Source organism: Phoenix dactylifera, chromosome 5, assembly GCF_051530095.1.
Source record: "Phoenix dactylifera cultivar Ajwa chromosome 5, Ajwa_hap1_PhDact_Kaust_v1.1, whole genome shotgun sequence".
Lineage (NCBI taxonomy): Eukaryota > Viridiplantae > Streptophyta > Magnoliopsida > Arecales > Arecaceae > Phoenix > Phoenix dactylifera.
The window spans coordinates 5,958,054-6,094,142 of NC_143194.1; the positions used below are offsets into that span (position 1 = coordinate 5,958,054).

Consider the following 136,089-nt stretch of genomic DNA (forward strand, 5'->3'; position numbering starts at 1 on the left):
TTTCGTACATGTTACCTTGAAGGTTTTCTTACTGAAAGAATCAAATCATTATTTTTCAAAATAAAATATCGAACAATCAAGTTTGGAGTGTAACATATCTGTTTAATATTTGATGGCAGCCTAACAAATAACAATACAAATGTTCATGAGATTTGAGTTCTAGGATAGCAAACATATCTGAGAAATTTTATTTTTCTTTTAATTCTCTCTGGAACCAAAGGGCCATTGCTTGGTGCAATGTAAAAGATTTGGGCTAACAAAGGCAATGTCTAGGGTTCAAATCCTGAGGAAGCCACTTTGTGCAAAAAAAAAAAACAAAAGTTAGATCTATCCCCAGCACGTCCCTCCCAAGATCCCAGATTGCTGGGACCATAACTAGATAATAGCCCTTTTTAATTCTCTTTAGAACCAAATATTGTTAATTTATTATGCTTCCAAAGCTCCTAAAAACTTGTAAAATTTAAGTTTAATTTAGAGAAAATGATTTTCAATTCATATATGTTTTAAAATATTTAAATCATAATCAACAAGATGGATTATCAATTTAATGATATATCATATACTTTAGCACAATAGCACAATGAAAAACATCCATTTTTGTGTCCATATGATGCATAGGTTATAGACTTCCAAAACAAATGATTTTTGATTGCTAGACAGTTTTAGTAGTATAGATCATGATCAATAGTATGGATCTTTAATTGGAATGTCCTATTATTTATTTAAGGTTAAGAAAAGTAGATATCTTCTCCTTTCGAGAGGAGAAAAGACCATCTCATGTTACATACATGCATGCATACATTCATGTATGTACATTACCCAGGCACTTGGCACAACATACGTATGTATGTATACATGTATATATGTAGAAAAGCTACAGATGTTATATAACAAACAAATTAATGGAATAGTCATTGTTTGCAACTTATTTAATTTATTCACTAGGTTTATTTAAAGATACTTCAGACTTTTTCAATGCTTAAACTGATTATCAACCATGATATTTATAACTAAAAGATGATTTACAAAAAGTGTTTACACAATTGTAATAATTTTATGTTACATATATGATAACACTTTGATGAAAGTCTCAGCACAATCTTGATAACTTTATATTGAATAATAACATAACAACACTTCACTTAAAGTGTCCATAAACCCTCAATTTTATTATATTAAAACCATAAGGACACTTTATTATGGTGTCCAACACTTAAAATTACGAGTACCCCACATGGCACTCCAAAAAAAAAAAGTGCTGTGTGGGTTTCCTCTTGCTGACATCAGTAGGACACTTCAATTTGGTGTCTCTAACCGTGTCATATCATGTTATGTCACGTACAAGTGTCCAAAAGTGTTGACACTCCAAGATAGCTTAAAAATGGAGTCTCCAAGTAGCATTGCTCAAACTATAATAAAATGTTTTCTTCCACACGACTCTAATGAAAGATGATGGATGTTCAGTGTTATAGCAGCAATTTAACTATTTATCCTAGTCAACTTAGTAGTTGAGCATGAGGATGATGAATGAAAGAGAAATTGAGAAACTTATCAAAATACCTCCACAACAAGCGGTCAGACCCATTTTACATCTTCTACTGGCCCAGTGTTTTAGAGGTTAACTTGCATATCTTTTGCATTTGATGCATGAATTTCCATTTTATTGCAATGCAAGCACCATAACCGTAAAATAAATCCAACAAGAGCAAAATCAAACCTAGAAAAGACCGAAATCCCCAAATCAAAACCAAGTAACCCTTACAAATTCCTCCTTCCAACTGAAATTAGCACAAAACACGCATCCTTTTCTGAATCGAGTCCCTAAAGTAACAAAACCAGTTTCCTTTTTCTTCACAGCATGTACAATAACATTCAAAATTAAAACCCATGTGATTGTGAAACTGATCGATATATCCAACTTCAAATCAAGAAACCATTTCCAAAAAGACACAATCTTTGGGTCTGCAAACACATTAGCTGAAGCGAAGCAAGAGGCGATAATGGAGGAAAAATTACATCTGGTCGAGCTGCTTGTTGACCTCCTCTACCTCCTCCAGATCCGTGAGGAGCTGCCGCACGATGGCGCCATAAGTGAGGGTGAAGAGCTCTGCATTCTACTCGCAGAATTAAACGGAAGTTAGAGATCGAGAAATGAATCGGGGAGGGGACGAGAAGATTAGGGTTAGAATTTCGGTGTCGGTTCCTTACGACGCGTTCGACGTTGGCGAAGACCGCATCGCCAGTCCTTGGGGCAAGAGGGGCCATTGGAGTTTTCTTCAGGGAGGGCCGGCGAGGGGAGGAGTTGATCCGGCGGAAGGCAAGCGACTAAAAATCCTCCATTTCTTTACAGTTTCAAAATTTTAAAATAAAGTAATATATATATATACATATATAAAGTATTACATATATATATATATATATATATATATATATATATATATATATAAAGTTTTTTAAAATAACTTCGATATTGCATGAATACCCTTTCTAAATTGATATTTACATGTATACCCACATAAAATACTTATTTTTATATTTTTTTTTATTCTTATTTTTACATACGTACCTATGCTATCTAATACCATTAAAAAATTAATAGTTCAAATTAAAATGAATAAAATGTTTTTAATAGATAGATATCTAAAAAAAATATTTATAAGACGATCATGGTGGAAAAAAAATAATTTTAAAATTTTATTTTATTTTAATTAAAATAAATATAATTTTTATTAACGGTATTAGAACAACGTTATATTAAAAATATTTGTATAAAAACAGTATTTTATGATGGTACAGAAATAAATATAAATTTTCCAATCTAACCCAACCCATCAAGCTGAAAATACCAAAGTTTTGGACTTTGGACGAGAGACCAAAATTGATGGGTTGCCATCGAATAAATTATTCCTAAATCAAGTAAAATAAAATTCTTCAGTTAAGTAGAAAAGGGTTGAACATTTCAATCCAGAAAAAAAATGGGGAAATTTTTTTCAACAAGATAATTGGGTCAGATGACGTCTTGGTACATCACCAATTGTCCTCTAAATTTCCCTAGAGAAGTTAGCAATGATTTACTTAGCTTTCGTAGACAAATAACAATAATTGTCAAATAGCGATGGTGACTCTGGGTGTCTAGGCGATATTTTTCTCTATGAAAAAAAAGACTTTTTGATGATAACACATGATCGCTGTGGAAGTTTCTCTTGCTGATAAGTGGCTCATTTTCTTTGGCAGCATGTCTCCTTCTCCCCCAGTCATGGCTTACAAGAAACAAAAAATTAGTGGTTAATATTCAATATGGTTAGGTAAGCTTCCATCAAGGTGTCATCACTAATTATATGAAATGTTTGGAGGTTGGCTTAGAAGATTACGTATGGACTAAGAAAACGGAGGACATCTATAGCTGTATTGGGAACAAAAGTCGTGCTTTACCAATTCATACCATCCCCAAACATCATTTTTTATAATTCATGCCTTCCCCAAACATCATTTTCATAAAACTAACCTCTTCCATCCAATACCATCATGAGTATGGTATCAAGATTCGATTTAATATATGAGACGAACATATTTTCAACCGCTCGAACCAAGTAAAATCATCCGGTACCGTCCGATGCCAACCTGTTTTGAATATTACCATTTACCAATAACCAAGTGTAAGAACGAAATATTGGAAGCCTATCTTGGCAGACGATACAAATCATACCATACCAAATTGGTACCGTACTGATGCAACTCCTACTATCGATTTTGTGGAATAATCAAACAATCTTTAACCTATAACCAGTGGTTTACTCGTTTATAAAACACGCAATAGATATCTGCCAAAGATTTCAAACATGGGGATGATGCAAACAGATACCATCTTGAAAATGACCTGATTTGCATCAAAACACAAGCACCCAGTCCGGGTCAAATAAAATTTAATTCAACTACCAAATAAGTTTACAACTACCAAGAGAACCAACTTGATTCAATGCACCTGTGGAAGAGAGAAGCATCTGATTCTTGTTAATATTTTTCCAGGAGTGGTGTCTGGATCATGTTCCTCGTGACCGTACAAACAAGCAAGATAGCACCAATAGTTCAATGAACAGACTTGCCATTATATGACTTGCCACGATATTTACACACACTGTAGCAAGCTGGCTCTTTCTACATCCTATATGCATTCCTCTGGAAAAGTTACAGAGCATATATCTTCTTCTCATGATCGGACAAAGCATCTGGGTCGGAAAAGGCTGAATAAAGAGACCAGGAAAAGGATTTGCTGCCGCTTGCCCTCTTAATACGCCTCTGAGAATCTTCACCAAACTTGAACCGCTGTCGAAGAACGAAGTAGCTCATAATCAGAAGTGTCCCAACCATGATAGGCCCTCCAATTGCTGTTATCGTGATAGCCATCCAGGAAGCTTTATTTCCCACAACCACAAAAGCTAATGAAAGAAAAGCAGCACAAGTGCTGAGACAGGCAGCCCACATGAGTTTATTTACAACCGAGACAACCAGCTTTTGAGCACCAGTTGCCCATGCAACCAAAGTGATCTGAACTACGACGACAGCAAGGGAAATAAAAAGAGCAGTGGCATTCAGAAGGCAGAAAACACGAAATCCCATATATTCAGCTATCTGGGCCTTGCCAGCATCTTTCCCTTGTGTAATATATTGACCAGGCAAGTTGAATATCGCCATGAAAGCAATGGAGGCGATTAATACTGCTACCAGTGTTACTGAATTGATGGTATTCTGGACAGCTTCTCTGTGCAATTTTTTCAGCTCCTTCGCAATCCCAGTAACCCGTTTGTTAGTTTTAGCATTCTGAATGAGTTGTGAATAAACATCGTGCTTTATATCGCTCACTGTTCTCCTGAGCTCTGATGTTTCATCAATCTGGCCAACATTCCTCGCATGCTTGGCACCAGCCTCTATTAGGCTTTCCGTTATATCCATTTGAGATTCACCATACGGGATTTTTTCTGCCAAATCCATTGCAGTTTCATTCTGATTGTTAATCGCATTGATTTCAATAGATTCATAGCTTAATAGAAGTCGGACCATCTGAGGAAGGGAAAGAAAATGAGCGTCATATCATCAACTAGCTGTGCATAGTGCAGTGATAAAATTCCTCATACTCAAATTCATTCGAGATAATACTCTCATAATCCCAAATCAAATTTGGTGTAATTTAGATTAGGTGAATCATGTCAAACAGCAAGACACCAATGAGAAACACAAAGAAGAAGAAGAAGAAGAAGAAGAAGAAAATTTGGTGTAATTTAGATTAGGTGAATCAAATTCATTCGATATAATACTCTCATAATCCCAAATCAAATTTGGTGTAATTTAGGTTAGGTGAATCATGTCAAACAGCAAGACACCAATGAGAAACATGAAGAAGAAGAAGAAGAAGAAGTAAAAGAAGAAAATTTGGTGTAATTTAGATTAGGTGAATCAAATTCATTCGAGATAATATTCTCACAATCCCAAATCAAATTTGGTGTAATTTAGATTAGGTGAATCATGTCAAACAGCAAGACACCAATGAGAAACATAAAGAAGAAGAAGAAGTAAAAGAAGAAAATTTGGTGTAATTTAGATTAGGTGAATCATGGCAAATAGCAAAACACCAAAGAGCAACAAGAATCAGCAGGCAATTTTGAAAATTGAAACAGTACTAGCATGATCCAAAGATGTCCTTATACATTTTTTTATCTTGCTCTGAGGTAAGCACTATATGCAAAATAGTAAAGTGCAACATTCTGGACAGTGAAGTTAGCAAATGGTGTCAGGACAATTTGTTGTGCTCAACTTTATGCTTAAATTTTTTTTAACAAGTTTTGCTAGCTGCACTGAAACTTGAAACCATAAAAAATGCATAAAGGATAAGGGACTGGCAGTATTATCTTTTTGAGAAAACACTCCTGAGGAGACAAATAATAAGCTCTCACACAAAAAACTAAATTATTCAAATGTTCATGCAACTTTCAGTGCTATACAACCAATACGAGCAACATTATCAAAGTAAATCAGAAAAATGCTATTTTATTATGTATGAAATCAATTCCAAAGTGCAAACCCCTTAAATCATCATACCTGTGGCCGCCATTTTCTTGTGGCTATATGCAACGCTGTGTTTCCTTTCTTGTCTCGCAGATTAAGTATTGAAATATCAGCAAGCAACAGTTCCTCCACAGCATCAGGATTTCGACCTTTTACAGCCATATGAAGTGCAGTCTGGCCCTTCTTGTCTATGATGGAAACTATTCCTGGATCCCTCTCTATCAGGGTTTTGACGATCCGATGATAACCAATTCTTGCAGCCGTGTGCAGTGATGTTTTCCCATTCTTCCTAACAACTCTTATCACACTGTCATCTACATCCAAAATAGCATTCACCACATCCAAATGATCCTTAACAGCAGCCGAGTAAAGAGGGCTAGTGTTTGATGAATCGCACAACTTGCAGAGTGCAGGCCACACACACAAAAATTCTTTCACGATCCCTATGACACATGCAAATTGGTTCAGATATTTCACGTCCTGGCCACAAACTAAGCATTTCTTCAAGCAACAAATTTTATATGAACTAATCTTAAGCATGCATCACGGCATCTGATAAGTTCATTCCACAGTCTGAAAACATTCAAAATTACTTATCAAATTTCTTACTGGAAGTGTTTCCAAGAAAGTATTTATGTTTTGAGAAGCTTGAAGAACACCAAGGACAGGGTACAGCATCGAAAAACTTCCATTCTCAAAAATTATTATCTGAAGTAATCGTCCTAGTTAAGTTCTCATAGAATTGACATTACGGTTAAAGTGACTTCTGCATGAACAAGATGCAGATTACAGAGCTAAGATTCATTCTGTATCTCCAAAATCTCAATACTTTCAAGTCATGGATGCATGTTCCCGCTATATTTTTCATGCCTTATAAATCACATGTAAGCAATACAGTACTGAAATATTCAGAACATGTCGGAGCCTACTCTGAGGCAACAGTAAACAGATGAATCTGGAGTTTACTAAAACCACATATACTCCCATAAAAAAATAACAGCCATCAATTAGCTCAACATCTTCGCTTCAACTGAAAACCAACCCAGAAAGCAGAAAACTAATTTCTTGTCTTTCTTGTTCAACGTGTCAATTTATCAATTACCATTTCCTTTAGCAACAAGCAGAAAAATGTTTCTTTTCATCTCTTATTTCTCCACAATAGTGCAGGTTACAAGTTCGAATCTTGAACCTTAAAAGAAAATTATTTAATCAGCCCAGAATATTCACTTTCACTAGAAATTCGACTGAAAAAGCACAAAAGTCATCTCTGAATTATGGAAAATTTTCAATTTTTTCAATGACAATCAATTGAATCCAGTTATGCTTAGTACTGATTCTGTCAGTAGAACATAATTATCAAGGAAGAAAAAAATCTTGGTTGTTTAAGTTAAATAAATCAGAAATGTCTCATATTGTTGTATTTTTCAGCAAAAATATGTTTTTTTGTTTTTGTTTTGTTCAAAGCGAAGACAATCAGACTTCAAGTTGACTTGATTTCTAGTCTAATACTGCGTCCCATCAAATAAAACCAAATCAGAGTACGGAGATCGACAACAAAACCTAGTTTTGATCTTGGTGGTGGTGGACGCAGAGCAGAGAAGCTCACCGGCGTGGCCCTGCTTGGCGGCGACGTGGAAAGCGTTGAGATCGACGCGAGACCTCAGAGTAGCGGTCTCGAAGTCGCAGAGGCGGAGCAGATAGCGGAAGAGCTCCTCGTAGTTGTTCTCCGCGGCGATGTACAGCGCCGTCTCCCCGGCTTCCGTCTGCGCGGCCATCAGCACCGCCACGGCCCCCTCAACGCCGGCGTCCGGGCCCTCCACCAGCCGCCGTACGCCGTCCAGGTCCCCAGACCGGACTGCCAAGCAGAAGGCCTGGTGCGATCGGAGCCGCAGATCCATTCTCTCTCTCTCCCTCTCTCTCTCTCACGCACCCAGCCCTTCCCCTTAGGATAGATATGCTTCTGTCGCTGTCGCTGTCTCCACTATAGAATTTAGGGAAACTTAAGGTCCTTATTTAAATGATTTTACTGAATGATTACTTTATTTTGATATTTAAATTGAAGAAAAATTAAGAAGAGAAGATGCTTGATAGGGGAAACATGGAGGTGATCTTACTAAAGATAATTGGATAAAAAAATTCTTGGTAGATTGGGGTAGAAAGATTGGAAGGGATTGCCGACAAACATAAATCTCCCTTTCCTCCACCAACCCACTTATGTCACCACAAAAATCCAAACGCCATGAAGTGGACTAGCGGCTATTTTTTGTGGTAAAAGGTAACTGGCGGCTTTGGATCTCTAGAGTGCATGAAGTATTCCACAAAGAATTCAGATCATACTTAGCATTTTTACTAATATAAATCTTGCATGAAAAAGTTAATCAGCTAATGCTGAACTCCATCATTGCCTGTTATTGGTCTACAAAGATATCTCCAATATAAACTATCTCTACTTGTATTAAAATAAGTTTTGGATGATGTTATAGGCCTTTGTCATATTAGTTGTGAAAAGTATATTTTATCTAAGGATGGCTAAGCTTCTGTCTCCAAAGATATGAGATTTATATATCAGTTTTGTAAGTGCTCGACCTGATAGAGGCCTATCTTGTTCTTTGGCAAGAATTTTGTGTTTGTATTTTATCTTATGTAAAGCTAATTATTGACCGTGGATTAAAACTATACTTATTTTTGCTAGGGCTTAGGACCGGATCTATATAAAATTTGATATTTTCTATATCTAGCCAATGACCAGCTTTAATCTTATTATTGTTGAGTAGAAGACCTAAAGTTTAGATAAATGAATTGACTAAATTGCTCTTTATTTTAAATTATTTTTATAACTACTTTTTACCTTGAATCAATCACCCATTACCTTTACATATGGTCTCCACCTGGCTCTAATGGAATGGAAGGGAAAGTTAAAAATTTTGATGTTTGGGAGGGAATAGGAGGAAAAATTTTGGACTCCAATTCTCTCGTTTCTTTCCTCCCATAAGTGAGAGGATTTGGAGAAAAAAGAATTGGAACTTAATATTTTTTTATAATACCTATTTTACCCTTAAATTAAAGAAGTATCAAATTAAAAGGACAAATATATCCTAGGATAAATTAAAAAGGTATATTTTTTTTTCTTTTCTCTCCAAACTTTCAAATAAGAGAAAGTAAAGTACTTTCTCTTTTCTCTTAAAACTCCTAAACAAGAGGAGAAAAAAGTCTATTCTATTCCTTTCTTTTCTTTTTCCTTCTTATTAAATTTTTTTTTTTTTTTCTTTTCTCCCCAAAACTCCCAAATGGAATGTCTGAGGAATTTCATTAGGCTGCCTAGCCTTGGGTGGCAGCAGAACCCCACCCTCCTCCTCCTTTCTTTCCTTCGTCTTCCAATGGGGCCACTAGTGGTAGAAACAGCGAGGAAAGGAGACAACACCAATAGGGATTGGGTTACAGTGGACTAAGGGATGACCATTAGTGACTTTCGCAAGGATGATGCTCATGGCGGTCAAATCAGAGATAGAGCATGGTTGTTGGTGGGCGGATGGGGTAAAAGTTAACTATCTCAATTAAAGAACAACGTCAACAGTGACCTAATTATATTTGACAAAAATAGTTTAAAAATTAATCTCAGTCCGTAATAGATGTACTCATGAAAATTTGACATTTATAAACATACCTCTGATATTTGGATTTTTTTTAAGCAATACCCTTGTTATCATGGTCCCTTCAGTACTCTAACTAAAGTATAGATGGGTTAAAAGGTAACTATTTCAATTAAATAACAACATTGCCCTAATTAAATAACAACATTGCCCTCAAATATTACAGCATAATATGCAAAAAATGTAATTCGTATTCAAAAAAAAAAAAGAAAAAAAAATGCACGCCAGGCCCTTACACCCATAGATATTGGATTAAATGAGTTATGATGATAATATTTAATACAACGAAGATCCATTAGAATTTGATTCGCTCAAAAAATAAAGTTTTTTGAATTCCCATGCCATAACTCATCGAGCACCAAAGATAATCAAGTTCCATGTCCCAACAACTAATGGAACATCTAAAATAATCCTGTAGATTAGAGAGCGGAGTTGCCTAGAGTGCTCTAGAACTTGTTGTTTTCTGACTTTATTGGATGTATCCATACTCAAACTATATGAATCATCCGCTTTAGCAATATATATATATATATATATATATATATATATATATATATATATATATATATATATATAATTTAGCAATACTAATTTCTCAAAATCAAGATAATGAACACACTAGTATTACAATAAAAGTTACTTTGAAATTCAAGCTATCTCACACCATATTATAAAGAAATTGTTTTAGATGTCTTTACATGTATGCCCTCCTAAGAACTCAAATTTGCATAAATACCTTCATAAAATTGAGATTTGTATAAATATCCTCATAAAATATTATTTTTGTATGAATATCCCACCATCATGGTTCTATTAACTCATTAGTCAAAATTATATTTATTTAAATTAAAAAATAATTAGAATTATGAAATTATTATGTTATCTATGAAGCAGATAACAAGTCTCACTTGTCTAAAAAAAACCAACCTATCCATCTCTCTCTCTCTCTCTCTCTCTCTCTCTCTCTCTCTCTCTCTTTCTTTTTTTTTTTAGTTAAAATGGCTACTCATTCATATAAGTCTAATATTAGTACACCTATCTAGATCACGGAAAAGTAAAGACAACAAAGCAGAAGAAACATCTGATCCGGATGTCCACAAAAAATTCCCGAAGTGCCGGGCGACATAGGAGACGATCCAGTCTGTAGCTCTGTTCGCCTCCCTAAACACATGAACTGCCTGAAGGCCGCCCATCGACTGAGCCATCCTGCGTGTCTCCCGGATAAGGGGATGACCATCACCATACCTGTCCGCCCCCTGGATCCAATCGATCACCACCGCTGAGTCTCCCTCAAGGTACACTCGCTCCACACCAAGCACCTGCCTGGCGTAGGATAACTCCTCCCAGGCAGCCCGCAGCTCTGCCCCAACAACCAATAAGCCCAGGTGTCCGGCGCCTACCTACAGCCAGCATCCTACCACAGTGGTTTCTGATCACAAAGCCAACCCCTCCGGTCGCGCCATCTGCTAACCTACTGCTGTCGAAATTTACTTTGAGATAGCCAAGAGGTGGGGGTGCCCAAGAAACAAGGACAAAAACTCTCTCTCTTTCTTGATCGCTCTCTTCCACTTGCGCCTCTGTTTCCCTCTCTACCTGTTTTGAAATTACTGTTTTTCCTAATCTCTCTCAAACCCTCTATTTCCCTCACCCACCTCGTAGGGTCTAGCATCTACCATCCCTCAACTCCCTTCTCCACCGTCAACAGCCCTTCTCCCCATTTCCTCTCTTCCTTCTCTTCACCAAATCTCTCCTTGTCATCGGAATATGAGACTCTCCCATCATTGCTCTCTTCTTGGTTGATTGATTGTTGATCCATGGTCACAATCAACTACCAAGGAGCGGAGGTCCTCTTTAGAGCTTGATGTTTTGCTTCAATCCGTTAGTGGTGGCGTAAATTTTAAGTAGGTCAAAAACCATGCTTAATTCCTTCATTTTTTATATAGGTTTATCTCATTTTCAGCAAAAGAAATTTTTCGAGGTAGCACTAAGTCGGTATATTAAATTGACTAAATTTGTTGTAAGGTTCTCAAAAGTGAGCTAAGTAGAATAACAATTAGTTGTAAAGATGAAGCTTGTAATTGGAGGCTTCATACTTTGCTATTATGTGATGTCATACATTTCAGGTATTATGGTACAAACATCCATCATTTATGTTAGCTTATCGATGATGTTGCATGTATTAATATCTTGTTGTGGTTGTATATGCAAGTCTAAAATTTGAAGGAGCCTCATACATGCTCACCTGTGAACAAGTGCAGCAACAAGAAGGCCTCATAATTTCGGATATGTGACAAGGTGATTGGTTGGCTAAGGAAAAATGGTAACTTGTCATCTATTAAAATAAGAAGGAGATTGTTGTAGTTCCATCATCTTGAGCTTCCATGTTAAAGAGTTTGGCGAGGAAAAGAGCTTGTCATGTCCATAATTCATGGCAATTAGGCAGATTCTTTTAAGAGAATTGAGGATTTCAAGGAGGAGCTTTTGAGAAGAAACCCAAATAGTGTAGTAAAGCTGAAGTTAGATGTGGTTGGTGATAAGTATTACTTTTTTTTTTTTTTTTGCTGAAAACGGGTTCTCATACAGTACGTGTACGAATACACCCAATAAAGTCAAAAAACACTAGCTCACGGAGAGCCAGTGGCAACTCTCCCTCCCCCAACCAAAAGGTGTACCCTGAATGATGAGCCGCGAAGGCAGCCACCCAGTCAGCTGCCCCATTGGCTTCTCTGAATACATGCTTGGCCTGGATGGCCACCCCAACCCCACACATCATCCCAATATCCCGAACCAAGGGGTGGTCTAAGCCCTCACCCCTCAGCCCCGCCCGGATCCAGCTGATGACTGTAGCCGAGTCGCCCTCCAAGACAATCGATCCAGCCTGCAGTACCTGCCTCGCACATCGAATACCTGCCTAGGCAGCTCGTAGCTCTGCCCCGGGAACTGATGTGCCGAACAACTGACAGGCACCTGCTGCCACCACTCTGGAGTGCGGGTCCCGTATCACAAAACCCGCACCACCTCGCGAACCTCCATCCAGGACCGATCCGTCGAAGTTGACCTTGAGGAAACTCGGGGGTGGGGGCTCCCAGGTGAAGAACACCAGCTGAGGAGCTGCCGAAGCAGGGAAGGAACCCCAGGTGTCCCGAGCTGTCAGAGGTCTATCTGAAGAGGGGTTGAACTCCAATGCCTGTACTCGCGCGAGCTCTGCAACGAACCTCGGTGACACCCTGCGCTCACCAAGGGTGCGGGCGTTCCTCGCCAGCCAGATCTGATGTGCTATGCAGGTCGCTCGAATAGCCTCCTGACATATCTGCGGCCGGGCCAGCCACTGCTGCATCATCCGTAAAAACTGAAGCCTCCCACACCAAACCCCCTGCGGGAACCCTGCCCACAACCATGCCGACCTCGCCCACGTACACTGGAAGAGCACGTGGTCGACCGACTCCTCCACGCTGCATGTCCCGCACTCCGCAGGGATCCCCCAACCGCGCCTACTCAGCACTGCCCTCGTCGGAAGGCGATCCCATGCCACCTTCCAAAGGAAGAGTGCCGCCCTTGGGTGAAGCCCGGACCTCCAGATCCAAGTGTAATCCTGGCCCGACTCATGCTCCTGCTGGATAACCCTGGCAAGGTCTCCCAGTCTGACACTGGACCGGCAAGAGGTACCCCAAACCCTGACATCAGCCCCCCCACAACTTGGCACTGGAAGGGACCGGATCCTCTCAGCTAGGTGTCCTCCGAACAACTGTCGCAGCCTATCATCATCCCATGCTGAGTCTCCTGGGGCAAGAAGATCGGAGACCCGCAATCCCTCCACTGCCTCAACATCGATCATGATCGGCCAACACCTCAGTGGGACGGTGTCCACCCATGGGTCCGCAGTCACATCAATACTCCGCCCATCGCCAATCAGCCACCTGGTGTTCGCCGACACCAACGGCAAGTACCTCCCAATCTCATGCCACATGAAGGAGACTCGCCGTCCTCTCCATGCCGCCTCTGAGACCTCACGGCCATATCTGGCCGCCATCACCTGACTCCACAGCCCGTGTGGCTCTAGCAGGAAACGAGCTACATGCCGAGCAATGAGAACCTCGCGCCGCTCCAGTAGGGACTGCACTCCGAGACCGCCCATGCTAGTGGGCCGGCAGACATGCTCCCAAGCCACCAAGTGCACTCCGCGGCCTCCACCGTAAGACCCCCACAGGAAACATCGCAGCAGTCGCTCGACCCTTAGCAGGGTCGTCTTCGGAACCACGGTGTTGGCCATGAGGTATACTGGCATGGACCCCAACACCGATCTGATCAAGGTCAGTCTCCCCATCATGGACAGGGAAGCCGCTCTCCATCCCTCCAACTTGCTCTCCACCCGCTGCACCAGGTGGGAGCACTCTGCCACTCGCAGTCTGCGGCCTGTGATCGGAACACCCAGGTAGGTCAGTGGCTCCTCCTGCTCCGGTATCTGCAGAATCCCTCTGATCTCTTGTCTGACCCTGCTCTCCATGCTCGGGCTAAAGTGGACCGCTGACTTCTGGAAGTTAACTCTCTGACCCGACGCCACGCAGTAGTCCGCCACCACCCGCCGGAGGACTCGTGCATCAGAAACCCGCGCCCTGGCCAAAAGAAGACAATCGTCAGCGAAAAGTAAATGGGACAAAGGACTAGCCCCTGGGGCAGGGACGTAGGCCTCCAACTCCCTGCGGGCACACACCCTCTGCAAATCACGAGACAAAATGTCAGCACACAGGATAAACAAATAAGGAGAAAGAGGACATCCCTGGCGCAGCCCCATGGTGGACTCAAAGAAAGGTGAAGGTGTGCCGTTGACCAAGATAGAAAACTTTGGCCCCCTGACACACCCCATGACCCAGCCAACCCACTGCCTGTGGAAACCGTACGCCTCGAGTGCCTGCTGAAGAAAACTCCATCTGATCCTGTCATAAGCTCTCTCCATATCCAGCTTGATAGCCATCAAGCAACGTCGCTTCGATGCTCGCTGCAGGTCCCACATCATCTCCTGAGCCAGCAAAACATTATGGGAGATGTTTCTGCCAGCTATAAACGCCCCCTGTTCCTGACTGATGATGCCAGGCAATAGGGGCTTCATCCTTCGGACCATTATTCTGGCCACAACCTTATACAAGGTAGTGCACAGACTAATGGGTCTGAAATGGCCTGGCTCCACCGCCTCCTGACGCTTCGGAATGAGCGTGATGAAGGTGGCTTTCCAATCTTCAGGCATCCGCGCCTGAGAGAAAAAGCACTGAATAGCCTCTACCACTGCTACCCGAATGATACCCCAGTACTGTCGGAAGAAGAACGGGGGGAATCCATCCGGTCCCGGGGCCTTGTCTGGAGCCAAAGCCCAGACTGCCTCCTGAACCTCCTGTGCCGACACTGGTCGGACCAGGGCTGCATTCTCCGAATCCTCGACTCTCGCGTCCATCCGCATGGGATGGTCTCGGTCGCCGGAGACCTCATCCTCCGTCCATCTGTCACGGAAGAAGTCCAGCAGGGCCTGACTAATGGCAGGCTCCCCTTCCACCCGAAGTCCAGACCCATCTCGTAGCGAGTGTATCGTACTCCGCTGTCTCCGGATGATCGTGGTCCGGTGGAAGAAGCTAGTATTACGGTCCCCCTCACGTACCCACTGAACTCGAGATTTCTGTCGCCAGAAGATCTCGTCCTGCCGTAGTAGTGAGTGGTGGGTCGCTAGGAGCCCCCGAAGGTCGCCCATGTCATCCGCCGAGAGCGCACCTTCTAGGTCTTCTTTCCGCTGCAACTCAGAGATCGCAGACTCTACCCCCTCTACTCTCCGGAAGATATCGCCCACAACCTCACGGTTCCACCGCCGAAGACGCCTCTTGGCCAATCCTAGTTTGCGCGACACCCGGTGCATTGCATCTCCACGCACCGGGATGCACCATGCCTCACGAACAATGTCCCAGGACTGTGGGTACGATAGCCAAACCTTCTCAAAGCGGAAGGGGCTGTGGTGACTAGGTCCCGAGGATGTGGAGATCAGCAGGGGGCAGTGGTCTGAAGCGATCCGAGGTAAGTGACTAACTCTGCATGTAGGAAAACGGAGGATCCAGTCCGGGGACGCAAATGCCCTATCTAGACGCTCCCATACCCTAGCACTGCCGAGCTGATTATTGCACCACGTAAACTTCGGTCCAGAGCTGATAAGTATTACTTTCACCACATCTTTATTTTTGTGGGGGCCTAAAGTATGAGCTTCTTAGCTGGTTAAAGCTTTTTGTAGGCCTAGATTGTTGTCACTTAAAGAAATTTCAAGGATATGATGGTGGCTGCTCCAATACTTGATGGAAATAATGGTTTGTTTCTAATTGCCTTTAATATAATAGAATCTAAAATTGGTGATAGCTAGACTTGGTTTTTGGAAGTACTTAAAGAATCAATTGGAACTCTTGAAGATCTACTACTTACATCATATCATAGAAAAGACTAGAAGTAGTACAATATGTATACCCTCAGCATAATATATAAAATATATGAAGTACCTGTACAAAAGCTTTCAAACAAAGTTATCGGGACGCTGGCTTAAAATCAAGGTATGGGAGGCCGCAAGGGCATCATAAAAGTTTAGCATTATGATGTTGTGGATCAAATTAACATGGCTAGCTTGGAGGCATTCAAGTATCTTAGTGCTAAAAATACTGGTTTATGGAATAGATCTCAATTTGGCATTACACCTAAGTACCCCTATATGACGAAAACCCTTTCGGAGTCATTCAATGCTGGAATTTTAAAGGCTAGACATAGGCTAATTCTTGATTTATTAGATGTTGTGAGGCAAAAGATTATGATGAAGGTGAAAGCTAGAAAGAGGATGGCTGCGCACTGGAAGAGAAATTTAGTTCCTACTGTAATGAAATATATAAGAGACAATAACCTTAAGTTAGGTGATTATAATATTTACAACAACAGTGATTATATTATAGCGGAAGTAATTGAGACTAATGGAAGATATGAGGTAATTCTAAATAAATGAAGATCCTCTTGCCATCTGTAGGAGCTATCAAGCATTCCTTCTATGTATGTTGCAACCTTTATTTTTACTATGAGAGGTGAAAATCAAGAAAATTATGTCTCAAAGTACTCACTATTGCAAAGTACAAGGCTACCTATATAGTAGAAAATTGAACCATTACTTGACAAAGCTCAATGGGTGAAAGTTAATATTGAATACAAGGTACTGCCTCCTAAGCTTAGCCTAAGGTCTTCTAGAAGTCCAACAAAAAGAATTAAAGGTATATATGAGAATACATCATAGAGGATGCACAAATGCAAGCTTTGTGAGTTTGGGTATCACACAAAAATTTGCAAAAACTCAGTAGCTAAAGAAACTCAAGCTCCAGTATCCTCATCTTTACACTAAAGATGCCTAGGAGGTAACACACAGCGCTAGTTTGACATAATGATATATGTTCTATATCAATTGCTTATCATTGAAAAATTGCAGGCTTAAGGAAAAATAGCTCAACCGGAATAGTGTCAATTATAAGAGATATATATGCATTGTTTGTAGCACCAAGAGGGCAAAGAAAATAAAAGAAGACCCCACAAGCAAGCTAGAAGAACGGAAACTTTAAGTAGTGAAGATAATGCCTGCCCATAATATCGGTAGGTATGTGATAGATATATCTATCCTCAACTTTTGGCATTTTAAGCTCTACATGAACTATCAATCAGGTTCCAAAGTAAGCAACCACAAGTTAAAGGCTAAATTGAAATCAAGCATTATGGATGGGCAAAAACTAGAAGTAGGATTCTTGGTATCATTGTTGATGAGATAACCTGAAATAATGATCAAGGATAGCAAGAAAATAATGTCAGCTGCTCAATTGAATTTATGTTTCTATTAAATTTGGGCCTTATTTTCTTTCAAGTTATTTGGATCACTGTTATGATTGTTACCAAACATAATCTATCGAATTATATAGAGTTTAAATGTTAGATGGCATGGGCAGATATACAAAGAAAAACAACAACAAAGAAAAAAGAAAGATGTACATGCAAAACAAGTATGTTGTAAAGGTATACATATATATAAAAAAAAAATTGCAAGAGTATTCATACAATTTTATATATTTAAAGGATATACACTCAAAAAAACCAATCTTTTTATTTCGAAGATTGTACAGACATCAATGTTGCATTAGGAAAAATGAAATGATGCATTAGTGTTGAAAAATGAAATGATGCACTAGTGTTAAAAAAAGTAGCCAAAATATATTTCGTAAAATAGAAGTGAAAAATCAACCAAGATTAGAAGCTAAGGTTGGGATGGGGGAGAAAAGGGAAAGATAAGTCTTTTAGAATGTTTAGAAATTTCTCTTACTCAAGTAATTTAAAACCAAAAGCTAATATAAAAGGATACTACTTGTATCTAAAGCATCCTCTAACTAATTCCTTTCTCTAAGCAAAGGGTATCCTACTATTTCTGTCCAACCATAAGTTTCAAAAAAAAAATCCAGTTTGATCAAATAGTGAACTGATAGGATAATAGTCTTTAAATTTTCAATTCACCAATTAAACTATAAAGATTCAATATCCAAGTACTTTCCCTCGGTATTGACCTAAGTTAATACATCTATATAAACTTCCTCAGGCACTCCATCTTAAGGAAATATTTAACAATTTCGTCTTATAGGCTGAAATGATAGCAAGTAACACCCTTCTTGCACTTTCCAAAAATTTTCAATAAGTAGAATCCTACTTTTTTTTATGCAACTATAATAAGATTTTAATCATGAGAGGGACCTCAATATTCCAAACCAGGGGTGGCAATCTTGATTTGCGCCTATTACCTGGCTAAACTCAAACCATAATCAAGCTTAACTAACTTGACCCTTTAGTTTGGTGGTCGGTTACAATCAACCAATGGTGGCTAGCTAGTTGATCGAGTTGCACTTGAGTCAATACCCCTTAACTGATTAGGTCATGGGAGATATATATATAATTATATTTTAAAATTTATACTATATTTTTATGTAATGAGTGATATGAGCTATTAGGTACTAATCCAATGGCTCATAGTTTGAAGATGAGAAGGGTTGGTAATTAATCTCTAGTCATCTCTTACCATTTATTGTTTCTCTGATTGGTTGTTGTCCTCTCCTCTCCCTCTAGACTCCCTTCTCCATCTCATTAGCTACCCTCACTAGTCACCTTCCTTCTAGAATGTAAGATCAACGAAAGGTGTGCTACAATCGTTGGAGGAATAGTACCTAACCCCGAGGATGCTCCAGAATCTTTTCGATTGCTCGTTCGAGAACTACGGTCTTTGGCTCTAAAACTAAATCATTTCCTTGTAAAGAATTGGTCTCTCTTTTACTAGTCATCCAAAAAATAGTCATCCAAGAGATTGGAAATCATATCCTCCAAATTCTCTATAGCATTGTGAATAGGCTGCTTACATGTGTAAGTATATAAATATAACAATTCAATACTTTGTCCAAAAAGATTAGCTAGAAGATATTAATTGAGTTCCTTGGCTCTATAGCTGATATAAGACTAAATATATGCCCATGCAAATTTTCATAACAAATTTGTAACATCCTCAATGAAAAAAGGAAAGGAGAAAATAAGATTTCTTCCTTCCACGCCAACTAGCAATAGCTCCATCAATCAGGTACTTTGTGATTGGGATTTTCTGCAAACGGTGCCCTGCCGGTATCTCTCCACATGATCCAACAAAGTAGTTTTCTTGTCAAAAGTAGTTGCAGTGGGGTTCCATGAAGCCCACAAGATTCTCGTAGGGTGTGTGTTTTCTTGTCAAAGTAGTTGTAGTGGGGGTTCCATGAAGCCCACAATATTCTCGTAGGGTCGCCCGCCTTTGTTTTTCTTCTTAAGGTGTCCATTATAGCCATGACTATATGACAACATGACCACAGCCATAACAGTCTCTTACAAAATATATCTTATTTAGTTTGTTACTAATCTTGTCTACTAACTTGATTGTTTGTTTCAACAACCACTATTAAGTGGTATGTGGCATAACTTTTCATACTTTTTGTGTTCAATATTATGACAGATCTTCATAAATAGAATATTGATTCCATAAAATATGATGTTCCCTGAATTTGTTGCAACCATTGTTGTCTAAGTACTGGACTCATTTATCAGAGCTAAATACTAGGACTTCAAGAATGGTTTGCAGGTAACCGAGCACGTCTAGTTTCTTCTCACTGAATGAGATTTGCTAGTGATGGGAATTTTCTTTTCTTTCCTTTGTCTCTTAGTTTTTCTTCTATTTTTCTTCTCTCTCTTTTTCTTCTATTTTTTTTCTCTCTCTTTTTCTTCTATCTAATCTCTCTTGGGCCTTCCGATCTTGTATTCTTGTTTCTCATTCTCTTAATCAAAATGGTTGAGCTCTTGGTCAATCAAAAGAGGAAAAAATAAAAAAATCCAAGAAACTGCCTTTATCTAAAACCATGTTAAGTGGAACCAAAATTGCAATGATTAGTTTTCACTTTCTCACAATACATCAAGTGCCCATTTGAGCCACATGCTCTTCGACATCTACCTTAATTAGATTCCATGATTGTGGGTTTAGATCCTACGTAATGCACGTTTTGTACCACAGAAAATTATACAACCCTTGGTAGCTGCTATGTCATTTAATCACAAAAATGGACGACTATCACACAGGACATGGCATTGCGTGCCATACATAATGCCGTTGCATGCAATATGTGGTGCAACATTTTTGAACGTTTGATAGCCATCCGTCTCCATGATCAGATGGCATGGTGGCTATCAAAATATGTACAGCTCTCTATGGTGCAAAACATATATTGCAGAGGATCCCGATTCCTATGACTGCTATCCCAGGCCAAAAAAGTCCCGAGATAAGCCAACATCGGTCAGTCCAGCCAGAGGATGCAAGTTTCACTTTATGAATAGCAAGAAGGTTGATAACCACATAAAATGAAGTGACAACAAAGTCCATTAAGCACTTAGGTCAAAAACGTAGTCAAGAGCTATAGAGTATCTAAAAAATTTCTGCGAGTCACTGAGTCTACTAATGACTGTAGTCTGAGCATCAATGGCCCAGTAATAGCTCAAAGCAAGTTAGATAAAGGAGAGGTTTATTATTGTACTGATGGTAGGACCGACAGGTCTAGAGGTTGGCTTCTATTTAGATCACACTCAATATATTCGAAGATATTAACCCTGACCCAAGAACATGTGCTAGTAACCAAGATTTCTTTTTTATCTGGAGAGCCAAAGGATTGACAAGTCTAGTTTAGAACAAGCGTTTGACTTCTTCTTCTAAGATCTACTGTTTTGATTCGATCCACCCTCAAGCTAAAACTATTGCGCCCAAAAGTTTTTGCAGAGTAATTTAGATGCTTATCCAGGATGATCTCAAGTTCATGCTGTTTAATAGAATTCAACTGGAATCCAGAACCAGCTGCCTGCAAAAGTTGGTGAAATTCTTAGGTGATAAATAATACCATAAATCCTGAACAAAACACATCCCACATTAAAATTGGACCAACAATTTCAGGCTAAAACCCAACAACCCATAAGGCCTGTTCTGCACCCAACAGCCCATGGCTACTCTGCCCTATTAGGCATTGATGTTGTTTTCTCTATAAATTAATAAAATATCACATGAAAAGGATAGTATTTGCACAAAATATTTTCTATTTCTTGCCATTATTTTTACTTTTTTGAAGACAATGAATGTTTGTTACCAAAGATGTAAGGATATTTTTAAATAAGTTCAAGAAACAGAAGGGTTCATCATACATGTTCTGCAGTTCAGTTCCGTTTTATTCTTGAGTTCTTGAAAACAAAAACACTACCAAATGGGGACATTGTTTGGTCTAAGTCCAAGTCTTCTTTTTTTTTCATTTTTCTGAATAGTAGGAAGGAGGCTGGGAAAGACTCCCACCTGAGAACTTCATTAAAATTAGGAAATAGATAACTATATAAAGAAGAAGAAAACCAGAGGCAAAAACAAGGAGGAAAGTAGGCTAGAGTCAGAGTCATGGAGAAAGAGAAAGAAAGCTTCCAAGATATAGGTCGTAAGCATGAAAATGCTTAGTGGAAGAAAGATGCCTCCACTCCTGAAAATTCCAAAGTGCCTTATTGTCACGCTTCTGACCTGGAATCGTAAGCTAGGACTATAACAACCGCCGCCGTATACTCATAAAGAACTCTCTCTACAATTATGCAAGGCATTCTATCATAATATTAAATATATCGTAGCGGAGATAATTTAAATAACTAAAAGATACAATTCAATTAATTAACAAATCCAACTGAAAAATGAAATTTAAAGATCTTACATCAATTAAACCTCAAATAATAATCCTATAAAAAATATAATAACAATAAATCTAAATTATGTAGAAATTGTTGAATCTCACTTTTAGTCTCATTCTCATAATAGGACTCGTGTCCGGAACTAAATATCTGCATCTGTGAAGAAAGAAAGCAATAATGAACTCAACGGCCTAGTAAATAATGAATACTTTAACTAGATAATTTATGCAATAACATTAAATATAATGGTCAAATATAAATTACAACAGATCAGTGTAAAGATAATCAATTTCATTTTAAACATAAATCTAGTAAAACCAATATATTTTAAATATTCATATATATAATCATAAATCCGATTCGAAACAAATCGCATTCATCTCTATAGCTTTTAACATTGACTACGCTTATACCCTATGGTTGGGCCGAAAATAAAAACAGAACCATACTTATATCCTGTAGAGTGAGCCAGAATACTATACTTATATCCTACGGCGTGGGCTGGAATACCATATTTATATCCTGCGGCGAGGCTTGAAGTAGAAATAATAAGCTTAATATTATTTAGAGTGCCAATAAATAACCTCCAATTGGTAGAATCCAGAATATAGTCAGGTTGAAGTTCAAATCTAATACATATCATAATTTTTTTTATAGAATAATATATATACCAAAATCCAATAAGAATATTCATATACAATATAAGATTAGTAAACAATATAATGATAATCCATAAAATATATTACTTCGAGATTGCATGTCTATTTTTCATTCAAAACAAAATCTCATAAAATTCATAAATCACATATAAATCGATTAACAAATTATTTGATGTTCAAAATAATATTATATAAATTAAAAATCTAGAAAAGATAGATCATTACTTATCTTGCATGAAAAATGGACAGACAAATCCAATTGATCTTGAGATTCTTATTCAGAACCTAATATCCAAATATGAAAATTTAATCGTGATTATTTTAAGAATAAAAATTTTAAGTTTTGACACTTTCACAAAGTTGGCCGAGTGGGAGTACCCGACATTCTGGTCGATCCGATCAAGGTGATTTCATCTGATCATGGTTGGACTAGGATATAGATGGTTCAACAGAGACCGGAGATGACTAAATCTAATAGTATTCGATAAGAGCCAAGTTGAATACCGGCACGTTGCTCGATGACCAAAGTTGAGGCCTCCTTACCATAGGTTACAAGGGTGGGACCCTCTGGGGTCCACCCTTCATCCACAATAGAGAGAGAGAAAGAGAGAGAAAGGAATTTCTTCTTTCTCTTCTTCTTCTTCTTTTCCATGACTTGGATTCTCAAAATCTTAAAAAAGAAGAAGTGTTAGGATCCTCGAAATTTTCTTACCCAAATCTTAAAAAAAAAGAAGTGCTTCTACCTCAAGTCATCCCACGATCTTCCAGTAACTCTTCCAAATCAAATCTGTCATCCCAACACTTTTGAATCAAGTTATTTTTAACCGGCTTTTAAATAATTCAACCCACCATACATTCATTGCGCACTCTGATTCAAAATACCAATATTCGTTGGTCTCAATAATTGACTTTCAACCAAAATTCTATTCTATATTAAGCTAACTTTTACTAAAATTTATATAAATTAGCGTCCCAATATCTCTAGTGTCTATCCACCTATACTTATTATATGTTCAACTCTGTAACTTATAATTTATCCACTTATACTCTAATACCATACTAACTATCACGCCGCCGACCCAAAATTATAAATTAGCACAAAGGCAACCACTACATATCCACAGAGAACTCTCCTCACAAGTATACAAGGCATTCCAACATAATATCAAATGCATCGTGACAAAGATAATTTAAATAACCAAAAACCATAATTTAATTAATTAACAAATCAAACTGACAAATAAAAATTTAAGGTCTTACATCAATTAAACATCAAATAACAAATTTATAGAAAGACTATAATAATAACAAAACTAAATTATATAGATATTTTCGAATCATGCTTGTAGTTTCATTCCCAAAGTAGGACCCACGTCTGGAATTAAGTACCTACATCTATAAAGAAAAGAAGGGATAATGAGCTCGACAGCCCAGTATGCGATAAATATCTTAACTAGATAATTTATGTAATAATATAAAATATAATAGTCAAATATAAATTGTTGCTGGAAGCTTTTTCCCAGCCGCTCTATTAGTTCCTCGTCGGAAGTTTTCTGAGTTCGTCCTTCCGAGTTAATCTCGTTGCGACATAATCAATTTCATTTTAAGCACAATTTTAATAAAACCAATATTTTTCAAATATTCCTAAACATAATTATAAATCCAATTCGAAATAAATCACATTCAATTCAACAACATTTAGCTATGAGCACACTTATACCTACGGCTAGGCCGGAAATAAAATTAAAATTATACTTATACCTACGAAGTGGACCAGAATACAATACTCATACCCTACGATGTGAGCTAGAATATAACATTTATACCCATGACTGAGCTTGAAATAGAAACAATAAGCTCAATTATAGTCAAAGTGCTAATGTATAACCCTCAATTAGCAAGGTCCAGAATATAGTGAGGCTGAGAGTTCAAATCTGATACATATTATAGTTCTTTTTATAGAATAATATATATACCATAATCTAATTAAAATATGCATATACGAAATTACATGTCTATTTTTTATTCAAAACAAAATCTCATAAAATTCATAAATGACATATAAATGATTAACAAATTATTTGATGTCAAAAATGATATTAATAAATAAAAAATTTAGAAAAAGATAAATCATTACTTATCTTGCATAAACAACGGGCAAAAAAATTCAACTAATCTTGAGATTCTCCATCAAAACTTAATATTCGAATATTAAAATTTAACCATAATTATTTTAAGAATAAAAATCTTAAATTTTGACACCCACAAGGCTAGCCAAGTAGGAGCGTCCAATGTTTCGTTCGGTGCAATCAAGTTAATTTCATTCGGTCATGGTCAGATCAGAATACACATGATTCAACAAAAATGATCAAATGTAATAATGTTCGGCGAGAGTGTACCCGCTACCCATGTGTTACAAGGATGGGACCCTCTACGGTCCAACCTTCATCAACCGCGAAGAGAGAGAGAGAGAGAGAGAGAGAGAGAGGAACTTTTCTTCTTTTTCTCCGTGGCTTCTTGGCGAAATGGGGGACTTAGGCTCGTCCCTTCTCTAAAAGAGAGGAGGGCCTCACGACCAGTGGTACATGATAATTTTTTTCTCACGGCCTTGTCCTTTTAAAAGGGCCCTCTGGAAGAAAAGGGATAGGCCCTCCTTATAAAGCACAATCTTTTCCGCTACTCTTTCGATGTGGGACTAAAGTCTTGGGTCCCCCATCCGCCCCCCAATACTACCCCCAGTAGGAAGGATTCACGCACGTGCTTAATACTATACGCGGTTCGTACACAATAATTTTTCCCTCGCAGTTTTGTCCAAGGGCCCTTTGGAAGAAAAGGGGTAGCCCCTCTTTATAAGGCACAATTCTTTCCATTGCTTTTTCGATGTGGGACTAAAGTCTCGGATGCCCCATCAGCCCTCCGACACAGGCAGCATTGACAGCTGGCAGCAGTGAGCAGTGGAACCGACGCTGATTGGGTGGTGCTTGATCAAAAAGGAAGACCAGACCTTTCCTCCGGTGTATGCAAGATCTAAAGAAAGGGCCTTGATGCCTACCAGCACTGAAGGCAACTTGGGACGCAGGGGAAGGTTAGGCGCGCTTGCGGACTGGCGGCTGGACCCTATTTAATTCAAGAGTTTTCGGCAAAACTAGAAACAGAGGACCCAAAACTGAAACAGGGTCTCTGTTTTCTGACCAAAATCCAGCGATATCCTTTTAGACCTCCCGGTTATCCACAATCATAGAAGTGGAGGATCGCCCTTAATTCTTAGATTCTCGTTTGCACTGCAAACAAATACTTTTACTGAAAACACAATCTCGATGAACAAACAAGGATTCTGTCGCATTTTCTACTCCACAAACTGAGCAAGTGCACCCTATTTCTGATGGCTAACCACATGAATATTCTACATTTATCTGGGGAAACAGTACTACTCTACAAAGCTTCTGAAAGGGGCAGAGAAAGCTTGACTTTTAGTCAGCTTCCAAACAGGCTTGTCTTTGCACCTAAAGGGCCTTATGAACTGCAGAAGATTATACATTATTTTTAATTCCTTGTCTTCCTCCAGTAGTAAAAGAAAAGAGTTCAATATCCCAGCTCAACCAACTCTGTTTCTCCTGTGAAGCAACTTTTGCATTTTCCCTTAGGACATGAACAAAGAGAGAAGGAAACTGATACACAGGAGCAATGCCATCAACCTAGTTATATTCCCAGAACCAGATGTCATGTCCATTTTTTGACTTGAAGAATAGGGATAGACCTGCAGGTGTTTCCTACTTCTCAGCCCCAACCTTCTAGAGTAATAAGAGTTGGTGATAATCTTCTTCTACAATCCATTTTGCTGCATTATCTAAGTCCTTTACATCCAAGCCACATTCACACTTATTATTACATTCTCCCATCTCACAATACAATTGAATCCACTTATTTTATCATTGCTTTTCTAAAGAAAAGCATGCTTCCACCCATGGATTTAACATTGCTGCATCTAAAAAGGCTAGCCTACCCCAAAACAATCGAAGTTTGCCTTTCCATGATGCAAGTGGCTTCTCGATCTTCTCTAAAAGCGATAACCAATCTCTTCGAGAGAGCTTCTTTTCACTGAGGGGTAGCCCAAGGTAGCTAAAAAGGAAACAACCTAATTGACGATCCAATCACTTGGCTGCTTCTCGTTGTTCCTCCCTGTCCATGTTCATACGTATCAAGAAACTTTAGTTATTCTTGAGTCCTGTAGCAACTTCAAACCTATCAAAATGGCCTTAACTGACTGAAAGTTTGGAGTGATCACTTGAGGAAAATAGCCCCCTCCAAGATTTTGGATATATGAAGGTACGAGGATTCTTCCATATGAAAAGGTGTTCTAATCACTTCCTATTAAATTAAAATCATTTTTTAAATTGATTTAAAATAAATATCTAATTTGTATGTTTCTTATTCAATATTATTCATGTAGACTATTTCCTATCTTCTCTTAAACATGCATTTTATATGCCCAATTATCAGCAGTATGTAGATATACCTACTAGTAGTTAGACCCGTTGACCACTAACCAACCTGGAAATTACCTAGATTTCGCTTAGATCCAATCTAGATCTGTGGCACTATGGGTTGGATATGGATCCAACTATAGTCTTACCTGATTCAACCAAATCCTTGTGCATATTTAATGTATATTTTAGTGATATAGCGATATAACGATTGAATCAACAATATCTATGAGGCTTGTAAGGATTACTATCATTGTTTATGTGCTGCTTATTGACTTCTATTTTTCAGAATAGATGCTTGTGGCCTTGTTATAAAATTCTGAAATTTAAGAAAACTCACTCATTGGCTACATTGGCCAAGCATTAGCAAACTTGGCTAGTATGAGTAATCATGGATCATCTCATAACCAAGTTGGATAAAAACTAGCAATTAATTGGGATTAATTTCTTTTCATTTCATTTTATCCTCTTGAAGAAGTAATTCGACGTCGGATTTAACTAGCCGTAATTGGATCGAGCAATATGAATTTGCATTGCTATGGAACATGATATCCAAAATGTGCTCCAAAAACTAGAAAAAAATGCAGCCCAGGCTGGCACATCATATTGGACATGGAGAATCATCAGATTTCTTTTAAATGATGAACTGACTTATCCAGCATATATCTTCTGCGAGTCTGCATGCGAAACTTTAGGTGGATGTATAATTGTTTCATCAAAAAAAAAAAGTGTAATGAATCTTCAACATCCCTCTTTCCCAAGGGAAACATTTGCTTTGTATTACTTTTTCTTAGGCAAGATGGCAGACATAAACTAATGTGACTTGCTTTGTAAGAGCTATTTGGATGAAAAATCCTACATTCAGATAGCTACCTCTTTGTATGACTTCTAAATAGTTTGGTAAAATTATTTGTCAAGCTTTTTATTAATTATTTTAATCATAGGTCGCAAACCTATTATATAAGCAAACTAACATGGTCATTTCTTCATGACATCTGATCTTTGAAAAATGCTTGCCAAACTGCAAGACTTATGATGTCCCAACATTTATACCATTAGCATAGTAAACAGGCAACATATCAGTTACACTGATCACATCATATGTAATAACACTTTTTTAGCTAAATGACAGCCATTTTCCAAACTAAGATGGTGGTGAGATTGCATAACTAAATAGATTGAAAGCTTTATTTTTTGAATTTTTTGTGCAAAACCCTAACAAGTCACCTCACTATTCATTCGTAAATGAGACGAGACAAGATGCGAGAGAAAGCTTACCTTCTGTATTATTATCTTGCTACATGTTCAAAGTTAGTCATTTGATAACATACAATGACATTTGAAATAAAACTAATATTATTTTAGATATTTTATACTTAAATAATATCAATATACCTTCAATGTCGATATGTGTCATACATAATTTTAAAGTATCAGTATCAAAGGTAATATTTGACTAGGTAGGATCAATATGAAAGGTAAAATTCGATGGGGTAGTGTTATAGAGGTCACACGTCCTCTCCTTCTGCAACACTATAATGGAGCTCAAGTCTTGGGTGTCGCATCTTTTTTTTTTTTTTTTTGAAATGGCGTCTTACTATATGGAACCGTGAGTGCGCCGAGAAAAATCACAATACAAAATGCGCTCTAGTGCCAGTAGCACGCACTCTAAGAGTTCCCATAAGATGATGCATCTTGAATATCTAGACTTTGGATAATTTATCTTGGTGCATCTTTCCTTCCCTTTTATTAACAAATAAAAATAATATTAATTTTGTAGTATCTATCAAAAATTATTTTCTTTAGGAAACTGATTGTTAAACAATGGCTATACTTATCGTTAAATACTTTTTTATCGTCATGCAACACCAGCCAATGTAAATCAAGAAATTTTACATTATGATAGAAGAACTCAACTATTAACCATGTTATGGTCTCAAGTCCCTCGACTATTATTATTATTATTAAACAATCTAGGATTTCATCCAAAAAGACCTCGCCAGATGATTAACTTGTGGTCAGCTCAAATATACCTATATATGTTGCAGTGTTCTCTAGTCCATATAGATCATAAGTTAGGTCTGCTCTGATGCCATTTGTAACAACCCAAAACTTCACCCAAAAACTACCCAGCGAATAATTGATGTGGAACTAAATACACGTCTGCACAGATGACTACATATTATTATTATTATTATTTTATTATATTAAAATAGCCATTTCTTTAGTTTATTCAATATCCTGGCCCCACATAAGACGGTGAGGCAGGCACTCTGAGCTAAACAACGACGCAGGCCTAGAAATCAGTTCGTATCATATGGTCGGGACAGAACTTTAAAGGGACAATTGTGGCCCTCACGCTTAACTTTTCGTTTCTCCGAGAGGATAAGGTTGCAATCTCCAAGCATTTGCCGAGGATAAGATACTGATCTCTACGCATATTTTCTGTGGGTGGAGGCCAACAAGACATTTTAGTGGCCCTCATTGCATTCCTTCAAGTCTTTTCTTGACACCAAGTCTTAACAAGAATCCTCTTCCTGTCCTTATGGCTGAGCCCGGCTTGCCAACTTACTGGAATATTCTTGGCAAAGGAATGGCAAGCTGGCCAAGGTTGGAGGGACTGGCTCTGATGGGGATTGTTCCATATGGTAGGGCCAGTTGTGAGCCAAACAAACTATGGGTTATTTGTCAGGATCATTTGTGTTGATGGACCATGCATGTTTGCTATGCTAGGATTTGTCGGTTTCGGCAAATGGTGTTGTTTGTAATGTTCTTGAGACATGAACTATATATCGACGAAATATTTCTAAGCAACTTGAATTATCGAAGAAGTATTTGTAGGTGGATCTACAAATTGATGACTATTTCATAGTTATGTAGGAGGGAATGCATAATTGCAAGTTAAGCATGAAAGAAAATAGGAAAGGTGGTTGGTATGATTTTAAGGATAATTTAGGAATTAAACATGGACACTCATGAATGAAGAAAGCACATAGAAACTGGACCTAAAATAAATTTATGTATAAAGAAAAAGAAGTTGATGAAAGGTATGCTTTCATGAGTGTTGGTTGGAAATCAGGTTACAGGGTCCCATTAGAATTACAGCCCCGAACAAGCGAAGCAAATGTGAGACAGCAAAAATTTCATGAAGGAAATGATGGAAGAAGAAATAACTCAACATGTAGCAGGGAAGCAAGGAAATCAATGGCTTCATAGTGGTTTCTTAGAGTTCTCTCCGATTCCAACATGATTGGAAAAGTAAGTCATAGTAAAACATATTTTCCATGCGACGAAGTAAGCAATCTTCATTTGAAGGAGTTTGAGGTTTAAAGCTTGAGAGAATTTTCCTGAAATGTTCTTCTTAAATATTTTATTTCTTATGTTTTTGATAAAGAGAGAGTGAATGTCTCAAGAGATATGAGATTATGGGTCAATATGTCAGCAGATATAAATATGAGATACAAGATTTTGGGTCAATATGTCAGCAGATATAAATATGAGATACAAGATTTTGGGTCAATGGGTTGTATCTTTGGTATGAAAGAATGGTTTAATGATTGATCTTCTTTCACGATGTGGTCCGTTGGATTGTGCCCTACATAAATCTCCGAGCACTCCAAATTCCTTAGATCCATTCATCCACCTGCATAGATCTCAAAGCAATTATTACATGATCCAACAGTAGATTCACATGAAGGAAGATGAATCTTGTTTTTGTGCGAAAGATACACCCCCAGCCGCTCCCAAGTATCCGACCTTCTTATATCATTTCTTTAAAATAATGAGTATAATCTCATTGTTTGTGTGTCAAACTCCTTAATTCATTCATCCATCTACATAGATTTCGAAGCGACTATTGCATGATGCAGCAGTGTAGTTGCAATCTTTCTTTTGTGCGAAAGATGCACCCCCAACCTTTTCCAAGTATCTGACCTTCACATATCATTTCTTTAAAATAATGAGTATAACTCTAACCGTATGCGAGTGAGTATCTCTCTCTCTCTCTCTCTCTCTCTCTCTCTCTCTCTCTCTATATATATATATATATATATATATATATATATATATAGCATACCTCTTGCACAATCATTTGCACATACTCTCTACCAATGTTTACAATAAATTAATTCCTTTTCATGTCCAGATCTCCTTTTAATCTCACAGATCATATCTCCCAACCCTCTCCTTATATGGTGTAAGAAATTAATTACCACAAGCCTGTCGCTATATATCATGTTGCATAAAATACCATATTACCAATGTGTATAGGAAAAAGATGCAAAGTTCAATTCTGAAGGGTGATGTAAGAACATGTAGATTCCACAATGGGTACTCTCAGATACAATGGCTGAAAGAATTGAATTATGAGGTCAACCCATTCATGACAAGGCAAGAAAGACTTGGGGCTATTGGAGAAATTATACCCTATATCGTGCACCATGCTAATCACCTCGTCTCCTTCCTATAGATGCCATTTATCAAATGCTTTGTCATGGTGATGAACCCACAGCCAGAAGATGAGGTGATTGGTATGGTGCACGACAATTAGCTAGATACGAGAAATAATGACTTTAAAAAACTTTAAAAACAAAATTCGGCTTCTTTGGAGTATCAGAGAGCCAATGGCCCCAAGTCTTTAAATAAGCCTGATCATGTTCTTTGTAAAGTTTCTTAAAGTCGTTACTTCTGATACCTAGCCAATGGCCCCAAGTCTTCCCTGCCTTGTTTCTGGCATATGAATAAGTTGACCTCATTATTCTAGTCTTGCAGGCATTGTATCTGAGAGTACCCCTTGTGAAACTTACATGTTCTTACATCTCTTATTCTAACCATTTGCTGGGCCTTCATCAGCTTCATTCTTTGACTGGTTTCATGTATTTAAATAAGCAAAATAAACAAAATGCAGCTCGAACAAAATGAAAGCTATTGCAATGTCTTTGTCATTGTTCAAGCCAATTTGTTTTATAACTTTCAAGGTAGTTTCTTTGTCGATAATTTAATAGCTTTGGAGTTCTAAGCAAGGAAGAAATAAAACATACGACGTCTATGACGGACTAGGCCTCGATAGCAACAATTTTAACAAAGTGATTCGACAAACTCATGCAAAAAGATAGAAATAGATGGTGGTTGGCCAACAACCAAGAAGTAGAAGACAAGAGAAGAGGCTTTGCCTTGTTGTTTCAATATTTTACGTACTAAATCTATACAAAAGGTATTTGTCCTAGGCAGCAAAATAAAATTATATATTTTTTGTTTCACCAAAGAAAAAAGAAAATAGAAAAAAAAAATCCCTTGGAAATGGTATCGAGGAACAAAACAGTAGGATGTCTTTAGAGGCAGACCATGGCTAGGATTTATTACAGTTTAGTCAAGGTCAATTAAGTTTTTTGGGGGCTTTTGGAAAGAACAGGAAGTCAATAACCAATGCTTGGTGCTGTGAATAAAGATGGCCCTTGAAGTCTTTTTTATCCTGGATCTGCCTTTTAAAATTTGAGAGAGGCAACCATGAATTGGCCAATGGTTATCTCTTAACGTGTTTTGCAAGAAATTGCGCGTAGTTCCTCTTTTTCTAGAGGAATAAATAATTAACTTTTCAGGTCAACTAGGTTTGAAATGTGAATGCAATAAGAGCAATATATTTGGAGAGTAGGTAGTGTCTCCATCCAAAGTGTAATTACATCTCAATTTAGAGACAAATTATATTACTGCATGCACCATGTGGTTGTGCGCCATGCCGATGGCATTATCTCTTTTCCATAGGCTCCATTCATTCTACACTCATTTTGGTGATTGACCTATGAAAAGAATGACGATGTGATTGGTGTGGTGCACAGGTTATGCTGGTGCAAACGGTATAGAATATAATTTCGCCTATCTAGGATGCTAATAAATTAGATTTCTTTTTTGTTTTTTGTTCAAACATGATTTGAAAAGAAAATGCTTTATAACTTAAAAACCCTACATATAAATTTATATTTTTTTCTTGTACAACAACTTACTTAGCTTCATATAGCATCCTGTACTAGTTATTATAAAAAAAATGTTAGATAAGAAAGTGAAGTCGCAAATACCAAATCCATTTTTTTGTGTGAAATCTTTATGTTATTATAAAACACTCGATACAAAAATTTGACCCACATAGATCATCTCAATCATCAGTTGATTTCTCAATTAGTAAAAACCTAATTTTAGATCAAGCATAGTTTTAGAGCTTTAGTCTTAAGCTCAATCCAAAATCAAATTTAATCCAATTAGAGTCACTCTTCCCGTATCTAGCTATAATCTAGCAGCACCCAAGTCCCAAAACTCTTACATTGATACACCTTATCAAACGATATGAAATATTAACTAAATAAATTCTAAGATATTTGCATGTGGAATCATTAAACACTTGCATATATGGTATTATCTATCACCCCTTGGGTAATACAATAAAGATTTGACTCGAAGTTATATTAGGTCACTTAAACCCTCCCATTAGCAAAGTTTTGGTTCTGCGAGCTTTAGCCTGATCGATGTAGGGGCTTACACATGCATTACTCATGTAAAGTACCGCGATAACAATGCCTTTATCTACACGATTATTGATCAAAATGTACCCATAAAAAAAGATGATTAATCAAAATGTAGCAAGCTAGGTGTGTTTGGAGCTACTCATCGTGCACGAAATCAGCATCAACATCTCTTCGGACAAACAGAATTCTTTACGATAGGACTTTTGCACCACAGAAAGCAATATTATTATATATAGTAGCTATATTATCTATGGTGGAGATGGATGGTTTTCTTTCATCTTCGCATATGTGTATTATATTTTTTTGAGATAAATAAAATTATTTATTTTTAAAGTGGATAAATGTCATAGCTATTCATGAAATGATACCATATTCAGGATTCCTACTCCTCTCAATATTATTTTAGGATGAGGGAGGGGCAACCTCGGCCAAATTTCATTCGGCAATAATTTAGGCAAATATATGAGATTTCAATGCGACAGGAGATTCTAATCTAACAAACGCCAAAGAGGGACGGAGTTTCGTGGGGATGGAATGTTTCCACGAAGGCCGCCTCAGGAATCGGGCCGAGTATCCAGTGGCTGGGTCCCACCCACCTTGTCGCTTTCCTATTGGTCTATTACTATGGACCCCACAGCCCCTCATTGGTGGTTCCGAGATCTCGCTGCGGCAGCCATGGGAACGACAGCTGGCGGTAAGCACGAGGCCACCTACTCGGACGGCTTATCCGACGTGGGGCGTATGGTCGAGCGCACCCTCACCGGCTGACCCGGTGATGGCCTTTCTTCTGGCCAATGAGTTCGATGTCTTGTAATACCCGAGTTACCCTTTGAAACTAATACGAGAAGGGGGGCACATGAGACTGATACCTAAGATTAGCGTGTATTAATAAGATTTTTTTTTTTAACATAAGCCATGATGATATAACTAGTGCTTTGAATTATTCTTTTAAATAACAGATATTGGAAGTGATTTCTACAGAATATATATATCATGGTGTATAAGACTGCACAATGAAAGTTGTCATAGTAGGGTTTAGGCTCCAATAATGATCATAATAGTCACTAGCGGTCAATTGACAATTCACCAAATAGGAGAATTCTTACTATAATTGCCATTGAGAACTATGTATGGATTTTGTCAAATTATTCCATATTAGGCGTGCCAATTTATGAGATAGTTTTAATGAAGGGTTTTTTGTATGAATATCCTCTTAAATATCAAATTGTGCATTAATACCCTTTCAAAATTGATATTTTCATGTATACCATTGTAAAATACTTGTTTTGTTATTCTATCTTTTTTTTAATCTTTATTTTTGCATATGTGGCAACACCATCTAGCGCCTTTAAAAATTTAATGATTTTAAATTAAAATGACTAAAATATCCTTAATGGATAGATGTGCAAAAAAAAACATTTATAAGACGATCTCGATAGAGGACAAAAAAATAATTTCAAAATAAATATGATTTTTATTAACGGTGTTAGAAGAACCGTTATATTAGGGGCATTTATGCAAAAATAGTATTTTATGAGGGTACATAAATAAATATAAATTTTAAGAGGATACTCACGCAATTTTAAATTTTTAGAAGGGTATTCATGTAAAAAAACTTTTAATGAAATATATTTTTTTCTTTTTTTTTAGATAACAATGAGATAATGATGTCAATCCTTTTCAACACACAAAAAAAAAAATTCTCTTTTAATGGACCACCTAGTTCATATGAGAGGTAGCAATTTATAACCCAATCTATCAACCCGGTCCATAAACGACCAGCTTTAAGCAAGTTCTAATTTGACATAAACGCGTTTGGATGATAAATGAGTCAACTTGTCTAGTCCTATTTAATAAATAGGTTGGGTTTAGATTAATATTATTTGCCTATTTAACCCATTTTGACCTATTTAATAATTTAATCAGATCATGAAACCACCTATTTAAGCCATTTAAGATCTATTTAACTTGTTTAAAATCCATTAACATCTTTCTGTCATATTTAATCCAACCTTGTCTAATATGTTTTATCTATTTAAATCCATTTAATTCATTAAAAATCTGCTTAACTTGTTTAATCTGACTCAATGTATCTAATAGATGGATTATGTGGGTCGGATTGAGTTACCTATTTAATAAACAGGTTGGATTTGGATATGAATTTTTGACCTGTTATACATGTCGGATTTGGATTGACGAATTTTTGATCTGATTCACATCCAATGCAATCAATATTTAACTCGACTCGACCCGATTGCCACTCAGAGTTGGCATCCTCTCCTTGTTGCATACGTAGCAAAGATGTTTCAAATTTGGACTCCGAAAGAAAATTCATCCACTATTTTTTTAAATAAAAGTTAAAGATTAAGGCCCTATTTGGTAGAGTTGTTGGCAGAGAGCTTTTTATAAAAAGCTATTTATTATTTGGTAACTATATTTCTAAAATACTGGAAAACTTTAATATATGTTTGGCAAATAAACTGAGAAAATACTTTTGGTGTGATAAAATGACCATAAAGGATATTGCATAGTATTATACAACAGAGTATAATAAAATATAATATGCATTAATATATAAATATATAATATAGTATAATATTACTATAATGTAATATAATATTATTCTAATACAGTTAAATAATATTGTATACTATAGCATAATAATACAACATTATTCAATATTATATAACATAACATATCAATGTATTATGATATAATGTAATATAATATTATATTTATAATATAATACAATATTTTTGATATAAATTATTATTATTATTATATATTAATATTTTATTAATATAATATTTTAGGAACTATTTTTTGGAAAAAAATATAGAGGTACACATCATACTCACAAAACCAAGATTTTACGATTATTTTCTTTCTAATACTTTCCTTGTTTAAAACAATGGATAAATAAATGGAGAAAAATAATAATAATATTTTGATCACATGGCAAGGAAGAAAACTAAGGCCGATTAGGATTTCTTGTTTGTTGGGGCTCCTACAGATTTCTTTTTTCCTGCATGATGATATAAAGGGATACTTTGTGTAAATATATGATTTTATTATAGGTATTTTGGTTTAAAAAAATTTATAAATCTAAAACTGTTTTCCAACGTGTGCTAAAAGTATTTTTCTGAATAAGCTCCATTTTGGAGCTTCTCGCAAGTAGACGTTTTTTACCAAATATTCATATTCCATTTAAAAGTATTTTTGAAGGATCAGAAAGTACTTTCTGTCCCACCCAAAATGCTGTCAAACGGAACCTAATTAGGTGAATTAGGATTATGAAAGAGAATTTAACAGAGACATATCTAATGAATCCCCTAATTGGCATGAAAGATATGCCATGTTTGGTTTGAAAAAGATAGCTCCTCTACCATTATTTCTAAACAATTTAAAAATTAATCATGGTAATTAGGATTATAAAATAAGAAAAAAATATTTTTTATTTAAGAAGACAACTCAACCAACACCAAGTTGGTCTCTTTGTTAATCATATTTCAAGTATTATATCAAATAGGACCAATAAATAAGTGACATGTTGTACAATTCGATTTTTTTTTCTTCTATTTTTTTTATCCCTTACTTTAGCCCAATCATGCAAGATAGAAGAACCGACCGAGACTTTAGGGTCGATGGTTTTGAGTCTAAGAAAGGACAGAAAGATGATAACTTGACCTTTGTTAGTGCTTTAGTTAAGTAATACCAGGAGAGCTTAACATCAGTCCCTTCCTACATCAGTCTCCTATAAAAAAATAAATGACATGTCAGCCACTAATGTCCCATACCTTTGTTGTGCTAGTGCTACTTAAATAATGACTAGAAATGCTTATATCACTTAAAAGTTATAGCTATTGCCTTCCCACCCACAATGCATTATGCTAATAACCCACTACAGTGTTTTGTGTTTGGAACTTTTTACCTGATCCGCTTCCCTCTCAGGGCCACTTTTGCCATTTCATTACGAAATTGGTCGTGCAAACCCGTCATTACCGGTTCGGCCGGTTGCCGGTAGTAGGTAAAAGACACCTCTCAAAGTCCAAGTTGGGTTAGGAGAAAAATTGTCGGAAATTAAAAAAAAAAAAAAACGGTGCCGTGCCACCTACCATCTCCCCGCATAACTCTCAGAGGTTACCAATAATTCTCTCACCTTCCTTCTTTTTGTTATAATTTATTTTAACAACCATTTATTGTTTTTGGATACGTTTGGTTCGGAAAAAAAAGGTCAATGAAAAAAATAAAAATATATATTTTTATTTAATTATTTTTTTAATTAAAAAATAATATTTTAATAACAATAAAATTTTTATATTTTATGAAAAAAATTATGGAGGATAGAAATTGATATTTTTTCTTTAGAAAACTTCTTAATTAAAAATATAATAAATATTATATATAATTTTACTGGTAAAATATATACTTAATTAAATAAATATAAACTATTCTGGGGTGTGCCATTTTTTATTAATTAAATATAATAAATTGTTGTCTCACGCATCATATTTTTAAAAATAATTTTTGACGAGAGAAAAATATTCCCACGCACCAATGATATAAATATGTAATATTTAATAATTTATTATTTTCTTCGATTATGTTTTTTCCTTCCATAGTCTATAGTCCACGATCAATGCACCAGCTTGTTTATATAAACGCTCGGTCATCGCCTCTTCTCCTCCTCGCTGTCTCATCTTTAGATTTTCTTAGGCTCTCTTCTCTTCGACGCAGCCATGTCTCTGCTCTCAGATCTCGTCAACCTCAACCTCTCGGAGACCACGGACAAGATCATAGCCGAGTACATATGGTTGGTTCTTTGCCTCCCCCCTACTTTTTCTGTCATACTTTGGGTTTTTATTTCCGAGTTCTACCTTAAATACCGTTCCTTGATTGACGTTTTAATGGAAAAATCTCCCTTTTTGGCTTGTTTTGGGTTTTCTTGTCATGATTTTGGATTTTTTTTTTGAAGTTCTTTATGCTAGTTTAGTTTGGGGCTGTGGTGGAGGTTTTGTTAGCCTCCCTTTTTCTAATTCTCTATGTTTTCCTTGGAAAAATTGCTCCTTTGTGGTCTTTTTCGAGTTTTTATGACTTGGGTATGATCTATTCTTGGAGCTTCTTCTAATCATTTTCCATGTCAGTTTTTGTTTCGGCTGTGCTCGAGTTTGGTTGGACTTTCTTTTGCAAATCTTTACTCGTTTCTTGTAGTAGCAGTAGTTTACCATATGGTTGGATCCTTTATTTCTTTCCTCATCTTAAGTTTCGATTTTTTTTTTCCTGGTTGATGATAGACTCTGTTCTATTTCTGGTGCTGGTTGAATGTTGTTGAATGCTGTGATACATCAGATCCTCCTTTTGAAGTACCATTTTTTTTCTATTTCTATTTTTGCAATTTGTATCTTCTTCTTTTTTTCCTAATCTTTTCCATTTCGAGTGTTTTCCCCCTCTTAATTTTAGTTGTTTGATTGCTTCTTTTTATTGTCAATTGGTTTCTCCTTGTGTTTCTTTCTGGTGTTGTGCGAAAAACTATACATTTATGCTCCCTCTATTATTTGTTCCAGTTTTTCAAAATAATTATGCATTGATTTCTTACAATTTCGTTTTAATAATCTATTTTCCATGTACAACAGGATTGGAGGATCCGGAATGGATATCCGAAGCAAAGCGAGGGTAAGACAATGCAATCACACTCTAAAATTTCTGAATTAAAATTTCTTGTGTCCTCTTCATGTGAGACTTTGATTTATGCAGTTAAGTTGGGCCAAATCACATTGTTTTTGGTGGAATACTCATCTTTCTTATTGAACAGACTCTGCCGGGGCCTGTCACTGATCCCAGCAAGCTCCCAAAGTGGAACTATGATGGTTCAAGCACAGGTCAAGCTCCTGGTGAGGATAGTGAAGTCATACTATAGTAAGTTTTGCACTTCCGCATCTATACTTTTTATCATTTGATGATGTTTCCAAAGTCAATATCTATAATTCTTCTGGCTATAGTAACTTTGTGCATATCTTCACTTAATGTTTTGATTTGGATGTGTAGTCCTCAAGCCATTTTCAAGGATCCATTTAGGAGGGGGAACAATATTCTTGTAAGATATCGTTTCCTTAAACTTCTTCCAGAAACCTTTGTAACTCCTAATTTATTACCTTTTGGTGTTTGGTTTAAATTTATTGGAATTTCCTTAAGCTGGACACTAAATTTGGATAGAACTCACCAATACTAGCATTTGATTCATCGAAGTTTGCTTCCTTTTGTTCCCTCTATTGTAATTAATGCTTACTCTTTCAAATTATGTGAGTGCATTTCCTTGCTCTGGTGATAACTAATAGCACGAAATTAGTTATTTTGCAAATTAAGGAGGGGAAAACGGAGAGGCTATGGTTTGTATTTGTGTCTCTTGGCTGTCATGCTGCTATATGATATGCATCTAATATTTTACAGGCAAAGAAATTGATTGTGTTGTTCTCATCCACTAGAAATTAATTGAACCTTTCCTTTTTTGCTTGGGGTTTGCAATTACTTTTTACTCCAACCTTCCTACGATACAATTTTTTGTTAAACATATTTTACTCATCAGAGTTTAAATTCCAACTACCATTCTTGTCATCAATTTGGATTATTGTAGGCTATTTAAATTTTTTTTGTCGCATTATTGTTTTCAAATTTACATAATGATATATATATTTCAATCGACATATAGGTCATGTGCGATTGTTATACCCCAGCAGGCGAGCCGATCCCTACAAACAAAAGATTTAATGCTGCTAAGATATTTAGCCATCCTGATGTTGCTGCTGAGGAAACTTGGTATACATCTATATATATATATATATATATATATATATATATATATATATATATATATATATATATATATATATATATATGCTTATGTTGTTATTTGTATTGTCTGATGATTTCAAGGTTTTTCTTATTTTGCTTTCTGGTCATAGTTTGATCTGATATCTCTTTTTAAATTAAAAACAGGTATGGAATAGAGCAGGAGTATACCCTGCTGCAGAAAGATGTCCAATGGCCCCTTGGGTGGCCTGTGGGTGGCTACCCTGGTCCTCAGGTATTAACTTTGAACTGGCTTTAGTTATTTGTTTGAGGGATTTCGTTCCTCTTTCTTGTTTTACAAATTGTTATTATATCTTTTAAGTATAGTCAGATTACATATGCCTTCTTTCTTTCCTTTTCTTTTACTTTTTCTGTTTTAATTGAGTTGTGCCATGCAATTTTGAGGAAATCCTTGTTGGAATATACCCTTTGATGGCTCTCCAACTTTTTTTTTGTTTCAAGAAACCTCTAATCTCTAGCCTCTAGACTTGCTTTGTTAAGTTTAGAGGAACTTTTGGAAAATATGATTAACCACAAGGAAGCATATTTAGGACAAAAGAAACCCATCATGCTTTTGCTGTTTGTGCTGATTTATGATGTTCTGAAACTTTGAAGCTTTCATCATTTATACATTCTTTTAACAACCTTTGTAGTTTCTTTACTCCACGGCACATTATCCATCATATGGAGCCAATTCTGATTTACTTAGAAATTGCCAACTGCTAGTCGATCTTTCTTACCTCAAGCATTTTTTTTTAAGTTCTCGAAGATGAATTTCCTCTTCTCTGCTAGGGTGCTACTATTTTTCAATTTATTCTTTGCTCATTCTGAATCAGAATGACTTTTTTTGTCATATCATGTTTGTACCTCTCATTTAGGTCTAATAAATGTGAATATATGTACCAGGGTCCCTACTATTGTGCTGCAGGTGCAGACAAAGCTTTTGGGCGTGATATCGTTGACTCCCACTACAAAGCTTGTCTGTATGCAGGGATCAACATCAGTGGTATCAATGGTGAAGTTATGCCAGGCCAGGTAACATCAATTTTATCTATTCCCCCCCCCCTTGTTGGAAAGTTGACATGTTGTTCTTTTATGACACTATTTAACATTGCTAATTATACAGTGGGAATTCCAAGTTGGCCCTGCTGTTGGCATATCTGCTGGTGATGAATTGTGGGTTGCTCGCTACATACTGGAGGTAAGTTGCAAACCCCCCTCTGGATAAGATTTAAATAACTTCTACGTTTTGAATCCATATTGCTACGATGAATTTGATTAAATTTACTGTTTCTTCCCTGCTAATTTCTACTTGCTTTTTGCTGTCTGCAGAGGATCACTGAGATTGCAGGCGTGGTTCTCTCCTTCGACCCTAAGCCGATCCAGGTATGATTAGTTCTCTTGTATTCTTTCTGTAATTTGTTTCTTAAAATGTATAATAATTATGAGGTTTGGTACTTGAAATTGTTGCTAAATGTTTGGTGCTATTAGGGTGATTGGAATGGTGCTGGTGCTCACACAAACTACAGGTAATGCAGTTCACCTTGAGTCACAGTTGACATCTTGAATGACTTTGTTTATCTTTGAAGAAAAAGCAAGTCTGCAATTAGCCTTTTTCAGCATTGCAAGTCTTTTTGTGTTCATCTATTTTCCTTTCTATGTTTCACTTTCAGTACCAAATCCATGAGAAGTCATGGCGGGTACGAAATCATAAAGAAAGCTATTGAAAAGCTTGGCTTGAGGCACAAGGAGCACATTTCTGCTTATGGAGAAGGGAACGAGCGCCGCCTCACCGGACGGCATGAGACTGCTGACATCAACACCTTCGTATGGGTATGTGTAGTTCTATTGATCACAATAATGTTCTCGGAGGAATAAATTTCAAAAGAAATGCTTGTTATGATTATTTTGCATTGTTGACAGGGAGTTGCAAACCGTGGTGCATCCATTCGAGTAGGCCGTGAGACTGAGAAGAATGGCAAAGGTCATAATCTTTTACATTTAGCATTCTTAACACTCATTGTTGCATCTGCGACTTCAATATATCATCTGCTACTTTAAACAGGATCATCATACCGAGTATTCTCTTGCTTTTCAGGTTATTTCGAGGATCGGAGGCCAGCATCAAACATGGATCCCTATGTTGTCACTTCCATGATTGCTGAGACTACCATCCTCTGGAAGCCATGAGTTTTGGGATCTTCCACATATTGTGTCTGTGGGATCTGATTTCCGAGGCTTTGCATTGCATTGGGAAGTCTCATCTCTTCATCTGTGGTCTTGATTGGCTTTCTGGTTGTGTTAGGAGTCCAAGGGTGAGTCCTTGTCCTGTTGGAATTTAGTAGTCAGGCAGGTGGGCATATCTGTAACTGATTGTTTCCACCTGCCTTTTGATTTCACTGTATCCCAATAACAGCAGTAATAAATTTAGAGTAATATTGGGACATACTATTTCCCCAAAGGCTTGTAGTCCTATTTGAGTGGTTGCATTTCTGTTCTTTCATTATTGCACCATTTTATTTGAATAAGCAATTATATTTGATCTGTAGTTTTCTATGTATAGAGGTCATACTTTTGAGTTGTAACAATCCAAAACTTTACCAAAAAATCTAGTCATATATAGCCAATATGGGACTAAACATACACCCTTATGAGTCCTTACATCCAAATATTTTTGAAGAAATCTACTTTTGGACTTTTTTGATCCAAAATCTCCTTTACTGGAAAGTCAGTGGATTACCAAATGCTGACCATTATCTTTTCTAAAGTCAAGTATCCATGAGTCTACAAAATATTAGTTTTGTTGAGTATTCCGTTGAACAAATTCTAAGCTCTTCCAATGTAGCTAAAATGAGGCCTCCCACTTTATTTAACTTCTGGGTAGTTTACAATCTTATAATTTTGTCAAATGAGGTCTAAATTCCTGGCCACTTTCTTGAGAGCAATTTCTTTTCTAATTTTCTCTGAGTTGTTGTTTTCTTAATATTCTGAGAAAAGGGATTGGATTTTTATGAATCCTATATGGCATAACAGATCGATGCGCAGCTCAATTTTCTGCACCCTTTCTGGATTGCCTTTTCCTAGTCAATGGTCATAGATGAGCAACAAAGGAGGTTGGTGCAACGAATTCGCGTGTGATGTAATGAGCCACCAAACCTTCTTGTTGGAATGAAGCATTTAAATATCTAAGATTTGAAGAATATGCATGGAAGTTGTTTGAGGAATCTTTTGAATTGCAAATCTAGAGATCGGCGAGGACCGATCATATTCTCTGGCAGGCACGGCCAATTTGTGATGTTATTTATGCTCTTTTGCTGAGATTCTGATCACCCAAAGAGCAATATTGAATTAGCATTGGATGCTACAAGCTATTGTATCATGAAAGGAAGTAGCACAAGACAATTGAAGAGCTTTATTCTAAGACAAACTTAATGCTCTTTACTGTGGGGTCTTGAAGCATGACATGTTCAAAGATGGATCTTGTCCACAGAGTCTTCTTGAAGCAAAAAAATTGAGTTATCCTTACAAACAGGGACCATAGAAAAACTGCTATATAAGAGTGGTATATGGTTCACACAAGCCTAGCATTTTGGTGATAAGGTTTTGAACCATGGATGTGTCCATGTTGGGTGAGCAATCAGGGTGAAGAACTAGCCACAATTTCTCCCAATAATTGTCATAATCTGGCTACAGAAATTAAATGCACATGGACAAATTGGCTTTCAGGCTATGACAGTCCTACCTTTATCTGAGCAGTTTGGTGGCTTAGCTTGTATTCTACTAAAATTCCTCCCCTTGTGATCATATATGCTCATTAGAAGAAGAGAATATTGGGGAAGAAAAATCGTAAGTTGTGGTATAACAATTTTTCGCTAAAAAAGAAAAGCAGTAAATGAACATTTTTCCAAAAGAAAAGGAGGTGTTCCTAACCTCAGCTTATCATCAGTTTTTTCTGATAGATAATAAATAATGTTGTCCTTATCCTTTTAATCTAGAAAATTATGCACACCTTTGGCTAATATAAAAAAGGCCAATAAAGGGAAAAAAAGCTTTTGTGTGTATTGCCATTTTCATTGTAAAGTAATTATAGAGTTGGACTATTCACTTTGAGAAAAAGAGATTTAATGGTTCAAAAGCAATAATAAATCCAAATAATTGAAGATGAAATACATATTGTAGAAAAAATTGAGAAACAAAAATTCGTATAGTTTGATTGTTTCTTGCCTAAGCATTAAGTGGGTAAGAAAATGAATGATTTTAATAGCATAATATAATGTTTTACTATGATTTAATAATCAAAGCGTATTGGATTTAAATCTACATATATTTTAAGATAAGTAAATCATAATGGATGAAGTGGATCTAAATATGCCTATATTTATGCCTATATTTTAAGATAACTGGATCATAATCAATAAAGTGGATTTGTACATTATCATTTAATTTAGGTTCTATTTGGTACCTTTTATTTCTTATTTTTTTCTTAAATAGAAATACAGAATCCGATGTAGCAACATGTTTTGTTTTTTCAATTTCTATTTTTTTATATAACCATCATTATCTTCAGAAAAAGTGGAAGTGAACTTTTACTTCTATTTTTTCAAAAGTCGATTTTCACACCTCTCTCAACCTCTCTACTCGACCTCCCGGTCTTGGATCTATCCTTCCACCTCCTCGAGGCCTTCTCAGCCCTCCTGTTCCTCTTCTGATCCTTCGCATGCCTCCCTACTAGGCCTGCCTCTTCGGTGACTTCCTGTGTTGCTTCACCGCTGTCCTCCTTTGTCCTACCATCTCTTCCTTCATCAGTGCCTGGAGCCTCGTGCATTTTGGAAGAGCTGGTCGGAGAAGATTGAGCACCAATAAAGAACGTTGGAGCTCCAACATGCGGAGTCGAACATGCCAAAAGAAGAGAAGCCCCTCCAATTATCAGCCCTTTGAAGACCCACCATCGGTCCTCTTCATCCATTCTGAGCATCCATCGGTCTGGTCGAGCATGCCCCCATTCGAGCAGCTCTTTAACTATCGTATCTAGAATAAAATAAATAAACAGATGATACTTATTCACCTGAATCTATAATTTAAACTTCTCTTGTACACTTAAGAGCTGTATAAATGTTTAGGAGAACACAGTTGCATTTACATAACTAATAGAAAGAAGAAAGATGAGAAATTTATGATTTCCATACATACTTGGTTTTATTTGAGAGCTTTAGCATATTTGAGTCAAACAACAATTTCTTTGTGAATTTTTTATTTAGTCAACATGTGCAAGAATTGAAAATTCATACCATCAATTATGTTCAACAATAAAAAATATTTAATAACTATATATATACACACACACTTTTAGTGGATGCATTTTTTTTTTTTTTCGGTACAACGGCTGCTCATATAGCCCTTACATGAGTACAGCTAGCAGAATCAAGCAAAAGAAAGTGACGTAGAGGAGGAGGGATAGTTGTCACACTCGTCCATAGGACCTCTTCGGAGTGCCGAGCCACAAAGGAGGCAATCCAGTCAACAGTTTTGCTCGCCTCCCAGTACACATGAGCAGCCTGAAAGAAGCCCAAATCCATGACCAGACTGCGGATATCACGAAGCAGCAGGTGACCATCCCGAGACCGACCCTCGTCCCATATCCAGTTGATCACCGAGATGGAATCCTCGTCGAGGCATATACTGTCTGCGCCGAGTACGCACCTCGCAAAGGTGATGCCCTCCCATGCTGCCCACAACTCCACCCCTATGGTGGTCAAGCCGAAGATGCACCACCCACCAGTTGCAACCAATCTAGTGTCATCATCCCAGATCACAAAACTCACACCTCCATAGGCTCCATCTGCCGATGCACTACCGTCGAAGTTCACCTTGAGATGGCCAAGGAGTGAGGGCTCCCAAGGGACAAAGATAAATTTGGACGCTGTGTCAACGGAGCGGGGGTCCCAGATGTCCCTGGCTATCCCAGATGAGACCGTAGCAGAAGCCGAAGTGATCTTCGTGGCATGAAGAAAGGCTCTCTCCACCACTGTCCTCGGTGCCGACCTCCTGCCCTTAAAGAGATGGGTGTTCCTGCCAACCAGATATGATAGGCCAGGCATGCACATGTGCCCCACTCGGTGGATGCATGTTTTATAACTACGTCTTTGAAACTAAAATCATCTGTTTCTTTCTGGTTCTTTAGCTGTCAGTTCATTAAATCTCTCTAGAATGCTATGAGGAAAAAGCTGGGAATCTTGGTGACCAGCCAGTCTACCATCATTATGGATTGATTGGAGAAGAAAAAGGGTGCCAGATGAGATGAGAACTCTAGGATTAGATTGTGGGGGCCCTTTGCTGGTGCATTTAGAGGGAAAGAACTCTGGGATTAGATGCTAAAATGCAAGTTTTGTCACGCATTATAGTTCGAAGTATCTAAACCTATAAAAAATTTTGACCTACAAACAACATATCTAACAAGACAGTGGCAAGTGAAACTATTCATTTTTAAGATAAAAGTTGGGGTGCAAACAACATTACTGATTGAGTTGAGACACTATCACCAAGTTTCACTCCTCAACATTTCTAAAATAAATTAATGACGCAGATCTTCAATTACTGTAACCCATATTTGATCTCTTATTTCAAAGAGTTAACAAGAAGTGGTAGCCCAACTTGTTTATTTTTTCATTTGAGATATGGGCAATCAATACTCCTCACATGCTACCATGCGTTAACCAAACTTACATTACAGCAAATTCAAAATTGCTGAGTGCATAAGAAGAAAAAAGAAGCAAAAAGAAGATACTGAAATTCCTAGAGTCCCAGATGTTATTGTTATTGCCAACAACAGCAACTGTACGAACGTCAAACATGTTTATCCCCAGGCTTTGAAGAACAATGCAGCAACATCACCATTGCCTACCCTCTTGGCACCAAAGAAATGTTTCAGAGGTGGCTTCAAACTTAACGCAATGGTACATTCCAATCTGTCATGCATTCCAGATTCACTCAAAACTAGTCCATTTTTGATCAAATACAAGTGGCCTAGGTTGATGACTTCACCCAAAAACAAAAAGGTCCCTCTCTTTTTTTTTTTCATAACAAAAAAGAGAGAAAAGATCGGTGTTCCATAACAAGCTCATGGTGGGTTTACTCTTTTTGCAAGCAACAGCCAGAAGTAACTCTTGTATAATGATTAATGACCTTAGATATCCGAAAGAACCAGTAGCGCTGCTACAATGTGACCAATGGATTTGGATGTTGCTGATAGAAAGGATGATATATTTTCTAAGACATCTTGTTGCATAATTCTACCGTTCATGTGATTGCTCTCTCTTTTGCGGGAAGTGATAACCAGATTCTGTAGCTTATTGGATGAGAGAGAGAATCTAGAATTACTATTGCCGCAAAATCCGGACCGAGGTTGGAGTGTAGCTCGGACAACCCTGGAGTCGGCTAGAACCGAGCTGAGCAGGCTGGTTGAGGCGCGTTGGGATCGGCTTCCTCTGAGGATGGGCTGCAAGAAGTTTGCTTGCTGGAATATTTCTGATGGGGGACCATCCGAGGCCTAAGTCAAAATAAAGAAGCAATAGTATAAAAGAAAAATAATTTCAGCAGAGTGTGGTCTTTGTGAGTAGTATCACATGCGTGCGTGTACATGTATATGCGTATGCATACCTAAGGTCCCCTAGACTGCCCTTTTATATAGGAGAGCCCATTTTATCGTTATCCGAGCTGATGTGGCATGTACTGATGGCCAGATAACAGCCGGTAGTACAGTCACGGTGTGGGAACCAGTCCACGTGAGCGATGTGCAACACTAATCAGGTGCGGATTATTGTGCTGCCATGTTTGCGGGCTGCCAAAGTTGTCGATTGTTAGGACTGTCAACCCTTGTCAACACGTGCTGATTGTTCTCCTTGACTGATTGGTTTCTCAGCCGGCGGCTCCTCGGCTAGTGGTTCATCGACCGATCATCTCTTCGGGTGGGGCCGAAGTCCTTCTCCTTGGTTGGTGGCTGCTCGGCTGGAGCCGAAGTTGTTCCTCTCGGTTTATGTTAGAGATTAGTGAGGTAGGTCTAGCCTGAGGTCAAGATGACCAATATTTTCCCCATTAGTATTCTTGTTTACAAAATGGTACTGGGGGTACTCTTCCTTCTTTCATGATGACTATCTCAGATCTTGTTGTAGGTGAATTCTCATTCAAAAAATGCCATAGATGCTTGTTTAGGCTTGTTACAGGGACTTTTTAGGGTAGTGGAGATTATAAATAAGCCTAAAGCTGACTGCTACTGCAAAAAATGACAACTGAGATTTTACCTATTCGGATACCACTTATAATTCTTGCAGAGGGTTGTAATTTGCTTCTGCTTGAAATCAGTGTTTTCCTCTGCTAAAAACTGAAGCAAAGAAATTGTGCAAACACTTTATACACTCTCACACAACCATTCTGCCCATATCATCACCTGTTGCTATGATAGCAGCACAGAGTTGTCACTCAGTCATTCTTAACTAGATTAATAACAGAAATATGATGAAGCTCTGCCGATGTTCTATAGAGAAGTACTATTGCAAGTCTGTGTATTCATCTTTGGGGAAACCCTAAAGAGTCATCTCCATGCATGCAATTGATTCTCATCATCATGTGTGAAAACTGTTACAGTGGTAGAAGTGACAGCAGGACTTGCATATAACGCCCTGCCACTTCTGTATCAGCTCGCCGTTGAGCCAAGTTATCAGACATGCTACCAAGAAGAGACTAATTATGGATTCTCTAGATGTGCTCCACCAGATAAGATCTCTAGGTATATATATTCAAGGAACACCTGGGTATTTTGATCCTAAATTCTTCAATGCTTCATAGCTCATACAGGACAATGAATTGAGATATGTATGTTTAAAGATTTCAAGTTAGTGTGCTGGATTTGCTGAAGTGAAAAAACCACAATGTTTCGTATATGAAGATAAATCTAGCTATGTACTTTCTCCAACAGTTGAAAGACTTATGACATGTGAATTGATTTTCTAAAATTTTTAGGAAGGGAAGAGGAAGAAAGGTTAAATGAAAGATCAAAGATAGAGGCAACCCAAGAAAGACATGACAAATATCCCATAGCTTGCTCAACCACAAAGAAAAGAAAAGAAAAGAAAAGGAGAAAAAAAGTTGAGGAATAATGATGCTTGATCACTGATCAGGCAATATAGTTAGGAGAAAAAGAATCCATGCAGTCACTAACTTGTCCACGGTGAAGTTGTTCCTTTGTAAGCATATTAGGTATCCTGATAGCTCTGTAAGGGCCTTTCTTCCATCTCTTTGGCTGCAAGCATCGTAGGTAGATAGTAACCACAACTAGGAAGCCTGAACTATAATTTACTCCACTAGAGAGTAACTTAGTCACATATGGGTAGTTTTTAAGTTAAATAAATAATGTGTACATAGACAATCAAGATGGTTCATGATTCAGATGTTTTAACTATAAGAGATGTAACAGTTCAACAATAAGAATTTGGTTAAGCAATAAGCCTTAATTAAAGAAAGAAAATAAATTCCTGATGTTGAATTGTAGAAAGCTAAACACCTAGCCCCCCTAATTGCAAATTTTGTTCAAGGTGCTCAATGCTTTCATAATTGTGAAAGAATGGGTTGTAATATTAAAATACTAGTTTTTGGATTAAGCATTAAGCTTTCTGATGATTCATCAAAGAAAGAAAGCAAAACCTCTAGCACCTGTAATTTCAAATTTTGTTTAAGGTGCTCAATGGTCACATAAATATAAAAAGACAAAGGAAATATATATGTAATATTAAAACAGTAGTTTGACTTGACTTGGCCCTTAACAAGTTGAGCAGATTCATCTGACTTGAGTTGACCACTGAAGTTTTTACCTGTGGTTTTATCCTCCTAAAGACTGTATGCATCTAACAAAGTTACTGGGCCTTCCTGAAATACAGGTGAAGCAGAGTTCGGATCTGATGGATATTTATGATAATGAATAAAAAGTAAAAAAAAAAACAATGGAATATTCTTAGACGCAAAAAGACCCAAAGGTAAACTTACATATCACTTTTAAAGGCATGGAAATTACATAAAAATAATCATTTATTAGAGATTCCACATATCAATGACAGAAAATCAATAGAATGAAAAGGGTAATGTATTGTACTGGCCTAGGATCTGCAAAACCAATTGAAAGTAAGCTTCAAAACAAATTAGCTGTAATATTCGTATGAATCACTATGAGCAGCCACTAAATGTGATGATTCCTGGAGTAGATAAATATAGCAATATGGTAGATCCTGTTAGTTTGCATTTCAGAAAAAAAAAGAAAAAAAAAGAAAAAAAAAACTGTACTTGATCAAATATTGGAATAATTTCTTGATCCCTCAACAAAAAGTCAAAATACACTTCCACTGCACCCACTTCCAGATTTAGTGGGTCTCTAAAATTGGAACAAAAAGTAGCAATATTCAGAGAGATTACATTCACCTTATGGTAGAAAAACAACATGAGTTGAAACTGTAACTCTAGATGTCTGACATGAATTGCTCCCTGTAGCCTCAAAAGTTGATTACTTTCTGATGTATATCTGTTTGGCCTCATTGAACCAGCAAATATTCAACTCACCACTAAAGAAAACTATAGCTGAACCAAGCCAGATTATAATCCCAGACAATAAACTTCAGTAAACTGGGATTCTGTTTCTGATCAACTTTCTTGCAAGTCTTAAAGAACAATGGGAAATAAACTCAGATTCTGTTTTTGGCCAACTTTCTTGCAAGTCTTAAGGAACAATGGAGAACAAGTTATAACATGTATTAATTTCTCTGTCAACCACCCTAAAGTATTATTGGCATCAGATATGAAGATTAAGGAAAGTAAATGCATGCAATTTTCTGCCAAATATAAAAAGAACCTCGCAAACTTAACAAGGTACTATGGGATTGGTGTTGAATGAATATTGAGTTCTACATCCATTATCTTGTACCAAATGGAAGGAACAATTCAAAACAATCGGTCATTCCTGCAATCCAATTTAGATTTTTTTTTTTCCAGACATTTTTTTTTCAATGCCTGGACTGTTTCCCAACCAATTCAAATAGTCTCTATATGTCTTCTATCTGTTCCTCAAGTTTGTTATCATCTGCTGCAAGTTCACTTCAACAAAAAGTTAAAGAACCTCAAATTATCAAATATATAATATTTCAGATAAAGTTACTAAGTGCATCCTTATAAATTGTGTACTTTCAGATGTTTGCTCTGATCAGCAGTGCAATTAAATGTTCAAATTGAGCCAAGAAATACTAAAGTCACTCTAAATGATTTGAGATCAATTCACTTCATGCAACCTCATTAAGTTTTGCATGCTCTGATGTTTACTCTAATAAGCAATGCTGTTAAATGCTTATTAATCAGACATTCATGTCATTGCCTCCCATAGAGATTAACAAACCCCAGAAGTGAACTTCTCAAATTTGGGAATCCATTTGTCAGTCAAGTCTTACAACTCTTTCAAGAACAGGAAGGGGCATGGATAACATGTTTTAGTGCCTCTCTAGATCACATAAAAACAAACTATTGGCACCACATATGAATATTCAAATAAGGCAGTTCATGTGTAAGTTTTTTTATCAAGTATAAACCTATTGATCTAAAACCTTGCAAACTTACGATAGCTGATGGGATTTAGCTTCAAAAACTGAGTTGTCCATTTGCCAGTCCATCCAAGATGAAGTGAATGAACAATCTAGACCCACCATCATCCCTCCATTACTTGAAAGATGGCAGGGTTTTTCAAGAACTGGCCTCACTCTCCATAGCCTCGATCTTCTGCCCACCTACTCGAATCTCCCCTCTTCTCCGATTCAAGTTTCTCTATATGCCACTGCAATTGCTCGATGTATTGCTGATCATACGCCTTCTTCTGTTCAGCTATTTCACGGTACTGCCTCGCCTCTCTCTCCACAAAATTTTTCTCATTTTGAAGCCAAAAAATCTTTGCCATTGCCTCTTCGGCAGCAGAGGCGGCAGCTATCCTTTCCTTCTCCAATTCCCTGACCGCCTTAGCCCGAATCACCTTTCTCAACTTCATTACCTCATCTCCATCATCCCCTTCTTCCTCTTTACCATCTTCATCCCCTTCTTCCTCCTCGGACTCATCCAATAAATCGCTCACCCCCTCTCTACCATTGCAATTCCTATATCCCCATTTCGGCGAACCTATTGTGTCCACAACAGGCTCCTCGCTCCCCTTGGAACACCTGGAACACCCACATACACGGAGCTCCTCAAACCTTCGAACAAGGCGCCACACGCTGAACCCCAAGAACAGCAGAGAAAACAACACAAGGGGGCAATAAATGGCAGCACAAGGGGGGAAATCAAGAGAACGAAGCGCCAAGTTCCAGCCTTGAAATGAAGGAGGGCCCCAAAGAAGTGCCAGGAATCCAAACTCGAACGCCCGAAGGAAGAGGCGGCCTCCCCAGGCTCGCAAGTGGGTTCTGTCCATGCTCCACTTCTGGAACCCAAAGCTCAATTTTGTGAACACCATTGCTGACAGGAAGCATGCTTTGCGAACTAAGAAGCGATTTGGGAGTGAATATAAATGCAATTATATACGGAAGAAAGACAGAAAATGTTACCTTCTGGTAGAACTTTATAGAAACAAAATTTATATTTTGCCATATTTCCTCCAGTAAAAATCAAATTGGGATAGAAAGACCATTGGTATCCTCTTTGATCGAGATATGATAGCTGATTACCGAGGGATGGGGGCTTGGACTGATGTTGGTACCAATGAAATGATGTAACGGAAAACTTAAAAGATCATGGAAGGGAGAAATTATTTCCTAAACCCGGTCTATGCTATAGACCGAGCCCATAGCAGCCCGCCATGTTGGCCTTTGTTTCCACCTAATACAATAATCAGAATTCTTGCCTCTTCTTCCCTTTCAGCTTGGTTACAAGGCAAGCCTCAAAATTTGACATAAGCTCAGCTTATTATTCTTTTGAACAAGCCTAAACAAGCTAATTTCTATGCTTGAGTACTCCTAGCTTTGAGCTTGCTTGCAGCCTTTTGGCACTTTGAAAAGCTCATCATGTTCCAAGTTGATCGCTGATGAGGAAAATGCTTGGATGAAGGAGGGAAGGGGCTAAATGTAAGGGTTTTGAGCTGACTAAAGAGAGTGTATTTTATGACTCTTTAAGTATATCTCGGTAGTAAAAAGGTCTTGGAAGCTTTACTCTAATTGATCCTACCAACCTACACAAGTTTGGATCCACTCTTATATCTACAGGGACTAGTTCAATCACCTATCATCCACTCATCTGCCATTGGTGGGTGATTGAGCAAAAAATTGAATAACGAGTAAGCCCAATCCGAGCAAGATATTTTGTCACCAAGATGCACAGGGAGTTTTTTTTAGACTAGAAAACCTACTAGCTCTACGACTCCATAAAATTATATAATAAGAGCTTAAAGTTCTTGTTTTTTAATTGGAAATAATTTTTTTTTATCCTACGGGTGTTTTTACATCTCACCAATCAAGAAGGAGAAAAGAAGCATTCAATAAGAAGCAATAACTTGGAGAGAAGACAATAAGCCTTTTTTTTTTTCTTTCTTTGATGGTTTTCAAGAATTTGTCACGCTTACCCTAAAAGAAAAAGGCCCTCAAAGTGGTGAAACTGGAAATGGAAGAAAAGAACGATGGGTTGATGATGGACTCTTCTGAGATACAAGCGAAAAAGGTGAAGCTAAAGCCCGACGATATTATGGTTAAGAAGAAGAATCAAAAGAAGACGACATCCATAAAGAAGAAGAAGAAGATGAAGGCCTCGAGCAACCCTAGCACTAAAAACAAGAATTTTTTTGACGAAAACTGCATCCGGTAGTGAGCTCCTCATCGACTTTGCAAGACTATGTATCTTATCCTAAGTCTAAGTTAGAATCGAATGCCGAGCACAGTGACTTAGCCAAAATTACCTGGTTACGTGAAAGCTAAGCCAGCACCTAAGTTATGCAGTTCGGATTCTGTTAGCCGAGCACAAAAATCCAACACAAGATACAAAGCAAGACAAGCTCGGCTTGAAGCCATTAGCTCCAATGATATGAGAGGTGCATCCTACTCGGCACATACACCTTCATGAATATTTGGCTGTAGCATGGGACGATCGACAACTCGGATACTTCCTTCGCTCGAGCCGAAGAACAACTCAAACTCGAAAGTCGGGGAGCAAATGATGAGAGGCAAAATGGATCGTCCTACTCCAGTGTGGAACCACCCAATTTCTGCCGAGCAGACCTTAGAGCCGAGCAGGTCGGGCCCTGCTATGAGTCGAGCCAACCTCAAATTATATCAGGCCTAGGGTCGACCCCATCTCTACATGAGCCGGCCCCTTAATAACATGAGTCGACCCCCGCAGTCATAGATCGACCCTTAGGCAGACCTCGGTTCTGCTAAGAGCCAGGCCGACCTCGGCTAGAGGCCAAGCCAACCTCGGACCCCACCGAAGGCTGCCGACCTCGGTCGTATCATCCTTAATCCCGTCGAAGATCCTGCATATCTTCAGAACCCATATTCAAACAAATCTGGAAAAACATCTTCCGAATCCTCCGCCTGCGAAATTGATCTTCATGATTCATGCCGTCTCCAGCTAATGGCTAGCTAATCATAGCTCGGCTCGAGGTTTCAGGTAACGACCGAGACCCTCACCTTTTAAAAAGAGGAGGGAAAGGGCCTAAGGGAGCCATTAAAAAGCAATACAAAGCAATTTAAAACACTCAGAAACCTCTCCAAAAACTTTGCTAATTTAACCATTGGAGGTACACCGGTGCGCAAGAGGTGGCTCTCTTTCTCCGTCCCGGCCGGCGGCTTTTCAGATTCCTCCGGCGTGGTCACCTTTAGGCCAAATTTCAACCACAACAATGCCAATAAGAAAAAATAATACTCAGTGATATAAGTTGTTATGTGATCTCTAAAATCACTCTAACAAGATCACGCTAATAAAGAAAAATTATACTAATCGAAATAGGATCACGCTAACAAAAAAAATAAAATGGGCTGATACAGATTGTTACGTGATTCCTAATTAAAATTATTCTAACATTCCTCCTCAAACTTAAGATGATACTATAAGTGCCAACTTGAGTTCGAAAACTAGATCACGAATATACCTAAAAACTGGCGTATTAGATCAGGAGTTGAAATAATAGCTTAGAAGCTGATATAGCAGATTAGGAGTTGACATAATAACTCAAAAGCCGATAAGGCAGACTGATGTATCTAACTAATGTGACAGACTGACATGTCTGTCGATGTGGCCGATTGACTTGTCTGATATGTGGCAGCGAGAAGATACATAAGAGATGATAGATGTAGTGAGGACAAAGCTTAGAGAGAAGGCAACCAAAGGTTGACCATCCTCATAAACGGAGGCATCATTGAAAAGGAGCAATTGGCTTCAAACTGGAGAGGCAGCAAATAAAACTGGAGATGAAGAGAATGGGGCGCCTGAGCGACGATGAGGAGAGACGACTGAAGATCTACTAATGAGATCAATATTGATTCATTAGGAAACAGATCTATGAAGAAATAGAGGATCTGTGGAGAAATAGAGGAACTATGGATCCACCAAAAAATAGAGAATTTTCGGATGTTGATTCATCCGAGAATAGAGATCGATAGATCGGCAATGGGGGTCTTCAAAGCTTCTAGACATGGCGACGACGACCACTACAAAGGTGGAAGAAATGATGGCAATAGGTTACGTGATCGGTGGCTCTAATATTATGTTAAAAATTTTGTAGAATCGGAGGAAAACAAAAAAAAAAGAAAAAAATAATTTTATTTCTTTGTTTCATCAAATTCGGCACATCTTAGGAGTTATATATACTTGTATACAGACTCTATACGGAAAAAAAAATATAGGTTGATATGGCATTATGTTAATAAAGAAAAATAATACTCACTAATATAAGTTGTTATGTGATCTCTAAAATTATTCTAACAAGATCATTCTAACAAAGAAAAATAATACTTGACTGCAAATTAATTTTATGATTTATCAAACTGAAAAAAAGGAAAAATAGCAAGAGACCAACGTATTCAAATGTGATAAGGCCGTCTGCATATATATTTAATTACGTACAACTGCTAAGATGTCTAATACTTTGACAATATGACACCCTTATATATATATATTCGTCTTCCCCCTTAGAATTCCATGCATTATTATTCATTGTCTTGCAAACGAAACTAAAAATATATATAGCACACAGTACGTGAAGCCTTGGCTTATGATCACCTCAAAGACCAGATGTGAATGCGACCCCTGTGGCCGGAATCCACGAGTTTCCGGACAGGAAGTTCGCCACCGTGAACTTGCTGGCCTCGGTTGCGCTCGTGATAACATGGTACCCGGGCCACTTCACCCGCTGGCTCGTATCAGCCCCTGCGCCGGTGTTCATGTACTCCCCATAATACAAAGTACTCAAAGCAAAGTTTCCACTCCACTCGAGCCACCCCGCTGGATCGATAAGGCAATCTAGCGACGTCTTCATGAATACCGTCCTCGAGTACTTCTTCCATGGCCGACCAAGGTAGGTCTTGAATGAGCCTTGCACCGGCTTGAGCTCCGATGCAGCTGTGACCGCCGAATCGTGAATCGATATCCCGGTATTCTCGTTCGGGTCGGTCCGCCCCTGGGCCGTCACCGTGTTCTTCTGGCCGCTCATCGGCTTCCTGACGTACATGCTGCAGTTCTGGAGGACCACCGCAGCGTCGCCGAAGATGAAGTCGACCGTGCCGTAGACGTCGCAGTTGCGGTAGAATTGCCGCTGGGAGTAGATGTAGAGGGTGTCCTGGTAGCCCTCGAAGCTGCACCGGTAGAAGACCGAGAGGTCCGAGCCTGACCGGAGGGCCACTGCCTGGTGCTTGTGGGGTCCTGCTGTGTTCTGGAAGGTCATGTCTCGAGCGATGAAGCCGTCACCGGTGACCGCTGCAATTATCAGGAGGGTTGATAAGTAGGCATAGAGACAATGGAGAAACGGAGCCCTTCATGGTTGTGTGATTGTAAATGGTGTGACGTGTTGATTTTGAATTACTTGGATGCTTAATTGTATCCTTTGGAGGTATTATCTAATTACCGTAAAGGATGGCTTAGGTTTCTTTAATTCTTGAGATCGATGTTTGATGTATTAGCTAGTACTGCATAAAAATAAAAAGAAGATGGCAGGTCTTGACAAGTACTTCATTTTCTAGCTATAAATGTTGGTGTAATTCATGATTTATCAGAAGATAATACTAGTCTTGGTATTCTTTTCTCGTGCATGAATGAAAAAGATATTTCTATGGAAACCACCGACTTCGATGGTGCAAGCTGGTAGATATGGAAATAATTTTTGATGAAGACCTAGGAGAAAAATATGAACTCACCGGTATGCAATTATAGCAGTGTTGATAAGTAGGCATAGAAATGGACCCTTTATGGTTGTGTCATGCTAAATGGTGTGGCGTGTTTCTTCTGAATTAACTACTTAGATGCTTAATCGTATTCTTTGGAGGTCTAATCTCTAAAAAAGATAGCTTAGGGTTGTCTAATTGTTAGATCGATGCTTTAGGCAATATTACTGCATAATAATGAAATAGAGATGGCGTGTCATGACAAACACTTCATTTTCCAGCTATAAAGGTTGGTGTAACTCATGATTTATCGAGAAGTTAATACAAGTCTTGCTGTTCTTTTCTCGTAGACTAATGAAAGAGATATTTGTATGGAAACCACGGACTTCGATATGGTGTATATACATAGAAATAAATTTTGATGAAGACCTATGAGAAAAATATGAACTCACCAAAGGTCGCAGAACGGAACGTCGTGGAACCATCTTGCACGTTCCTACTGCCGGTAACAACGGTAGCATTCATTCCATCTCCAACTATCATCAGATTCTTCATCGGTGTTTGGACATTCTCGTTGTATACGCCGGCTTTGACATGAATGACAAATCTTGATCTGCCGTTGCTTTGTTTCGTAGCAGCTGCAATGGCTTCTGAGATGGTTTTGTAATTCCCGGAGCCATCTTTGGCCACCACAAGATCGGCATTTATCGTCGAAGAATGAAGAAGCTTGCGATCGGCGGCAGACAGCCAATTTGGGAACCCACCGGAGAGCAACCGACGATTACCACCAGACTTGGCTGCAGTTGTTGCCTTGTTAATGGCCAGGGAGTTGCTTAGCGACTCCGATATGTTATATGACGTGAAAGGTGATGACCCAAAGGGAAAGGAAGAACCAAGCTCAATAAATCCATTTCGACATGTCTGTTGATTGGCCATCGCTGCACTTAGCCATGTCTGAGCATCGTCATACGACGAAGAGCTCATCGAGCGGTTAAGCTTGCCGATGGTGTCCTCGCAGAGTTCCAAGCAATCAACCCATGCAGCTTTTGCTCCCTTGTCGAGCGAGCTGACATCCATGGCCGATGCAAGCTCATGGACTCGGACTGCTCGGTCTTTGGCTGCCTGGAGGGCTAAATGAAGGAACCCGGACTGTGTTTTGGCTTGGGCAAATAGAGGGCTAGAGCCTACCATGGAACTGCACACATGAGGATTAGGGTTTTGGCTGCATGATAGTGTTGGGTCGCTTGTTGCATCCCTGTAGGTCACAAAGAGAAGGAAAGCAAGGAAATATGCTAACAACGAAGCCATAACGTCCACAAGGTTTGTTAAACTAAGTGTTGGATGGTTGGAGGAAGGGGGATGTTAAAATATTTGTGGAAGAAGAAGAAAACAAAAGAAAAAAAAGAGAAAAATAATTTTATTTCTCTGTTTCGTCATATTCTAATGCTTTTTTTTTTTTCTTTTTTGTTAGTTTTCAAAAATATATCCTACTTGCCCTACAAAAAAAGGAACTTTAAACCGATGAAAATGATAGCATAAGAAAACAACAGCCCCTTGATGATAGGCTCTTCTAAGATGCAAGCAAAGAAGGTAAAACTGAAGCTCAATGATATCATGGTGACAAATTAAAAGGCATCCATAAAGAAGAAGATGATGATGAAGGTTCTGAACAACAGTAGAATCAAGAACAAGAATGGTTTCGACAAGAAACTCATCCTAATTAGGTGGGGGCAGCAATATGTACAATTCGCCTTACAAGAGTTGAACATTTATGATCCATTTTGGTGCCAAGCAAGAAACAATAGAATCATCTACTACCGTCCCATGATAGCTTGAAGAGCTCACCACTTTCCGAGTTGATCACTTATGAGGAAAAGGCTTTGCTGAAGCTAGAGAAGGGTCTAAATGTAAGGATTTTGGACTGATTGAAGAGAGCGTATTTTATGACTCTCAAGAATATCTCAGCCATAACAAGGCCCGCCCCACTCAGGCGATCCGGTCGGATAGACCTTTGATAGCTCGAGACAGCTGGGACTCCACATCTGCTCGCAGAGCGCCCCGGTTGGTGTTTTTCACCTGGAAGCCTCCACCCCTGAGTTTTCTCAAGATCAACTTCGACGGATGCATCCTGCAGGGCGGTAGGTGGGGCGGGGTAGGCTTTGTGGTCAGGGGCCCTAATTCCAGGATGATTACGGCTGGAGCCTGCCATTTGTCTGATATATCGGTGCCAGGGGCGGAGCTGAGAGCGGCCTGGTCTGGCCTGTGTTATGTTCGGCATGTCTTGCAAGGAAGAGACGTCCTCCTGGAGGGTGACTCGACGATGGTGATTGGGTGGATCCTGCAGTTTTCGGGTGGAGTTGGCGACTACCACCTGCTTTTGACAGATATTCGGGTTATGGTTCATAATGGATTGGTACTCCAGGCGAAGCATGTGTTTCGAGAGGCCAATGGGGCGGCGGACTGGATAGCATCTTTTGTTGCTAACCATTCGGGCGACCATGGGAGGGTGAGATGGAGCTGCCTACGGCTCTTCATGATGTACTGCTTTTTGATTTTCTTGGCTATATTCGTACACGTTATGTATGATGCTTCCGTTTTAGCGCAAAAAAAAAAAAAGTAACAAGGCCCGCCGCATTATCAACATAGAGTGGAGGCTTGAAAGATCACAATGCACTATAGGAAGTTCTGATTCTTCACTTGTAACAGTTTTGAGTGGAGAAGGAAGGAGCGGGCAGAAAGATGAGGCCCTTCAGCAACTATGAGATCACCAAGGAGATAAAATGGAGGCTACATTTCGTTGTTGAGCTTAAGTGTGCTTGTCCGAGGCACCTTTTCATTCATTCATTCATATATCTATTTACATTTTCAGACAGATAAGGGTTTTCTATTATTTTTATGTTCAATACTAAGTTATGGTTTCTCATACTTTTTTGGCTTTATAGTGCATGCAATCAGAAAATTTTATTCATAAACTAAGAATTTTTTTTTCCTAATTATAAATATAAGCAAATTAATAAAATCACACGAAGAAATAGATCCAAAAATTAGAGAGAGTAGAATAGGGTAATCACTATCCATAAATGACATTATAGGATAAATTCTAAAGCATGGAAGAAGAAAAAATTTATTTCAATATAGTAAATACGGCAACCTAAAAAATAAAGGAGGATAATATTGTAAATACCTTGTACATAAACCATGTTGGATAAATCAAGCCAAGATCGTAGGCCAACCTAAGAAGCAATGGTCATAAATAAATTATTCCTTTTTCGATAAACCTAATTTATTTGGATAAATAAATTAGGGATCCGATGTTGTGGGGTTTTGAATTTTGAATTCAAAATTCAAGTTCATGCGTCATCACATGATGAAGCTTGATCTAATCTAAACCATTCATCATGTCGTCACTTTCCTCTTTCAATTTCGAATTCTCATGCCCACAACCAGATTAGAGAGTCATGTGGTGATTTTGTGGTGTTTAAATTTGAAATTCAAACTTAATTAAAAGTGAGATAAAGATAAAGATGACATATGCCATGAAGAGAGAGAATTTGATCTTATCCAATTCTTTTCATGAATTTATCTCTCCATGTCACCCCATCTGATGATGAAGGAGGTCCCTGATGTGTGCCACATGTCCCATGGCGCCATTAAATAAATTAAATTAATTTTTAATCATATTAAAAAATCAATTTATGGCACCATGCATGGATATGTGACATGTGGATTTCAAGATCCGAACAGTTTTAGATAATTAAATTAAATCCTAACAATTAGGATGGTCCAATTACCTTGGGTTGAACCTAATCCAATTAGGTCAATCCCTAATTAAGCATAAATTTAATCTAATTTAATTTGGTCAACCTAAGTCCTCTTGATTCAGATCTAATCCAATCAGGTCAAAAACCCTAATTGAGCCCAGAATTGAATCCAATTCAATTTGGCTCATCCTTAGTCCAATTACCGAATCAAATTGAGTCTATTAGTAATCTAATTATTAATTAATTCTCCAATAATTACTTTAATTATTTTATAGGATAATTTGCCAATCGAATTGACCAAATTACATCTGAATGATTCTCAATCATCTATCAGTCATCTTGATCAATCAGGAAACTTCTATGCGTGTGATCTCATAGGTTCGAACCTAAGCCGGTAGTATAGAAATGTCTTCCTATACTAATTGATGTGACCATCTAGCAATGGTACCCGATGTCCGGATAGGCCGAATATATACGAAGCAAATATTCTGGAACTCTGGACTATGGTTACTGTATAATTCAATCCCTTTGACTTCTAATGCCAGGATGATTTAGAGCTCACTGTCAACCCTATAATTAGTACATCCATTATGTGATTAACTTTAGATATCCCGTGACTCCTCACTAGGATTATCCTGGCTAAGATTTTGCTAAATTAATCAAAAGACATTATCTTCTGTTTACAGGAGGGGTCAATTCCATCTCGACTTACAATTGACTACGCAAGTATTTGACTGTACCCAGTGACCTTCCGTCACTAAATTAGAAATTCAGATAGTCCGGTACCAAAGTACAGTGAGTTGCTTGCTAGTCACAGGTTGCGGTATCAATTTAATACATTTCTTAATAAGTTTCATAACTTTTCCTCCTACAAAGGAAAATATTGATGCAATATTGCCAATGGAACATATTTTCTGATTTTCAAGCTAAAATTATTTTAAATCAACGAATCTATGGCAAGCAACAGCTCAGAAAATGTTGATAAAAAATTATTAATTACTTTAGCAATGCATCCACAGAGCAACCAATGGAAAAATAATAATAATAAAATAGAGAAGCATAAAAAATAAAGAAACTCAAACAATCATGATACATTCCCAAAAAGGTTTCACCATTTCATTAAACGATCCAAAATACAAGAGGTACAATTTATAGAAAAACAAATGACAAAGGAAATATTTTTGCGATGCAATGTAAACGGGAAGATATTGAAAAGCAACCAGAAATTCTCCTATATAGGTCAAAAATTTCTATATAGTATTCTCGTCTATAGATGATTCTAAATCTGGACGAAACATTTTTCTATACCTGCTAACCTCCTTCTCCAATTCGCTATATTCATCCATCAACCTTTTATATCTATCAACTGATAAGTCATACTCGATCCCATTGCAGTTGACTATGTTCATGCTTAAGATTATCATGAGCAGCATTAATCCTTTCATACAAATATTTGTAATATTCCTTATCTTCAAAATTAGAATCTTCAATTTCAAAATTAAACTACCTCTTAAATTTATTTATTGCAAATCCTGCAGCAATCTCATTTGACTCGCTTCGATCTTTTCTCGAACGTCCCCAAATTCTAACAACCTTAGATGGCACGTCCTCAATGTCCTATCACAATGTCTATATAACAACCATATCTCTACTTGCATTTAAGATATGTAAACCATGACCAATGAAGTCTACTTTTAGCTAGCAAACTAAGAGAATAGACAGGTACGCCATCATGGGAAGGCCATTTGGTAGCTAAAGAAGCGATTACAAAAGAAGCAAAAAATGTATACTAAAAATGCAAATATTTTTTCTTCATCAAATATTCCAGTGATTCATGCATTTAATGAAGCCAGCCAATCAAACAATCACTTAAGAAATTTTGGAATTTAGTTGTCAGCAATTTTTAAAAAGATAATTATCCTTTTCCGGAAACAGACAGAAGGCAAGGGTACAAGTCATTTTCCATAACAGGAAAGTGCTTTCCCCAAATGTACTAGCAAGCGCAAGCTGTGCAAAACGAGCCCGACAGTAGGTAAGCAAAAAAGAAACATGCAGACGTCCAGTAGTTTGGGATTACAATTTTGATATGGCGTGTCTCCATCATTTTTATTTTTTTTATTTTTGCTAAAAAAAAAGAAAAAAGAAAGGGGGGAGGAAGGAAAAAATCCACCCCCGTGTAGCAGCATCCACTGAGCCCCCACCCTGCCAGTAGAATGATCGATGCGGACAGAAATGACCATGTGTTGGGCACGCCGGCTGGTTTTACTCATATCCTCCCCACCCGTGGGCCCGGCTCGTCATCCCTCTGGGCTCCGACATGATTATATACCGTCCGTATGAGTACGTCACACTTAGCACCACCGAGGCTACCAGCAGACCAATAAGCCCTCCCAAACCCCACGATCGAGCAGGGAGCATCCGGTCTCCACAATTTAATCAATGCTGCGCGTTTCGAACTCGGAACTGTTTGGTTAGAAGTAAGGCCCAGTTCCACTGAGTTACCACCTCAGTGGCGTATCTCCATCTTTCAACACATAAAAGATGTGCAATATATGATAATAGGTCTCTAGATTACTAAATATTGTTAAATTATTTTTCACTAGTAGGGATTAATCCAGATGGCGCATTTCCATTTGTATTTCTTTAAAAAGAATCTCATTTTTTATTGGTCCACTAATTACTAGAATATTAACTATAGTTTGTATGGTTGAGATATGTCAGATTACGAGGTCATCTAACAATTCCTAAAATTATTTATCTAAAAAATAATTATGGAAAAAAATAAATTTTAACATATTTGGTTGTGAAAAAATTACTTTAGAAAAAGGCGCCAGAAAAAAATTGCTATATTTGGTTGAAGGTAATCTTATATGCAAATATTGCCAAATTTTTAGCAATACCCTTCAATAAATAATTCAAATAATAATTGTTTGTTTGGTCCATTTGTTAGCCATTTATGACCCACTTACCTAAAGATTGTCAATATGGACCATTTTGAATATTAAAATATATTTACATAAGTTAATAAATATTTTAATTTAATAATTAATAATTATTAATAAATATATTAATAAATTAATAATATTATTAATATTACTAGTATTTTTAATTTAATTATAATATAGTAATTTATTGTATTAATTATAAATAAATTCCATTAGTTATACTAAATATATTGACGTATTAACAGACTATTTATTAGTTAATTTATTAACTATACAAAATAATATATAATTAATATGTTTATTAAAAAATAGTATATTTATTCATATGGCAATGATTAAAATATTTATTAATATATTAGAAATAATATGTTTATCATATTTTTGAATAATTAATACAAATATATAGTTATGATATATTAATTACATATTATAAATATATATTATATTAAATAATACTACAATAATAATTACTATTAGTTATATAATGTAATGTTCTTAATATAATATTAATATAATATAAGTGAAAATGTTTTCATCAAGCAATGATATTTTCAAATTGCTTCTACTTGATAATCTAACATGAAAAAAAATACCATCTTCCTGGTGGTATTTGTTTTATCTTCTCTCTCAATATCTACCATTTATTTTACCATCTCTCTCATCCTCTTTTTATACCAAGCATAGTAATCTAGCATGGGAAACTCCCAAGCAAACAAACTCTTAAATAAACAAGAAAACTAATAAGACTACACACACAAATATACATACATACATACACACATATACGTAAACGTATGTATATAAGGTATGTATGTATGTATGTGTTTATGTACATACGCATATACATATATATGTTTATATGTCTGAGGTGGATTAAAATCCAGCTCACCAAATTCCAAGTCTAATCTGGTAGGTCTTGACTAGCGCCCGATATGAGTGATCCGAATTATTAACGATGTGATCTAATGCCTCTAAATTAGTTATACATTAAAGATCATCTAATTTAGATAACTTTAGCCTATGTATCAACAGGTCAAAAATGAATATTTTAAATAATATGAAATAATGCATGTTTGCTGCCCACTCAATACATAGGTTTTAGAGGTGTTCAAATTATCTTCTTTTTTTTTATCTGGAAGCAATTTTGAGATAGTAAACTGCTCTCCAATTGTAACCCGTTGATGCAGCAGGACCCATCCCAAGCCCCAGTCAAGATCAAGAGGACCCAAGATTGATCAAGAGCATCCAAGGTAGAAAGTTCGCCATCAGATCTAATTGTAAGACTTCCCTATGAAGCAACTAGTCGGACCCAATTAAATACCATCTGATCCAACAATAGGGAAATCATCGTCCGAATAGGATGGTAGGTGGTCACTATCCGAAAAGCTAGATCCAAAGACTGGCTACTCAAGCCATAGCCTTATCACCATCAGTTCTATTTTCCTTCCTAGAAGCTCTTCCACATCATTATAGCTTTCTTAGAGATTTTAAGACCATGTTTTCTTGTTCTTTTCGAACTCTGAGGTACGTGCAATCCGGGTGGTTCTATATACACCCCCCCTATTGCTCAGGACACCCCCCAAAAATTAAAAAAAAATTAAAAAAAAATTAAATACTCTCTACACCCCCCCATTTGCTAAGGACACCCCTAAAAAATTAAAAATTCCTAAATTACCCCCCACCCTCCCCACCCCCTCACCTAAATTGCTCTCTACACCCCCCAAACCCCCCCCCCCCCACCCCGCTCTTCCCCTCCAAAACACCCGCCGGCTTCTCCCTTCCGCCCAAAAAACCTCGCCTCAAGCACCTCGCCGGCGGCCAAACCCCCTCCGTCTCCCTTTGAACTGTTCCGCCCAAAGCACCTCGCCAACGCCCAAAACCCCCCCGTTCCCCCTTCTCCATCTCGTCGCCGGCATTCTCCCGATCTCCGACCACCTCGCCGGCTTCTCCCGGAACCACCTCCCCGGCCATCTCCCGAGCAACGAGCACCTCGCCGGCGCCTCCACGACCACCTCGAGGTAGCTCCCCCCCCCCCCCCCCCCCCGCCTCCCCAAATCGTTCGGCACTGGTTCTTTGAACCAGTGCCTTCGGTTCGGCCCCATGGGGCCGACCCGCTGCAATTGGGTCGGCCCCATGGGGCCGACCAAAATACATTGGTTCGGCCCCATGGGGCCGACCCAATGTATCTTGGTCCCCATGGGGCCGAATCCAATTTTTTTTTTTTTTTCTGTTGCTAGACTAAGGATTATTTTTATTCCCAAATTTTAGCCTAGATCACGTCCTTAGGGTGAATTGGATACCCAACATCAAGGACAAGTTTTTCATTACTAGATTAGATAGTAATTTGAGAAGTAGGGATAATTTAGAATCATTATCATATAGCATTAACATGGTGCATCCAAATATGATGATCTTGTTACCTTCATCGATGTCATTCTTGATCTTGGAATGATTATCTCATATCAAATGCTCTATCAAATAATAAAACCACAACATTAGTTAACGAACAAAAACTAAAAACAAAAACTAAGAACTGCGGCATAGTTTTAGGTAAAGTCTATTATTGAGTTATGTCTTGAGTTTACGAGTCGTATACTTTTGAATTATCATTTATGTATGCAATTGAAGTAACATTGAATTATTTATCACAAAACCCAATCATGTAGATTCCAAGAAGTAACTTGTTTCTTTTTTGGCTTGTTTTATCATTTATCATTTATGTATGCAATTGAATTATTTTCTTTGATATAGCCTAACATTGAATTTCTATATTTTCAGACATGGATCCCGGTCCCTCCAGAGTTAGACCTACGGCGTCAGCTAGGAGACGTCGTGCTAGGATTGCTTCTCCCGAGCCTGCTCATATGCCATCGCCCTCTCCTGAGTCAGAGCATGATGATATGCCCGCTAGGGGCGAAGACGATGAGTCCGTTGGACCATGTCCAGGAGGTCCAGAGGATGAGTCCGTCCTGATCAGTTTCAGGACGCATATAGCAGCTTCCATCTGGAGGCAACAGGTATTGTTTATTTGTTATAGCATTATATTTTGTTTATTGATGTTTTATAAAGTAGTAGTAATTATACATTTATATTACAGGAACGGGCTCCACTAAAGTGCATGAACTATACTGCCAAGGTTGGTGAATGGAAGTGGTGGTCTTCAAACCAACCAAATACCAGGTTCAAAGCACTATTGAGGCAGTCGGGCCTCATAGAGTTAGTACAGTGCTCTTATCGATTCACCGATAAGATTCTGATTTCGGGCTTCGTAGAGAGATGGCAGCCCGAGACGAACACCTTCCATATACCATTTGGCGAGATCACTATCACGTTGGATGATGTATCCGCCATTTTAGGGATTCCTGTCGCAGGTGCCTCAGTAGCAGTTTCTCCTGAGAGGATGAGTGATCGGGATGCTGAGGAGCTACTTGTGGAGTTGTTGGGGGTGTCAGCTGGAGACGCGCGTCAGGAGGTACTGTCATCGCGCGGTCAGTCTGTGAGGATGGAGTGGCTGAGGACTCAGTTTCACTCTGTATCTGATAGAGACAGCCAGCAGAGGATAGAGTGTGCAGCACGAGCCTATTTGTTATTTTTGTTAGGCTGCACACTCTTTGCTGATAAGAGTGGGACCAGGGTGCCTATAGCGTATCTGTGTTTACTGCGGGATCTGGATAGGGTGAGCACATATGCCTGGGGTACAGCTGCCTTAGCATATTTGTATCGACAGTTGGGGATTGCGTCGAGGTCATCAGTGAGACAGAACAGTGGTTATATGACGCTTCTACAGGCATGGATTTATGAGCATTTTCCAGCACTCAGTCCTCACCCGTCGCTTGAGTATACTGATGCCAGTCCCCACGTGCACCGCTGGATGCCCGGTACTCCATCCCGTACCACGATGGACCATTTAGTGGTTCTACGTGAGTCATTGGACCTTTTGAGCATCGATGAGGTACGTATCATATTACCATTTGCTTGTGTTTGTCAGTACTTTTAATATGCGATATAGTATAAAACTGAAATGGACCTTTTGTTTTGCAGGTTATTTGGGATCCCCATCATCGGCTTCGGGGAGATCGCCCATATGTTGATATCGCATTTTTTAGTGGCTCCATCAAGTGCCTTGATATCGTAGAACCCTATCATCCAGAAAGGGTTCTTAGACAGTTTGGTCGTATTCAGACCATCCCTCGAGCGCCACTAGCCCCTACGCGAGCCAACAGAGGTTCCACAGCAGGCTCGTACCGGATACATTACTCCTATATGGATCAGCTTTGGGAGCGGTGGGAGGACCACGTGCTGAGCCAGGCGAGCAGGAGCCACCCAGTTACCCGGCCATCAGACAGCGTACCGGGATACATGGAGTGGTATCTCCGTATCACGCACGTTGCAGTTCAGCCTCCTCATCTGCGCTCGAGTACTCATTCTGGAGCTAGAGGAGGTCATGATGATGCTGACATGCACCGGCGGCGTATTGCAGATGCACTCGGTATCAGTACCGACATTGTACGGATGGGTCCCTCAGAGGCTACGTCACTAGGTGCCGGGCACTAGAGATGGGCACTGGGCCGGGCCACCCACGGCCCGGCACGGCACGGCACGAAGCGGGCCGTGCCTGGCACGGCCCGCCAGCTACAGTGCCGGGCCGTGCCTGGCGCGGCCCCTTTGATAGGGCCGTGCTGGGCTAGAGGTTCCTGGCCAGCGGGCCGTGCCAGGCACGGCCCGCTTCGGGCCTGGGCCGGCACGGCCCGGTCTAGGCCCGCGGGCCGCGGGCCAAGCACGGCACGGCCCGCGGGCCAGCACGGCACGGCCCATAAGGGCCTGGGCCGGGCTGGCACGCGAGCCTGGCACGGTCCGGGCCTGGGCCCGGCTCGGCCCGATAAAATTTTTTTAATAAATTAATAAATATTGAATACTAAGAAATCTTGATTTATGAATATAAAGCCACCTTAATGGTGGGAGGTTTGGCATAGACCCCTACCAGTTTATTAATTTAAATCAAAATGGTACATGAAGGGAGGTTTGGACCTTGGTCTGACCTCTAGATTCTAGAATACAATAAGAAACTAAGAAAGGGTCGAGGTTTGGACCTTGGTCTGACCTCCAGAATACAATAAAAATGTACAATTATAAAAAATTAAGAAATCTTACTAATCATCAGTGATTCAGTGAATCAGTATTCACTCTTCAGTCTTCAGTCTTCAGTCTTCAGTCTTCAGTCTTCAGTCTTCAGTCTTCAGTAGTGTTTGTATCATCATCATCAGAGGATGTTGTATTATGTCCACCTTTATCTTGAAGTCTTGCCTCAGCATCCAGCCAATCCTTGAAGCAGAGAAGCATCTCCACCGTTTCGCCCGTCATCCTACTTCTCTTTTCGTCAAGAACACGCCGACCTGCACTAAAAGCGGATTCCGATGCTACCGTGGACATCGGCACAGCTAAAATATCGCGTGCAATTGCAGACATAACAGGATATTGATTTCTAACACTCTTCCACCAAGATAATACATCTAGATTCTCTATTTGATTTTCATCATATGCAGACTGAAGATCATTTCGTAAATAAAATTCTAGTTCACTACTTAAAGATGAAGAAGATGAAGAGGAACTTGAAGCATGTGTGTGTCTTCTCTGTGCAATGAATGAAAAAATAGATGACGAACGAGAACTACTAGAAGGAGGAATAGAGGTTTGTATTTGTGTTCTAGATCCACGAATTTTTTCATCATATATAGCATAAATATCATAAAGAAGTTGTCTTACCTCATCTTTAGCAGATTCAGCATCTTGATTCATATTTTCAGCGTATGCATCAAGTAAAATTAGCACGCCATTTAATTTAACTCTAGGATCAAATACAGCAGCTAAGTTATGCATAGGACATATCCTGTCCCAATACTCATTCCATTTAGATTCCATTAGGTGAATAATAGGCATTAAAACATCATCATATCTATGTTCTGCAAATTTTTGACTAATTATATATGCTTGTTGTAAAAATGAACATGAAGTAGGGTAATAAATACCAGAAAGAACATTGGTAGCATTATAAAAACTAAGCAAAAAATCTTCCAAAATTTTTTCTTTATTCCAATCAGTTTCAGTCAATGTAAATCCTAATCCACGATCATTAATATATGCACTTAATAAATTTTTATATGGGTATGCATCATGTATCATGCTATATGTGGAGTTCCAACGAGTAATTACATCAAGTTTAAATTTTTTAAAACGTTTACCATGATTTATGCATAATTTCTTAAATTCTTGAAGTCTTGATCTAGAAGCATGAATAAAAGAAACTGCATTTCTAATTTTTGAAATCACATCTTGAATCATGCCCATGCCAGCTTGAACAGAAAGATTTAAGATATGACATGCACATCTAATATGCAGTAAATTTCCATCTAATATGGGATGCAATGAGTCTTTTAATAATACAACAGCAGAATTATTATTAGATGCATTATCAAAAGTAATAGACATAATTTTATCATTAATATTATATGAACATGCAGTTTGATAAATTATATTTGAAATTTGTTGCCCAGAATGTGGAAAATCAAAAGCACGAAAAGCAAGAATACGTTTATTTAATTGCCAATCATTATCAATATAATGAGCAGTAATGGCAATAAAACAATTACTACCTACAGATGCTGACCAAATATCAGAAGTTAATGAAATTTTTACATTTAAAGTAGAAAGTGTTTCAATTAAATTTTGTTTCATTGCTAAAAAATTGGTCATAGCTACTCTTCTAAATGTACGCCTACTAGTTCTTTTGTAAGCAGGTTGTAGGTTTAATTGAACATATTCTTCAAAATTAAAAGATTCACATAAACTAAAAGGTAATTCATCCTTAACTATCCATTTTACAAGTGCTTTTCTTTGATTTTCATGATTATATGCAAAATTACCTACAAGTAATCCCCCTTGTATATTAAGGCTATTTTGAGTTTGAGCATGAGAATCATGCATCCTATGACTCTCTTGATGTCTTTTTAAATGCCCTGTTCCCCCACTACTACTACAACTATAAAGTTTGGCACATTTTTTACATTTAGCTTTCCAGACTCCCTCAACCATAACTCTATCAAATTCATTCCATACAGTACTAGTCCTCTTACGAGAAGAGGTTTGACCTTCACTCGGTTCACCAGTTCTAGAGGAACTAGGAACAGGGGGTTGGGGATTAGTTTCTTCTCTCTCAGAAACAGGAATGCCAAACTGACTTTCCTCAAAAGATGACATATCTATGATTAATTCAAAAAATAAAAACTAACCGCAAGGAGGAATTGAGTAGAGGGTCGGAGGGCAGAGGCAGAGCGGAGATTCCGAGCTTCCTCTTGTGCTCTCAACAGAAGCGACCTTCTCTTCTCAACAGGAACCTCCTCTTGTGTAGCACTTGAACAAACTAAAAATTAAATTGCTAGAAGAGCACTTTAGAGGAGAGAAATAATAGCAGTAGAGAAGGAGAGAATGAGAGGTTTGGTGTGGTGAGAATGAGGGAGGAATGGGCTATTTATAGAAGCCCAAAATTTTTTTTTCCCAAAATACCCCTCCATTCAGCCGTTATTGGACTGTTGGGAGGGGTAAAATCGACTTTTTTCCGAAAATAGTCGTTGGAAATGGCTATTTTCCCTCCCCCTCTCCAGACCGGCCGTGCCAGGCACGGCCCGTCTGGAGCCGTTACGGGCCGTGCCAGGCACGGCCCCTTTAGAGACGTTGCAGGCCGTGCCTGGCACGGCCCGTTTGCGCCCGTTACGGGCCGTGCCTGGCACGGCCCGTGCCGTGCCGTGCCCGGCCCGGCCCACCAATAGAGGGGCCGGGGGCCGGGCCGGGCTGGCCTTCCGTGCCTCACGGGCCGTGCCAGGCACGGCCCGCTTAGAATTTGGGCCCGGGGGGCCTGGGCCGGGCCGGCCCGGCACGGCCCGTTGCCCAACTCTACCGGGCACCTATTTCATGCTATTTGTCAGATGCATCAGTTACTTCTGGGTGATGAGCCTGGCCCGAGTACAGCACCCTCTCATTCGGATCCAGCACCCTCTCATTCGGACGTACAGCAGTACACGCGTCGACGACGGCGTCATAGGGATTGATGATGGAGCCTTTATTTTGATTATGTAGCTTCGACTTTTTTTTTTGTGTAATTTGAAACTGTTGATATTAATGAAAAATATATATTTTTGGTACATTTACGTGTAATCTTTGTAAAGCCTGGCTCGTTCTATTTTACACAAATATAACAGTGCACATAACAATCAATCTAACAATGCGAAGACAGATATTTTTTGATTTATATTGATGATGGAGTTTCACAGTACATGACTCTAAGAGCCCAAAAAAATTTACAACTTTCAAAAATTGTACATATATAAACAATCAATCTAACTCTACTGTCTCGCTAATTATAACATTAGGTGAGATGCTCTCTTTGAACTGTTGAATCCGGGCTTCATATGAATTTTTCCATCCGGTAGCACAAGGAAGATGATATTTTCGCCAGTTGGTCGCTACTGGCGGAACGGGATGTCCCGGCAACAAGAACACCTTCAAAATTAGAAATAAGAAAATATTAATAGCTACAAAATTATAAATAAGCAAAATTAAATAAGCAAAATTAAATATTCGCAAGTGTTGTGAACGTAGTACCTCAACAAAATGATTTCCATTTACGAATCCGATAGCGATATCTTTGCGGGATAGAAGAGGTACTGGCACAGAACGCAGAGGTAGGAAGGTCAGACATTGTTGCAACGAGAGATGGTATAGGACAACATTATAGCAGGATGCTATAAGATGACCCATGTCCGGCATAGTCATCCATCTGTCATATGGTGGACAATCATCATAATATGATAATGCATGAGTGATCTCAGCAATCGTCCCTTCCACACCATATAATGTGCGATAGTGGTCCGAATGACATTGCAACTCTTGCAATAAATCCTTCCTAACACGCACCCAGTCATCTTCTCCAAATCCCAGTAAGTCAGCTATTGCCCTAAATCCGCAATTCCCATCAGCTTTTACATCCTTGATATGCTGGATGTATGGTCTCAAGGCAGAAGGAATAGCATCAATATAGATAATGGGCGTATGTGACTGGGCTCTAGTACGAAAAACCTGCAAATAATATCAAATGATAGAAAATATGTAACAATGGCAGAAATATCCAAATAGTTATCCGTCTCAGCACATCCCGTACCGGCACGGCACGGCACGTCCCGACATGTCCCGTATCGGCACATCTCGGCACGGCACGTACCGACATGTCCCGTATCGGCACATCTCGGCACGGCACATCCCGTATCGGCACATCTCGGCACGGCACGTCCCGACATGTCCCGTATCGGCACATCTCGGCACGGCACGTCCCGACATGTCCCGTATCGGCACATCTCGGCACGGCACGTCCCGTATCGGCACATCATATACCGGCACGGCACGGACCGTCCCGTAGACATTGTGATAGCTATTGTAAGGAAATAAATATTTGGTACTTACCTTTTGCTTGGGCCGCCTCTTTTGAATCTGAGTAGATGGATTGCGGATGGTAACTTTCTCAACACCAGGTGAATAACTATCCTGTCCAGATAGAACCAACTCAAACGCAGACGGGTCACGTCGAGTAGACGTATCAACCTTCATTGAAGCGCGCCCACGTGAACCGGTCTTTCGTTTTGCAGGCTCTAAAAGAGGTGTACTATCTGGACTTGCAATCTCTCGTAACTTCTTGATCATCTGCAATTGAGAAGCCCCATCTAACTTCTTGAATCGTAGCGCAATCAAATCTAACTCTGCATCACAACTCAACTGAATTGGCTGCACGGGGGGGTAGGCACAATATCAAGTTTCCTCCAATGAGGATCTATGCAGTCGAGAGGAATGGGCCGACCTTCCACCCTGTACCGCGCAATCTGGTGAGCACATGGTATACCATGTGTGCGTCGAATAGCGCACCCACAATTTGAATCATCAAACCCAACTGAATTGGCTCGTTTCGATTGGGCGAGGACATGATTTAACGCACTTATAGATATGAAACCTCGCAACTCTTTGAATTCAGCTGGCTTGAAGTTGTGCTGCACTACCAATAAACTATTCTCCAATGAGGCTTTAACGGAGCTGTGCTGCAACTCAATCAATCCATGTATTCTAGTCCAAGATGACTCGAAACTTCCTTGGCTTGATCCAAGCTGCTTTTTGAGCTTTGCATGTGCACTCTCGACCCTAGTAAACAAATGAAAGTTAGATATAACAATTGAGGCAAATTAAAATTAAATGAGTCTTTATTTGTGATACCTATTTGTCGTCACATTTCCGTAGTGCCTGCATGTATCCGTCCACGCCGCAACAAATCTTTCCTTGTATTTGCTCAGCCAAGTATCTGACACATACTGTAGTGCATCTGGATAGGTACCGAACTCTCTCTGCAGTGCACTCCAGCGATCATTATACTCATCTTCCGTGGAGGACAGCACTAGTACATTCCAACTCATAATAAATTTATTCCATTTCTCCTTCAATTCGAAAAAAATTTTGCACTTGGCCAAAACATTCCTACTAATATGCCATCTACATAATAAATGTCTAGCAGTAGGAAATACTCTATGAATTGCATTCATCAAAGCCAAGTCTCTATCTGTAACAATCAACTCAGGCAAAACATCATCAGCTATGACACTGCGCAATCTCTCTAATGCCCAAGTATAGCTTTCTTCCCGCTCAGAATTTAAGTATACAAAAGCAATTGAAAATGTTATGTCAGTAGATGTCACCCCCACAATCTCTAAGAGCGGAAGACGATACCTATTCGTCTTGTACGTGCAATCCATTATCAACACACGGGGAAATGCACGGAACAAATTAATGCTGCCAGGGTGTGCCCAAAATAAGTCATGCACAACATCCGTATTAGTACAATTCCTATGCCACTCAATATATTTAGCCTCTGATAATTTACCTAATAGATGTTGCATTTCAGACCTCCCGGCTTTCTCTACAACCTTAAACCGTTGACGTACATTGTAGATAGTCTTGATAGTCGTAACATTGAGGGCATCTCTTTCCTTCAATGTGGATAATATGTCCTTTGGACGAACCAAACTCTTCGACATATCCACTAACAATTCCGTCTCCTGCTCAGATAATCTCCCTGCATATGAGTGCCCCTCCAGATTCTCTACAGCGGGATGATTGTGCACTCCACATACGACCAGTAATATCCAATCATCCGCAGTATCCAATTTCTTTCCTCTTAATGCAAAAGGGCATCCACACTTCTTTGTCCCACAGGCAGTCTTTATTCGCTTTTCTTTTTTGGTTCGGTACGTCCCACCCCTCTCACAACCTAACGTAATTCTGGGTTTCTTAGAAATGGTACCTGCATCGGATGATTTGATTACAACAACAAAACCATTTCGCCTCCCAGCTTCACGACACCAATTACACAAGTCCTCTCTACTCTTGAAGATCTATATATTAAACAATTTATGTAAGTACACAGTTGTAAAAATAGCTCGCTAAACTAATACAAAATTGCACAATACATTATAATACCTCGTAAGTTGTAAATTCGCTTGTGTAATCCAGTACAAATTCTGATCCAATTATACTCGATTCGGTTGTAGCATAGCCCTACATATAAAATAATTTATCACCAAGAATTAATGAATCAGAGAATCTGTTCGGCATAAAATTCAGCACGGCACGCGATTTGGCACCAGAAGCCTTCTGTTCGGCTGCACAGTGCCAAACAGAAGGCTTCTGTTCGGCTGCACAGAGCCGGACAGAACCCTTCTGTTCGGCTGCACAGTGCCGGACAGAAGCCTTCTGTTCGGCACTGTGCAGCCGAACAGAAGGCTTCTGTTCGGCACTGTTCAGCCGAACAGAAGCCTTTTGTTCGGCGATTCAGTGCCGAACGGAGCACGAACCGTGAAAAAAAAAAATTTCGAAACAAGGTGGAACACGTACCTTTGCGGCCGATTCTTCGTCCCAAATCACTAGTTGCTTGTCCATGCTTCGAATGGGGCTTAAATCTCCTTCAAAGATCGCCTAAACGATGTAAATGGATCGAGGGGTTTAAGGGGGGTTTGAGGGGTGTTTTTTTTTTCTTTTCAAAACGAAACGGAGGAGGAGGAAGGGGGGTGTACTGAGAAAATTTCAAGGGCAATATGGTAATTACACTAAAGGTTAGTTTGGGTTTTTTTTTTTTGATTTTTGGGGGGTGTCCTTAGCAATAGGGGGGGTGTATATAGAACCCCCCGTGCAATCCCTATCATTGTAAATGGGCTTAGAGACTATAAATATCCCCTATATACTTCAATTTTCCATAGTTTAATTAAATTTGCCTTCTCTTTTCTACATGTTAATTCATGGTTGTTTTAAATTTTTCTTCTACGCATGCCCTAGTATATTTCGCAAATCAGCAGTGTAGTTAGTTAATAAAGTCTTTATAAGTTGGTGGAGTCCTTAGCAATGGCAGAGCCCTCTTGAGTCTTGATAACAACATGGTAAGATACCAGTCACTTTAAGATAATTTGGTTAATTAGTTTCCCTAGCCTCTATATTTTTAATAATGACTGCTTTCTTCCATTTAAGTTATTTAAATTATCTCGTAGATTATTTAATTTTTCACACGGCTAGTTCTACTTGTTGATTGCCCTCTTTGGAGCTATTCAAGCGGACCCCACCAGCGTCAACAAACGTGGTACCGGAGCTCAATTTTTATTAACCTAGCTATATTTTAGACCTTATCTGCTTTTGTGATGCATGCATGCCTAGACTAGGATTTAAGTTAGTCCTCATGTGCTCTAGATTTTAACTCTCCAGAAATTTCTAGAAGATTCAGAATTTGATCTACTTTCAAACTCCTAGCCGCTCTCAAACAAACTATGTTCTAAAATTTAGATTGGATTTCAAAGCTTGGGGTTGAACTTAAATCCCTTTCTGATTATGAAATTCTACTTGAGTGCGTGAGGGTGAGTAATACCCAAAACTCCTCTTCTGAAGTAGCGGGCAAAGTTCCGCATCTAGATCCTCTGGAATGGTCAGGGACATTTGGAATACCCTTTTCGCTGTCACAGCGCCCAGGTTTGCCCATTTTTCATGGGTATCCCCACCTTCTGGTCATCTCAAAGTCCATTTCGATGGCAGCTTATTCAGCGGATGGTTTGCATGGAGGAGTAGAATTTGTTATCAGAGACTATTAGGGCTCGCTGGTTGTGGCGGGAGAGCGGCGCACCATTGGCTTGACTGTCATTGAGGCGGAGCTCCGGGCTGCTTGGAAATGTCTCTCCTATGCGAGGAGAGTACTTAGAGCTGATCGAGTATACTTTGAGGGGGATTCCTCTACGGTAATTGATTGGATACGGGGAGTGAATCGCTATGGGGATGGCCATCCTTTGATTGGTGAGACCTGCAGACTAGTCAGAAAGATAGAGCACTTTCAGGTAGCACACGTGTTTCGGGAGGCAAACGGTGCTGCTGATTGGGTTGCCTCTTTCGTGGCCCGGCACTCCGGAGAGTTCATCTGGTCGAGGGCCGTAGATATCCCTCTTTCTTTGCACTGTTTTCTTTCTTTTGACTTGTCTGGCTGTACTCATTTGAAAATGATATGAAATGTCGATTCTACCAAAAAAAAAAGTAGAGGGCAAAGTTCGCCGTCTCGGTACCGAACCCCATATTGGTGCCACATTAGTACAGTATCAATACGGTACGATACGAAGTTTTTTGGACTTACTAAGTGTCGGTACGCCACTCGTACTGGTTACTGATGTCGAACTAGTATGGTACAGTATGCTTATATTATCGAGTTCAGATTGGTACGGTATACCATGATAGAGGATCTAGCAATCCTACAGAAGTTACTTGGCACTATAAGCCCCTGACATGTTTTTTACTTGTCGGCATCCCCCACCCCACACTTGCAACCCTAGTGCTGCCCTGCTAACACAGCGAAACATAGCCAAGTTAAGGTGGTACCAAAGCTATTCTCTGAACAGCCTACCATCGAAACTAAACAGACAGAGAGCTGCTTACAATCAGTTTAGCTGGCAATTCCATTGACTGCACCATCTGATTGTAGCATCACCACCATTAACAATCAGTTTAGTTCAACATCGAGTTGCCTTTTGTTATACTTCATTTTTGTGTTCTCTCATGTTATCCCTTTACTTGGTTTAATAGAACTTCAATGTATGTATGATCCTGGGCGGAGAAATTTTGCTGATTCCATGTATTCAGGACTAGCTGTTCTGTAGCTTTGCCAACCAGTTATCATCACAAAAAGTGGTCTTAAAGTCCTTGAATAATTTCAAGTTCTGCTTTGGATTAAGGAAAGCCGTTTGTGCTTTCTATCTTATTTTATATCAGCAGAAAACACTGTCCAATTTTAGTGACAGATGAAGTCTTTTGGCGAAGGCATTGATGTGATTCGTTAGGTTGAATTAGCGATGACAAGCTGTTAAAACTAGTGTAGAGGCTGAGGCAAAAAGTATGCACCTTCTCGTGGCTGATGTTCAGAGAACAACTAGATCCTTGTTGCAGCAAGATAATCTTAGAGAACAAATATAAAGATTATGTCCATTCTGTAGTCTTCCAAAAGCTTGCTGCTGCTGATAAGAAATGCCTCGGGTTGTTGGAGGCTGAAAAGAAAAGGGCAGATGCTAGCTAGAGTAATGCAAGCATGCTGAGTGGTTAAGACTACCGTATGCCATCAAAGAGAGCGAAAGACGAAGAATGACAACCAGTTGGAAAACTGTCTTCAAAGAGTATGCAAGCTTTTGCTGTTGTTATCTTTTCTTTTAGCCCATTTTTGTATTCAATATGCATTAATGTGCATAAATCATCTGACCACCATCAGTCTCTTAAGTTGGCCAATGTGCAAAAGCTGAATGAGTTACAGGATATTTGGTTATGCCTTTTCTTCTACTAATGTTCTGCTATAGAATAAAATGACTGATAGGAAGGTTTATTTTGCATGTCTAAGAGGTTTCTTTCCTGGTTAAAAATATCTTAAATCATATACTTCACCGATGAATAGACAAAGTGACAAAGGGCAAAGTATCTAAAACTGAGTGAGACCTCATGGGGCAAGTTTAACAAAATATTAATTTATTATAGTGTCCCAAACAAGTTGAATTTATATTCACTCATCACCAACACAAGCAATCTTCTACTAATAATATGCACATATACGATTGCCTGCCAGAAAGCAGATATTAAGCAACAAAAAGGGTCAATTTTGATAATATACAATATTCACCTTTTTTTGTGAGAGAGATAAAAAGAATTCATATATGGTGTAGCCAAGATCATGATCGCCGCTGCATGGTAACATCAAAGAGTGAGGTGTCCTATACTCCATGAAACATACAACCACAGAAGCTATAGCTGAGTCTTTCCAGATTTTAAACAATACCACTACTAGCAAATGAAATATCTAGTTGTCCTTTATGCTGGCAGTTTATCTTTCATCCTTACTTTCATTTCAAGGGGTATCGATATTCATGTGTTCAGAAGGTCGATTCTCTTTACAATCAGCTACTGCCTTGTCAAATGTAGTTCTTACGTGCTGGCACATCACCATCAAATTCTGGAGTGCATCTTTAAGTACATCTTTGGCTGAATCACCTACTCATGTAACCAATACATTGAAAGAAATAATAAGAGTTGGAAACAAAATAAAGCCATGTGGTAACAAGGCTGCCAGCAACTTAAAACAACATTAGCTTGGCGTGCAAACCAAATATTATCAATTCTCGGATGGTTGAAGGTCATATTCTTAATTCTGATCTAATTTCTTTCTATTTTAAATGAAACCGAATATAATCAAAATGAGCAGAAACTGAAAGAAAACATCCATAATCATGTTAAAAATTGGCCAACGTTTTGGCTGACATTTTGGATCCACAGTTTCAAAAGAATGAAAAATAGCATGTCTAACATTTAACTAGTGTCATTCTAGCTATAACTATTAACCATAGAAGCATGACCAACAAGTCATGATCAGCCTAATATGGAATCATTTGAACAAACAAAATAAGAAACAAGAATATAGAACAAAGAAAAATCAACCAAAAGTGATAAAGGGTAGGGAGCTGCTTGATGATAAGAGTGATGTGTAGCCTCAGCTACAGTCTTCTGTCAAGTTTAGCGCATTAAGTTCATGAAGGCAGCCTATCTCATTGTTACTAGCATGAAATCTTGAACAGTTCCTCTTAAACTGCCAAGGTCCCTCATCTATTTCACAATGCTTGTATAGTTTACACCAGTATCACATAGATAGGAGGAATTGATAAGTCATGCTACTGACGTGCCCCTGGTGGGGTCATAGATAAAAACGAAGTGTCATATTTGCCAGTTTTTAAAGATGAACTATCTGTGTTGCATGTGCCAAATACTAGTTTATATAAGCATTCAAAGTAATTTACAAGCTTTATTACTGTCTTAGGCAACTTACCATATTATAATCAACTCAATATACAATGACTAGTCAACAGGTTCAAAGTACCAGAAAGGGAAGAACTCTAGATTTATATTGTTCACTTGGTTGCCAACTAAATTTACCATCACTTTGTTGAAAATGTAGCTACCCATGTCGCCAGAAAATAAATTCAGGTCACAGCTGAGGTGCATGCAGTGTAACTGAAATGAAGAATATAGCAGATTGCATTAATATGCACATGAAAAGGAAGAGACTGCCAGATCACAATTACTTTGTGAATTCGAGGTTTCACCCACAATTTTGCTCCAGATCCTGATGCATACTGCGAATCTATTATTTTTCGTCATGCTCCAGCCTTATGACAAGCTACAAATTAGGCCTATTTTCAGCGGGTATGATGCTGGATTCATCTCTAGCATGTCCAGAACAAATTCTATTTGGAACTGTTTGCAATGGCACACATGAACATCTACAAATATAATTGCAAAGAATAATTTGACAAGCTCCAGGATGATGGAATCTTTATTTTGAAAAGCCATAATTATAAGATAAAAATTTGATAGGCCTTCATCTATATGAACCATGAGCATGAGCATGATATGTGCATTGATTCCTTTCATAAACCCAGAATACTCTCCATGCATAAATGTTCCATATCAGAGATAAGATTAACATAACACAGCAGTTCCAAGCATAGAAAATAAAAATTCCTGAAAAATTTCAAAGCACATGTGGTACCTGTAGTTTGGACTCTTATGTTAACCTTGTTATCTGAAGGATGAGGGATGCTATACCCACAAAATGCCACCCTTGGACTGCAATAAGGCAGGAAAAAAAAAAGGCAAAAATGGGTCATTTTAATATGAATAATTAAATAGTGAAATGAAAAAAAAAACTCAAATTATACAAGGTTTGCCATCTCGGTGTACCGGACCCATAGCAGTACCATCATAATAATAGTGTCGGTACACCCGGTACAATATTCGATTTGGCATACCAAGTATGATATGATACGGTCAATACGCACCGGTACCAACCGGCACAACAAACCTAACTCAAATATATTTTGAAGTTCCAAAGCCATATTAAGCAGCCATAGTTTCTGAATTGTCAGTGTCAAACATGCGAAACAAAAGTAGGCAGCTACTAATATTGAACCTAAAGGTGGTAAGACAGACAAATACATTCTCCAGATTTTACTTAAGTACTCTCATTTCTGCCCTCTCCATAACATTGCTTGACAATAGATAGAATTAAGATGATGTAATGCAGAAGATGAGAGTGCACTATGGAGGTTTTTGATCCAGCTCATAGATTCACCTAAGGTTCTCAATTTTTCATATAGGCATGTTAGTTATAAGTTCTAACCTTTCAGCGATGTCAACTCCCACCCGCAATGCCAGAACTTTATATTGTTTCCTTTTTTTCTTTCTTTCCTTTTTGAAATGAGATAATGTTTTCATCAAAACTCAAATTTAGATAATTTTAAAGCAACAATTCTATATACGTTTTGTCAAGTAACAGATTTCAAGATTGTAGTTTGTTTTCAACTTAATTTGTTGCTGCTTCGCTATCACCAGTACATACTAATATTTCAGTTTAAATAAAACAATCATGGCTTATCAAAAGAATATCCATATTTTCCTATTCAAAATCCATCTTAGCATTGGGAAACAACTTTTTCCTTCAAAACAAAACCATTTAAAGAGTGTTTCTGAATTACAACTTTTATTTATTGGGTCCTACTAGAAATAACCAAAATAATGATTTCATGCTCTTTTACAACTCACCCGTATGTGATTTTCAGTAACCAAGCCTTTGTCAATTTCAAACAAATGAACTGAGCAGAAACTTGATTCTCACATAACATAATTTCGTAGTCTTCGCCTTAAACAACAACCAATAAATATACGAAGATAATACATATGACACAAATACATATCATTGAAAATACATTTGTGGTCCTACAAAACAGTGAAAAGTCAAATGTAATCTTACTCTCTACACTGCATTAACAAACACTTGTTTGCCAATGTATTTAGATTTCAATTTGCTAAACAACTATCTTCTATATTTCATGCCATATAAGAGTCATATTCTCATGTATATGTAAGCTTCAAGCATCCAATTATATATGACTGAAAGAGGCAATGTTCTAAGCATGTCATCTGTAGAGTTTTACAAAGATGCGTTGCATTAGGATAAAGCAAAATGCATTAGACATCTAACAGATGAGCAAAAGGTAATGGGACAAAATACATACAACCAAATTCAAGAATCTCACATTTGCTTGATACAATACAACAAATTGAAAACCTGATTAAGCTAAGAAAGTACTGACTCTTGATTCAGTGTGAATCTGACAGAATTTGCCAATGTGTGATCCTCATCCATTAAAGAAAATGTTGATGAGCTCAAATCAGTCAGAGAACCATGCTCCATTGCCAACTGTAGTTCAGGGGAAAAAAAAGAATACATGCTTAGCTGCCAACCCTTACATTTCATCTATGCTATAACCAAGATAACATATATTTGAGGATAAAGAATCATGCATAAAAACATGGTTTTCTTCTCACACATGATGGACATAGACAAAAAAATGATGCTTCTAAAGTTATTAAACCCTGGTCAGGTAGATGCTAGCACTAAACAATGAACCAAAATGGCACTAAGCAAGTTGCTTAAGATGGGATGAGATGTCTAACGACAGTTTATAAAACATTTACCCTAATACAACCATATTCTTAGTTCAAAGAAGTTGCAGCTAGGCTGGAAGAAAAGAAAGGACAAAGACCCTGCTCATTCAGTAATAAGGTGCAAAAGAACAATGCTACATCAGAGAAGCATAAAATCAACAAAGCGGAATAAAAAAAGGAGAAAGGTTCAAAAGACAGATATCAACATAGCAATTTGTGCAGCTATTGCTTCCAGGTCAATCTCTTGCCTGCTGACAAACTCCACTTTTGCTACAACGAGTCTCACAACACCTTTTACATCTAGATTTGGATTTCCAACATACATTCAATCCAGTCCATCCGGTCAGTAGTCTGACCACCAGGTCAACCAGCCAGACCAGGTTGTCCCTAGAAAGAATATTTTTTAAACTAAAAATTACTTAAAAAATAGATGTGTAGCTGAAAACTATGCATAATTACTGACAAATTATCTACTTTAAATACTAAAAGTTTAATATCGTTTTTCTTTTAGCATTGAGTCATATTTCATAAATAAAGAAGCCACTTATTATATCTCAAGACACCAATTTTCCCTACTACCAGAGCATGCGCAAAAGAACGCAAACAGCAATTCACAAACTAACTTCCTTTTTTGTTCTCCCTTCAGTTTTTTTCAAATGTGGACGATATAAATACATTTTAACGCCAACCGGACACATGTAATCATACTAAAATGCATATTTTACTGCAGATTAAACAATCTCAAGTTCCAATTCAAAAAAAAAAAAATCAAATCTTTGCAGGAATAAAATTCTTAGAATTTTTTAAAAAACAAAAATTTCATATGATTAACAAAGAAAGTCATCAAATTTCTAACTTCAATGAGACAATTTACAGAGTAAACCCTCCTCAACATAAAAATAAAAAAAAACGAAGCAGATTCCACTGCAGAAACCATCGATAAGGAAATAGATCGAAACGATAATCCACTGTTCGATGAACTTGACATTCTGCGATCCAGACCGGATCTCGATCATTCAGAGAAACCCCGTCAGGCGTCCAACGAGAAAACGAAAACCCTAGACCAAGAGATGTGCTAAGGAGGAACTAGCCTGGTGCCAGGCTCCGACTGCCGGCAGTGAGAGCAGACAGAGACAGAGAGAGAGCTGGCTGCAGGAGATAATACAGAGAGGGAGACTGAGGGAGAGGAAGAGGATACCAAGTAGGGGGATCTGTGTGAAGAGAAGCCGAGCGCCGGAGAGAAGGAACCGAGTCGGCGAAGAGAGGGCCGCCGGAGATAACGGAGAAGAGAGCAAAGTGGGGCGGGAGTGGGAGGATCGGGGGAGAGAAGGGTGGGTTTAGGGTTTTCCCTATTCTTATAATAATAACTAATGTAACCCGCGCTCCGTGGCGGGGTTTTTCCGGAACGAAAGAAAAATATTTCCAATACTTTGTCAACATATATATATATATATATATATATACACACACACAAAAAAAAATAGTTTTTTTCCTTAACTGATGAATTTATGTTAGTTTTAATATTCATCATCCGTAGGTTGTTCCCTTATATTGGAAAAAGAGCAGATCCTATAAAATCTTAGCAATTAAATAGAATTAGAAATTATTAAAGAAAAAAATAAATAAATGGAAAGAAAATGCTAAAAGTTAAATTGCCTCTCTCGCAATCTCTGCAATTGTAATGCAGAGTTGTAACAATATTTAAAGTATGTTATCAGCTTATATGTGGTTATTCTTTTGAAACGAGAAATTTTTTGAAAAAGTTTAATATGAATCTATTTTTCGAGAGTTAAAATAATATATTTTTCTTAAACTTGAGATGAAGAAGGTCTGGATTCAAAACTTTCATGTAGATCACTACGTTAAGATTCACTTTTTGGAAAATATTTATTTTGAATTATAGATGTTGTCATTAAAATTTTGTGAACCAAATATAATTTGACAGATGTAGGTATCATTAAGGATCTTTTTAGTAACAGCTGGAAAAGTAAATCTGTCATATTTTGTATTCATCGCAAGTTAAATGTCGGGACACCAATTAGTTGCTGAGCTAATTTTTCAAATTCTATAAAGATCGTTGCACCAACTTTATCTTCAACAGTAGTGTTTAATTTATATCTTCCAAGGATGGATATACAATAGTTATTTTTGTTTAAGAAAAACAATAATGTATCTAGTTCTAGCAAATAAAATATGATAGTAAAAAATATACTGCAACTTTACTATGGAATTGAAGGTTGATCATTTTTACCGCATTAGTTGCCCAAAGAATTGTCACTATAAATCTTTATTGTAGCTCTGCAACTATAACATGCTTTATACCACCAACCATAGAAGGTGTCAAATGATTTTAAAGTTATCTTGCACATGAATTTTACCCTCTAAAAAATATTAAATAATTCAAGATTCTTGTGCAAGCAAATTATCGGATATAATCATATTTCAGACTGCACCTGAAAGTCATATGGATCCAATTTCAGCGATCCTTCAATCATTTTTTTGTTTGTGATGCTTTCCTGTCGAGGGCTAACAATAGTTTGTTACTTTTGTTCTACGAATCTAATAGGAGCAATTGGTGCTTTGATCCTATGCGTAATTTATAGGCATATTTAAATCATAGTAGATAAATCCAACTTTTTTGTTGAATATATTATGTCAAAGAACTATGTCATAACCTATTTTGGTACTCTAGTATTTCCGACATTTGCATATCCATATAATATCCTGATACTGAAGATGTTGATAAGCATATTTTTTCTACAGATACAAAATAGAGAAAGTACTTTAAAGATTACAATATTGATTTTCATAATTAAAAATATTGCAAACAAACAATTAACCTCTATATGTTCTCATGGTCATGCCTATCAAAATAATAACAACTAGGCCTTCTCTTTTCTTTTCACAAATAACGTTTTGATTAAACTCTTCAACAAATTTGGAGCAGAAGGTGACAAAAGCTTTTTGATCACTAGAAACTAAATAAAATGGTTATTCAACAATATCATAACTTTGAAACATAAGGAAAGAGGGAGGAATAAAAAATATTTTTGTCTAATGATAACTAAAAAGGCAATTGAGTCAATATATGTTACTTTAAATTTTCTATCTCCAAATTTTTTTTTATAAACCAACTTTTGCTTGACTTGTATTTGATAAAGAGATCCAATAGTTATGATATGACCAATGACATCTGCAAACTAAATGCATCAATATAGCAAAATTGTAACCTTCTTTTTTATATTAATGGTAATGGTAGGTAAATTTTATGTATACCTATCAAATGAAGATCATTATAATTCTAAGTTGGAAGTTATCGAAATCAATGAAATTAAATTTTTGCAAGGTATAGAGCTAGTGTCACTATCAATTTGTTGAACGGTTGTCCATTTATTAATGTATATAATATGTTGATGGATAGCCTCTCAGAAACTTTTTTTGTTCAAAGCAACATTGAATTTTTCAAAAATGTATATATTCCCTTCAATTAGCAAGCTACAAAACTATGCAGCATCTTATTTACATATCGATCCTTGAATTGGAGTTCTCTACATAAAACAAATTTACCAGAAGTGTAAAGATAGTATATGTATATATAAAAAAAATTATGAGCAATTATAAATAGTTGTCGTAACTTGCTCATCTATTAGGATACAATTAACACTTAATAGCTAGTTATCAACGTTGGGATTTATTGAATCCCAAATCCTTGCAAGTCTGACTTTTATTTTACAATTGTATTTTTTTAGTGATAGATGTGATAACAAATTGTATTCCATATCTCTTGCTATTTTGGTTTTAAAAAAGAAATATAATATGATATATATACATGAACTTTGAAAATAAAAAAAAATAAAATTTGATAATTAATAATATATTGATGTATAATAAAAAATTACCTGAAGGTAAGTCAGAAAAAATTTCTCGATAAACAATATTTTTTGTATAATTATCAAGACCTGCACATTCATTTTTTGTCAAAATCTTAAGCACAAACACTGGCCTAGGCAGGTGTAATCCAACTATTTTCAATGCTTGACCCTAACTTTTGTTAATTATCATGGCATAGCAAAGTCTTACTAGAAATTATCTTCTCTTGAAAATAAACAGTCGTTTTGTTTCTATTACTTGCATAATGAAATGTAGAATATAAACCTTGGTACCAATATGACTACTAGTAATGATTCTTACTTCGATTACTTTTGTGGTTAGCTATGTCGTTATTAATCTAGTACCATTACAAAGGCCCACACTTTGATTAATATTCCGCAATAACATTATTGGAACACCTTTTTTAACCTCCAATCATGATGTGGAACACTCTTGAATTTTAAAGAGTTTAGAAATTCAACAGGATAAAGAACATTTTCAGTAGTAGCATCTCATCCACTTTTTCATTTGTAGGTATGATGATAGCCACTCTTCTAAATATATAGAATTATCAGTTTTCTTCAAAATTTAGATAAACTGGAGAAGCAATATGTTGAATATAATCTTTATTTGTTTTTATAAATAGGTTGTCTGAAATCTTTATCCAAGTTTCTTCTTCTTCATCTTCTTCTAGCTTAATAGTAGGAGCTTTTCCATCACCGACATCCAATATCCATTTACTAAAATTAGCTATTGATATCTTGAATTCTTCATCCAAGTCATTATTCAACGTTCACAACTTTTTTTCAAAACAAAAAATTGCAATAATTCCATAAGTATGATTGATTTATCGATGCATCAACTGTTTTTGCTCTACTCCCTCCAACAACAACAGGAAGAATTTGTCTAAAATCTCCTCTGAGAAGCACGACTTTTCCACCGAATAGTTTTTCTTCAGTATTTGAGTCTCTTATTTCCAAAATATCTTTTAAAGATCTATCAAATGCTTCAAAACAATTTCTATGATTCATAGGAGTTTCATCCCAAACTATTAAATTCATAGACTCAATTAGTTTTGCAAGCTGAGTACCTTTTTTTTATTTCACATGTAGAACATTCATCAACCTAAAGTGGTATCTTGATCTTTGAATGTGTTGTTTGCCCACAAGGTAACAAAAGTGATGCTATTCCAGAAGAAGCAACAGTCAAAACAATTTTTCTATCACATCAAATTTTTGAAATTATTGTTTGCCAAAGATAAGTTTTTTTCTGCTCCCCTATGACCATTTAAAAAAAATAATCCACCTTTGTTTTCATTCACAATATTCAAAATAGCATCATAAATATCTTTTTGTTCTTCATTCAATCCCATGAATAATATCGAGGGTTTTTGCTCGAGTTCATATATGTCATAATCTAGTTCCTCTCTCAATAGTCAATTATTACTTCTGCTGCTACAGTTCTATTAGGAATTGGAAGATTATAATATGAAAGAGAACAACAATTTTTGCTAAATAATTTTTCTTGTTAAACAAAATGTAATTCTTCAAATGTGATTCCAGAATTTGTAGATTAGGCGGTTCTAACATATTTTTTAATCTACAAATAATATTGTCCATGAGAATTTTTCAATAATTTACTCGGATCATCTACTTCATAGTAAACAATTAAAGTTTTAAAACCTTATCTTAATTCAGATATCATTGCCCAATGGGAAGCTTCATTCAATATTTCATGCCATTTTTTATCGTCACCCAATAAACCAAGTGCATCACATACATATTGGAATGTTGGATGGATAATATCATTTACAATTCTAATCTCATCATAATTGTTAGGTCCTTTAATCACATTTAAGAACATTCTTAAATAATACAATTCACGGAAACTAGGCATGCCAATTTGTCTTTTTTGCTTAGGTCAAGTTTCGAGCATCTTCAAATATTTCATTAGTTTGCATCCATTCTGTGAACATTATTTTTTCTACATCTTTTCTTGCAAGAATGAATGACGAACTCTGACTTCCATGTAGGTAATTTTGTACATAGATGGGAGATGCATAACCAATTGCTCGACAGTTGGTTCTCTAAAAGTTTTTTTGGATGTTGAGGATGATAGTGTTATTTTGATGATTAACAAGCAATTATCTAGAGTATGTTATAAGTTAAATCGATACTACATTCTTAAGTTTATTACTCTCAGTATATTTGTTTAAATTGATATAGATACATTTCATTGTTTATTTGAATGAATCTAACCTTGAGATGCAGCAAAGTGTGGATTGAGTCGACCCAAAGGATGATTGGGTCGATCCCGGCACATCAAAAAATCATTTGGCACACTTCTGCAAAATTGGCACAGATGAACAGTGAGTTGGGTCGACCCAAGGTAAGCATGAGTCGACCCAAACTCCAAGAACCTCAAAACATAAAAGAAATATGTTCTCTGAATTTACTGAGAGGGTCGACCCAAACAGTGGTTGAGTCGACCCAAGCTTGAGTCGACCCAAACCCTGAGAGGGTCGACCCAAAGGCAAGACAGAAAGGCAGACAGAAAATGGTTCTCTGGAATTACTGAGAGGGTCGACCCAAGAAGAAGTTGAGTCGACCCAAAGAATGGTTGGGTCGACCCATGGGAAGGAAGGCTGAAATTTCAGGTTTCTGTGTTTTCTGAGAGGGTCGACCCAAGGAATGTTTGAGTCGACCCAAGTGAAAGTTGGGTCGACCCAAGGACAGGTTGAGCCGACCCAAGCACGGGCAGAAGCATAACGGCTAGTTGTGCAGAAGTGCTTTTTGGACTCCCAACGGCTATAAACGGCTAGTTTCTTCAATCCAACGGTCAGGAAGGACTATTTGGAGGTTGGAGAAGTATTTAAGAGAGAGTATTCATCAGAGGAAGTAAGCTTTGGAAAATACATCAAGTGCATTCAAGAGAGAACTCTAGCAAGGCAAGCTTCATCCAAGTGCTTCATTCAAGAATCAAAAGAAAGTGGTTGAGCAGATTCAAAGAGTCATCAAGAGCTCCATCCACCCTTGAAGAGTGAAGCATCCTTGACAAAGAAGAGAGAAGTCACATCAAGCGATAAATATTCTCTAAACTCTTCTTTGTAGATTATATTGTTATATTTGCTCATCTAGGAGTTTAAATCTTCTTCCTTTGTTTATTAAACTACTTGTAAAGGTTGGTTGGTTAGCCCGCAAAACCAACGGAATAGGTTGATTGGTGAACCCGGAAAACCAATTGTAAAGGTTCGTTGGTGAGCCCATAAAACCAACATAGGTTGTTGGTAATCCCGTAAAACCAACGTAGGTTGTTGGTCAACCCGTAAAACCAACGTAGGTTGTTGGTGAACCCGTAAAACCAATTGTATAGGTTCGTTGGTGAGCCCGTAAAACCAACATAGGTTTTTGGTGAACCCGGAAAACCAAAGTGTAAAGGTTTTTGGATTGTGAGCCCGGAAAACAATCCAACTGTAATCCGCGGGATTATAGTGAATTCTCAAGGGGTCGCTTGGGGAGTGGACGTAGGTGCTAAGGAGAGCACCGAACTACTATACTTCTTGTTGTTTGTATTGTGATTTGTTTAAGTTCACTAACTCATCATTTAACACAAGTAAGATAGTTAAAATTAAAAGAAACCAATTCACCCCCCCTCTTGGCTTGTCACCTTGGGCAACAAGTGGTATCAGAGCAAGGTGCTCCAATAGTACTCATTGATCTCACAATCAAGAGTTAAAGATCATGACAACCCAAGTGGGATGTTTTATGAGTGAGGGGCAATCCACAAATAGACCACCTCTATTTAATGGCAACTACACATACTGGAAAGCTAGGATGAGGATATTCATTCAAGCTTTAGACTATGAATTATGGTACATTGTTACTAGAGGCCCTCACTCACTCTCTCATACTATTAATGAAAAAGACTTAGCACAATTGAATGCTAATGCTATGAACATACTATATTGTGCTATCCATGAAACTGAATTTAATAAAATCTCTGCATGCTTATCTGCTAAGAAAATCTGGGATACTTTAGAAAATATTTATGACAAAATTCAGATTAGCTCACATGTGCTTCAATTACACACTAACAGTGAGCCTGCAGAAAAAGATGTTGAATCTCCCAATCCGGAAGAAAGAACAACAAATGAAGAATTCGGTGATGAAAACAAGGACCCATACCCAAACACCAAAAAATTCAAAAGCTTCCTAAAGACAAAGAAGAAGAGGAAGCAAGAAGAAAGGAAGAAAGAGATAAAAAGCAAGAAAGCCTTGACCAAGGAAGAGTCAAGCAAGAAAATGAAAGTGAGGAGCAACAATAATGATACTAGCTCCAAAGAACTACAAGAGGTAACTAACTTATGCCTTATGGCACAAGAAGATAAGGTAAAATCTGAATCTGATTTCACACCTAATGAATTTCAAGAAGAATTCTCTTATGATGAACTATTAAATGCTTTTCATGATTTGTATGGTGAATGTAGAAAATTAGCTACGAAAAATAAAAATCTTAAAAAGCTAAATCTGGAAATGTCAGAAGAAAGAAATTCTTCCGCTGAAATGAAAGACAAATTAAATTCTGAGAATGAACGCTTAAGATTAAATTCGGAAGAATTGATTCAGAAAAATCAGAATTTAATTAAAGAAAATCAAAACTTAAGTGAAGAAGTTAACCAATTGAAATCTTTTATTAACAAATTCACTGTAAGTTCAGAAAGATTAAAAACGATGTTTGAAAGCCAACATGCTGTTTTTGATAAATCAAGACTTGGCTGGATTCCTTTGCTCAATAATAAACCCCTAAAGAAAAAGGTTATCAATTCGCCAAGCAAACCATCAAATAAGATAACTTATTTCAAACATAAAAAGATTGGGCATAAAAACTTTACCTATGGTTCTAATACGAATAAATCAAATGGTAAAGTTATTACGATTAAACAGATTTGGATTCCAAAAGGAACCATATGCACTAACCCTCAAGGACCCAAGCAAGCTTGGGTACCCAAAATGAAAATATGAGGGTGTAGATATAAGTGTGCCAAGCTACCCATTGAACAAATGAAACTTTCATACAAATGGGTGCGTTGACACATAATTAAAAATAAGTCTCAATTTATTCATTAAATCTAGTATAAGGTTTAACATTCTACATCGTGTATCAAAATTATCTTTTTATGAAATTACGATACTCTCTGCATCAAAGTTCTTAAATGCCTCATATGTTGAATTTTTATCTCAACGATCTTAGCATAAAATTTTTCTAGTGCTTGCATGATAATAAGAAAACAATGAATGAATATGTATAACCTTCTCCTTTAAGTTTTTCAAAATCTAAATTTCTTCTCTAATATAAATGGTTGATGCTGATTTCATGCTAAAACTTTATTGAGCATAATACTTATGAAATCTTAGGTTATCCTTCGTGAAGGTATGAATGTAATTCATCATGTTATTATACCATTCATTCCTTATATGATTATCTGAAATGTATTATGATTTGCTTTATAAGTCTCATATATGCATCATAGGTTAAATCATAATCATTTCAAATTGGTTCAATCATAAATGATTAATGTGTTATGATCATAATAAGAAACTTACTTAAAAGTTTCTATAATAACAAATCGTCTTCCCTCTTACAAGTAATGCTCAAGACTATTCTAAAATTCAAAATCAATAAATCTGATCATTAAAATATTTCATTGAGCATAATCATTGTATCCATGATTAATATCTTTTCCTAAAATGATCTCAAATTCCACTGATTAATTTTAACTCATCATGTTTAATCTGAGCATAAAAATCTGTTAAAGCATGAATATTAATTTTCTTGAGCTATCTCTCATAAGTCAAAAATATTTCTTATTTTTTTCTAAAAGAAGATTGCTTGTCTTCTGGAAACAAGAGTATCTGTGTTGAAAGCTAAATCATAATCAGAATTTTGATAGAAACAACTACTTAAGATAATCTGATTAAAATTCAACTTGTATATTTTATTGATAATTATCTTATGCAAATTGAATCTAAGTTAAATTGATTCTGAAAACAAAAAAATCGATTTAACTTTAATGAATCTTTCTATTGCCTCACATGCTTGTCCTTGAACCATTTTACTTAATGAAGTTATCTCTTTAGTTCAAGTGACTTGTGCTTGCTTATATTTAGGCAATCTCTTGAGTAAAGTGACTCAAATTTAATTATTGTCATGTCTCATGTTGAGTCATCTTGTTAAGAAATATGTTGTATGAATGTTTTTGTATCCTGGAGAACCTAATGAATTGCCTTCAAGAAAAGAAAAAGATTTTGCTAATGATACAGGATTTATGAGCAAGAAATTTCAACTTGAAGGACACCTCGATGAAAGATACAATAAACATTCCCTTGCAAACAAAAAAAGGAGAGATTTTCTTCAGCCAAGGGTGTAAAGAATCTAAAAGGTATTTGGCTTGAAGAATGCTAAATGCACTGGTAATCTAAACTCTTCTCTTGTGAGTTAGTTGAGCAAAATCAATAGTCTGAAATTATATGGTAGCATGATTAAACCTTTAATTGCTGATCATCTTGATATCATGCTTCATTCTCATGCTAGTGATAATTGTTTCATGGTGTGATTAAATTGAAGTTCACTTTTTCCTATATAATGTATAACCATGAAATACACAAGTTTATGTCTCAAATCTCTAATTCAAAATAACTTGTGATAAGCTATGAATCATTGGGCATAATGAAAATGCTGTTTGCATGATATACATTTATATGCAGCATATTAGATTATTTTTTTTTTTATTCTGCTCTTTCATGTAATTACTTGAAAATAATAAAAAGAAAGAGAGATAAAGAAAAGAAAATGAACAATTATTCAAGGGAAGTAAAATCTAAGTAAAGACAAATACTCCAATCTTTAGGAAAAGCAAAACAAGCATAATATATTTGGCACATTTGTGAGACTAATATGAATATTCCTTTTGGAAGAGATAAAATCCGTAATTAATTACAGAAAAAGTTTGAAGTGAACATTTTAACCCTTTTATATTGCTCATCATAGGGATGGTGCCAATGGGGAGGCTAGTGGTAGTACCCGGCACTATTTGACCCAACTATTCGGTGTAGGGCATATTAGGGACGGCACAAGAGGGAGGCTAGTGGTAGTACCTCGTGCCCCTTCCAACTCCACTGGATAGGGAGTAAATAGAGTATAGAGCATAGAAAAGTAAAACCAAAAGAAATGAAGATTAGAATATCCACTGAGTGGTTAAAGGAGGAAATTCAAAAATGAGAAAATGAATGACAAGATAAATGAAAGTATATAAAAAGCTTGTGAAAAGCCAAATGAAGTTTCGATCACTTGAAAACACACCTTAAGGATAAAAGCTTAAACTTAATTTAAAAATGCTTCTATCGTTGCATTTTTGTAACTTTCATTATATACTTCAATGATTGCATCATTTTGGGGAATAACTCAATATGATTTCTAGATGAAAACTACGGTTTAAGAAAAAATAGAATTACTTTGGATACCTTGGTTGTTTGCTCCGATACGCATATGAAACATATCATTTTTTATCTTATAAGTGTACTGAAATTGGTCTAAATGATGTGTTTTTCAATGATCTTGATTGCAAATAAATGATTCTAAACATATGATATTATTTTGATATTAAAAAGATTTATGGTGCTTCATATATACATTGCTGAAAAACTATGACTAAGAAATTAATATTTTGAATATACACTCCTACATAATTAAATGCTTCTATCATTAAAAAGAAAAGCTATTTTTAAGAAGAGAGTTAATGATCCTAAAGCTTAGAATATTTCAACTCACTTCAATAATTCTTATAGGAAAGAAAATGTAATTACTTTTGAAAGAAATTTGAGCTTCAAAAGAATTATTTTCTGATTAATATCTCCATACATATTCAAAAAAAAAATAAGAGAAAATATAATTTATTCTTGGAAGATTAAAAAGAGTGATTGCTATAAATTTTGAAAAATTCTAGATCACTCTACATTCTTGATATTATAGAAGAACAAAAAAAAAAGGTTTGAAAGAAAATGCATCTTTTGAGGGGGAGCTTTAAATACTCAATCTCTTTATTGAAAATTATCTTCAAACTCTAAACTCTCAAATGGAATGATTAATTAAGGGGGAGAAAGAAAATTTCAGAGTGAGAGATCATATAGAACTTAATCGTATAAATTCGCATCTAAAGATGAGACAAAGAATACTAAATGTAAAGTAGTATTAAACTTTGTGCTTCATTGAATATCTTTTGAAAGTTGGATTTCCATCTGTATTCATCGGTAAATCATTTATTTCTGAAAATTTAATTGAAAAGGATTCCATCTGTCTTAGTTTTGAAAATTTATCTTGGAATCTACTTATGAGTTCTTATTGGCTTGCACTTTGTTGTTTCAATCCTGAGCCAATTTATTTTAATTGATTTTGATGCTATGATCTTTAAAGGAGTAAAAGAAAGTTTTTAAGAGAGCTCTAAAAGAACTTTCAAAGCCTTGAATTTTATGTATCCTACACTGCATAAATTCATGTTTTGGTATATATGCCCCAATACTTTTATATCATGAAAGAACTTTGAAGTCATTAAGAATTAAGGATTCAACATAATCTTATGTTTTTCGAGTATATAAGGTTTGATCTTTATTTGCTCTTATACTATACTCTGAAAATTAATTAGATTGCTCTCATCTTGCTATATACTTAATATATATATATATATATAAAGGTGTTGAATTTTCATTCGTGCCTTCTTTGAATATTATTCTTGATACTTCTTGAATAACTTGAAAAAGATTCCATCTACACTTGATTTGAAAAATATCTTTGGAATCTACAGTTAGAGATCTCTTTTGGCTCACATCTTAAATGTCTCATTTCTAAAGCCAAACACATAGAAATAAGATATCATTTTATTAGGGATCGTGTGCAAAATGGAAACATATGTATTGAGCATATATGCACTGAAAAACAATTAGCCGACATATTCACAAAACCCTTGAGTGAAGATAGATTCTGCACGCTAAGGAGGGAATTAGGCATATGTGATCCTTTTTATTGAAGAGATATAAAAGGGAGCAAGCAGTCTCATGATACATTCCTCCCATTTCTAAAAACCCATGAAACATGAGTCAAACTTGTAATCTATAGATTCCTTACTCATGTATCATTGTCCCAGAAAGAATTTGTAAGGATTGGAAGCAAGGAAAATTTTTTTTAGAAGCGAAAAGAAAGAGAAAGGAAAAATTTCTGAACTTGGGTCGACCCAACCCAGAATAGGGTCGACCCAACGTTGAGTCGACCCAAGAAAATTCTTTAGTCGACCCAACGTCGGGACCCCACTATTAAAAGGGGGACCCGTGAGCTATCTAGGGCACTGTTTACCCTTTGTCCTCTTCCGAAAACCCTATTTCCCACTCTCAAATCTTCTCCAATCATCTCCAAACAGTAGATTACTTCAATATCTTGGAGAAATGGGACCCAAGAGAGCCGTAGCCAAGCGATCCGGGAGAGTCTCACGATCTTGTTTAGAGCCTAGGATATGTATCTAGTTCTCATATGTATTTTGTGTTGATCATGTATTTTGAACCTTGATTGAGGAACATTGTATTTGCTTTTGTTTTTGGCATGATTGTACTAAAATGTTCCTATTTTGATCAATGAAGTTTGAATGTTTGTTATTGTGTCCTTTCCCATGTACCTATTTGATAATAACAAAAAGGGGGAGAAGTAAAGAAAGAGTAATAGGGGAGAAGTAAAGATAGAGTAAATAGAGTAACAAAAAGGGGGATAAGTAAAGAAAGAGTAATAGGGGAGAAGTAAAGATAGAGTAATAAGAGAAGTAAAGAAAGAAAGAGAAATAATTTGTAAAACAAATTGAAAATCATATAGGAAAGCATATACATCCAAGGGGGAGCAATTTGTAACAATGAAATTGATTAAATCAAAAATTTTCTATCAAATTTCAGAATTTGGCACATATAAATTCAGAATTTGGCACGCACCTCTCGCACCCCGATACATAACCTGAAACTCATATTTTATCTCAAATTTTTGAAGTTTCATCGCTAATAAATTATAAATGAAAGGGAGCAATTCAAAGAGTCAAATTGGCAACATTTAAATAATATAGGGGGAGATTTCACTCTTATATATGAAAAGCTGAAATTCAGCAATTTAAACCCTTTCAAAAACTGATTTTAAGATAAGTATCAATAGGCTCATACTCTTTATTTTGTAATCATCAAAAAGGGGGAGATTGAGGATGATAGTGTTATTTTGATGATTAACAAGCAATTATCTAGAGTATGTTATAAGTTAAATCGATACTACATTCTTAAGTCTATTACTCTCAGTATATTTGTTTAAATTGATATAGATACATTTCATTGTTTATTTGAATGAATCTAACCTTGAGATGCAGCAAAGTGTGGATTGAGTCGACCCAAAGGATGATTGGGTCGACCCCGGCACATCAAAAAATCATTTGGCACACTTCTGCAAAATTGGCACAGATGAACAGTGAGTTGGGTCGACCCAAGGTAAGCATGAATCGACCCAAACTCCAAGAACCTCAAAACATGAAAGAAATATGTTCTCTAGATTTACTGAGAGGGTCGACCCAAACAGTGGTTGAGTCGACCCAAGCTTGAGTCGACCCAAACCCTGAGAGGGTCGACCCAAAGGCAAGACAGAAAGGCAGACAGAAAATGGTTCTCTGGAATTACTGAGAGGGTCGACCCAAGAAGAAGTTGAGTCGACCCAAGTGAACTTTGAGTCGACCCAAAGAATGGTTGGGTCGACCCATGGGAAGGAAGGCTGAAATTTCAGGTTTCTGTGTTTTCTGAGAGGGTCGACCCAAGGAATGTTTGAGTCGACCCAAGTGAAAGTTGGGTCGACCCAAGGACAGGTTGAGCCGACCCAAGCACGGGCAGAAGCATAACGGCTAGTTGTGCAGAAGTGCTTTTTGGACTCCCAACGGCTATAAACGGCTAGTTTCTTCAATCCAACGGTCAGGAAGGACTATTTGGAGGTTGGAGAAGTATTTAAGAGAGAGTATTCATCAGAGGAAGTAAGCTTTGGAAAATACATCAAGTGCATTCAAGAGAGAACCCTAGCAAGGCAAGCTTCATCCAAGTGCTTCATTCAAGAATCAAAAGAAAGTGGTTGAGCAGATTCAAAGAGTCATCAAGAGCTCCATCCACCCTTGAAGAGTGAAGCATCCTTGACAAAGAAGAGAGAAGTCACATCAAGCGATAAATATTCTCTAAACTCTTCTTTGTAGATTATATTGTTATATTTGCTCATCTAGGAGTTTAAATCTTCTTCCTTTGTTTATTAAACTACTTGTAAAGGTTGGTTGGTTAGCCCGCAAAACCAACGGAATAGGTTGATTGGTGAACCCGGAAAACCAATTGTAAAGGTTCGTTGGTGAGCCCGTAAAACCAACATAGGTTGTTGGTAATCCCGTAAAACCAACGTAGGTTGTTGGTCAACCCGTAAAACCAACGTAGGTTGTTGGTGAACCCGTAAAACCAATTGTATAGGTTCGTTGGTGAGCCCGTAAAACCAACATAGGTTTTTGGTGAACCCGGAAAACCAAAGTGTAAAGGTTTTTGGATTGTGAGCCCGGAAAACAATCCAACTGTAATCCGCGGGATTATAGTGAATTCCCAAGGGGTCGCTTGGGGAGTGGACGTAGGTGCTAAGGAGAGCACCGAACCACTATACTTCTTGTTGTTTGTATTGTGATTTGTTTAAGTTCACTAACTCATCATTTAACACAAGTAAGATAGTTAAAATTAAAAGAAACCAATTCACCCCCCCCCCCCCCCCCCTCTCGGCTTGTCACCTTGGGCAACAGATGTGCTTGTTTGGCTGAATGAGATCAAAAGATAGAAGGGAGGGTAGGATGAGGAGAGAGGATCCAAGCCAAGGATTAAAAAAGATGATAGATGGGATAATATTAGCTTATCTTTCTTCTTCTTAGAATTAATGAGATGGAGAAGGTTCGGAAGGTAGAAATTTTGGAGGAGAAGGAGATCCAAGTTTAGACTTTAGAGAGAAGAGTTGCAAGTTTGAGATTTTAGTTAGATCCAAGGAAAGCTTAGAATGTTGGTCAGGTCATTATGGAAGGGTGTGGTGGCCAAAAACCAAACACTTTTATTTGTGCAATACATATCCTGGCAAAAGAATCAAGAAGCGACCTGACCAACACTTTTATTCGCTCCTAGGTCAAGGAGAAGCGAATGTATGTGGAGAGCATATGTATAAGTGTTTTCTAGAAAAAGGTGAGATGGCTTGGTATGGTCATACCAAAAATATTCTAGTGTGTGTAATTGAAATAGGGGTGGGGTTTGATAAATATAGAGAAATGCATGGTGTTGACCATATAAGAGATAAGTTGGGGACATGTCAAGGTTCATTTGCATAAAACTAAGGAGAAGGTTTACTTGGAGCAGATTCAGAGGGTTATCATGGTAAGGATAAAGGTATACATAGGTGAACTAAGGAGCAAGTTGGAAGGTTTTAGGGTAGATTAGAAAATTTCTAGAGCTTTTAAATCTATAGACTATATGTTAAAACATGAATAAATTTATCTCAAGAGGGCATCTTGGAAGCTAAATTAGCTTGCACTATCCTAGCATTCAAATTAAACCCATATTTTCAAATACATTTCATTAAGCTAAACCTACTATTGTAGGTGTCTCTATGAAATATGTTTCCGCTTTTTTGTTTGAACATATATAATTTAAACAAACTCGTAAAACTAACTTTCTATACCTCCAGTTGAATTAGATACCCAGTTGACTTTCTCCTTAAGGTTGCAAAGTAAAAAAATCCTGTAACCTAATCAGATATAAGCTACCTAGATTATGCTCTTTTTTTGAGGGGATAAATCATATTATTGATTATATCAAGAAGATAAAGGATATATTCGTGCATCGGTCTACCATGGTTGATAGAAAAATAAAGCTAGGATAGAAAAAGTGTTTTCTTAGCTGCTTTAAAAAGACTTACAGTTCAACATCTCTTTTTGAAGCAAAGTTCTATCCTTTCCACCTACTTCAATTAATTGTTGTGCAATAAAAGTATCAATGCAATCTTGTACTTATGAATCAATTTTTTCCAAAATCTTTAATTTTTTGCGTTTCACCTCCACCTTCTTCATAACAAATATGAACCAATGGACATAATATTGGTCAACTTGATCTCTCTAAAAGATGAAGAACTTCATGTATTGCTTCCTCTTTAATCTTGGGTTACTAAATTCTTCATACGAACTTAATAACAAGATCTATGGTAGAAATAATTGCCTAAGGTTGGCCATTGGGTATATATAATAGTTGAAAGAACCATAAAAACCATAGGTAGACATGTGTACTATTGTTAGCAACTCTTTCTGAAGTGATTATCTATGGGTAAGATCCTAGATTCAAATCTTGGGTACTTATATGGCCAAAATATGTTAGCTAGTTAGAAGGTGATGTGGGATATGTGTGCCTCAAACCACAGCATCTACGGCATCCTCTATACTGTAAGAGGCGTTGGACCTTGATTTAATAGTAAAGGAGGACAAGAGCCAAGTGGAATTTGGCTCTCCTTCAACAATTGCTGCATGCCCTAATATTCTTAGGGATGGAGGTGTGAGAAGAAGAGAGAAAACGAGATTAAGGTTTCAGGGAGAAAGAGTTTCCAATGATTTTCTTCCTTTCATACACAACTTACAAGAGTGTGTATATATATATATATATATATATATATATATATGGTCAAACATGACCCAAATCTAAAAAACTTTCCTAGGCTAAACCACATGAGAAAGCACTCAACCCAAGCCTATGTATACCCATGACTTGCATGCTCTCTCTTTTTTGAGCCTAAAACTAGCCCAAATAATGTTTAGTCACCTTAAAACTCCAAATACCTAAGCCTTAAGCAAGTAGAAGACCAATTTCCGTTCCTACTTAAATCTATCGCAGGCTTGGGGTTAACTCTGGCACAGCTCGAGTCGACTCCCGCTCTCTCTCTGTATCACTGACCCCGATCTGGGGTCGACTCATGGAACTCCTGCAATCCATGAGTCGACCCCTAACAGTACGAGTCGACCCCTGCTTACCTCGAGTCGACTCTCTCAGGCTTTCCAGAGAGTTGCTTCTCTGTCCGATTTCAGAGGTCGACCCCAGCTCTTCAGGGGTCGACCCCAGCTCAGCATGAGTCGACCCCTTTGCTGTTTTCACTGCAGTTTCTTACATTTTCTTGCTTTGGATGCACCACACTTGTGCCAACAGATGACGCATGGCATAACAGGAATTCTGTTTTATTTGGATTCAAATTTTTGGGCTGATCCAAATAAGAAAAGTCTACATTTCTCTCTATTGAATCAAGGACTCTAAAGCCCGAGTCCAGAGAACTCTTTGTCTACAAAATAAGGTCAAACACCAAGTATCGATGAGGTATTCTTTTTCCTTATTCTCTTTATTTTCTCTTGTCTTCTCGCTTTATCCCTCTACCATTCCTTTAAAGTCCTTCCTAATTTAAGCATCAGAGAGTCCAGCTATAACCAATTCAGCGAGTCCTTCTGTCTTCTTTGATATGCAGAGCAATAGATGCATCGTGTATCGTTGGAGTGCTGAACATCTGGAAGCATTCTGCCCACTAGATCAAATTTTGGACAGTAACAAACTACTAAAAGAAAAAGCTTGTTATGTATTATATATTTCTTTGGAAGAATTAGATTTCAAATACTTAAAAAAATAGTTTCTTTTTATAAGATTTGTAGGTAATACTCATTATTTATGCATGTAGTTGAAACTAATAAGAAAAAGGTTTAGAAAATTTGGAGAAAAATAGATAAGATGGGGAAAATAATAGGGAATGGGCTCTTGGGTGTAGGGTAGGCCAAGGAGGGTATGGATGAAACCACTAACCATTTGATAAGCAAGAATTATTTCATATAATAACTGGAGTGTGCACTCTATGGAGGATTGATGACATTTCATACTGAAACAAAGTAAACAAACTAACTATTTTGTTATCTTTCTTGAGAGAAAAAAGAGCGGCAATTCAATCATGCTTCATTAAGAAAACGAAAAAAAGATAACATAGTGATTTTTGGGCTCTTAGGTTTTTGCTTAATGAGTTGCTCCCACCATATTTGTCCACAACTATCCCAAAACTGGGTTAACATTATATCTTTCGTGCGAAAGAATGATTGGCGTTTTTTCATAATGTTGACCATTGGATCGCACCCATGCAGTCAAAACAATCTAAACTCATCAATTTATCCATATGGATACAATCTAACGTTGGATTGGCGCGAACGAAAGTGAATCCCTCTTTGGTGCGAATGATACAACCCGGTCCCTCAAAACCTGGGGTCAAGGTCTAAAACTTTGGCTCGGATCGCAAGTGCTCGCGCCGACCAAATCCATCCTGACCCTACCACCTTGGAATAAAAAAACCCGAACCACGGCCACGCCCAGATATTATACTCTCCAACACCCACACGTGCATCTACGCCACTGTATTAGTGACGTGTCAAACAAAAAGCACTTTATACTATATGGTCGTATACTCTGGACGTTGCAGCTGATCCCTGGAATCCCGTTCCACGCCGGGCCACAAAGAAGGAAGCCCTAGGACGGGATTCCAGTCCAATTTGACCAGATTCTCCGAATCCAAGGGCTGCCTCTTTCCTTAAAGCGAGGGGAACCGCTCTTCCCGTCTGTGACCTTTTGGCTGCTGCCTCTCTCTGGATTGCGGCCAAGAGCGTTGGTAACGCTTTCACGTCGAGAGAGAGCGAGCGAGCGAGCGAGAGAGAGACGCAGCCATGTGTGGAATCCTCGCGGTGCTGGGGTGTGCCGACACGTCCCTCGCCAGGCGATCTCGAGTCATCGAGCTCTCGCGGAGGTATTTCCCCAATTTTGATTTTTATTCTCTCTGTTAATACCTTTCTCTTGGTCTTCTTTCTGATCTTATCCGCTCAAATGCCTTCTTTTTGATGCGAGAATGTTCTTTAGATGGCAAAAACGCTCTTGGAATGCGTAGATATCCTGTTTTGAAACATTATAATAAAAAATGCAACCTATCTGATGTATATAATATGTTGGGTTATCAACACTGTGGATTTCTGTCGGGTTTATTGATGTACTTGATAGTGTATTGACTTTAACAAGGGCTTGAATTTTGTGTTTAGTCTTTGTGCTGTTTTGGTTTGTTTTGCTTCTTCTTCTTCTTCTTCTTTTTTGCAACATATAATTAAGAGTAGAAAAGTGAATCATACTCATCATATCTTGTTTTAACTATCCATGGCTGCTGTATGGATCCTTATATGCTTATTGTTTGCAGGGTAATAATTTGTCTCGGTGCAAGATTCTCAAATCTTTTTTTTCCCATGAGTTTGATCTGTCTTAACTTTTGATCCGTGTCAGTTAATGTTCTTTCCATCCTCTTTCTGGAAACATCTTCTTAGTGCCTTATCAGGTCTCCAGTGCATTTGTATAAAACAAACTTGAGTAACTGAATTTTTTTACCAAGAGCAAAAATCTGTGATATGTTAGAAGATTAAGGAGAAATTCGATAAGTAACGTCATCAGGATAAGTTAGAAAATTGAGCTATGGATTAAAAAATATTGAGAACATTTCAACAAATTAACATAATTTAAAGACTATTAGAACTATTTGGAAAAAAATATGAATTTTAGTACAGGTTGCCAAATATTGGTAAAGGTATCTTTTCTTTTTGGGGCTATTGTTGGGATAGAATTTAGAAAATTGTTGGTGAATTATCAAGAAATCAAGTATTTTTATCGAAGGTGATGGGACAACACTTTCTGGTTGGGTTGGGTTATTAAAACAATTGTCTTTATTTTGTGAGAAACTGCTTTTAACCACTATAAACCAGATGCATTTTTGCGATTGAAGTTACTGATTGATTGATGAATAGTTCTTTGAGATCACGTTTTGGCATGTTAAATGTTGAATTGAAAGGTAATTACGTATCACTTGTTGCTTGCCTACATTTCAGCATAGATCCCTAGTTTGTTTTTTTTTTCTTCTCATTGACTTGCTTGCTATAATGATTGCTTCTGTTTATAGATGCACGGAGTGTAACATTTTTCCCAAATAGATTCATAACTTGCAGGGACTAGCAAGTGAAGTTTATTGGGATGCAGTTTGGGATGGATGGCTTGGGGGCTTGTTTTTTTTTTTTTTAGTGTTTAGGGAAGCTGCACAGTTAATTTTATAATATGAAAAACTAAAATGAATTGAAGATTTGAATTTGAGACAGTACTGTTGAACAAAATCTGTGGGACTTGGTTCAGTGTCATGTTCTATTGTTCTGAAAACTGGAAGCATATGGTTGATGGAGTTGTGTTTTGAGAACCTTCCATTGGTCAGTTGTACTGTTCATAGTTGACACCTGTGTCTAATTTGCTGAGACAATTTTGCTAGCTTTTACTAGATGCTTCTTCGCAAAGACAATAAATCTTTGTGCAGTAGCTAGTCATGCTTTTTGACAGAATTAATCTGTATTACGTAGGTGGGGCTTTGTCTTAACTAACACCGACTCCATGTGCTAATATTTCAGTATTCTGTATTGTTATGAGAACTTTATAAGGTTGCTTTAGGATGCAGATATTCACACATATATGTTGCACAACTTGATGTTGTATGATATTGTTATTGTTTATTTTCCAGTTCTATTGATGAATTAGGATCCTAACATAATTTCCCTTTTCTGAAGTGCATAATGAAAGCTATTAGTTTTGGGTCTTGATGTGAATTTTGAATAACCGATGGGCAGATTTTGTTCTTCTCAAACACAGGTTGCGGCACAGGGGCCCTGATTGGAGTGGCTTGCATTGTTATCAGGATTGTTACCTTGCTCACCAACGATTGGCTATTGTAGATCCTACTTCCGGAGATCAACCACTCTACAATGAAGACAAATCAATTGTTGTTACGGTTTGTAATATTCACAGACTTTTCTATCTTCTATTCCAATATGTCTCTAGTGACATAATGCAATGGAGCTATTGCATATTGTGTTATTTCCCTTGATTATGAGAAAAAAAATGTTTGGTTAGTCTAATTCCCGTCTCTGAGAAACTTGAGTTATCTAATGGAGAAATTTTCTGGAAATCTGACTTTGAAATGATATAAGGATTGCAACAGGTCAGGGGAAGAGAATTAAATTAGGAATTTGCCGCTATTGAATAAGCTCTCAACATGTAATATCATTTCTAATATTGTTTGTAGAGGAACCAACGGGATGACGGACTTAATAACTGAAAAAGATTTTTAGAGCCTAATTTATGTTAAGGACTTGTCTAAGTTGAAAATCATTGTCTTCTTTGTGGTAAGAATGTGAATCTTTCATGGTATTTCCTCATTCTTTCTATAGTAAGAAATTGTCATTTGTGGTTACACACATGAAGATGGACATGGATTTTGTTTTTAAACATGCTATCAACTCATATAATAGACAATCTATCTGTAAATGTTGGACATGAACATTATAAATTTATTATCACTTGTAAAAAGATCTTTTGAATCTTTGATAGTGTTTTTCGAGTTGTCTATCTTCCTTTTTTCCCCCTCTTTGCACGTCGCAAATCACATGACTGCTGGGATCCTGCATTGTGCCGATTCAGCTAATAAAATTTATATTTTTGGCTGCTCTTTCTAGGTTAACGGGGAGATTTACAACCATGAGGAGTTGAGAGCAAAACTCAAGTCTCACAAATTTCGCACTGGCAGTGACTGTGAAGTGATTGCCCATCTTGTAAGCAATGAAAATATACAGAGATTTTTCCTGTCTTTTTTTTTCTTGTTGCCATAATGGTTGTGAATTTAGGATGTCAGGTCTAACAGCATATAGAAGTGCTCCTCAGCCTTCTGCTAAGGTCTCTTGGTGGTGCTACTGGGTATCTGGGATTTATTGCACTGTCATCATGGTTAGTGGGGTTTAGGGATATCACAAAAGTGTTGCACGCCATTGTGTAGCCAAAACTGCCTACAGACTTCATCTGCCAAAAAAAAATAATTCTGACAAGTTTTAAATGCAAAAACACTAATAGATTATAATCTTTTGCATCCCCTGTGTTCTAGAAGTCTTTTTTAAATATTTTTAAAATCCTCTATGCTGTCCACAGTATGAAGAGTATGGCGAGGATTTCTTGGATATGTTGGATGGCATGTTCTCATTTGTTCTTCTTGATACCCGTAATAAAAGTTTCATTGCTGCACGTGATCCTATTGGAATTACTCCCCTGTACATGGGCTGGGGTCTTGATGGTATGTGGTAATAACCTGCTGGAATGCTTCTATAAAATGTATTGTGAACTTGATGAATTTTAGTACGTTTCATTTTTTATTGAAAATACTTCATTCTTATCTTCTGATGGTTTTATGACAACTACTGTCACTATTTTGCATATCTAATCTTAATCTAGAATGGAGCATAATTAAGATAGAATACCAGATTCAAGCAATATGTTGTTATTTGTGATTGGAGAGATGCAAAACTGTGAAAAATTCATTTCCCTACTATTTTTGGTTTGCTAAGAATCTCTTTTCGAAAATTTAAAGCAATCAAATGAAGGCTAGGATTGTCAACAAAGTTGATTATCATGAACCAAATAGAACCTGAAATGAGATCTGATGCAAGTAATTGAATCTGAAACATTTTCAGATCAGATCATTTTCATGGACCGCATCCATATCCCTTTTGGTTCAGATTATATGGAATTTTGATATGACAACCCGTTTTTTTTATGGGAAGAGAAAGAATGTTTCTTATCACGTATATTTTAATAGACAAGACCAAAGTCTGCCGAATCGGGTTGAACCGCCCGGTTCAGACAGTACATAGCCGACCTGATGCAAAACCGGGTCGGTTCACCATTTGAATTTGGTTTCGGCCTACGGGCTGGATCCACAAAGGGACCAGCCAGAACCGGTCCTTTTCGGATCAGGATCTGCTGGAACCGGTCCTTTTCGGACCAGGATCGGCTGGAATCGGTCCTTTTTGAACTAGAACCCGCCGAAACCTGTCGGAACTGGCTGGTTCGATGCTGCCGGTTCGCACCGAGTCAACCCAATTTTGAATCGGGTTGACTGTGGGCATTGTGGTATTATGGCATGATTGCTGCTACTGTGGCAATAATGCCACAGTCTACCTGATGGCCTTCCCAACGGAGTTTGACATAGGCTCCGCCGCTTATCCGGATCTTCTCGCAGACAGTTTTCTCGAGTGACTGTGAGCCCAACTGGTCCACCTTCGCCCTCATCCACACCAAGTAGAAGAATCGTTTGACATAGAAGCGCCTCAACGACCTTGTATATGTTCACTATAATCTGAGGTTGAAGCTAAAGTGCATTCAGAAGAAAGTAGAGCTCAAGTATAGATATGATCTATAGTGCTTTTGTTGATGATGAGGATGATCCTATGATCGGATAGGTTGTCGGCCAGCACCAGGAGCCGGAGTTTGACGAGCTAGGATTGCCTCCATGACTGGCCAGCTTCGTAGCTAGCGAGGCTAGAGTCGATGCAGGGTAATGGGCTAAGCGCAACATTTCATGCATTCCTACAGGTGATCAACCACAGCCACAAGGGAGCTAGTCACCATATGACTCTTTGTCCAGACATTTTCTTAGAGATATGATTGAGAGATGCTTAGACATGGCCGCTACGCTACCCAGTTGCGTCGGTTAAGAGGGCGACATAGCCAGATAGAGAGAAGCACGAAGGGTAAAAAGGCAGCTGCTTAGCACACAAAAAAAGCACCTGCAACCCTAATAAAGAGTGTCGAGGAGTCCTGAAGCAGCATCAATGATAGTTTTAGTGGTCATGGATTTGCTGGCCATGGCGAAAGTGGAGGACAGGAGACCACTGTTTATAAGACATAGCTGTAGGATGGTCTTCGATACAGTAGTGAGTCCTAGTTTACGCATGCTACACAGGATAGGGACCACGGTGCACAATCTGGTAGAGCCTGCGAGGATACGATTGCATATAGAAGATGGACTCCTCGAGGTCATTTAGGAGGATACGATGTAGTTGTAGATGATCTCGCACGTGGAGTAGGATCTATAGACGTATTAGGTTCTAAGTCGTATGTTGGATCCTATTATTCGTAGCCACAGGTAGCCTGTGACCCATATAGATACGGATATGGATCTGGTGTGTCTGAGGTATCTTTTGGTGATTACTACCTTATGCTGTTTGGAGCATCTCATAGGTCGGATTTGGCTGCCTACATATTCAGACGGATCTCTTTACAGTCGTATTATCAGCTAGAAGACACCTCTCAAAGCTAGAGCTTCAACGCGAGATCCTAAAATGCTTATAACTCGACGTGCGTTTCTTATGGGATGAACGTATAAGACTACAATGCCACTTGATTAGAGGGGTGGGTTGATGTGCCTCCTGACCATGCTTATGATTCGAATATCTACAAGAGCTATCGCCATTCAACCCGATTTTAGATATTGGTATGCATGTTGTACTTTAAATGTATATACGTGATTGTATTATTTTATATTTTTTACGTCACTACTTGAATTGATGATATTTTATATTGTTCCTTGTAGAATGCAATATCTCACTAATCATTTTATGATTTGTATAATTTTAAAATAATAAAATACATCATTAGGTTAAAATGGGATCATAGAAACATCAAAAAAATAAAAAATAATAAAAAAAATCAAATTACACTTAAAATTATTGAAAAATTTTAAAAAAAGTGATTACCAATTAAATATTCTTGAAAAGTAAAAAAAATGGGCATGCCGGTTTCGTATCGGCACGCTCTAGCGATATCGAATCAGAACTGGACCGTACTGACTGCTGACCGGTATAGGTCCCAACACCGGTTCGACGGTCCTTGGACGAGGCCAATCACAATTGTAGATGGGTTAGATGCACATGTATGTGAGATTGGACCCTTGGGATGAAGTTGCATGGTCTGGTGGGACAATTTGCTCCTTGTTCTTCTGTTTCCCTAATGAAGATCCCAAGGGAGGCAAAGACAGGAACAATCCGGTTTTAGATGAACAGGATGCAATCTTGATTGCTGATGTTACGGGGACTCTCTGCTTAGGGCGGAGTGGCTCAAGGGGGGATGGGGGGTTGTGGAGTCATCCCGCAAGAGTCCGCACATTAACAGTAGTAGAAGGCCACATTTATATTGAAAAAAATATTGCTTTATTGCAAAAATAACAAAAAATTAATATTATATGGCTTTGATTTTTCTGCATAGTATCCAGACAACTTTGTGTGCTCATATTGGATACTATAATGAATCAAAATCACCCACTGGAGTCATCAGTGAATCCTGATTGTTGTATTCTACATCCTGGACAGTTTTGAAATCAACATTTGAGTCATTGTATCTGAAGCAAAGCTTTAGACCTCCATCATGAATGCCTTCATGTTAGTCCATATAGTCTTGGACTAATGGCCGTAATACAAGTTGTACGAACCATAATCATAGGACATTTTTGGTCATATGCTACTGCTTTTTGATTTTCTCTTTTTCACTTGTTGACTCTCCTGAGCTTGACCCTTTGAACCAGCCAAGTTGACTTGACTGTGAAATGAACGTCTAGCAAACCCTTAAATTCGTAAGACCTCATAACCTTCTTAACTAAAATTCTAGCATCATACTTCTGCATTATACTGACCTTGCATTCCTACTTTAGTCTTTGTTGCAAAAAAAGAAAACTATTCAACTTGATCACATCGCTGTTGCTAGATAAAAGTATTTGAAGCATTATTGCTCCAGATCCACTGTGGTTTACTGATTTAAAGAATATTCTTGATTATGCAGTTATCTTTTCATAAATTCAAATGTTTCTATCTGTTGTAGAACTATGGTTGTAATTGTACCACGAAGAATATTACCTCATCTGCAGTTTAATTTAGTTGCAAATTATTCATATTCCTTGTATTAGATCAAGCAAAATATTTGCTCTATCACTAACACTTTATGTACGCTGCTTTTTCTTTTTTTCTCTCCCTCCCCCATGTATAAACTTCTTGAGCACTTCTAATGAGTGAACAGTGTTGGTTCTTTGACAGGATCTGTTTGGTTTGCTTCAGAAATGAAAGCTCTTAGTGATGATTGTGAACGATTTGTGTCCTTTCTTCCTGGGCATATATATTCCAGCGAAAAAGGTATCATTTGCAAGTGGTTTAGATTAAACAATACCATGGTTTTTTGTTGTATAATTAAAATTAATCAAATTTTCTCTTGGAAATTTGATGCTTATTCAATTTAGTTTTCTTCTCTATTATCATTTATGGTTACTAATTTAAAATTAAAGCTGTTCTCTTTCACGTTTCTTATTAATCTATTATTGTCTGCAGGTGGGCTAAGAAGATGGTACAACCCACCATGGTATTCAGAATGCATACCATCGACTCCTTATGATCCTTTAGTTTTACGGCAGGCTTTTGAGAAGGCAAGTGCTGAAAATTTATTATTCATGCTACTGAATTTGAATGAAGCAAACCTGTGGTTACCAGATACCTTCTCTTTACCTAATTTCTCTCTATTTATTTTTTTATTTCTTCAAGTGTGAAGGCACTGTTTACAATGCTTGCAGAATTTCTTAAAATTCTTAGGTTTTTAAGTTACAATAATATTGCAATGGCTTTTCATCTAAATGAACTTCCATTTATGCTTTGATAATGCTGCATGTGGCCTGTCTTAGGCCAATTTACTTAAAAAGTAGTTGATAGAACAAACTCTATAGTTGACAAACTTTTCCAGGAAATGCTTTGTGGTTATGCCATATTCCCAACTTCTGAACTCTATCAATAGATTGCATGCTCAAACAGTCAATCTGATGTTTTTTTGCCTTAAACGACTTTTTCTTATATCTTCTAAAAAGGGTGACATGTTTTGAAATATCAAACCAGCACTTTCTTCTTCTTTCATTTGTCCTTGTAGTATGTATTTTTTCCTCCTCATCTTCATCATAGGAGTTGATAATCTATCCTATATTTGCAGTAGCTTGCTTCTTGTTAAAGAGGAAAGGCATTCTTATTTCTTCTTAAAGAACAAAGCAGACCAACATTGTGAGAGCTCTTTTTGAATCTCTTAGCATTTTAAATCTGTGGATAATTTTATATAGTGTGATCATATTGCTTTCAAAAGAAATAATTGATATATCATGGACGGAGCATGTAATAACTTAACAGTACTATATCTAGTTTATGGACCTTAAGTATAACAATACGACCATTGTTTCCAGAAGGATATCTGTTGCATGCATGTGCGAGTCATCATCTTTGCTTAGTATTATAACTACATTCTCGACGGTGCTTGCTGCCTGCACATAACATGGTGATGATTATCTTTCCATCAAAACCACTTTTCTGATACACCATGATCACCATAATCTTGTTTCATCAAATTGAAGTTTGATTAATTATGTAGAGGTGTTGTTAGTGAGCTGGTTGTCATTCAGTCTTTGCTTTGCTATATCGCTGCATTGTTTGTCCTTATGGTCAGATATTTTTGTGATCATGCAGGCTGTTATCAAGAGGCTGATGACAGATGTGCCATTTGGTGTGCTCTTGTCTGGTGGACTTGACTCCTCGCTAGTTGCTGCCGTTGCTTCTCGGCACTTGGGACAAACAAAAGTTGCCAGACAATGGGGATCTCAGTTGCATACATTCAGCGTCGGTTTGAAGGTCAGATTTTTTTTTTTGTGGCTGATGTCATGAAATTATATACAAAAATTAGAAGTTCTAAATTAGTTTATACTATTGTAGATTTTTTTACTATAATAGTTGTCTTCTAATTATCTTGTAAAATAAATATTCTTGCGTAGATATATTTACTAGCTTCGCACTTGGATAGACTGCTATACTGACCTGATAAAGATTTAAAATAATCTTGAATTTTCATTGTCTTTCTTTACTATATTTTTTGCTATTATGGTTGCATGTGAATGTATATCATGAAGATTCTCATAATAGAAATTTTAAAAAATGTAAACTATTTAAGTTTATGATATTCTTTTAACAGTTTGCATGATTATTTCCTTGCGATTATAAATTGTTGCAACTTACGTTGCCAGTTATATTTGACTTGTTTGGGAAATGCTTTGTCTGCAAGTGGCAGTTAAATTGTTGATCAAACAGTTTTGCAATGTCCTCATTTTTGGTTTTTATAATTGGAAAATGCTGTACAATAATCAGTTATAGAAAATTGAATACTGCACTGTATAAGCAAAATATTTCTATTGAATTAAAAGCTCTAGGTATAAAAAAGAAGCTTAGTGAATTGTGTTAAACTGAATTTGACAATTCATTTTGATGAAAGCATTGAATGCATAAGCCTGCATGCATTTGAAAGTTGATTATAATCTGATCTACTTTGGCCCTGGTAGCTAATTCTCTCAGATCAATGTCCTAGTTTTTCTTCCTTCCTGAAATTGTTGCTCCTCCAAACTTTCAGGACTGCACCTTCGTTTTAATGCATCAACTTTAAGGAGCTATTTCATATGTCCATATTAGTGAAGAACCCTAGTGGCAGACAACATGAATTGATAGGTTGGAGGAGAATCATGAGTAATTGCATTCCAGCTAAAATTGATTTGTTCCATAATACTGTTATTGACTGTAGTAAGTCCTAATAAGTAAAAATTCCTCTGTCTGTTATTTTATCACTTTGTTACTATTTGCTGTTAATAACCATATGGTGGTTGATGGCTACTGATGGATAATAACAGAAGAAAAGATTGCGGTATTAAGAATATAACGCATGTAATAAATATCATTCTAAATTATTACTTAAAAGGTAACATATAAGGCAATATTAAATAGTATTAGTGGGTATTGTAACTGTTAAATAGTCTTTCTATAGCTCATAATCAAATTTCAAGGCTGTGTATAGACTGCTAAAGCTGATGTGATAAACAAGTGTCTTCTACAATAGCTAAAGAAATCTAAATCACAGTAGATAGGGCAAAAGCCAAATATACCAATACAAGATGATATTATGAGAAATTAAATTTTATGTATCTGAACTCTGAAATTGAATATAAATATGTTAAAAGGAAGATGAGTGAAAGATAAACTATATATGTATATTGAAGGAAGTGAGGATTAACATCAGGCAGTAAGCAGTTGAGATCTCTAGGGAACACAATTGTATGGTTGTAAGAGTCTAGGAAGAACGGGCTAGGTGGATTGTTATAAGTAGCCATATCAAAGGCTATGAAGGCTAAAGAAAAGTCACATGAGATGGGCTTATAGGACAACATGAGTTCTAACTTGATATATAGAGATTTTATCAAATCTTAAGGGTACGGCTGATTTTTAGAAGTTATAAAAGGAAGTTTATGAAAATTTCACAGGTCCATGGTCCTTGCTGCCCCCTTGGATCCACTACTCTTTGAACCCTTTCTACCCATGGTTCATATCAGGCCATTTGTCCTACTTTTAAAAGAACCATGGATCCTATGACTGGTTAGAAGTTCCAAAAGTATATGACTTTTGATGGTTTGATGCTCTGGATGAAGATCACATTCAATATTGTGGATCATTACTTCAAATTTCGAATGGTTGGGACATAAATATGTTAGTTATGCTCTGACATATAAACTCTTGTATAGTTCAAATGCTATGATAGGATCTCCGTCAATGAATTTTACAAAATTATTATACGAATTCCAATAATGCTGTGCACTGCTTCAGAACAGCTATGCCAAATCAGACAGGCACTAATGATGCCCCTCGATATTCGGTTTTTAGCTAGCTGGGCTCAACCAAGGGTACCACTTGGTATTTGGTAGAGCCAACAGGCACTCTCCAATTTGCATTGCTATGGTTCTGATACCAACTGGAACTGACTAGTAGTGAGTGAAAAGGGTAGAAGACCTTTTATTTTGTTCATAGTACCAGTCCATTCTAGAACTGCACTGGACTGACACTTAACCTATAAGGGGTTGGGTACCAATATTATAAATCTTGATATACACCGTCAGATTTGAATGTCCTAACCACTGTAAATCAGCTTACTGCTTACATCCATATCAATTGATGTTATTGTTGCTTGAAGGCCCTTAAGGGGCAGTATCCTTTTCCCGGTGCTCTTTGGTAATTAGAGCATACTCAGCTCTTGTAAGCATAAAAGACACTCCATGCAAAGACTATGACCATCTAACCTCATCGCTGGTAAGATCTTGTTCACCATGACATATATAACGTAGTTAGCTAACTACATAGCTCAGCTCCTCTTCTTCTCTGGATTCTCATATTTGAGTTAAAAAATCTTGATGTCTGCTTCCATGGTCCTAACTCCAAGTTTCATTAGGATTTTTCCAGTTCTATATAATGAGACTTAAACCATGGCCCTTAAAAGATTTCATAAGATCTCATTTGTAATTTCATAAGGTTAGCTGTATCTCTCTTAAATTAAATGTGCAGTCTTCCTTACTGTGGTTGTTTAATGGTTGACTATGAAAAGCCCTCCTAGTTTTCTCTCTCTCTTCGTCCATGTGAACCTCATGCCAACAAATCACAGTTCATTTTAATCTAGCAAACCAGCCACATATACCTTATACGAATAGTTATGATTATGATTTTGTTCAAACACTATAAGATTTCATGAAATTCATATATATCGCGTAGAACCCTGGCCACCCTATAAGCTCATTATTTGTAACCTTTCTCTATCTGTCTGTGGCCTCTATTACAACTTAATGCTCACTTGAAATGTAAATATAGATTTTCTCAAGGAGCATGGAACTTCATACCACCACTATCGTTTAGGAATTTGTATTGGCTTGTTGCTAGTTGTTGGATCAGATCTCCAATCACCATGTGATCTTCCTTTTCTCTATTCCTTGCTTCATATTTATCACTTTTCCTGGATGTTAGTTTGAGACCTCTTTTGTCTTTGTTATTCCTCCATGTCACTTGATCTCTAGCCATGACTATGGGCTTTTCCTTGGCTCTCATTGATGAAACATTGTTTGAAATGTTGATTATCAGGAGATAGATTAAGAAGCCATTTCAAAGGATCTTACTCACACAATGTTTGGAGCAATTGAGGCAAGTCATGAGCCTAGGATAGTCGTGAGAAAGAAGAGACTGGGAATATATTTGAGAGGTGGAGAATAAGATCCTATTTGATGGCCAAACATGGGGTAGTAAAGCTTCCCAAGCCCTTTTCTTTCAGCTGCCTTCTTTTGAAATTTTTTAGATCTGATTTCAAATATATACAATTTAATTATTGTTATCTCCTCTTGTATAAGTTTATTTGGGCTCTTTTCCTCTTTATGGTGAGTTAGATTTCATTATTAAGCAAGCCATTGCGTGATACCTTATGCATGGGTTATGAAATACAGTAGGACAGTTTAACTGTCATTTTCATTGTCTTAAAAGTTGGTATTAACTTATTACTTCTGAAGAAATAACTAAAAGTAATATATAAATTTTAAAAAAATATTTACATGCATAATATTCATAATATTGAATCTTTTTTATGAGCCATTAAAATAAGGTTCACAATACTAGTTTCTGCACCCATATAAGTACCATGTTGGTACAATGTCGATATGGGTCAGTTTAGCATGTCGACACTTGGTATGCCCCCTTGTGCCAAGTATTGGTTCGGTACCGGCACTATATGGTAAGGCTCGGTACAAGACCATATGCCCTAGTATGGCAAATCTTGCATTAGAAGCCATCAATTGCCATGTAGTTATTAGCAGTTGTGATAGCATGTGATAAAACAATAAAGGCAAGAGAACTTTTTAGTTCTTTGGGCTCATGGTCAATTATAGTGTTATAACGGGCCACAATAGTTCTAGCTATGCCTGTTATTTAATTATAGCTATGTTAATGAAACCATGAACGCTAGAAGCTTTGGAACATAGATACTGGTGACCATATAGGTAATTTTTGAAGTTTGCTTATGATTAAAATAATCTACAGAGGCTTGATAAAATCTAGTAGATTGGAAGTTACAGTTTATGCCCAACAACCATTTTAACCACTTCCACTCTTCCCCAAATGGTAAAAATTTGGATCTGCCTAGAATCAAAACAACCTTGAATGCTACCCAGTTCCCTTAGACTGTATTGATGTGATACTAGCAGAACATGATGTCCGGTAGGGAACACATAATTTCTGATTTCAGTTAGATATATAGGAATTTCATCTGTTCTTAACTGAATATGAGTTGGGTAGACATCAATCAAGTTTGTGAAAAGATATGATGTGACCAGGACAGTATTTATCTGAAATTCAGCATTTTAAAAACTTTTAATTACAAAAATAAGTTCTTTCCTCGTTCTTTATGGAAACTTAATTAGAATTAGATCAAGGTGGTGCTTTTCTTATGTCTTGACAATGCTTGCATCTAGATTTCTATTTTCTATTAGCAGAAGTCAAATTTCTTTGATTGTATATATATGAGTATTCAAGTCCACATGGATCAGTTTGTAAACCATATTTAGAAATTTAAAAAAAATGTTTAATGAAAGCAAGACAAAAGGTACATATAACTCTTTAAAAATATAACTACCTTCCTTTTTTTGTTAAAGAAGATATAATTAAATGGGTGTGATAAGATCATACATATATATATCTTTAGATTGGTTTTTGGCTTCATCTGCATTTGCACGTCCAATTCACTGGATGTGCATGGTTGTACATTTAAAGAACCATCATCATACCCATAGGGAAGGTGGTTGATGGATTCATCATCTTTGTAAAGATAAGGACTATGTTTGCTCATTTTTTGGAGTGAAAAGTAGAATGTTTACTTCTCTTTGCATTACCATTTGATGTGTTATATTTCCACTCATTTTCGAGGTTGTGGAGTCAACTTTAATTGTGGCCTTTTCTACAGAAAAAAAGTAGGCTTAAGCTTAAAAGATAACAAGGTATCAACTCAAAGGGACCTGGCCAATATGAATGGCCAAACAAGCCACTGAGCATCAAAAATACAAGCTTGGTCTTTCATTTGATTAAACTAATGAGGGAGAAAATTAGTTTTTTTATCCTTTGGTGTTTTTGTAGGTTAGATTCTTGCATCCATTAGAAACGGGAAACATTGCTTTGTTAGCTAATTTTAATTTTTTTGAAAATAATTGTTTGTTTATGTTGTAGTTGGAGAACTCTGCGAAAATGAATTTTTCTTCTCTTTAAGATGATTTATTAGTAAAGGTTTCATCAGCAGGCTTAACTTGCACCCAGATTCAACTACGAGAACTAATTTTGGATGACTTTGATCAAAATCTAACTTTAAATTAGATCTTGGACCACTGGAAAATCTGATTGTAGTATCAAAATGATTAGAGATGCTAAGTAGGTTGAGAGATATTGTTTCTTACCTTCCTCATTTTCTTTCACTCATCTTCTCTTAAACATGGTTCATCATTTTGTCCATCACTTTGTGCCTGGTATTGAAGGTCATATGTGAGGTTGAGTCTCCTAAGGAATAATTAATATAAGAATGGAGGATTGATACGCATATTTGGGTTCAAAAGCTAATGTCTTAAGCTTTTGGTCAAGTTGGGATTCAACATGTATATTAAGGTCTCTTATATTGAACTCCTTGTATAGCTAACAAGTGATGCAAGAGCCAAAGGCATAAGGTCCTCTGCAGCTCTCCAAGTAGGAAGGTGCAGCCGTTGGTGGCTCCTGTGAAGAATAGTGACATATTGGATATTAGATTGGAGTCACGAGTCAGAGTGAACCCTTGATGGAGCAAGGAGCTGGTTAAGGTGCAGGTTCTCAATCGAGTGGTAATATTGTAACTTATAAAGAGCATTGTATAAAAGGCATGGTTTCTGACAGAGTGGACTCTTGTAAAATTGTGGTGCATGAATCTGTGAGAGTGATCGTGCTCTTGGGCTGAAGTGATAACACGTGGTGCTCTCAAAATAGTAATAGGACATGAGATTTGTTTGGAGAATGGTAGATTAGACTCAATTGGGAGTTGAAGTTGATGATAAGCTCATAGCTGAAAGGAGAGATTGCTGAAGGTCACATGGGAGTTTTAGTCTCCCATGGAATAAGGAAAATGAGTGATTCACGTACATGCTAAATCTAATGGCTTAAGCTTATGGGTCAAGCTGGGTTCCTACATGTATATCAAGGCCTCCTGCATTGGATTCTTGGTCTCCCTAATAAACTTGAACTTATCTTTTCTTCAAATGCCGGTTGGATGTAGATTGAATGATACTTGGAATTTGAAGATATTGTCAACATGCACATCACACATGATCCTAGCAAAAGCTGAAAGCTACTGGTTGAGCAATGTAATTGGTGTCTTCGTGTTTGGGCATCCTAACAAAGACAAACTTGACATAGGGATATATAGTGGGTTTTTATATTCATTCTAATTCCTTCCATAGTTGTCTGACTCATGAAAACAAGGATACATAAATTTCCTATGATGCATTTATTCTGACTGGTCATTATGTTTGGAATCAAGTTGGGCTGCAGTTAGTTAAAGTGATCGATAAGTAGAAATTTTTGAAATTTTACATGGATATATTAGCTTATTCCATTATTTTACCGATGTAGATGGTAAGAAGAAGTGATATGCATTGCTGCACATGTTTTTTGACTTCACATTGGGAACCAATTATATTCTTTTTCATTAACCTTTTCTTGATGATAATTTCATTATTATGGTTCTTGTTCAGGGTTCTCCTGATCTGAAATTTGCTAGAGAAGTTGCAGATTTTCTTGGTACTTTTCATCATGAGTTTCACTTCACAGTGCAGGTAGGATGTTTTCCTTTTTCATTTTGTTCTATAAATACAAGAATAGACAGAAGTTATGACATAATACCGAAGGCAGTCACAATTATTTTTTTCCCCAATAACAGGAGGGTATTGATGCACTTGAAGAAGTCATTTATCATATAGAGACATATGATGTGACCACAGTTAGGGCAAGCACCCCAATGTTTCTTATGTCTCGTAAGATTAGGTCCTTGGGTGTCAAGATGGTTCTTTCTGGTGAAGGTTCTGATGAAATATTTGGGGGTTACCTCTATTTTCATAAAGCACCTAGCAAGGAGGAGTTTCATTTGGAAACTTGTCGAAAGGTAACTACAAAATGCAGTTGTTTCTTTTTCCATGAAACTTATTAGTCTCTTTGATTGTTTTTTCTGAAGATTTTGGTTTCTCCTAGTTTATCAGTCATAAATAGAAGATGCATCTAAGACAAGATATGATTTAAATAATTATGGTTTTTAACTGTTTTATAGTAATAAATGTCTTCCACTTCTGAGAGTTGTATGCTATTAATTTATGAGTTCTATTTAGTTCTTGTGTAACAAAAATGTAAGGTGCTTGTGTAACAAAAATGTAAGGTGGATTTTATGAATTCCTGAAGTACTAATTGCATATTGCACGATACCTGTAAGGTTTCATGTTAATTGCAGTCTGTCCATTTTGTTTTGTTTCTGGTAAGCAATCCTCTGTTAATTAAAGCCCATTTGATGATATGCTATCTCTGTTGGTGAAGTTTTATAAAAGCTCAGGCTTTCTTTGATATACATTGCATTCCAAGATACCACAGACAGGTGGTTGAGAAGCCACTTCTGTGCATGGAGGTCTTTATGTGGGGACCTGATCACCGTCATCATTTCGTATCTTGACAATTGTTTATATCTTTAGTACCACCGCTCTTTTCTTATTTTAGTCTAACTCTAATCATCCATAAGATAAACCCTTGGCATAAGCTCATTTGACACTATTTCTTTTGTTAGAAAATTCAGGATTATGCAATGGGTAGGAACAGGTTTCGATTTTATTGTTCATGCTGGCTAAAATGTCTTTCATATATTTTTAGATTAAAGCTCTGCATTTGTATGATTGCTTGAGGGCCAACAAAGCAACTTGTGCGTGGGGTTTGGAGGCTCGTGTTCCCTTTCTGGACAAAAATTTTATCAATGTAGCAATGGACATTGATCCTGAATGGAAAATGGTATGTGCTGGCTTTTCTGAGCATTACCACATGCCATCATTATCATATGACATCTCTTAGTACAACATATTTGCATGAAAGTTAGTTTTCTTGGCTAAAGTGCAAGTACTTCTAGAATATACAGAAATGCCTTTCATTTTCTTAGTCGTATTATAGATTATAAACATGTCTTATTATATCAAACTTTTGTTCCGTTCTTTTCTTTATAATCAATATGTGCATATTAGATCCATATGGAAAACAATGATGAAACCAAGTGCTCAGATCATATGCATAGTTCTTATCATGACAATCCAATTCTATGACCAACTAATTGGAACATTAAAGGAGAAAATTAAAGAATTGGTGACGTGCCATGGTCCAGATTTAACAATAGAAAGTGATTAGTTGCAATCTGCTTAAACCTTCTTTGAAATGGTAGTATTCAAAGTCATTGGTCAGCCTACATTCCCATGAATAGTGAAAGGAATTTGTTTCTTGTCTTCTTTAAAACTCCAATAAACACTCAAACTTGAGTCACAAGCTAGCTCACTTCTAGTAGATTTGTAGGACCCAATTTTGATGTCAGTCATGGTCGGTATAACCATTCCGAGCCGTCTGGTTCGGGGCGTCTCGAACTGTACTGGTGGCGGACCGGGATGATTCCGGCAACGAAAACGAGAACCAACAACAGAGGGGAAAAAGGGGGAAAAAGTGGAAACGAGAGAGAGAGAGCGCGGGAGAGGGAGGGAGAGGGAGAGGAAGGAAGAGAAAGGAAGGTGGAAGTTGGCCGGCGGAGGCCGGGGCTCCGCCTCCTCCGCGCAGCGGCTCCTCAGCCTCGCGGGCTCTCTGTCGGCTTCCCCTTCTCTCTCTTTTTCTCTCTTTCATTCTCCCTCTCCTCCACCTCTTCTACTATGTCGGTACAGGCACGGCACGACACGGGGCTGTACTGACCCATGCCGCCAGGCAACCGGTCTGGGGCTCAGTACTGGCACAACAGTCCTTGGTATCAACTGTATTGAAAGTGCTCTATGGCAATGATAATTAAAGAAAAGTCCGTTCTTGAGTAGGAAGCAATGTTTTCTAGTTGTTTCGATATTTGTAAATAAGGATCGATTTTATGTGAAGTGTTGAATTTCAGAATTTTATTCGAAGTTATTTTGTTTTGAAGAAAATGTCTTTGCTAGGTTCAGTCCCTTTTCCTCTCTCTCTACTTGTTTTGTCTATTGGACAATCTCTTTTCTCTATTTCTGTTATAATAATTCTAATATATTTGTTGTGCAGGACTTATTTTGCGCCTATCTTCCTTTCAGTTCAATTTGAAAATTGATCTTATTTCATTCTTTTCGACATACCCTAATGCTTAGAAATTGCTGATTTTGTATATCTGGGAGAATGGGACTGCTTTCCTTCTCTTCTCTATTAACTTGTACCTGAAATTTACTTGTCGGTTTCACATATCTGCATGCTATATGATCTGAATGTGGATTTAGGGTCAACATTGAACTGATTCTTTAATTCCATATTTTCTCTTTATGCTTTATCTAAACACTAGGGCAGTTTTATTTAGTTTCTTATTTGATCATAATTTCCAATTTGTTCCTCTTCTGTTCTATTTCTGAAAACTTGACAGCAAGAAAAATGTTTGATCTTTAATCTAGAGTAAGCTTATCCATAGGACCTTTCATGCATATCTATGGTAATATGTCAAGTAAGTTCCATGAGAAGAGTGGATTTTAAACTTTAGCCTCTGGATCTTTTGAGTTACTTCTCATTCCTTTAACTAAAGATATTGGATGGTATAAAATTTTTGGTTATGTGCTACAAAAAAATTCAATTCAGTTAGCCTCTTCCAATGGATTCAATATTATTAAACTATTTTGATAACTTAATAAAGAAACCTATGAAAACTGTTTGGGAACTAAGTGCTGCACTGATCATAATATCTTCTTCTATACAAATTCAGATAAGACCTGATCTTGGTCGAATTGAGAAGTGGGTTCTGCGCAATGCATTTGATGATGATAAGAATCCTTATCTGCCAAAGGTTTGAAATTATTTTTTGATGAATTATGTTTGTGTTGCTTAAACACTATCACTAATTTTCTAAAATATCAGTATCTGAGGTCAGGCTTATTTTTTTCTTTTTTGTAGCACATCCTTTACAGGCAGAAGGAACAATTTAGTGATGGAGTGGGGTATAGCTGGATTGATGGCTTAAAGGACCATGCAAATGAACATGTCTGTCGTCTCCATAATTCAAAATGAGTGATAGGAAGCAAATTTTTGTATTTTTTTTATGTTTATTGGGCATGTCATAAGATAAAGATAATTTGCAATATTATGATAGTTATTTCTATTATTATATATTTTTCTTCTTTTTCTTTATGGCCAGGTTTCAGATGCCATGTTAAAGAATGCAAGCTTTGTTTATCCTGAGAATACTCCTACAACAAAAGAAGCATACTACTACCGGACAATATTTGAGAAGTTCTTTCCAAAGGTGCGAAAAAATTTCATCTGAAGCTTTATATTTTAGAAAAGTATAAAACACTTTATTAGAAAACTTAGGGAACTTCTTAAATCACCAAGGGTTCATTTTCTTGTGCCTCAGGTCTGATATTTCTTTTAACAGTTGCATATTTTAATCAGATAATTGTTTGTTAATAAATTAGAAAGAAAAACAAGAAGTTGAAGCAAAGAAGAAACAAATTCTTCTTCTTCTTCTTCTTTAGGTACGACTAGTCTTGCAATGCAAGATTAGATTATCTGATACTTCTCTTTTTCCTATTTAGGTGTGGATCCTCCTTCAATCGTGCTGAATCAACTTGTTTTTGGACGTAAAAAAGGGAGGTTATTCGAATAGGTTGGAAGGCTCGAGAAACTTCTCAGGCCTTCTCAACTTACCTTTAAAACAAAAAAGAAGAGAGAGAATGGGGGCCGGTTCGGAACCAGTCCGACTCGATGCCAACTGGACGGTTCGCACCGGTTTCGCCCAGAACCGGCCGGTTCAGACATAGTCCGTGAGGTTCGCGGCCGATTCCGACCCGTTTCGGTTAGTTCCTATCAGTACGGGACCGGTTTTGGCCTGTTTAGAGCCGATTCCGACAAAATTAGGTGAACTGACCCGGTCCCCCGCCAGGTCGGTTTGGTACGGGCCGAACCGGGCGATTCAACTCGGTTTGGCAAACCTTGCTCCTAATGCTCCACGGCTGTATGACCTCATTGAAATAAAAGAGTCGTTTCATGTGGCACCATGACCACTTGGTTGACTTCCTTATCACTTTTTTTTGATCAGTGCCTGTTATTTAAGGTTTTCAAAAAGGTTTTGAAACTTAATATTAATTGTGCTTATGTTATATCATGCTATAGGAAGGACAATGATTAGATGAATAGTCAGAATCAAAAATATTTTCTAGTATCTAAATGTTTATCAATATGTTAGCCTTGCAACTTGTTGAAGAGTAAATGTTGGAATGATTGTTTGTGTTTGTGTTGGAACCAAGGAATGCTGAACCGACCCATATCGGCTGGTTCAGCTCGTACCGAACCGGTTCGGTCTTTGACTGGTCCGGTTCGATGTTAAAAAATGGTACCGGACGGACCGGCTCGGCATTAAAAAATAGTACAGGCCCCCGTACTGGCTCGTACCGGCCTCATACCGGCCCATACCAGCCCCCGTATTGGCCGATATCGACCCATACCAGCTAGGACAAATATTTTTGGGCTTTTCGAGGCCGAATTAGTGGTACCGGTTCGAACCGGTCCAATGGCCAACCGGTACGCCTATCGATACCGGTTCGGCGATCCTTGGTTGAAACCACATGAAATCTTCCTCTAATCTTGGCCAATATTGATTCCTTTGGATTTAGTATATCAATTATGATCAACAGAAAAAGCTGTTCAAGAAAATTGAACTAGGCCATTTAGTGTCATGAATTTGAGTTCTGATTTAAAACTGAGTTAATATAGTATTGCACGTGGTAACCAAACATATCTATTTTCTTCTCCTCAACAATAATCATGATGTGCACAATGACTTTGTCAAATCCCAATGTATTCAACATATGATTTGGGAGTTCTTTAAACAAAGATAAGAGTGAGTCAAACATGGCACTCCCTTTACCTCATTGTGGAACTATAGTCCTAATGGAGAAGGGGATTCTGCAGCTGGTCTCTATTTTTTCATGCTTCGGAGGGCCAAAATATATAAACACACTTCTTAAAACACCTGACCTTGCACCCTCTTATTGACATCAGAAGTCTGATATAGGTTAGTGAACAGGAATGGGGTTGGATGTTCTAGAAAGTGGCTGTAACGTGTGCTTTGCACATACTAATCTGCATGTTTGTGTATTTTTGTTCCCACTCATTGGAGTCTTGTTTGGTTTGTTTAATTTAAGATTGCACGCACGTTGTTCTTTCTGATGCAAATTTTCTTTCCAGAAAAAAAAAGGTTGTAGAATATAGCAATCCATTTTGGAGCTAAAATGAGTTTGGCTCTATGAGCCTTCATTTTTTTTACAAGTTTGATATGCAGGTGAAATATACATGTCCAGTAGATATGATCTGTGCCCTATAATGCCATATTTGATTTTCAATTACTTAAATATACTGAAATCCGATTTTTTATAGAGTTTAAACATCCCGTCATTTGCAGTTTTGGCAAAATTTAGTCTGAACAATTTAATAAGTTTGCTTCGGTCTTTTAAGTTTCTTATCAAGCTCAACTACATCGTGAACAGAATGCTGCAAGGTCAACAGTACCAGGAGGCCCCAGTGTGGCGTGCAGTAGTGCAAAAGCAGTAGAATGGGATGCAGCCTGGTCTAAAAATCTTGATCCATCTGGTCGAGCTGCTGTTGGGGTTCACACTGCTGCTTACAAGGAGGTACCAGAAAAAGTATCAGCTTCTGACAGTTCCAGTTCAGTGATTGGTTTCTCTCCAAAACAAGATGGCGCGATTGAGGCTACTGCAACTGCTACCGCTGTTTAAATCTTCGCTTCCAGCCTCACCTGATAGAAACAGAATGAAGTTAGAGAATAGTTCAATTGGTTAGTTTTTCTTGTTAATACCATCGTGTTCCAGCCTCCTTCGAACCTGTGATACTTGTTTCTAGTTGAGCCAACAGACATTTTCATGTATGTTTCATTTTTTGAACTTAATTTGACTTTCGCGTTGTTTGAGTAACTTCAGCGTGGTAAGAATCTAATGGCATGCGTGGATATGATCTACAATCATGTATAAACGAATAAGTGCACTCAAGTGTTCTACATCCAAATGCAGCAGCAATTTTGTTCTCTAGTATATTAGTTGCAAGGTTTGCTGTCTCGGTATCGGACTTCATATTGGTGCCACATTAGCACTATATCGTTAAGGTTTGGTATGGAGTTTTTTCAGCGTACCAAATCTCGGTATGCTTCTCATACCAGATACCAGTACTGAATCGGTACGGTATGCCTTACCCTATCAGGTTCAGGTTGGTACGACGAACCATGATTAGTTGTCTTTGTGGATGGTGTAGGGGAGATGAACCTAGATGATGGTTTATCATGTCTTCGATGGAAAGTAGGAGCTTTAAAATGGTCTGAATTTTCCAAATCTTGGTCGATATACTACAGTGAAACATCAACCATTACCGAAAAATTAAGATTAACTTGTTCATCTTTCTTAATCATAGTATTTTATTGCATTTGCTTAATTCGTCTTCCCTTTGTCCAAGGAGTTCATTGTAACACTCTCCAGATTTCCCTTGTCTTTGAGGAGGCTGCAACCGGATGAGAATTGATCAGGAAAAGGGGAAGCTGCATTGGTAAGCTGGTGCAAAAAATGGAGATGAAGCCCTTTGGGGGGATCATTAATGGTGATAGGAATGATGTGCCGGGGTGGCCTCTTAGATTAGTGTTTCAAACTTCAAAGGTGATATTATTGATGTGATGATCGCTTCTTTATCTTCTCTGGCTTCCAATGGCAATCTCAACCATCGAGGAGAGGAAGTGCAGCGTGCTTTAGATAAGGGACAAGGAAGAATGTAATTGACTTAGTAGATCTTAAACGTGTTCAAAGATTAGATCACCTGACCCAACTCAGCTCAGCTTGAAGTCTGAACCCAAAAATCCTTGACTTTAAGTCTCTAATCATCATGTAACTCACCATGTTTTCATGTTTAGATTCATTAATAAGGTTGTTATAGGTTGGAGTATTAACTAATGGAAGCTTTACCTTCTTGTTGTTGATGTGGTAATAGAGATCAACAATAATACTCTCTCTTGTTCTCCTCACTTGTCATCCATGTTTTTATTAGTATTTCTTGTAAGTTTCTCCCTCCCTTCTATAAATATGAGATGGAGCTGGAGGAAATACTGGATACTTTTCCTACCAATACAAAAATAATGTGCCATTCTATGTTGTCTATTCCATCATGCTTATCTATCAAACTAAATGGATATTACCATATATTGCTTACTTAATGTACTCACCTTATTTGTTTATTTTTTAGGGAAGCTTCCCTTGTGATTTACAATGAATACTTCCTATGCAAACTGATATAGTGCTACTCTTCGAGGCAGTTTCTTTCAGCATGAGCTGAGATATTTCATTGTTTGTCTTCCTTAGGTGAGGATGTCTCAGGGCAAACATGTTTAATTCTTGGGTAAATTAGCAGGTAGTCAAATGGAGGTTTCCAATGGATAAATTGAAACAAGAACAGTGAATGTAATGTTATTGGCTATATGTAAGTAATAAAGAAAGCTAGAACAAAAAGTAAAATAAACGTTTCTCATAAAAAAGTAAAATAAATTGTCTATGGGTAAGATGGCCGTAAAAGTTGTTCTTAGCACCATCAATTTGTTTTAAAATAATATGATGGAAGAACTACCACGTCAAATGCTAGGGAAACATTCCAAGACTCGAATAGAAACCTATTCCCAATATAAGAAGGGTGCAAAAACTGGACTATATAGCCTAGTTTGCAGATCGTTATGAAAATTGAAGACAAATATATATTACCCATTGCGATATTTCTTATATTTTGTTGGTAGAGCATTTTTTTGTTAACCCAATACACACTTTGACAAGGTTGGACCAACATCAATTTCTAGTATAATCATTAGTTATTCACAGACAAGTCCCATAGTTTTCATCTTCTTGTATTCATTTCACTAAGATTTAACCATTTAAAACATTTTATATGCTAGCAAAAAATACCTAATGAACAAAATGAGGATGTAGGCTCTAATTTGATAACAAAAGGCGTGCAGCCGTATGTCATGAATTTCTTTACCAGAGTTTAATACATGAAATATGACTGCCTTAAGATTCATTTCGATAGCTCGATATCCATCAAGATGTACCAATCAAAGAATTCCACGAAGATCGAACAACTGCTTATGTACATCGCATTACATCAATTTTGCTATATAACTTTATAATTAATCCTTTACAATTTGTGTGGACATTAGAGAAAGCAGATTACCACCCCAAACTGTGTATATAGGTTGGTTTTATTAATTAGCTATGCCTGATTAAATATGTATTGCCATTACAAGTAACCATCCACAGTCCAAAGAAAAAATATTGCGAACACCGGGCATCAAAACAGCATGTTGGTTCACCAAACAGAATAGCTCTTCCAAAGGTCAATGGCTCATGGTTCCCCAATAACGAACTGAAGCATCATCTCATATGAACAACATCCCAAATATCCACAATTGTAAAATGTAATTGCATCAAATGTACAACCATTTCTTTTCTCATCCATCAAGGAAAAAAAAGAAGAATAAGTCAAAATAGAAGGCAAGAAGGAAACATCAAGAGGTTCGAGCCAAGTTACTCGTCCAATAATTATCTAAAACTCAAATTGTTTGGAAAAAATTAACAAATTAAGGAACATCCAAAAAATCCACATAAACCATCTTAAAAACAAAAGGTATGAAAGAACATAACCACATAAACAGGTAAACAACCGATATCTGGTTCATCCATCCATGAATAAATTTTGGCAACGATAGCAAAAATTGCTTGCGCATTGTTTCAGTCAAGAATCAATGCTGTGAAGTCTGAACTCCTCAATGGAATCAGTGGGTTTAGATGATTGGTCATCAGCATATCATCAATTGCATGGTGATCCTGATGATGGCTTCTCTTCGTAGATGCTAAGCTCGATCTGCGGATCTCCTCAATCCGGATCACCACCTCTGACATCGATGGTCGCTTGTCCGGGTACCGCGCAGCACAATCTATGGCCAGCTGCAACAGCTGTACCATCTCCTCCTTCAGATTCTGGTACCTTAGAAGCTCAAGATCAAACACCTCTGAAACCCAGTCCTCTCGGACAACTGATCGAACCCACTTTGGCAGATTGGTGCCCTCCTCATCATGGAAAGCCTGCGTTGGGGACCTGCCTGTAAGCAGTTCCAGTAGGAGCACACCGAAACTGTACACTTCAGCTTTCTGCGAGACCCTTCGGGCATCGGTGACCTCTGGTGCACAGTAGCCGGCAGCATGACAGGGCGTGGTGGAGGGGCTCACGAGATTAGCAAGGCCATGGTCGGAGACATGGGCCTCGAATGATTTGTCCAAGAGGATGTTGGAGGACTTGATGTTGCCATGTGATACTCCAGGGCCCATGGAGTGGATGTATTCGATGCCTCGGGCTGCATCAAGGGCAATGCCAGATCTTGTCTCCCAGTCAAGAGGGGTCTGAAGAGCTCCTCTGTTCCCTGTATGGTTTGGTGAAGAGAGGAGCATCTATGGTTAGAGCACTGCTTTTCATATTCTCCAAGAATACAAGCAATTTGGAGTATATGAATGCTGCCATCAGGAGCAACATAAGGGGTGATTAAGAGTACTGCTGTTCACATAACACAAACAAAAGAAGGATGTTTCTCATTTCTTTTTTAACAAATCCAATTAAGACAGAAGCTATTGCCTAGAAAAGATATAAAATACCAACAAAAATTTTCAGTTTTAAGCCAAAGAAAAAGCTTGCAATCAAGAAGGGAGAAAAGGAAATAAAATAACAAACACCCACTTGAAGTTCTATAGAGGCAGACAGTTAATACCAGAACTATAGATTAAAAGACAAGGTTGGTGTCAAAGAGACTGCAGAAAAAACTGGCCCTGACCCACCATGCAAAAGACCAACCCACTTGCATTTCTTTTACTGTAAGATAATTTTAAGCTAGGAAAAAGCATATCATATTGAAGAAAACTAAAGCATTTCAAAGATAATATCTACCAATACAATTCCATATGTTGTGCACCAACTAAGAAAAGATTGACCCAACTTATGTAATAAAAATATTTAAACTTTCTAACAGGAAACACATCATAATAAAGCAAATTCATTTTTTATTTCTTTTTTTTCTGAGGAAAGGAGGTCCAGCTACCCAATTTATTAAATCAAATCAGCAAAGAAAAAACAGTGACAACCCAAGTCCTCCAATTCCCATTCATTCATACAAAACCAAATCCTTCAACCTTATAATATTGCTGCAGCTTACCATCCAAATGAAAAAAAAGATAACACACACCCACCCCCCCACACACAATGCAGCAGAAATCCAATTCTCATGCCCTCAACTTCTCATCCATAATAACTTCATAAACGTAATTTCATTCAAAATTAACACAAAATATGCCAAAATTTAGACTCCAAACCCAGGATAAGAGGAAATAGTTATTAAAACGTGAACATTTACAGAGTGAATTAGCCATAACTACAGAAGACAAGGAGTAAGAGGGGCATGAGCTCACCATGGAGAATAGAGGAGAGGCTTCCCATTGGAATGTAATCATAGACAAGAAGCCTCTCATCCTTGCTGCAGTAAAATGCCTGCAGTGGCACCAAGTTCCGGTGGTCCATCGCGACGATGGCTTCGACCTTCTCCCAGAACTCCCCCTCCGGGAGGTTGACGTCCTTGAGCCTCTTCACAGCCACCGCCATCCCCATCTCTAGCATTGCCTTGTACGTCGTCCCCGTCGTTCCCTTCCCCAACACCTCCGCCGACGCCCTCAGCAAATCCTCCAGATCGTACACATCCGTCCCTGGCCTCAAGAACACCAGGCTCTTCCCATACCCACTCCCGCGCGCCGCCGCCGCCGCCGCCGCAGGCGCCGCATTCCCGTTCTCGACTGCCCCGTTGCCCCTCAACGCCATCACAGACTCCGGCGACTTCCTCCCCGCCGCCGCCATCCTGCTCCCTCCGCCCCTCCGGCAGAGGATGATGAAGAGAGCGGCGACGATCATCAACCCGACGACGGCGCCGATCACGATCCCGGCGATCGCACCACCGGAGAGCTTGTTCTTCTCGCTCCCGCCGCTGGCATTGAGCACCGGCGCCGGCGACGTTGATGAGTTCTCCCCTGGGCACGTGCCCAGCGGGCCCCCGCAGAGGCCAGTGCCCAGGAACGCGTCCGACGATATCCGGCGGAGCCCCACAGGGATGGATCCGTTGAGCGGGTTGAAGGAGACGTTGAACTGGACGAGCATCGGGAGGTCGAGGTCGGGGATCTCGCCGGAGAGCCGGTTGCGCTCCAGGTAGAGCATCTCGAGGCGGGTGAGGTTGTTGAAACCTGAAGAGATCCCGCCGGTGAAGTTGTTGGTGGCGAGATTGACTCGAACCAGCTTGTCGAGAGAGAACAGGCCGGCGGGGATCGCGCCGGAGAAGCGGTTCCCCTGGAGGTAGACCATCCGGAGCTCCTTGCAGTCAGCGAGGTCCGGCGGGAGGGGCCCGGAGAGGGCGTTGAGGCGGAGGCTGACCAACTGGAGGGCGGTGAGGTTGCCGACAGTTCCGGCAGGGATCTCGCCCACGAGACCGGTAGCCGGGAGCCGGATCCCGGTGACGCGGCCGCCGTGGCAAATCACGCCCACCCACGAGCACGGCGTCGCCGACCCGTTCCACGGCAGCGCCCCCCGCCCCACGGCAGCTTGGAAGGCCAGGAGCGCAGCTCTGTCGGCCTCCAGATCCGGTGCTCCGCCATGAAAGCACAAGAACATCGGGAGGAGAAAGAAGACGAGAAGAAAGCCCGGTGAATCCATTGGGAGGTGACCGGATACCACCTTCGGAGTCTTAAACCCCTAACGCCAGCTCCCTTTTATTTATAATTTAAAAATAGGATCGTGTTGAATATTACAAACGGCGCTAATGGCCAAATTCCCAGTGTATTAAAAAAAATTATTATTATTTTAAATAAATCGTTTTTTAAGATTTACAGATTATCCGCGGAATACCGATTCTTGAATGTTCCGCTCTTAATCCATGTCGAGGAACAAAGATTTACTTCTTTGTCTCCTCGTGACGTGGCAAGCGGATGTAGGGCCGCACGTTTGCCGGCGTAACGGCGGGAGACGTTCAGTTAACGGCAGCGTCCTGGACGGGGACACGGCGAGGGAAGCGCGTTGACAGCCGTCGGAGCTCGTGGCGTCCGGTTTGGCGGGCAGTGGGTAAAGATCGTCGTTCCTGATACGGAAATTTAGGTTAATCGATGGAGCAATGTTGTCCGTCTGATGAGGATCGGAGGGTGATGTTGTGGGGACGGGGGGTCGCCACATCGAGTAAAGACGAGGGAAATATTTGGGGAGGTGGGGACCACTGACGGCGACTGACTCGGATTCGTGGGACAGAGTGGGGACCATGGGTCGGGTGTCGGAGAACTTTTTGGATAGCTATGATTGGAAGTTTACTTTTTATGGATCTCATTATCGAGTTCGGCCGAACCTCATCACTCTACCGGCGGCCTCATCGTTTTTTTTTCTGTCTTTCCGAGATTGGAGAGATTGGATTATAAAAGGAATTGCAGATCATGGTCATCAATGGATAGATTGGAAAAACTTATATTACCAAATCAAGAATGGTAGGTGCATGGAAACTTTTTGATTTGCTATGATTGAGACATTAGTCTATTCTCAATCCATCCACTTAATCTGCTATTGGAGGAGTAATGTGTCATTCCCCATGAATTGTATTTGTAATGAACTATCAAGATTATTGTAGGAAAAATAAAATTAAGATTCTCACTTTTACACAATCATTAGATGAGAATCGAATAGGACTTGAAATTCTCACTTTTACACAATCATTAGATGAGAATCGAATAGGACTTGAAATGAATAGAACAAATCTTTCAATCTGTCTGTATTTAGATTTGTTATGAGTAGCACAAAACATCAGCGCTCCTTGATCCATCCACTTTGTTAAAATATTTGCAGAAGAAAAAATAAAAAAAAAATAATTTTATTTTTTTGTTCAATCATATTCGGTACATTTCAGAAGTTATACATACTTGTATACAGGCTTTGTATAAGAAAAATAATATAGATTGATATAGGATCATTGTAACAAAGAAAAATATTATTGGCTAATCCAAGTTGTTACCTGATCCCTAAAATTACTCTAAAAAAATCATGCTAACAAAAAAAAAAATAATACCGATCAATACAGGATCACGTTAATAAAGAAAAATTACGCTAACATCTCCCCACAAACTTAAGATGGTACTATAGGCGCTAACTTGAGTTTGGAAACTAGATCACAAATGTACCTAAAAACTGACGTATTAGAATAAAAGCTGAAGTAGCAGCTCAAAAGCGGACATGATAGACTAGAAGCTGATATAGCAGCTCAGAGGCTGATGTGGTGGTATATCAAGAGTTGACGTGGTAGCACAGAGCTTGATGTGGTAAATCATGAGCTGTTATAGCAGCTTAAAGGCTAATATAGTAGATTTAAGAGTTGATGTAACAACTCAGAAGCCGATATGGCAGGTTGATGTATCAAGCTAATGTGACAATACGGAATTTGATATGTCAGAACAGAAACTAACATAGCAGTTTAAATTCGGATGCAACAGATCATAAAGTTAATGCAGCAAACTGATGTATTTGGCAATGTTGGCATAGCTAACTAATGCGGTAGACTAATACATCTACTAACATGATTGACTAACATTACCAAACTAGTGTCTATCGATGTGTATGATTGATGTGATAGATTGACATGTCTGCTGATGTGGTTGATTGACTTATCTAATGATGTGACAGCAAGAAAGCACATAGAAGATGATGGTTGTAGCGAGAACAAAGCTCAAAGATAAAACAAACGAAGGTCGATGATCCTTGTAGACGAATGCATCATGAAAGAGAAGCAAGAGACCTCAAACTAGATGGTAAAGGATCTAGAGGCAGCAAATAAAATAGGAGATGGAGAGAAGGGGGCTGAGCAACATTGAGGAGAGACAAATGAAATTTGAAGCTGAGAAAAAAGTAATAGAGAGGAGTTGCGGATCTATTAGAAAATAATGGATCTTCGGATGTTAATTTAATGAAAATAGAGGCTATACAGATCTACCAAGAAAATGAGATCTTTGAATATTGACTCACTATAAAATAGAGAATCTACAGAAAAATAGAAGATCTGCATATTCACCGAAAAATAGAGAATCTTTGGGTGTTGATTCATCCAAAAAATAGAGATCGATAGATCAAAAATAGGGGTCTTCGAAGCTTCTAGACATGGTAACGATGACCACAGTAAAGACAGAAGAGATGTTGGCAACAGATTAAATGATCAGTGCTCTAATATCGTGTTAAAATATTTATAAAAGAAGAGAAAAAAAAAGAAAAAAAGGAAAATAATTTTATGTCTGTTCTATCACATTTGGTGCATCTCAGGGATTATATATACTCATGTACAGACTCTATATAAGAAAAATCATATAGGCTGATATAGGATTATGATAACAAAGAAAAATATTATTGTCTGATATAAGTTGTTACGTGATCCCTAAAATTATGCTAACACACTTAATCTGCAATTGGATGAATAGTTCACCGTCTCCCATGAATTATTCTTGTAATCAACTAGCAAGATTCTCACATTTACACAATCATTGGATGAGGATCAAAATGGAAGGAATATATGTTGAAAGTTACAGTCCATCCAAATGTTTATTGCTACGTAATATTGTACAAAAGTCCTTCATTAAAAAATATTGTCCAACTAGGGTTTACAACCTCAGAAAAAACAATGAGACAGAAAGCAGGCATCCATCAATCTACCATCACTAGTGCAAATTATCATGCATAAATCTCAATGTGTTAAAAAATATTCCATGGCCGGTCATGCATGAGAAACAAAAGCAATTAGAGAAATGTGGATTTATAGAGCGTGTATGCTAGATAGCTGAGACGGACTTTGATAGCTACGATCTCGCTTTAGCTTGGTCAATTCTAAGCCAAGTTTGGAATAAGGATCTTTTCATTCGAATACTTTGCATTCATCCTTCATTTTTCGAAGGAAATCAAAGAAGGTCGCACAGTTCTAATAAACCTAGAGCAAGTCAAGATGAACTTAATCAAACAGACAGGGGACAGGAATAAATTCCTAGTGAGACCAAGAAAGATTCTCTAGTCAAACAAATGCAACTCGACTCGACGGCAATCAATTAGTTTCAAATCATACTTATGGCAATTAGTTGGCTAGTGCTAGACTAGTGACTCCATGTAGACCTTCTGATGACTGGAATTACTGCAAATGCAATCATAGAGTATACCATAAGCCTGCCAAAGAAAGATCAATGACCCAAAATAAATAGTGTTGTGGCCATCTAACAGCATAGCAACATGGTGGATTTGGATGCATAACCAGGAAACCATTTGGAGTTGGCAAAACAAGATTCTATTTACCACAGAATGCTTGCTCAGATTGTATCACTTGCTGCCACTTGGGTAAGAGGGTCGGGTGTTCGATTCTTGGTTGGAGTCAGTCTCCATGGGAGGGGCAGATATACTGATATAGGGCAGAAAAAGGTAGAGATTAGCCCCTCCTAGTCTCGAAAAGGAAAACAAGGATCTGTTCAACCAAGGAACGCGAAGGAAATACAGGTGGACCAAGAACTAAAAGAACCCGATATATATATATATATATATATATATATATATATATATATATATATATATATATATATATATATATATATATATAACAGGCATAATTTCAGAGGGAGCATAGCTACAAACAAGAGTTTTCTTGTGTCACATGGCATTAGAGTACTGGTATGATTCAAGGGTTGGTGAATTCAAAAAGCACCAATTCAGCACCAGTTCAACTCAAAGAACAATTTGTGCAGATTGATATATAGGTGTTCGATCACATTTTTATTTTCAAAAAACATCGAAGAAGGAACAAGATAGTCGATAAGTTATGAGAGGTTTGAGGATTGCCTGAAGGATCAAACTTGCTGATCCACTAGTGGCCGGCCAAATATATATGACTGCGCTTGCATGGTACGCGTACTCCGGCCGGCTGATCACTTTGTCATCAGTCCTATTTCAAACTCCCATGGCATCCAGGTGCTTCAACAGAAATTGTTCACTGATTTTAAATGCCCCTATGGCGCCTTGGGAGCACCATCTGCTAATCATATGGGAGCTCTAACATTCTATTTCTTTATTCCTTCTCTTTTTAATTTTTTTGGGCTGTGGAAATAGTCAGAT

At 37.7% G+C, this 136,089-nt stretch overlaps 7 protein-coding genes, 2 long non-coding RNA genes and 1 pseudogene across 13 annotated transcripts; 3 read left to right on the forward strand and 7 right to left on the reverse strand.

The window, feature by feature from the left end:
- Positions 1-1,911: 1,911 nt before the first annotated feature.
- Positions 1,912-2,348, reverse strand: LOC103724146 (uncharacterized). The gene is made up of 2 exons (XR_606769.6): positions 2,209-2,348; positions 1,912-2,114 (listed from the first exon to the last, which is right to left on the reverse strand). It is a non-coding gene; the product is annotated as an uncharacterized LOC103724146 (long non-coding RNA).
- A 1,450-nt stretch (positions 2,349-3,798) lies between these two features.
- LOC103724145 (Ankyrin repeat family protein) lies at positions 3,799-8,088 on the reverse strand. The gene is made up of 3 exons (XM_008815311.6): positions 7,667-8,088; positions 6,094-6,503; positions 3,799-5,058 (listed from the first exon to the last, which is right to left on the reverse strand). Exons 1-3 carry the CDS (start codon positions 7,956-7,958, stop codon positions 4,186-4,188), a joined length of 1,575 nt encoding a protein of 524 aa, XP_008813533.3. The 5' UTR covers positions 7,959-8,088; the 3' UTR covers positions 3,799-4,185.
- Positions 8,089-10,720: 2,632 nt separating this feature from the next.
- On the reverse strand, positions 10,721-37,670 carry LOC149753436 (uncharacterized). The gene is made up of 3 exons (XM_089931126.1): positions 37,603-37,670; positions 12,904-15,892; positions 10,721-11,110 (listed from the first exon to the last, which is right to left on the reverse strand). Exons 1-3 carry the CDS (start codon positions 37,668-37,670, stop codon positions 10,721-10,723), a joined length of 3,447 nt encoding a protein of 1,148 aa, XP_089787252.1.
- Positions 37,671-38,314: 644 nt separating this feature from the next.
- On the forward strand, positions 38,315-42,978 carry LOC103723350 (glutamine synthetase nodule isozyme). The gene is made up of 13 exons (XM_008814244.6): positions 38,315-38,484; positions 39,305-39,344; positions 39,484-39,587; positions 39,717-39,765; positions 40,378-40,484; positions 40,665-40,752; positions 41,424-41,552; positions 41,644-41,718; positions 41,850-41,903; positions 42,009-42,046; positions 42,191-42,350; positions 42,441-42,501; positions 42,616-42,978. Exons 1-13 carry the CDS (start codon positions 38,411-38,413, stop codon positions 42,705-42,707), a joined length of 1,071 nt encoding a protein of 356 aa, XP_008812466.1. The 5' UTR covers positions 38,315-38,410; the 3' UTR covers positions 42,708-42,978.
- A 7,851-nt stretch (positions 42,979-50,829) lies between these two features.
- LOC113461010 (protein FLOURY 1-like) lies at positions 50,830-53,302 on the reverse strand. 2 transcript variants are annotated; one of them, XM_039129394.3, is made up of 2 exons: positions 53,135-53,289; positions 50,830-53,010 (listed from the first exon to the last, which is right to left on the reverse strand). In XM_039129394.3, exon 2 carries the CDS (start codon positions 52,999-53,001, stop codon positions 52,300-52,302), a length of 702 nt encoding a protein of 233 aa, XP_038985322.3. In that variant the 5' UTR covers positions 53,002-53,010; positions 53,135-53,289; the 3' UTR covers positions 50,830-52,299. The 2 variants fall into 2 exon arrangements, with proteins under 2 accessions (XP_038985322.3, XP_089786751.1); XM_089930625.1 differs by having other exon boundaries at positions 52,159-53,045; positions 53,135-53,302.
- A 3,308-nt stretch (positions 53,303-56,610) lies between these two features.
- On the reverse strand, positions 56,611-59,231 carry LOC103723356 (pectinesterase-like). Its single transcript, XM_008814251.5, has 2 exons — positions 58,345-59,231; positions 56,611-57,488 (listed from the first exon to the last, which is right to left on the reverse strand). Exons 1-2 carry the CDS (start codon positions 59,198-59,200, stop codon positions 56,797-56,799), a joined length of 1,548 nt encoding a protein of 515 aa, XP_008812473.4. The 5' UTR covers positions 59,201-59,231; the 3' UTR covers positions 56,611-56,796.
- A 10,311-nt stretch (positions 59,232-69,542) lies between these two features.
- On the forward strand, positions 69,543-70,292 carry LOC149753437 (uncharacterized). The gene is made up of 2 exons (XR_016413122.1): positions 69,543-69,618; positions 69,681-70,292. It is a non-coding gene; the product is annotated as an uncharacterized LOC149753437 (long non-coding RNA).
- A 9,409-nt stretch (positions 70,293-79,701) lies between these two features.
- On the reverse strand, positions 79,702-85,120 carry RPC14 (RNApolymerase 14 kDa subunit). Its single transcript, XM_008814245.6, has 4 exons — positions 84,946-85,120; positions 83,393-83,499; positions 81,790-81,866; positions 79,702-80,237 (listed from the first exon to the last, which is right to left on the reverse strand). The coding sequence occupies exons 2-4, from the start codon at positions 83,491-83,493 to the stop codon at positions 80,095-80,097; spliced, it is 321 nt and encodes a 106-aa protein (XP_008812467.3). The 5' UTR covers positions 83,494-83,499; positions 84,946-85,120; the 3' UTR covers positions 79,702-80,094.
- Positions 85,121-103,193: 18,073 nt separating this feature from the next.
- On the forward strand, positions 103,194-125,783 carry LOC103723352 (asparagine synthetase [glutamine-hydrolyzing] 2). Of its 3 annotated transcripts, none has more exons than XM_008814246.5 (14): positions 103,194-103,547; positions 105,467-105,605; positions 106,330-106,425; positions 106,796-106,937; positions 110,728-110,823; positions 111,016-111,110; positions 112,186-112,347; positions 119,325-119,405; positions 119,510-119,731; positions 120,481-120,615; positions 122,561-122,641; positions 122,749-122,835; positions 122,990-123,097; positions 125,340-125,783. In XM_008814246.5, the coding sequence occupies exons 1-14, from the start codon at positions 103,468-103,470 to the stop codon at positions 125,586-125,588; spliced, it is 1,773 nt and encodes a 590-aa protein (XP_008812468.3). In that variant the 5' UTR covers positions 103,194-103,467; the 3' UTR covers positions 125,589-125,783. The 3 variants fall into 3 exon arrangements, with proteins under 3 accessions (XP_008812468.3, XP_088577625.2, XP_088577624.2); XM_088721499.2 differs by having other exon boundaries at positions 103,216-103,547; positions 105,445-105,605; XM_088721498.2 differs by having other exon boundaries at positions 103,229-103,547; positions 123,390-125,783.
- A 2,629-nt stretch (positions 125,784-128,412) lies between these two features.
- Positions 128,413-131,722, reverse strand: LOC103723357 (putative inactive receptor kinase At1g48480; annotated as a pseudogene). The gene is made up of 2 exons (XR_015986935.2): positions 130,350-131,722; positions 128,413-129,313 (listed from the first exon to the last, which is right to left on the reverse strand). The product of XR_015986935.2 is annotated as a putative inactive receptor kinase At1g48480 (transcript).
- Positions 131,723-136,089: the final 4,367 nt, after the last annotated feature.

Excerpts from the sequence above, each read along its gene's own strand:
- LOC103724145 (XM_008815311.6), bottom strand. The coding sequence starts at position 7,958 with ATGGATCTGCGGCTCCGATCGCACCAGGCCTTCTGCTTGGCAGTCCGG. Across the intron at positions 6,504-7,666 it reads CGCCAAGCAGGGCCACGCCG|GGATCGTGAAAGAATTTTTG; the intron begins GTGAGCTTCTCT and ends CATGTGTCATAG. Across the intron at positions 5,059-6,093 it reads CAAGAAAATGGCGGCCACAG|ATGGTCCGACTTCTATTAAG; the intron begins GTATGATGATTT and ends TCCCTTCCTCAG.
- LOC149753436 (XM_089931126.1), bottom strand. The coding sequence starts at position 37,670 with ATGACGGGTTTGCACGACCAATTTCGTAATGAAATGGCAAAAGTGGCC. Across the intron at positions 15,893-37,602 it reads CTGAGAGGGAAGCGGATCAG|CTCTGGACCGAAGTTTACGT; the intron begins GTAAAAAGTTCC and ends AATACTTATCAG. Across the intron at positions 11,111-12,903 it reads TCGTTGCAGAGCTCGCGCGA|GTAGGCGCCGGACACCTGGG; the intron begins GTACAGGCATTG and ends TGCTGGCTGTAG.
- LOC103723350 (XM_008814244.6), top strand. The coding sequence starts at position 38,411 with ATGTCTCTGCTCTCAGATCTCGTCAACCTCAACCTCTCGGAGACCACG. Across the intron at positions 42,047-42,190 it reads GGTGCTCACACAAACTACAG|TACCAAATCCATGAGAAGTC; the intron begins GTAATGCAGTTC and ends TTTCACTTTCAG. Across the intron at positions 42,502-42,615 it reads GACTGAGAAGAATGGCAAAG|GTTATTTCGAGGATCGGAGG; the intron begins GTCATAATCTTT and ends CTTGCTTTTCAG.
- LOC113461010 (XM_089930625.1), bottom strand. The coding sequence starts at position 53,177 with ATGGCAAAATATAAATTTTGTTTCTATAAAGTTCTACCAGAAG. Across the intron at positions 53,046-53,134 it reads CTATAAAGTTCTACCAGAAG|CAATGGTGTTCACAAAATTG; the intron begins GTAACATTTTCT and ends GCTTCCTGTCAG.
- LOC103723356 (XM_008814251.5), bottom strand. The coding sequence starts at position 59,200 with ATGGCTTCGTTGTTAGCATATTTCCTTGCTTTCCTTCTCTTTGTGACC. Across the intron at positions 57,489-58,344 it reads GTTCCGTTCTGCGACCTTTG|CGGTCACCGGTGACGGCTTC; the intron begins GTGAGTTCATAT and ends TGATAATTGCAG.
- RPC14 (XM_008814245.6), bottom strand. The coding sequence starts at position 83,493 with ATGGAGCATGGTTCTCTGACTGATTTGAGCTCATCAACATTTTCTTTA. Across the intron at positions 81,867-83,392 it reads AGATTCACACTGAATCAAGA|TCCAAGGGTGGCATTTTGTG; the intron begins GTCAGTACTTTC and ends GCCTTATTGCAG. Across the intron at positions 80,238-81,789 it reads CATAAGAGTCCAAACTACAG|GTGATTCAGCCAAAGATGTA; the intron begins GTACCACATGTG and ends TTACATGAGTAG.
- LOC103723352 (XM_008814246.5), top strand. The coding sequence starts at position 103,468 with ATGTGTGGAATCCTCGCGGTGCTGGGGTGTGCCGACACGTCCCTCGCC. Across the intron at positions 111,111-112,185 it reads TACGGCAGGCTTTTGAGAAG|GCTGTTATCAAGAGGCTGAT; the intron begins GCAAGTGCTGAA and ends GTGATCATGCAG. Across the intron at positions 119,732-120,480 it reads ATTTGGAAACTTGTCGAAAG|ATTAAAGCTCTGCATTTGTA; the intron begins GTAACTACAAAA and ends ATATATTTTTAG.